The sequence below is a fragment of the Salarias fasciatus genome, chromosome 3, assembly GCF_902148845.1.
Source record: "Salarias fasciatus chromosome 3, fSalaFa1.1, whole genome shotgun sequence".
NCBI lineage: Eukaryota > Metazoa > Chordata > Actinopteri > Blenniiformes > Blenniidae > Salarias > Salarias fasciatus.
The window spans coordinates 11,198,897-11,321,146 of NC_043747.1; the positions used below are offsets into that span (position 1 = coordinate 11,198,897).

At 44.9% G+C, this 122,250-nt stretch overlaps 9 protein-coding genes across 14 annotated transcripts; all 9 read right to left on the reverse strand.

Annotated features, from left to right (window-relative positions):
- Positions 1 to 25,799: 25,799 nt before the first annotated feature.
- supt16h (SPT16 homolog, facilitates chromatin remodeling subunit) lies at positions 25,800 to 36,451 on the reverse strand. The gene is made up of 24 exons (XM_030088429.1): positions 36,116 to 36,451; positions 34,805 to 34,897; positions 34,090 to 34,260; positions 33,845 to 33,997; positions 33,590 to 33,755; positions 33,250 to 33,256; positions 31,525 to 31,706; positions 31,314 to 31,404; positions 30,955 to 31,028; positions 30,729 to 30,841; positions 29,979 to 30,044; positions 29,712 to 29,810; positions 29,202 to 29,317; positions 28,722 to 28,875; positions 28,503 to 28,630; positions 28,160 to 28,422; positions 27,956 to 28,074; positions 27,644 to 27,882; positions 27,497 to 27,572; positions 27,233 to 27,402; positions 27,005 to 27,134; positions 26,780 to 26,906; positions 26,622 to 26,696; positions 25,800 to 26,446 (listed from the first exon to the last, which is right to left on the reverse strand). Exons 1-24 carry the CDS (start codon positions 36,179 to 36,181, stop codon positions 26,346 to 26,348), a joined length of 2,979 nt encoding a protein of 992 aa, XP_029944289.1. The 5' UTR covers positions 36,182 to 36,451; the 3' UTR covers positions 25,800 to 26,345.
- Positions 36,452 to 37,677: 1,226 nt separating this feature from the next.
- Positions 37,678 to 44,043, reverse strand: tox4b (TOX high mobility group box family member 4 b). 2 transcript variants are annotated; one of them, XM_030085618.1, is made up of 9 exons: positions 42,233 to 44,021; positions 41,671 to 41,739; positions 41,060 to 41,347; positions 40,724 to 40,984; positions 40,257 to 40,634; positions 40,085 to 40,165; positions 39,401 to 40,006; positions 39,159 to 39,313; positions 37,678 to 38,487 (listed from the first exon to the last, which is right to left on the reverse strand). In XM_030085618.1, the coding sequence occupies exons 1-9, from the start codon at positions 42,338 to 42,340 to the stop codon at positions 38,430 to 38,432; spliced, it is 2,004 nt and encodes a 667-aa protein (XP_029941478.1). In that variant the 5' UTR covers positions 42,341 to 44,021; the 3' UTR covers positions 37,678 to 38,429. The 2 variants fall into 2 exon arrangements, with proteins under 2 accessions (XP_029941478.1, XP_029941469.1); XM_030085609.1 differs by having other exon boundaries at positions 39,159 to 40,006; positions 42,233 to 44,043.
- A 2,539-nt stretch (positions 44,044 to 46,582) lies between these two features.
- Positions 46,583 to 67,606, reverse strand: slc12a6 (solute carrier family 12 member 6). Of its 2 annotated transcripts, XM_030086494.1 has the most exons (28): positions 67,465 to 67,606; positions 63,523 to 64,329; positions 59,749 to 59,843; positions 59,440 to 59,568; positions 58,703 to 58,849; positions 58,522 to 58,576; positions 55,871 to 56,001; positions 55,524 to 55,747; positions 55,261 to 55,388; positions 54,968 to 55,153; positions 54,157 to 54,321; positions 53,974 to 54,072; positions 53,839 to 53,896; positions 53,570 to 53,744; positions 53,341 to 53,459; positions 52,829 to 52,927; positions 52,607 to 52,726; positions 52,290 to 52,394; positions 52,035 to 52,203; positions 51,765 to 51,960; positions 51,513 to 51,682; positions 51,295 to 51,426; positions 50,969 to 51,076; positions 50,718 to 50,774; positions 50,049 to 50,072; positions 49,113 to 49,375; positions 48,886 to 49,019; positions 46,583 to 48,578 (listed from the first exon to the last, which is right to left on the reverse strand). In XM_030086494.1, the coding sequence occupies exons 2-28, from the start codon at positions 63,752 to 63,754 to the stop codon at positions 48,487 to 48,489; spliced, it is 3,612 nt and encodes a 1,203-aa protein (XP_029942354.1). In that variant the 5' UTR covers positions 63,755 to 64,329; positions 67,465 to 67,606; the 3' UTR covers positions 46,583 to 48,486. The 2 variants fall into 2 exon arrangements, with proteins under 2 accessions (XP_029942354.1, XP_029942355.1); XM_030086495.1 differs by lacking the exons at positions 50,049 to 50,072; positions 50,718 to 50,774.
- Positions 67,607 to 69,672: 2,066 nt separating this feature from the next.
- nop10 (NOP10 ribonucleoprotein homolog (yeast)) lies at positions 69,673 to 71,113 on the reverse strand. The gene is made up of 2 exons (XM_030087770.1): positions 70,909 to 71,113; positions 69,673 to 70,061 (listed from the first exon to the last, which is right to left on the reverse strand). The coding sequence occupies exons 1-2, from the start codon at positions 70,960 to 70,962 to the stop codon at positions 69,921 to 69,923; spliced, it is 195 nt and encodes a 64-aa protein (XP_029943630.1). The 5' UTR covers positions 70,963 to 71,113; the 3' UTR covers positions 69,673 to 69,920.
- A 2,901-nt stretch (positions 71,114 to 74,014) lies between these two features.
- On the reverse strand, positions 74,015 to 80,985 carry lpcat4 (lysophosphatidylcholine acyltransferase 4). Its single transcript, XM_030087752.1, has 13 exons — positions 80,765 to 80,985; positions 79,543 to 79,906; positions 78,551 to 78,663; positions 78,322 to 78,382; positions 78,069 to 78,127; positions 76,591 to 76,625; positions 76,202 to 76,256; positions 75,627 to 75,709; positions 75,350 to 75,475; positions 75,031 to 75,187; positions 74,820 to 74,912; positions 74,600 to 74,735; positions 74,015 to 74,491 (listed from the first exon to the last, which is right to left on the reverse strand). The coding sequence occupies exons 1-13, from the start codon at positions 80,846 to 80,848 to the stop codon at positions 74,328 to 74,330; spliced, it is 1,530 nt and encodes a 509-aa protein (XP_029943612.1). The 5' UTR covers positions 80,849 to 80,985; the 3' UTR covers positions 74,015 to 74,327.
- Positions 80,986 to 82,050: 1,065 nt separating this feature from the next.
- Positions 82,051 to 86,333, reverse strand: emc4 (ER membrane protein complex subunit 4). Of its 3 annotated transcripts, none has more exons than XM_030088277.1 (6): positions 86,287 to 86,333; positions 85,110 to 85,256; positions 84,847 to 84,961; positions 84,524 to 84,677; positions 84,263 to 84,423; positions 82,051 to 82,646 (listed from the first exon to the last, which is right to left on the reverse strand). In XM_030088277.1, exons 2-6 carry the CDS (start codon positions 85,211 to 85,213, stop codon positions 82,611 to 82,613), a joined length of 570 nt encoding a protein of 189 aa, XP_029944137.1. In that variant the 5' UTR covers positions 85,214 to 85,256; positions 86,287 to 86,333; the 3' UTR covers positions 82,051 to 82,610. The 3 variants fall into 3 exon arrangements, with proteins under 3 accessions (XP_029944137.1, XP_029944138.1, XP_029944136.1); XM_030088278.1 differs by having other exon boundaries at positions 86,214 to 86,288; XM_030088276.1 differs by lacking the exon at positions 86,287 to 86,333 and adding an exon at positions 85,792 to 85,814.
- A 421-nt stretch (positions 86,334 to 86,754) lies between these two features.
- Positions 86,755 to 95,097, reverse strand: cyld3 (cylindromatosis (turban tumor syndrome) 3). Its single transcript, XM_030088234.1, has 17 exons — positions 95,009 to 95,097; positions 94,592 to 94,810; positions 93,913 to 94,030; positions 93,457 to 93,611; positions 92,862 to 93,374; positions 91,704 to 91,809; positions 91,060 to 91,547; positions 90,752 to 90,917; positions 90,214 to 90,355; positions 89,748 to 89,870; positions 89,441 to 89,532; positions 89,247 to 89,310; positions 88,883 to 89,087; positions 88,686 to 88,794; positions 88,456 to 88,574; positions 88,051 to 88,258; positions 86,755 to 87,963 (listed from the first exon to the last, which is right to left on the reverse strand). Exons 2-17 carry the CDS (start codon positions 94,751 to 94,753, stop codon positions 87,779 to 87,781), a joined length of 2,955 nt encoding a protein of 984 aa, XP_029944094.1. The 5' UTR covers positions 94,754 to 94,810; positions 95,009 to 95,097; the 3' UTR covers positions 86,755 to 87,778.
- Positions 95,098 to 95,274: 177 nt separating this feature from the next.
- LOC115385904 (adenylate cyclase type 4) lies at positions 95,275 to 106,883 on the reverse strand. Its single transcript, XM_030087987.1, has 26 exons — positions 106,668 to 106,883; positions 104,613 to 105,561; positions 103,660 to 103,869; positions 103,414 to 103,575; positions 102,870 to 103,019; positions 102,010 to 102,164; positions 101,805 to 101,916; positions 101,591 to 101,718; positions 101,236 to 101,394; positions 100,947 to 101,106; positions 100,647 to 100,823; positions 100,435 to 100,466; positions 99,942 to 99,995; positions 99,800 to 99,863; positions 99,607 to 99,704; positions 99,434 to 99,518; positions 99,117 to 99,254; positions 98,932 to 99,009; positions 98,668 to 98,843; positions 98,326 to 98,410; positions 98,068 to 98,226; positions 97,826 to 97,972; positions 97,630 to 97,737; positions 97,306 to 97,423; positions 97,049 to 97,173; positions 95,275 to 96,559 (listed from the first exon to the last, which is right to left on the reverse strand). The coding sequence occupies exons 2-26, from the start codon at positions 105,450 to 105,452 to the stop codon at positions 96,425 to 96,427; spliced, it is 3,855 nt and encodes a 1,284-aa protein (XP_029943847.1). The 5' UTR covers positions 105,453 to 105,561; positions 106,668 to 106,883; the 3' UTR covers positions 95,275 to 96,424.
- Positions 106,884 to 108,728: 1,845 nt separating this feature from the next.
- khnyn (KH and NYN domain containing) lies at positions 108,729 to 118,068 on the reverse strand. 2 transcript variants are annotated; one of them, XM_030088133.1, is made up of 9 exons: positions 117,799 to 118,068; positions 116,260 to 116,536; positions 114,781 to 114,915; positions 112,905 to 114,640; positions 112,647 to 112,777; positions 112,135 to 112,231; positions 111,499 to 111,606; positions 111,309 to 111,410; positions 108,729 to 111,141 (listed from the first exon to the last, which is right to left on the reverse strand). In XM_030088133.1, the coding sequence occupies exons 2-9, from the start codon at positions 116,497 to 116,499 to the stop codon at positions 110,868 to 110,870; spliced, it is 2,823 nt and encodes a 940-aa protein (XP_029943993.1). In that variant the 5' UTR covers positions 116,500 to 116,536; positions 117,799 to 118,068; the 3' UTR covers positions 108,729 to 110,867. The 2 variants fall into 2 exon arrangements, with proteins under 2 accessions (XP_029943993.1, XP_029943992.1); XM_030088132.1 differs by having other exon boundaries at positions 108,734 to 111,201; positions 117,799 to 118,065.
- Positions 118,069 to 122,250: the final 4,182 nt, after the last annotated feature.

The window sequence follows — 122,250 nt, forward strand, 5'->3', positions numbered from 1 at the left end:
CACACAGGGAGAGAGAGCGACAGGGCGACAGACAGAGGCACCGCACGCCGCAGCGTTCCGCTCCGATCACACCCCCGATCACAATGTTATTTTATTATATATGATGTTCTTATTGTTGTTGGTGACTGAGTTGAGCTGTGGCGGAGGTCTGCGCTCTCTGAGTGCCAATTTCTAGTTTTAAAAACCACTGTAAACAATTTTCTGATGTAATAATAATAATGCATTGGTTTTATATAGTGTTTTTCTGGACACTCAAAGACACTTTACATTGCATTATTCATTCACACCATACTGGGTGGTGGTAAGCTACTACTGTAGCCACAGCTGCCCTGGGGCAGACTGACGGAAGCGAGGCTGCCAATCTGCGCCATCGGCCCCTCCGACCACCACCAACCATTCACTCTCACAACTCTCTCATACTTAGGCAAGGTGGGTGAAGTGTCTTGCCCAAGGACACCCCAACAGTTCTACGCCTGCGGGAGCGGGGATCAAATCGCCAACCTTCTGGTTATAAGACGACCTGCTCTACCAACTTTGATACTGTCGCCCCAGTACACTTTAATTCAATTCAGCTTTATTTATACAGTGCCAACTACAACATGATGATTTCTAGTCACTTTTACAGCGAAGACCAAACAGATCCACATGAGCAAGCATAAGTGACTGTGGAAAGGAGAAACTCCCTTTTTGAAGGAAGAAACCTTTGCAGAACCAGGCTCAGAGGTGGTGGCTTTCTGCTAATTTGGTTGGGGTGACGGGACAGAAAGAGAAAGAAATAGGACAGAAAGGTATTTCTTGGATCGACATACATTTCGTGTACCATATTTTCTGCACTATAAGGCTCACTGGATTAATAGGCGTACAGTCAATGAATGGCTTTTATTTAAAAAAATTCATATATGGGGCGCATCACATTTTAAGGCACATAAAATGTATAGAATAGTATGAGCGAGATACATATTGGCGATCTAGGTGGTTACATTCTCGGTTGAAATGTGTGAGTAAAGCGACGTATCTAAGCCAGTTTGACTGAGGATTGCTCCTCTTCACGGATGTGCAGCTCAGAGCGGCCACGACTGGTCAACTCGCTTGGTCACTGGGGTTCAGCCAGCTACGATCTGCTGAGTGAAGTCCCCCACCGACAGCTCAGCCGCAGCCGGCCAGCTGCTGCCGGCATCCCGGCGGCTGGATGCCGGGCGGGGGTGGCTGCTCCCGGCGTTCCGGTGGGTGGGCTGCCGGGCGGGGGCGGCCGCTCTTGGCGTGGCAGCGGCTGGACGCCGGGCGGGGGTCGCTGCTCTCAGCGTGGCAGCGTGCAGGCTGCCAGGCGGGGCCTCGCCCAGCAGGTCCAGGCACTCCCCACGTCGGTCGACTGTGCAGCCGCGCCGAGAGACTGGAGGACAGTTGTGTGATTGTGGTGACTGACAGGTTGGAGGTGGAGAATGTGCCTGAAGCTTCATGTTTTTCGTTCTGTTTGTACTGGCTAGCCTAGCAGCTTAGCATGCAGGGGTTGTTTGCTCATGTGATCAGACTGATTACCGTAATTCCCGCAAAAAAGGCACATTGGATTATACGGCGCTCTGTTGGTTTTCAGAAAATTACAGGCTTTTACGTGCGCCTTATAGTGCAGAAAATACGGTCTAAACAGAGCATACATGAGAAACAGTGGTCAGTGACTTGAAGTTATGAAACATTACATGAAAGAAACAAGACAAGTGAAGCAGAACTGGGAGCCGGTTCCACATGGTAGAAGTCCGGGGTAAAGTAAAGTTAAGGGGCGGTGGGGGTGCACGACACACAAATTCAGATAGGCTTCTCTGAGGTTGATGAACATGTTTTATTATGCTTCAATGATGCGAACCTAACTTCTTTAACAAAATAAAATGAAATGTAAAAACTTGTGACAAAATAATAGCTCTCTTAGACTCTTTACAAATAATAAATAATGTTCCAAATATGAACTCTTCTGTTAGAAAATCCAGCTTCAACAATATATTTCTTGTTGACTGTAATAAGATAGAAGAATATAAGAGTCTCACCAAAATACTAACTTAACAAACAAAAAAGATATATACTTTTAATCTTTGTTTTATTCATCTTTCTATTTTTCATCTCAGTATGTTGGAAATTTTTTTTGCAGTTCATCTGAGAAGGTGCTCTTAAGCTGAGGCATTTTCCGTACTCCGCTGTCGAATTTAGCAGAGAAGGAATTCATCAGTTCTTCATAAATAGTGTTGTAAACAGTCGGAATGCATTGATCTCATACCTTGCATTAACGGGGTTAATGAATAGAATTTAGATTGTTCTCTGATCCCACTCTATAGCGATAGGAGGCGGTAATGCGCCTGTTGAAATGGTGCCATCCGCCATTAAACAACACAGAAGAAGAAGAAGAAGAAGCGCTCCGCTGTCTAAACAGCACCGTCTTGCATCTTCTCTCCTCCGTCTGTGTGTGAGCGTGGCGCATAACGGCTCACAAGGCCGCCTCTCGGTAATCACGTCGCGCAACAAAGTATCACAGTATTGTGTGCAATGCGCTGGTCAATTTACATTCACGTGCTATGAGAAACAGTGAACCCCGGACATTTCCTTGAATTTAAAAAACCCGCCCAGACGCCCCGGACAGGACGTAAAAGAGGACTTATCCGGGTAAAAGAGGACGTATGGTCACCCTTAGGCAAAAGGCTCAAAAAACGCTCCGTTTTGCCTTCACTCTCTTTGCGGCATTTCTGCTCCTCTGAGCTGCACTTTCCTCTTTCAAAAAGTGAATTAGGTTGTTGCTCTTCTTCCTCTTCTTAGGGGAAGGGGTTGGAGGGGCTCGGCTCGGGGTCTCAATCATTCTGGGCTCAACCATTTCCTGAAAGAAAGGAAAAAGGAACAAATGAGAGGGATATATAGGCCATAACTAGGTGATAAGGCCACAAAAATAAAACTGTAGCTTCACCAATCACATCATTCCACATAAACATAGCATTTTACCGTTTAATTTTTGTACTTCTTTTCAGTAGCCTTACCAAAAGAATTGGAACAGGATCCTCATCAGCCACAAAGGATGAAACCAGCAGAGGAGGATCAATCGAAGGCCTGGCACCCAGCACCTCCTGCATGTCTTCAAAAAACTGCCAGGTGGCAGCCGTTGTCTCCCCACTATCAGTTCCTGATCCAGTTTTTGGAGTTTTTAGGTCCTGCAACAAACACATATAAAACCTCACATTGCAAATCATTATATTATGTTTTCAGGACCATTTTATAGTAGACTTAAGTGGACTTAAGGATTATGAGCTGTTATGCATCTCATTAAAATTCCTCTGATTACCTTGCTTTTTTTTTTTTTTAATTTTCCCATTTTTTTTAAGCCTGCTGAGGGGTGACCTTCCCCTGAAGTCACAGGTCGCTGAGAAACGCCCTGTATAAAAAGTAAAGTGAAATCTGAGTAAAAAGTTATGACACAAAAGAGGGGTACAGCTGTTACATGTGAATAAAAGCACAAGTAATATGCTGTGTAATATGCTGCCAGGCTGGTTATTGTATTATATAACGCTCTTCAAGCAGCTCTATCAGGGAGCGGAAAGCTGTGTACGAGTGAATGGTCGAGACTCTGAGTGGTTCCCCATTAACAGCAGGGTAAGGCAGGGCTGTGTGGCCGCTCCTGAACTTTTTAACTGTGTCATAGACCATCTGATGTCACGAGTCTGTGAGCGTATCCTGGGGTGTCACTTGGTAACTTCACCCTCAAGGACCTTGAATACACCGATGATACCACCCTGTTCAGTGAGACTGCCGATCAGCTCTAGGAAGCTCTCAGTGTGTTCGATGAGGAGTCCAAACAGCTAGGCCAAAAGATAAACTGGTCTAAGACCGAGCTCATGCATGTAGGAGATGGACCTGACCCACCACCCTTTCTTTTTGAAGGTACACCTGTCTACTTTGTCCGTACATTTAAATATCCGGGCTCAACAGTTTCCAACACCGGTGATCTCAAAACAGAGACTGACCGATGCAGCGCCCTTGCAGCCTCCGTCATGCAGTCCTTATGGAGACCTTTGTGGCGACAGCAGCAGATATCCAGAGCAACAAAGCACAGGGTTTATAACGCTTCAGTGATTTCTGTACTGCTGTATGGCTCTGAAACCTGGCCGCTGAACGACACTCTGTTGGCCAGGCTCGATGGTTTTGACAGCAAGGCCCTGAGGAGGATAGAAGGTATCACCTGGAGCCAGCATGTCACAAATCAAACTGTTAGAGACTTAACGCAACAACCCCCAGTATCACGCCTTGCAGCAATGCGCAGAGTGCACTGGTTAGGCGATATCATGCGACTGTCCTCAGAACATCCAACAAGCAACATCCTGGCCTTTAATCCTCAACAAGCCGGCTGGAGACGGCCCAGAGGTGCTCCCCGCACCCACTGGCTGGATGTAATTGCCCAGGATCTAAAGGCCTGTAATGTGACCCTGGCACAAGCACAACATCTCGCCCATGACAGATCCAAATGAAGAGACCTGGCTGCCTTGGTTGGCTCTACACACCCTGAAGTGCAAGAGGACTGAAGAAGAAAAGAATATGCTGCCAGACTGGTTATTTTATTATATAACATTTTCACAATTGTCTGGTTGATATGCAACACTGTTGTGAAGGAATGATTTGTTCACAACCCACACGTTTCATTCTTCATTAATCGTATTACCCCAGCGGTGCTCGTTGATGTTAACGTTACAGTCCGTGATACCGCATAATGCTCCGGTAATGTTAACTTTACGAGGGGAGCACAAATGTCATATTTTCGGGTGTCTTATACTCTCAAAGCAGAAAAGCAGGCTACTGTAATATCAATAAAACGTGTCATGGTCGTGCAGAAATTAAAACAAGTTAATCGTTAACGTTAGGATAAGGTGCTTTATTGGTCATTTTACAATGAATGTACAATGAAATACGTTACGTTAGAGACATGAGCAGATGCACTTAACGTTACACAACTAGCTGTCACATAATACTGCAGCAGCCTTAAAGGGACTTAAGGCAACTTTTCCAAATTTACCTCAGTGCTGCCGCGATAGGCGCTGCGGGTAACTGCAGCCACCAGCCAAGGCGGCACGGGAGCGCGCACAAACATTTTACAGAATGTCCGGCTTCACAGCGCTGTACCAGGGATGCTCCTGCCGTTTACTACGCCGCGGATTACTGCAGGACCACAGCGCATATTATGTGATTTTTGTAAGCATCCATTTTCACTCCCAAATGCAGCTGAAGTTCCCTCCATGAATCAAACGCATATCCAGTATTTATTCGGGTGCCTGCCCGGCTTCGGCCATTTTTTTATTTTTTTTTTTTGACTCACGAGATAACACTGATAATAGGGCTGCGTTAAACGATTACTTTTGTAATCGATTAATCTAGGAAATAGTTCTTCGATGCATTGATTAATCTAACGATTCATTTTTAAATCCGTCGCGGAGCTCCTCTCCGCCTCCGTGTTTATGCGGCGGGTCCCTGCGCGCTCCACGGCCGGCACGGAGCGCGTCTCCGCCCGGGAGCGGAGATCCGGAGCTCTCCCGTCAGCCTCCGTGGGGCAGCTCCACTCGGCTCGTGGAAGCCGCGGCCTGCTTCACACGCCTCCGTGGAACAAGCCGCGGCGCGGCAGCTCCGGATCTCCGCTCCCGGGCGGAGACGCGCTCTGTGCCGGCCGCGGAGCGCGTGGGTACCCGCCGCATAACCACGGAGGCGCGTGAAGCAGGCCGCGGCTGCTGGAGCTTTCCCGTCGCCGCCGTGAAGCAGCTCCGAGCCGTTTACACAATCGGCCCCAACTCAGCAGGGAGCGCTGCTGAGACTGGCCACCTGTGAGTGCTTTGGGACGGGGGAGGGGCTCACGCAGCACCCGCTGCTTGCTGAGAACAGCGGAGACGTCCTGTCACGTCTCCAGAGCACCAGAAAAAGCCGCTAAATTTGTCGCTAGTTACTTTTGACAAAAAAAAGTCGCCAAGAGGCTTTGAAAAGTCACCAGATTTAGCGAGAAAGTCACCAAGTTGGCAACACTGCCCGCCCCTGATCCCAGCAGTGTTTGAGTCCGTGTCCACGGCGGCCATGTTCTTCCTGTTCGGCAACATGCATACAGCGTCAGTTTACGTCACATCCCCACGATTGCGCGGGAAATTCAGACCCCGAACAGCAACAAATTATTTGGCACACAGCCTGTATAAGGCAACAGACAGATACGTGGATTGGCCTGTTATTTTAGGTTTTTAATGCTTCACGACCCATTAGCATTGAATAAAGTGGAAATGCATGTGTAGTTTTTCACAAATCTTGCCTTAAGTCCCTTTAAAATAGCGTTGTTGTTGTTTTTTATTAACAAAAAATACTGACATTTGTAGATTTCTTTGGCTGCCGCTGATGTTTTCTTTGCCATTTTGCTGGCATTTCCCAGGGCAATTTGGGAAATTTCACATAGCCCTCGTTTTCTAGTGTGCCCCTGGAAAATCTCAGTTTAAAGGGCAAGATAGCCCTAGCACTTCGCCCTCCCTCTCGGTCTGAAGGGGTATGAAGTAGAATCGGGACACCTCTACCACTTCACATGAACGCGCAAAACGAAGGGTCAGGGCCAAGGGCGAGGGCTAAGGGGAGAATTGGAATTCACCCACAGAGACAGAGACAGAGACAGAGAGACAAAGACAGAAAGAGAGAGAGGGCTCACGAGCTAATTAACTAGCTCCTGGCCAACAGCAACAACAAGAAAAATGGCCCAGAAAGACTGAACCAGCCCTTACTGTAAAATTTAGTAAAGAGAAGCCTCCCTAACAGAAACTGGGAGCTGGTTCCACATGACATGACAGGAGCCTGATAGCTGAAAGCTCTGCCTTTAAAGTATTATGAGGTTCCACAGGGCTCTATCTTGGGGCCACTGCTCTTTTCACTCTATTTATTGCCACGGGGGGCCAACCTTAGAAGACACGGCACCTCATTTCACAGCCATGCCGATGACAGCCAGATCTATGTCTATGAAGAAAGAAGCCTTCTTGTTAACATGTTGATCATGATGCCTTGAGGACATAAAAGCCTGGATGGCCCTGAACTTTTTAAAGTTGAATAATTAAAAGACAGAGGTGACACCGTCTGGGACTCCCAGTGACTCCACCTGCTGACGTGGGCCGCTTGGCTTCACATGTGAAGCCGACTGTTTTAAACCCAGGTTTAAAAATGGACAGTGATTTAAAACTGGATTCACAGATAGGCTCAGTGGGTAAATAAAACTTCTTTCACCTCAGAAAGTTGGCTAAAGTGAGGCTTTTTTTGCATGTGAGCACTTTGAGACAGTAATCTGTGTCTTTATTACATCTTGGCTGGATTACTGTAATGCACTTTTTTTGGGGAATTAGTTATTCATAGCTCAGGTGTCTCAATTTGGTCCAATATGCTGCAGCCAGACTATTAACTGGAGCACGTAAAAGGGAACACGTCACTCCAATCTCCCTTGCAACCCCTTAATTGTGGATTCAGTTTCCACAGTGCAGACGGACAGACAGGCCTCCACACTGTCCATTTTGAAAAGAGATCTCAAAAACATTTTTGTTCTTGGGCTTTTAAATCAGTGTGACACTGTGCTCTTGCTTTTATTTGTTTTATCGACATCTTTTAGTGTTTTTCTTGTTGTTTTTTTGTCTTGAGCTTTTATGACTAAATGAACAGCACTTTGTGCCACCAGCAGTTGTAAGTTTGTTTATGGACTGTTAAACCTGAGGCTAAAAACCGCCTCTCGAGGACCCTCCCAGCCGCCTTCTGTCTACGCAGTGCCCCAGTGTACCACAGAGCAGATTTCGTGAAAGTCACGGTCCGAGTCTTCAGTGGGGCATGGGTGTCAAGGATTAGCTGTTGTCCAGTGTTGTAGTGGTCCACAAGGGTGTCTGGGGAGGAGTGGTGGACAGTCTGGGTGAGGTTATGGAAGTCACGGGTCAGATGGTCTTGGTTGATGTCTTTTATTTTGCGGAAATGGATTTGTCGTTTGTCCTTATGACTTGATGCTTGCAGGGGGAGGTCGAGTGAGATGGCATTGTGGTCCGAGACGCTGAGGTCATAAACATGGAGGTTTTTTTATAGGGGTGTTTGTAATGACGAGGTCCAGGGTGTGTCCTTTGGCGTGGGTTGGAACATGTATATGCTGGGTGAGGTTAAGTGAGTCGATGAGTTGGGTGAGTTCCATAGAGTACTGACTCTTGGGGACCTCAATTTGAATATTGAAGTCCCCAAGAATCATGACATTGGAGGATTTTGCATTTTGCACAAACAGACAGAAGGAGATCAGTTATTTCTGTGATGAAATTTGAATGTGGTTTGGGTGGCCGATAAATGAGGAGAACAGTCAGTGGAGATGGATTTGAACAGGTAAAAGACAAACATTCAAATGACGACAGAGTGGGAAGTGAGAGTGGCGTCATATGTAAGTCAGTCTGGTAAATAATCGCTAAGCCTCCACCCCGCCCGGTCCCACGTGCCCTGTCTAGGTAGGAATACCCAGGGGGGCATGCTTCATTTAATATGAGGTATTCACCAGTTTTCTCCCACGTCTCAGTGAGGCACATGAGTCCAATGTTCTTAATCTGAGCTTAGCAGCTGTGGTCACTCGAGGGAGTCTTCCTGGATCCAGCCTATGGCTGAGTGCAGTCAAGGCCTCTGGGAGTGAACGTGGCAGACAGTTATTAGAAACTTGCATGCCCCTGCTAGAGCAGAACTCACCCTGTTACTCGAGTGACTGTGTGATTTCTCAGCCGCACAGCTTCATAAATTGAGAACACCAAGAGCTCACCGTTTGATGCCCTTTCAAAATTAGAATTGCCATCTCATGCAACAACTGAGGACTGAAATATTAGAAAGGGAAAAAAACAGCCAATGAAAACAGACTGCAGCTCCATTTATTTTACTACGAAAACAAGGATTTTCAGAATTAACAATAAAACTCAGAATGAACATTTAGAAAAAAGTTAACTGAGGACAAGTGCCAGGAGGAAGAGGAGGATGGTTGTGTATGTGTGTGTAGTTTAAAAATCCCATCAAAAAAAGCAGAAATGTGCATTTGCTCCCTTGTCCCTTCCACTCCCAACAACAATCGATAGAAAAGAAAAAAAGTTTCCATTTTTTGACCACAATTTAACAAACAGAAGAAAACAGATGAGGAAGGTGGGTGAGGAGAGTGATCATAAACTTTTCAGTTTAAAACACTTGGCAGATGTCACATCGACAAGGACACTATAATCAGTGCCTTGCCCGTTAACCCTCTGGACCCCATCAAGGAGTGGCTCAATTAAATCGAGATGCATAATCAGACATTTAACCCTTCTAATGCTGACTGACACTCTGCTGAAAACATCGAAATACACTGAGAAAAAACAAGTAAAATCAACATTTTTCATCATACAGAGACATCATTCAGTACACACATGAATACAATTCCCACAATCTGAGTCCTGCAGATTGAATGTCCTCTTGAGTTGTTGTTGTGGGATTATTACTCTCGCTGATGTTGTACTTCATCATTTTGGTTCAGTTTCTCAACAGCTGCAGGATTGTGAGAAACTGTTGATGAATCATCAAAAGTTGCAGAAAAAAAGAGGGACGTTCAAGGCAAGGTCAACAGATTTTGAAGATTGCAAATAGAAAAAGAACAATGGAGGATCAGCTTTGATTATTTCATCATTCATCAATGTCTTTGGTGCAAATCTGAGACTATTTTCATTTCAAAATTGGCAATGTGCGTGTTCCATTTTAGGACAGACGAAATCCTGGATTTTCAGTGCCATATTTATGTTGTGGAGGAGGTTGTTGCCATTGTTGAGGAGGTTGTTCCCATTGTGGAGGAGGTTGTTCCCATTGTGGAGGAGGTCGTTGCCTTTGTGGAGGAGGTTGTTCCCATTCTGGAGGAGGTCGTTGCCTTTGTGGAGGAGGTTGCTCCCATTCTGGAGAAGGTCGTTGTCTTTGTGGAGGAGGTTGCTCCCATTCTGGAGAAGGTCGTTGTCTTTGTGGAGGAGGTTGCTCCCATTCTGGAGAAGGTCGTTGCCTTTGTGGAGGAGGTTGTTCCCATTGTGAAGAAGGTCGTTGCCTTTGTGGAGGAGGTTGTTCCCATTCTGGAGAAGGTCGTTGCCATTGTGGAGGAGGTTGTTCCCATTCTGGAGAAGGTCGTTGCCTTTGTGGAGGAGGTTGCTCCCATTCTGGAGAAGGTCGTTGCCTTTGTGGAGGAGGTTGTTCCCATTGTGGAGAAGGTCGTTGCCTTTGTGGAGGAGGTTGTTCCCATTCTGGAGAAGGTCGTTGCCTTTGTGGAGGAGGTTGTTCCCATTCTGGAGAAGGTCGTTGCCTTTGTGGAGGAGGTTGTTCCCATTCTGGAGAAGGTCGTTGCCTTTGTGGAGGAGGTTGTTCCCATTGTGGAGAAGGTTGTTCCCATTGTGAAGAAGGTCGTTGCCTTTGTCGAGGAGGTTGTTCCCATTGTGAAGAAGGTCGTTGCCGTTGTCGAGGAGGTTGTTCCCATTGTGGAGGAGGTTGTTCCCATTGTGGAGGAGGTTGTTCCCATTGTGGAGGAGGTTGTTGCTTTTGTGGAGGAGGTTCCTCCCATTGTGGTCGAGGCAGTTGCCACTGTGGTGTAGGTTGTTGCTGTTGTGGAGAAGGTCGTGGCAGTTGTTGTAGAGGTAGTTCCCACTGTGATGGAGGTTGTTGCTGTTGTGGAGAAGGTTGTGGCAATTCTGGTAGAGGTTGTTGCTGTTGCATCTCTTGTTCCTCTTTTTCTTCAGAGGACAAACTGAAGATCAGACAACACAGGATCCCATCCATGATGATGTTGAAACTCGTGTAACAGAGAACTTGCAGATAAATCAATAGGGTGGAGACAGTTTTAGTGAGTGCCAAACAATTAATGACAAAGGTGGGAAAACAGACAGTCCAAAAAGTGAACAAGGCAACCGACACAATGAGATTCTTCTTTTTGGCAAAGGAGGGGGATGCAGCCGGTGTCATAGATTTACCCATGATAACCAAAGCTAGACCTATGGCGACAACAGCCTCAAGGATTTTGGCAACATCGTCTCTGTATTTATAAAGCAGGCTGATAACAACAATCAACACGAAAACTGCTGTGAAAACATAACGGTGGCGGGATCCCTGTGATGGATGACACAGGTGAAAGATGGAAACCAGCGCGACCATCAGGTGGTAGATGACTCCTAAACCACGGGTGACGATAAACACATAGAGCGAGATAATAAACACGTTTCCATTTTGATAATGTCCAATCAGAGCACTTCCCAAGGCGATTGATGAGGCGCCATATGCAACGTCCATGATGATCATGGAGGTGAGAGCACTGTAGACATTCTGGATGCTGCTGAGGTTACTCTGCTGCATAGAAAAAGACTTCCTGAAGTTCTCTTTGTAGTCATGGCGTCCTCTCGACCAGAAGCAGAAGGCAAAGATCAAAATGACAAAGCCTGCCAGGGGGATGGCGATCAGAAACCCTCCCATCAGTTTCAGGCTGAACCCGTCACCCGATCCGAACTGGTCTGATGATCTGAGGAGGTGGTCACCACTGACGTCCATCATGGTGATCTCTGATTCAGCTTTATTGACCTGTTAGAGATAAAGAAGAAAATCAACTCTTGTTTCAACATTTTATCGCGTGTTGAACTATCCAGAGAAACAGCTTCAGTCCACTTTGGTAAAAGGTTCAGATAAATTACATGGATTAAATGTGAAGTCATTGATCACTTTGTGTCTTCAACTGGCCTTTAACTTAGAAATGGTCAAAGTGGCAAATCTATAACTTAAGAAAATGTTTGTCCAGGATGTAAAACATCAAAAATATCTAAAATATAAACACACTATTGATCACAACATTTTAGTAAAGCCCATCTTTTTCCAGTTATACATATTACAATTTAAGTAGTTAAAAAAAATCACAGAATAGCTTAAAATGGTACAAAGATAAGTCAAGAACTGCCAGAGATTAAAAAAGAATATAATGTTACTCATGACTCAAGAATAATGTACATTTCAGAATGTAAAGCCTACTAAATGTGCTGTATTAAAAGACATAAGACAAACTGAAAGAATCTTTGTACAGGTTGGGTTGACATGATCACTAATTTGCTTTGTGAATATATAATTAACATAGCGTTAATTTTACTGAGCAAAACAATCAAAGCACATTTTTGTAAATGAAAAGCTCAGGAACCAGCGTCTTTGTCAGAATGAATACATTTCCAAAGAGAAGAACACTTACTTGAAGAGAGTGATGATTGCATGAACGCTCTTAAAGGATGGAGGGTTTGGCATTTTCATTCTTTTATATCCCCACACAGACATACCAGGTGATCCCACTGAGTAAATGAATGACTAGGGGACCATCCTGTGGCACGTAATAAGTAAGAGTTTATAGCAAAGAAACAAACCAATTTCAAGCTTTCTCATCACATCTAATTGCCATCAGGTGTGGCCATGCACAAACACTGAGTTATATGAAATGTGCTTCTCATAGTTCTTAAATTAAAGAAACTGCTCCCAAGTAACTCTTCCTTTCACAGAAATCTACAATATTTGCAGTAAAGCTTCTAATGAGACGAAGTCTATGTCGTACTTTCCACTTGTCATGAAAAATAAACTGCACATATCAAACTATCCGATTAAATATTTAACCAGACAAAAGAGCTTTTCTTTTTTTTTTAATTGCAGCTGCCATGTGACCAGAGTGATGAGCGGTTTATTGTGGTTGTAGGGGATTCCATAAAGGAAAGGCTCATTCCGTTAGAATGTGATCTTTGTTTTAGAGACTATACAGATAAAATAAAGAACCTGAGAATTAAGTGAGTGGAAAACAATGAAAGAACAAAAGATTCGATTCTGAAAATTATTGGGTTGTAGAAGGCTGAAAACAAGCTGGATCACATGAAAATCACATCATCTTAAATTTTTAATTGAGAGTTTTTTGATGGAAATATGCACACACATCAGGAATAAACTGTGATTGGTTTATTTAAACCATCGTCATGAGGTTTTGTTTTATGTCCTGTGCTGAAAGTTACATAAGAAGCAGCTCAGTGTTTCAGCATGAGGTTGGTAAAAAAAAAAAAAAAATCCACATTGTTCTTAATGTGTGACCACATTTTCACAATAAAACACTCATAACGACACAAAACAGACTTTCACTTTAGTTTTAATAGTTTAATGAAACTATGGCTGTAGTGTGACACAATGTGAAAAAGTTCAAGAAGCACTAAACATTTTGAAAACCACCGTAAATAATTTTCTGAAGTACAATAGACTTTAAAGGAATGCTCTGAAGATTTCGGACCCACGCCCTTTCCCTATCATTGACAAAGTTAGACAAGCTCATAAATACCATATTTTGTGTCTGTGCGTCCAGGGGCTGGTTCCCAGCTTTTAGCATCATAGTTAGCTTAGCTCAATTGCTGGAAGTCAATTGGAATCAGAGCCGGACTGACAAAAGTGGACAAAATACTCCTTACAGTGGTCCAGGGAACGACGTATTAGCACATGAAGTAAATCTGAATGGTTATAAAACTTTTTAAAAGACGTGTTTTCTTTTCAATCCGTTAAAATAACGTTTTAATACACACAGATCTGCACAAGTATAGTGCTCTGCGGAAGGATATACCGGCACACAGCGGCCTAAGTCTATGGCTTCTACTGCTATGCTCTGGTATATCCTTCCGTGGAGCGCTGCACATGCGCAGGTCTGTGTGTATCAAAACGTTATTTTCACAGATTGAAAAGAAAACACGTCTTCGAAAATGTTTTATAACAACAGAAATAGCAATTGAGCTAAGGTAACTACGATGCTAACAGCTGGGAACCAGCCACTGGATGCAGAGACACAAAAAAGGTATTTATGAGCTTGTCTAACTTTGTCAATGATCAGGAAACGGTGTGTGTCCAAAATCTTCAGAGTATTCCTTTAAAGTTTTTATGGAGATCCACAGGGCTCAATCGTAAGGACTCTGCTCTTTTCAGTCTATTTATTTCCACGGAGGTCCATCCTTAAAGCTAGGGTTGGCGATTTGAATGAGATACATTTTTTTAAATACTGGTTAAAATGATCTTTATGACCCGATGGGAAGCAATTCATAGCGTGTGTTGAAAGTAGTTTGGAAAATATCCACTACCTACAGCAGGAGTAAAACGGGCCAAACAGCAACCAATAGTCTTGAGGGGACACCTTTTTTTAAACCAATCAAGTCCCTTCGCCGTTCAACCTGCCCCCTGCGCGTACATGTATGCGTGCACTGACCCTGGTTCAGTGCGCGCGGAGAAGGACGGAGCGTCGTTGCAGAACGGCGGAGAAGAATGTTTGGGGGTTCACTCACCGTTCAGTGTGCCATACCCTGGCGTTGTGCAAATAAAGAAAAACGAAGAAACGAAGCGCTGAGGACAGGTTACGCCAGGAACGCACTGGACGCGGAAGTGCTGCGCGCACCGCACGCGCCGCAAACGTCTCCGCGTCTCAGCTCCCAACCGGAGCTCCTCCAATGGGGTGGGAGCTGGGCGGAGCTAGCTAGGCGGAGCCTTGGGGAGATGCTAGATGCTAATGCTAGTTTTGCAAGATCGCCAACCCTAGCTTTAAAAGGCACGGCACCTCATTTCACTCCTATGCTGACGACAGCATCTATAAAGAAAGAAGCCTTCTTGTTAACACGTTTATCACGATTTCTTTAGGACAAAAACCTGGATGGCCCTGAACTTTTTTAAAGTTGAATGATTAAAAAATATAGGAGAGTGTGTTTGGTCACAGTGACTCCACCTACTGACTTGGCTCCACATGTGAAGCCAACTGTTTTAAACCTCAGTTTTAAAATGGGCAGTGAATTTAAACTGGATTCACTAGGCTCAGTGGTTAAGTAAAGCTTCTTCCACCTTAGAAAGTTGGCTAAAGTGAAGCCTATTCTTGCATGTGAGCACTTTGAGGCAGTAATCTGTGCCTTTATTACATCTCGGCTGGATTATTGTAATGCACTTTATCTGGGAAGTAGCTATTCATAGTTCACGTGTCTCAAGTTGGTCCAACATGCTGCAGCCCCGACTACTAACATAAAAGGGAACACATCACTCCAATCTCCCTTGCAGCCACATTATGTAATAATGTAATAAATTTTCACATCATTATGTAATAACACCACATTTTGTAATAACTTTCCGCATCTTGTAATAAAATTCTTGACGCAGAAAGGAAAATGGCGGTAACATAAAAAGTCACAGATGGTATGTGGAAAGTAAAGTTATTTATTGACCAAACGTAAGAACAAACGGGAACAAAAAGAGACTTTAAACTACAGTTGTTACACCACAAACACAAGGGCAAAAGGTAACTGAAAATAAAGGAAGTACAAAACAAAACACAGTACTGAGAGCTACAAACAGAAATGAGTGCCTCACGAGCCAGCAACAACTAACTCCAGAGGGGTATTGCACAAAAGTAGGATAAATACATTCAAGATAAATGAAAATGCACATCTTGAGTAAGCCTAGTCGGTGTTTTCTCGGATTAATCGGTTGCACGTTTGCCGAGCCAGGATGAAAAGACGCGGCTTACTCAAGCCAGGTGTGGAGCATCAGGATAAGTGCGCATTCACGGCGTTCTTCAGAAGACCACGAAATCGATCACATATTGAAAATGGAACAAGGACGTGCATCTTACTTCACGCGGGATGAGCAGCAGTGTGCGAACTATACCACGGCTTATATGGGAGGACTTTGCACAAAACACATCCATTATTACAAGCTTGTACGTCTGCTTTAAAGGAATACTCCGAAGATTTTTGACCCACGCCCTATCCCTATCATTGACAAAGTTAGACAAGCTCATAAATACCTTTTTTTTGTGTATCTGCGTCCAGTGGCTGTTTCCCAGCTGTTAGCATAGTTGTTAGTTTAGCTCAATTGCTGTAAGTCAATAGGGAACAGAGCCGGACTGACGAAAGTGGACAAAATACTCCTTACAGTGGTCCAGGGGATGGTGTATTAGCACGTGAAGTAAATCCGAACGGTTATAAAACATTTTAAAAGATGTGTCATCTTCTCAATCCATTAAAATAACGTTTTGATACACACAGATCTGCACAAGCATAGTGTGCCGCGGAAGGATATACCGGGACACAGTGGCTGAGTCTATGGCTTCTACTGCTGTACTCCGGTATATCCTTCCGTGCAGCCATGGCCGCGGGAAGTAGGGGTGCGGAGGGTGCTGCAGCACTCACTCGCGAATGTAGCAAAAACTTCCATAATTGAAAACTACATCACTTACTTTTATTTTATAAATAATAATTAATATAGCTGTTTCCAAGGAAGCCTAAATTCAGTCACGCCGCATGGTGCCTCATACTTACCTTTATTAAGCCAGATTGTGTGTTGAAGGAAAATGTACTTTATTTTGCGTGTTTTCAGCATCTGAAAAATGCCCAGCTGGCCGAAACGTTGCACCGAAAAAACACGAGATTTAAGTTTCACTTTCATTTTCTTTATATTTGCGCTTGTTATTTCAGTTTGTGCCTTATACCAGCCTTTTCCTCGTGATTTTTCTGATAATTCGGCCGAGTTCAATATGGCAAATAATGAGGAATGGACCGTGTTTCACCGCTAAAAGCGCGTGTGTGTTTTTTGTGTGTGTGACTCTCGGGGCGCAGGGCAGGTTCGGCTTGTTCACGCCCCCCACAGCGTTTATTCAGCCAGGCTGGGCCAGGCAGACATCCACACTAAAATATATCAAAGTGAATTTTGCATGTGTAGACCCAGCTCCCTTGCCTCGTAAACCAGCCCCACCCACTCCTCATCCGCGTTTCGATTTCGGAGTTGAGCTCAGTCTGGGTAGGAGCCCATAGAAGGGGATTTCACTCGGTTGTGAACGGCTGAGCCAATCAGCCTTGCCACTTTTTGTTTTCAATTTTTTTTTGGTGAATTCCGGTGGCTAAACCAGAAGTGACACCATCACTGTGCGTAGCGGAGATTACAGAGTTTAACCATCGTCTGAAAGCTGCAATAAGTAAAGTTATAGCCCAAATACCAAGTATTACAACAATCAAGCAAGAGCAAGAGTCTGCGCCTGGTGAGTTTCTTACTGAAAAAGACCTTTTCGAGTGTCTTTGCGTGTAGGGAAGCTGGAGATAATGAGCTAATGCTAACCCTTAGAGAAGCGAAGGCATTTTGATGATGTGTTGGTTTTGGAGCGCTGTTTGGCTGAAGTGCGCTGTCAGTCAAAGGAGTAACCAACACCCCCTACCAGAGGTTTCTATGGGCTCTTATCCTGACTAAGCCCAAGTCCAAATCCAATGTGGATGAGGAGTGGGCGGGTCTGGTTCACGAGGCTACCAGCTCCCAGACCCAACTTTGAAATGCATAGATTAACAGCGACATTTTTTTTCTCGCGCAAAAACACTCTCACGATAACGCAGCACGTTATCGCCCAGCTATAATTTTAATATATAGTTGCTCGTCAGCAACACGGTCAGCACAAGAGCATCTCATACTGTTAGGCCTGGTACCTGTGTGTGTGTGTGTGTGTGTGTGTGTGTGTGTGTGTGTGTGTGTGTGTGTGTGTGTGTGTGTTCTTGTATTTCTATCCTTGTCGGGGCCAAATGTCCCCACAAGGATAGCAAAACGTGGAACGACGTGCCTTGTGGGGACCTTTTTCCGGTCCTAAGTAGGAGAAACAGTGTTTTCTTGACCATGTTGTTGTTACTGAAAAAAGTAAAAGTGCAAAAACATTTCTTTAGGGTTAGGCTTTGTTGTGGTGTGGGTTAGGGTTAGGGTAAGGGTCAGGGTTAGGGGCTAGACATGAATGGGAGTCAATGGACGGTCCCCACAAGGATAGAAATACAAGACTGTGTGTGTGTGTGTGTGTGTGTGTGTGTGTGTGTGTGTGTGTGTGTGTGTGTGTGTGCGCCCCCCCCCCCCCTTTTTTTTCTCAGCACCCCCTCGGCTATGCGTGGAGCACTGCGCATCACACAGTTTCGGACGTTTTTCTGCACGCAGTCACCCGCTGGTGAAGCGGTTTCTGCGCGGGGTGTGTCGGCGGCAACTGCCCTGTTGGAGGGTCTGAAGGGACCCCCCTTCGAGCCTTTGGAGCAGGCAGAGGACCGCTTTCTCTCCTTTAAGGCTGCCCTTCTTTTGGCGCTGGCATCCACCAAGAGAGTTGGGGATCTCTGCGCTCTGTCGGTCATCCCTCCTGCATGGTGTTCAGTCAGGATGGGGGACTGGTGCATCTTTGGCCTAACCCGGCCTTTCATCCCGAGGTGATCACTTCGGACTTCCAGTTGAGAGTGATCCGGATCAGGATGCTTGGCTCCCTGCCGGGCTCGTCAGGGGACGACCCTCGGCTGCGGTTGCTGTGTCCAGTCAGGGCTATGTGTTGCTGCGTTGAGCACACAGCTGGCATTCGCACTCCGGACCAGCTGTTTGTGCGGTTCGGGACCAGGGGGCGTGGAGCCCCGCTGTCTTCCCAGCGTCTTGTCCACTGGGTCAGGGGCACTATTGCAGCTGCCTATGAGGCGCTAAATGGCCTGCCGCCGGTGGTGATTCGCGCTCATTTCACGCAGAGCATGGCTGCTTCTGCGGCCCTGTGCAGAGGTGTCACGGTGGGTGACATCTGCCAGGCTGCTTCCTGGGCTTCCGCGTCCACCTTTGTGAGTTCATATCTGATGGATATGTGCACAGACACTGTGGCCATGACAGTTCTCAGCGTGAACATGAGTTCTGTCGCTTAACCGAGTTGGCTCTCGTCCGGTCCGGCTTCTGCTTCCCGTGTGGGGTCGTGGACCAGGGTTTCTTCCGCCTGCTGTTATGACCATATCTCGGCCGGCGTGTGTCTTTCGCTGTTGCGATGCTTGTGCACGTTGCGGGCGGCACCTTGATGCAAGGCTGTCTGCCGCTGTGTTTGGAGGCTTTGGTGCGGCTGTTCTGGATTTACAGCCTGCCTGCTTCTTTTTCTGCGCCAATCCTGTCAGCACACCAGCTGGGAGTACATTCATCCCTACAACCTCCGCCTTGGTGAGTACCAATAGTGAAGCCCGTAGGTAGGCTAAGCACTCACGAAATAGAAATAGTAGTTACTAAACGTAACTCCAGTTCTATGAGTGAGTGCGCGCCCACCTACCTGCAGGCCCAGCTGTCTTGCTTCCTCTTCTACGGCTGTTTCAGAAGAAGGAAGTGTGTTGTGCAGGCGCTGGTAATGTACCCTCGGAGAGGGGCGTGTCAGTGTGCCAGCACGCACAGAGGATTGGCGCGTTGGTTTTGGACTTGTCTCAGTGATTGGTTGGCGCCAGGGAGAGTACCAATTGTCTTTACAATAATTGTGAACCTTTTATTGTAGGACTTGTATTAATAAAGGAAGGATCCTGAAATGTCTGTGTTGAAAGTCATTTTGGTCTTCATATAATCTGTGCAACAAAATAATACTAAAGTCAACCAGCAAATGCAATGACTACAGTTGTAAGATTTGGCTGCAGGATGATTAAATGATGTAATATCTGTAAAAATCAAGGAAATGCTATAAACCACGCCCATTTCTCACATTGTTGACAGAAGTTTAATCTTATCCTGGGTAGTTAGCCTGCTGTGGAGCAGCTAGCTGCAGAGAATAAGGGTGCTTTCACACCTACAGCATCTGGTCCGCTTGAAGCGGACTAGCGTCCCCAACTCCGGCAGGTTCGGTTCGTACGCGCTGGTGTGAAAGCGGACCAGTTAGCTTTGGTCCGGGACAAAGAACCGCACCGAGACCTCCTCGAGGAGGTGGTCTCGGTGCGGTCTCGGCGCGGTCCGCTGCTGGTGTGAAAGTTTACCAGCCTCGGTCTTGTCCGCTCTGTTGTGGAGAAGGCTTTTTGGTCGGCAGAGGCTTCCGTAGCAAGCCGCGCAGCACATCACGTCACACATGCTGGCCAATCAGGGTTCACTTCCGCCACCCAAAACACATTATTATGTGAACAGCGCCACCAAGGGGCAGGAGGGTCATAGTGGATAGTTCATCTGCAAAAACAAGTGGTGTGAATGCGAACCGAACCAGCTGACAGCTGCAACATTTATGAATAATTTATGTACGAACCGAACCACTCTAGCGGACTAGTAGGTGTGAAAGCACCCTAAATCACCATGGTGACTTGTCCAGGATAAACTTGGCCAGCTTTAGTGCAACCGAATTGAGGCTATCTTCATCCATGATAACCACAGTTTGCCGGCTTAATCCCTTATCCTGGTTTTGTGCAATACCCCCCAGGGAGGCACATGAACATGGTTGGTTACAGCCAGCTGCCGGTCAGTGTCCTGCCAGCCGCTTTTAACTCTTCAGGTGAGTTGCAGGATTGGCTGACGAGCTGCTCTCTTGTCATTCTCCAAAGTTGCAGGCAATGAAGCGATGATTGGTTCCTGCAGCAGCAAACCTGGGAAACCACACACACATACCCCTTTCCCACCACAGCCAGCGAGTCGACCCGTGTTTTAATTGCCTAATAATCACCTTTTGATTCCTTTCACACTGCCTGCAGACCCGGGTCTAACCTCCTGCTGGCGAGCCGACTCACTGCGTTTTCCCGCGCCAATAGTGTCCAGCGTTGATGACATCAGCGCGACGGAGCACAGCGAAAGTAAACAAAAGACTACAGCTCAGTCCCCGTTGCCTGCAGACGAATGTCCTCTTCCCCATGGATCCATAGGAGCTCTCTGGTCTCGCCAGTCTTATCTTGCCAATACTGGGTCTTCTTGATGAAGGATATCTCACGCTGTGTCCAGAAACAAAAACTAGCGCGCTAACGTAGCCACGCTACGTCGACGTCATCACGTAAATTACCGCGTCGACTCGTGTCTGCCTTTCACACTCCCTTTCGCCCCTCCCACTAAAAGCTGATTGTAGCCGACCCGCTAAAAACCCGCATCGATTGCAGGATTGAAAGACCCAGGTCGAAATGCCGATTAAACCCCTTTCACAATGTCACGAAGAGCCAATTATTAGCGGGTTTAAACGGGTTTTTTGGCCAGTGTGAAAGGGACACAGACACAGACACAGACACACACTCACACTTGGGGGGTGGAAATGCATGAGGATATGGCGACGGCACTAACGTCTTTTACGGTTTTTGTTGTTGTTGTTTTTTTGTCTTGAGCTTTTATGACTATATGAATAGCACTTTGTGCCAACATCAGTTGTTTTAAAAAACAAATTAAAGCCAGCATTAATGATTAAACAAAATCAAACAAATGTTACTGCTGCAAGCAGGCTTGGTCAGGACATCCTCGTACTTTTCTAACTAAAATTACCCGTGACACATTCAAAAGCTTTGAAATGTCTTTTTTTGCAAAGAACTGACTGGTCAAAGTTTGACGGACAGCTGCTCTCAGTCATCGACTAGAGGCTGCGAACTACTGGGGGGGGGGGGGGGGGGGGGGGGGGGGGGGGTCTCAGCCCCCCTTAATGAGACATGAGCCCCCCTGAAAACATGATTTGTGAAATTTTGGGGGGGGGGGCCTAAATATTGTTAAAATGCTGTTTTCCCTGTGTATTTCCATTATTTTGTTATTATTATTTTTGTGTTATCATAATCATGGATCATATACAGAATTAGGCCATTTTTAATGGATGATTTGCACATTACTATTTCACTTTAAAGGTGCTGTAGGCAGGATTCCCCATCTCCGCCATCTTGCTTAGGGTTACCTAAGCAAGATGGCGATTTGACCCATCTAAGATGTCCATTTGAAACCCAGCACAGCCAATCCTGTCCTGTTTTCTCTGACATCACGCCCTTATCCAAGTTAAGCCCCTCCCACAAGAACGTGCGATGAACGCCCCTCGACCAATCACGGTTAGAGCCTCATTGGCTCTTCTGATTGGTCAAAGATACCTGGAGCTTTCGAGATTCCTTTTCAGCTCATAACAGAGACAGATGGAAACGCTGCGCCCTAGTGGTAGTGCAATTATGCTACACTCCTAAAGGATTATCAATGGATACTCTAACATTTAATCCAAAGAAAACACAGAAAAATTAGCATTGACTAGCAAAATCCTGCCTGCAGCACCTTTAATAAAGATGCCGGCCTGCATGCAGTACTTGTCCTCACCATTGAAGAGTGGGTTCGCTATGCCTCAAACGTCACTTTAAGTTAGACATCAGAAACGGAAACAGACCGCGTGGACCATTTGCTGCTAAACTTCAGTGCTTAACGGTTGAATGACTTGCATTAAAAAAAAAAATGGCCAAGAGAAAACAAGGAACATGCTTGCAAATTTCGGTTTGCATATGCAGATGAAGTTAGTCTTAAAGGTGAAAGAGATAAATTCAAAAATCAGCATAACCATTGATGAGAGCACAGTGCACCGATGCTCATACCTCATTTTATATGTCCGATGTGATGTTAGTGGCAAGGGAGACGTGGACAATGTATTTTTAGACATTACAGGACACAAGGCACAGATGCAGAATCTATTTACAATGGTTTGAAACAGAGTTTGCGCCAAGCAGGATTAGATGATGAGTCTTCGGGGAGCAACCTCATCAGCATCGCCACAGACAGTGCTGCAGTTCTCACTGGCAAAACCACTGGAGTGATTGTGAAGCTTAAAGGTGGATTAAGAAGTTTTACAACCTTAAAACTACTTATTTTCCACCATAAATATGTTACACATTTTTAATGATGTGTACAATGTGCCCTGACATATTCATTACAAGTACCTCTAACAGCGCTAAATTGTCACTTGAAAGTCACAGTGCTGGTCCGGCACCAGAGTTTTTTTGGGGAGAATTTGAAAGGAATGACGTAATGCGCGCTCCGGCTGGTTAGGTTTCATTTTGTGTGCCATTACTCCGCCAGATGCTTAGTGAGCAACAACTGAGCAGGAGCTTCCAGAAAGTAAGAAAAGACTGGCTTCTAGCACTGCCACAACTCCAACACAGACTCCACCAGGTAAAAGAAACTTAAATCTTACTTGTGGTGCATTCACACCGGACGCGTCGCGGGCATTGTCGACGCTTGGGACGCCTCGAAGCTGACGCTTGTGACGCTTCAAACACGACGCTTGACACCGGGTGGTCACAAAGCTCGCGACGCTCTTGATGCACGTCAGTTAATTGGCGCGCTGGAGGCTGATTTCTGTTTCCAGCTATGGCGGATCGCATCAGGAGAGCGGCTTGGCTTTATTTGTTAAATAAAGCTAGACCGCGTCGTCGTCGGAAAAGTCGCTATTGGCTGCTCTGCTCCTCTCTGCTCTGACTGCAGCGGGGAGCGCTGCTGAGACTGACCGCTTGTGAGCGCTTTGGGACGGGGGAGGGGCTCACGCAGCACCCGCTGCTCATTGACGACAGCAACGAGACGTCCTGTCACGTCTCCAGAGCACCAGAGAAGGTTGCTAGATTTGTCGCTAGTTGCTTTTGACAAAAAAACGTCGCCAAGAGGCTTTGGAAAGTCGCCAGATTTAGCGAGAAAGTCGTCAAGTTAGCAACACTGGCTGGCCCGCATCGGTGCTCGGATCACTCGTGGTGACGTAGCACCGGAGGGATCGTCTCTGATTGGTTGACGCTCAGCGGCAGCGCGTCGAAAGTTCAGTTTTCCCAACTCTCAAAAAGCGACGCTCACGACGCTCTTGACGCCGGAGACGAGCGTCGTGGGTGTCGACGCTCGAAATGCTGGAAAAGCGACGCTCATGACGCTCCTGATGCGCCGCCCCTCCGCCCGCCGCTCCACGACGCTCGTCCACCATAGACTTTGCAAAGAAAAGCGCCGCTCACGACGCTTGCGACGCGTCCGGTGTGAACGCACCATTACTTGAGCGCTTCTAAACGAGTGAAGACGGAGTTCCCCTCTTCCGTGCACGCGAGCCACAGGGACGAGTTTTTCACTAAGCTGCATTACGCCCAAGGCCTGCAGGGGGCACTGTTTCGCATAAAACGTGCAAACTCCTTAAGGCACCTTTAAATATAACTTTCCAAACATTCACTCCATACACTGCGTGGCCCATCACCTCGAATTGCCCGTCCATGAATCTCTCAAAGAGGTCGCTGGATGTAACCATTTCGAGTTTTTCATCTCCAAGCTGTATGCTCTGTATCACCAGTCCACAAAAAACGAACGATTGCTCCAGGAAACGGCTGCAGATCTCAACATGCAAATTTTGAGAATTGGGCAGATTTTCACCATCAGGTGGGTGGCAAGTAGTTTTAATACTGTAAAAGCAGTCTGGAATAACTACCCTGCATTAGCGTGCCACCTTAACACAGCAAGCGAGGATACAGCTCGCAATGACACCAAGAGGAAGAAATTCTTAGGGCTGCACAAACTCCGGGTTTTTAATGGATCTGGCTTGCATGAAAGACATCCTCCGTGAGCTGCAGAGCCTCTCATTGAAACTTCAGCGGAGAGACATGTCACAAAAAACTCTGCGAGTCTGCTCAAGAACCAGTGGATGAGTTCCGCGACTGGAAGTTTCAAAATAAAGCACCAGGTAAAACATTGGAAAAGCTTATTGGGTGGCCTTCAGATTGGAACCAGATGGTCAATGCTCTCAGCTGAATGATGTCATCAGTCTATTTCCATATATGGTCATAAAGAGTCACATGACCCCAGAGTGTGACTCAGCGATAAAAAAAAAAAAAAAAAAGTTTTATTCTTGGGAGAAAACTGCTCAATGACCAATTTATTTTGGTCGAAGGTTGGAAAAAATGATAAAAATGATGAAATCTGATAGGAGAATTGGTTATCTTTTAGTCTATGTGGTTTTCAAAGCAGTCAAACTTTTCTTTTAGACCGTAGAGCCCTCAGTTTGTGAAAAACGCAAGATTCTCTCTCAGAGGACAGCAGAGTTCACACCTTTTCTCTGTTGCAAAAAAGAATATCTATCATTAACCCCCCCCCCCCCCACCCCCCCCCCCCCCCCCCCCCCCCCCCCCACCCCATGTTAAATCAACTTGTTTGGAAGGATTTGTGACTCTTCAGATGTGCTCGGTTTGTTGATAAGAGTCATATGCTTGAAAATGGCAATGTTTTTTTCCCATTATCGCAGATGAGGCCAGGAGCAAGGCAGGATCTCATACCCGAACTTTGATGGCTCATAAAATCCACATCGTATGACTTATTAAAACGTTTTTCCACTTTTTTTCGTTGAGCAGGTTCTCCTGCTATTTATTAGTGTTTCAAAGTCTATTATATAAAACCTTTTTAACTTTTTGTGAGGACCAAATTTGAATGAAAATTTTGTTTTGAAAGGAAAATTGCAGAGATCCTGTTGGATTTAGCTCAGGGGTGTCAGCGTGTGGTCTTTAGGTCTTGATGAGATGAACAAGTGAGTGTTGGCTTGATCTCTCTTGTGGACACTCCTATGGGCTGTGGCAGCCATTAAAGTGTATCTTGGTGACACGAGAGAGCACATTTTGGCATAGTTTTTATGTTTTTTTAATCTATTTTATCAAGTTTTTCAAAAGATTCAGCCCCAAAATCTGCTGTAGTGCAACAACTGAGGACTGAAATATTAAAGAGGGAAAAATAAAAACAGCCCACTGAAAACAGACTACAGCTCCTTTTAATTTTATTACAAAAACAAGGATTTTTCAGAATTAACAGTACAACATCATGACTACTCAGAATGAACATTAAAAAAAAACAGAGGACAAGTGCGAGGAGGAAGAGGAGGATGGTTGTGTATGTGTGTGTATGCATAAGTTTACAAATCCCATTTCAAAAAAAAAAAAAATAATAATGATCAGGAAAAAAATGTGCATCTATCCCCAGGTCCCTCCCACCCCACCAACAATCCAAAACAAAAGTTTTCTTGTTTTTTTTTTTTTAACCACAATTTAACAAACACAGAAGAAAGACGAGGAAGGAGGTGATCATAAAGGTTCTATATAAAACACTTGGCAGGGGAGATGTCAAGTCTTGTCTTTATTATCCGTCAGTTAAGAAATTTGATGTTTGTTTTTTTTTTCCAACAGAAAAGAAACCGGCTGCAATAAAAACCCATTTGCACAAACACACACACACACACACACACTCTCACTCAGGACCCTGATAGATGGATGAATGGATGGATGAAATGAGATCCCCCCAAAAAAAAAAAAAACAAGAGGGAGGGGCGAGAATGAAGCTGATAAACTGTGAGGAAGGACGTCCTGCTGGTTCCTGACATCGATGAGCAAAAAAAAAAAGGTTTCCTACCACTACATACACATCTTGTGTTTGTGTGTGTGTGTGTGTGTGAGATTTGAGCATCAAATAAGTCAGTTGGCTGAAGGGGGAACAGAGGATGGTGGGGGTGGGAAGGGGGGTCAAGGGTCAACTAGGTTTGGCAGTATGAGTGGGTTGAAGGGTTGGGGAGGAGGTGGGGGAGGGGCTTAGGATCGCCGCTTCTTCTTCTTGGGGGGCGGGGCCGGCGGCCGGATCTTCCTCTTCTTGTTGGAGGTGTCCTCGTCCTCGTAGTGGCTCTCTCTGTCCGCTAGGGGGCAGCAGAGCAGAGCGGTTACTGACAGCAGACGTTAAACTGCTTCACTTCAATCTCTCCTCAAATGTAGAACGTCGACAGATTGAACACACTGGCTACACACTTCACCGCACGCTATCCGGTCGCTGTCTTTTAGCTAGGCAAGAATATGTAATCAGCAGGCGCAAACCTTTCCTGGCCTCCTCCTCCAGCTCGTCCCAGTCTTTGCCGCTCTCCTCCTCACTGCCCAGCGACGCGCTGTAATCTGCAGAAAAGGAAGTTTCAGCACAGGCAGGTATTTCTTCGAGTCACAGCAGTTTTTATCCCAGATCCGGGTGGACGTCCTACCAGAGTCTTCGGTTTCTGAGCTGTAATCTTCGTCGCTGTCCTCCTCTTCCTCCTCCTCCTCATCTGCCGACGGGTTGAACGTCTCGTCCTCCATCTCAGACTCCGAATCTTCCTCTGCCCCGCTTCCCTTTAGCACAGGTGAGACACGCAGACATTTAGAAGAACAGATGAGGAAACAACAACAAACGAAAGTTCTAAATAAAGGACGAGAATCTCTGAGCCCACCTCACTCTCAGGGTCCAGGAACGACCAGCCGCCCTGCTCGAAGAAGCCCTCTGGGTCGTCTACGATGGTTTTCATGATCTTGGTCCAGTTCAGAGACTGGACTCCCTCTGTGTACTTGATGTCGCACGAGCTGAGGAGCAAGCACAAACATTTTCACCTGGAAACAAAAACAAGGACTTTGTAAAAGAGCAGCGGAGCCCGTCTGTCCTCCGTCCGCCGGGGCCTTACTTCAGCCACTCCTTGATGGGGTCCAGGGAGTTGACGGGCACGGCGTTGATCATGGTGACCTTTTTGCTGTAGTCCTTGTAGACGATGACGACGTCGAAGTTCTTCAGGTGGAACTGCACGCGCTCGAAGTGGACCAGCTCCACCTCGTCCAGGGTCACCACGAACGGTGGCTGCAGGGAAAGACCGGCAAGTTTTTTTTATTTTCCAAACAAAGAAGCGATTTCCTTTCTGATCTGGAGGAAAACGACTCAGGTGCTCACTCACCCACTCAGTGACGTTGACCAGTGAGCTGGACGTGGGCTGTAGTAAGCAAGTACTCCTGTAGGGGGCGCCCTGGAACCTGAATCGACAGACAAACCCGTTAGGTCTTATCTTGCGGGGCCCAGAGCGCGGCCGGCCCGCCGTACTGACCCCAGGTCTCTGAAGGGAACCTCGAACTCCAGCTCCTCCCGGGTGAGCGCCTCCACCTTGTCGGTGAAGTTCTTGAAGGCGGACTTGAGCTTGTGCCTCATCTCGCGCTCCATCTGCTCGGCGTACAGGTCGTCGCGGTCGTGCATGTGCTGGTGCTTGCCCAGGTCTGTGGTGATCTCCCCGACCTCCGTGTAGAACTGGACGTCGGTGTGGCGCCTTTTACCGAACATGATGGCGTTCTGGAGGAAGAATCGAACTCTGAAGGCGCCGGTTCGAAAAAATTAGGACAGCCGTCGTCGTGGTCGGTCATACCTTGAGGTGGAAGTGAAGCACGATGATCATTTCGCCGTCGCACGGCTGGAAGATGGCGTGTTTGATGTTGTTATAAAGGATGTCCACTTTATCGCCGCGGACCGATGTGAACCGGAAACCTGAGCGGAGAGTGAAAACACACACAGTCAGCGGGGTTCTGAGCCTCACCGCCGCCCCGACGGCGGCGGCGCCCCGCCTCCTTACCGTTGGTGTGTGCCTCCAGCGAGCCCTGCATCCTCTTCTGGGCGATGTTGGGCCGGATGTAGAGGTCCTTGAGCTTGGGGTTGCTGCGGTTGAGGTTGATGACCAGCGAGTCCTGCTTCACGATGCCCTCCTTCTCCTTCTCCTCCGCCTCCCGCGTCTTGTAGCGCTTCTGCACCTCCTTGATGATGCGGAAGGCGTTCTGCAGGTTGGTGGAGGGCACCGACGTGTCGCCGGGGGCTTTCAGGTTGGACGCCCTGTACGTACTGAAGGAGGAAAAACAAACAAATCAGACCTTGATTCTTTACATACGATATATTGCAGTGAAAAAAAAAAAGGGGCTCACATTTCTTTGACAAACGTGGCGTCGGGGTTGGGGAAGATGTTGCCCTCCTGGCGTCCCAGAGAGCTGCCGGGGACGTAGAAGTTGATCCTCAGGTAGGTGTAGTCTCCTTCTACAGACATGCTGATGTTCTGCAGCAGCAAGGAAAACAGATTAAAGTCTGACAGAAGCGACCGCAGTCGCACAAGTTGCGGAAAAATACGCCGACTCCTCATCTACTACCTTGATGGTGGCGATGTGGAAGGGCGTGGCGATGCCGAAGACGGGCATGACGACCGTCTCGTACTTCTTGTCGATGAAGATCTTCATCTCCCTGATGTCCTTTTCTCGGGGCATCTGAGACACGTTCTTATAGGACACGTTAGATTTTCTGGCCCTGGGAGGATAAAAAAAAAAAAACTCAGTTAAATATTAGAAATTCAATTAACTCTCCGAGTTTTTCTCACCTAATTAACTCTTCAGGCAGTACTTAAGAAACGCAGGTAAAATTTAATCTCTCAGTCCCAGAAACAACCTTCAGGCCTTGAAACTGAACAGTTTCTGCTGATTGATTCATTCTTGCTTCCACTGCTTCTCCAGTGATTAATCAGCAGACTGGATGCTCAACCACTCCTGCTGTTTAAGTCCTATATCGCCCTCTGCTGGACGCCGAGGGCTCCACAGGGGCCAACAGATCCTCTCCGACCGGCCTGCTCCACTCACTTCTGGATCTGCTGCTCTCCCTTCTGCTCCGTCAGCCTCCGCTTGGCCTCCTCGTTCAGGTGGTTGGCCAGCTCCTTCTGGTGAGCCCGCCGCTTCTCCTCCGCCGTCATCTCGTTCTACGGGGCGCGGCGAGAAACACAGCTGAGTGACCACGCTGAGACGGAGGCTATCGTCCACAAAAGTTTTTTTAAAAACAGGATGAAAACCACAACAACCATGCAGAAAACAGACGTGTTGCAGCGTTAGATGGTTGAAAAGAAAGAAAAACCACAAAATCATAAAAAAAAAATCAAGAATGACAACTCTTGCTCATGTTTTTTTTTTCTTGCTTTTTTTTAATTCCAGTTCAGCCGATGAGATTTGAGAAAAATAAAACAATGAATACTTACCTTCCCAAGTAGCTTTTAGAGTACAGAAACATTCACACTCTTAGTTATGGACACTCGGTCACGGAGGCACAGCAGAAAACACTGATCGCCGCTCGCTCCTATTCAAACGCTCGCTACTCACTCGGGTTCTGTCGGCCAGCAGGGCGGCGCTGCGAGCTCCTTTTCCCAGCAGCTCCTCGGCGTCGTCGCCGTCCTCCTCCTCGTCATCCTCGTCATCGTTCTGACACCGGAGAGACGTCAGTGGATCAATGTTTTTAATTCAGAAAACTGCTCAAATGTTGTTAGTTGTTGGAAATAGTTTGATTAGAGGGGAAAAAAATTCTTCCACTTAATTGTTTCCGTTCCGGAACCGTGTGATTGTTTATAAAAGGCATGAGGCGACACGTACCTTCAGGAAGATTCCCACGTTTTTAATCTTTTTCTTGACTGGTGTGAGGATTGTGGCAGCTTCCTCCTGTTAAAAAAAAAAAAAGCACAATTAAATCCTCAGCAGGAGAATCTGCAACATTTTGTGAGTTTCTGCAGAAAACAAGAAAACTAAGAACAAGCAACATTTCAGCACTAGACAGAACAATTTGAATTTATTGGAAACATCTCCAGCATATAGATTTTTGTGCATAAAGACCACAAGGCAACTAGGTTTAGAATTTTACACCCGAGTTCACTTCATAGTCTTTCACTTCGTTGGAAAGCTCACAATAATTACAATAAAATACCTGTTGTTTTAAACTGTAGTACTAAGAAGCGTCCAGTAGGAGGAGACAAAGGACACAGAGCGCCTTGTGCAGAATCGGCACACATGAGGCTCAAAAGCAGTTGGGTAAGACGAGCCTGAACTATTTCACTGATTCAATCAATTTTGATTGGATTTGAAGGAATATCAAGATAGCAAGCAATTTTTGTTACAGTTGCTGAATTTTTTTTTTTTTTTAAGTAAACAACAGGTCTGAGACGCTGTTGGTGAAACAGTTTTGCAGCAAGTTTTTTACGTGAAGGCTGTGATCAACCGATGAGTTCCACAAGAAAACATGCATAATAAGTATTGACACTACAGTTTACAGACAAATATTACTAATTTACCAACAAGTGAGTGTGTATAAAAGCAGCGGCATCGTTAGATGTGTGTAGAGCGGCTCACCTCGTTGATCTGCACCGAGTCGCCGATGAACAGGGCGTACTTCTTCTGCTCCTCTTTCTTTCCTTCTTTATTCACCAGATCGGCGAAACCCAAACTGATGCTCAGCACCATGCCTGCCAAACACAAACCAGCTTCACTCATTCGCGAGGCGAGGATCCACACACCACAAATCAACTGCTTCATCCGCCTTACACACCAGGAGGGAAGTGTGACGTGTGAAACTGACCTTTTTTCAGTTTGTACTGGTTTTTAGCATTTAGGACCAAAGAGCCTTCTCTGAACTCGATCCCCATCGCAAAGCTGCGAAAGAAAGCAGTGTTGAGTCAAATCTGTGTCCAACTTACAAAACATCTTAAGTAATAAAAACAGCATTAAAGAATAACAGAAACACAAGCAGCAGTGAAAGTTTGCATGCTCTCCCTGTGTGTGTGCTTCAGACTTCCTCCAAAAACAAGCACATGAGGTTCTTTGGTGAGCTTAACTTGCTTGTGTGTTTGTCCCTGTGACGGACCGGTGATCTGTCCATGGTGCTGACGCCAAACCCTCCAGATTACAGCTAAACGTTTTAGTAAAAATCACATTTACCCAAGATTTTTGGTGAGCTTTGTTACGAGATCGGGCTTCTCTTTCTTCACGTATTCCAGAACCGCGTTGTAGGCGTCACAGATTTTCACACCTGTGAAGGAAAAGGAAGTATTTCACTTAGAGCAGTCACATGTACTTTCTATTTAAATTGAAATGTCCCCATGATCAATTCAACAACAACCCCTCCCGTCCCTCCGGCTCTCCGACTCACCGTGTTTCAGCTCCTTCAGCAGCTCCTCCTCCACCTGCAGCAGGAAGTTGTAGTTGTCCTGCATCTCCTGGGGCGGGTCCACCATGAGCGTGCGCACCAGGTTGGAGCAGTACGACTTGTAGCGGATCCCCATGGCGCACGTGATGGCGCCGAAGTGCATGTGGTTCTTGTCGCTGGACGGGCTTGAAAACACAATTTTGCAAAAGCCTGGGGTCTTACATAGTTCAGGTCAAAATGTCAGAGCAGTTGTACAAGAAATGAGTGTTTCACACATGTATTTGTACTGCTATGCCCTGGCGGGGTCAATTTTGGACATCCTCTGTATACCCCCTGGATGCCCTCTGTACAATGGTATATGTTGGTTTTTGGCCCGTTTTTACATTATTTTCACTCCAAAAACTCATAAAGTACTCAAAAAATCACTTCAGATAGGCTTCAGTGTGGGATAAGGCCCTCAGATTGAGAGGAGCAGGGACAGACAGCAGGTGCATCCGTCAGCAGATATCTGAGAAGTCACAAAACCCCACTCGCGGGCCAGCCAGCCATTCAGCAAGCTCATTGGCTACCAGCCCTGTCAGTCAAACGTTTCTACCGACGTGATTGGCTCAGAATACGTTGATTACGAGTGATGACGACCGATGACGTGGGTCCATCATTTTCGGCAGCGGTTGGCTGGTTAGCCATCGGAGGGCGGGATGAGTCACTTGATTGGTTGAAATATGACGAATAAGCAACGGAAACCGATCAGTCGCCATATTGGATATCCTCAGCACGAGGGAGAGACGTCTGGATGTTTTTATCTGATAAAAAAATGGATTATTATCGGACGCGCACGCGGAGAGACGCGCCGCGTGCACGCGCGGTGGCGCGTCTAATTCTGGATTATTTGCTTATTTCAAGACATGTTTGGACAAAAGGCTATACTTTCTAGCTTTGCCTGGATGCATACGCTTGTACTGTGGCAGTTTTTGCTGGATTATCTGGATTATGGATCGTCTGTGATCAGTTATGAGCCTCCAAAGGTGAGTTGCGCTGTTTACTTAATTTGCTGTATGTTGGACAAATGTGTTTATATTACCCGCTGTGGTAATCACATCTGAAAGTGGTTTATACCAGCGGATTCATGAGAATATCAGCTTTCTAACGGTACATAGTACGTCTGTGGAATATGCTAAATAATTAATAAATCATCGGGAGAAGTTGACCGGCCCGCCGGCGGGCCGGTCTGAGCTTAAAGGGTTAAAGGAGAGATCTGCTCGCTTTCAGAACCCGAACACCAAACGGCTGCTGTCGGCTTTTTGTCTCATGCTATAAACGCCAATTTGAGCAGCACTGATGCCTCGAGAAACGCTCCTTCTCTTCGTCATGGAGGGAAACTCCAAAATGTGTGTGTGCAAGTCACAACAGACTTTAAAATCATTCAAATTAAAACTTTTAAAACACTTTTTACTCCATTTCACACTGTGTGCAGCTCCAGTGAAAGTCACAGTCAATCTAAACATTTCCCTGATTAAGATCTCTGAATATTCAGTCAAGGGGGCGGGGCTTGAAGACCATCTCAAAATCAAAACAATCGGGATGAAAACAAAGTAAGATTCTTTGGAATTCGAAGTTTTAAGATGAAATCTGGAACAAACTCCAAGGCTCAAATATGGGGGATGAGAAACAGACGGAGCTTCTGGTTCATTTTGGAAGCTTAGAGATGAGCAGCAAATGTAATTCCACTGATGGCCTGTGGGGGCGATGATGAGCAGAATAGTTCATGCACAATGAACAACAAAAACAAGACTATTCCTTCGGGGAAGGACTGTGTGGAAACAAACAAATCTAAAACATCATCTAAACAACATGAAACAATAAATTTAAAAACTCCTCGGGTCGTGGATGTTTATCATCGCAGTTCTGAACCCGTTTTATTGATGTTCGGATTAAAAACTTTGCCGCACATGAACCCAACAAACCGCTCTGGCCTTTGCTGGATGTATTGAATAGAAACAGATGCTGTGTGTGCAGAACGACTGAAGCACAAACAGAAACTTTTATGTGGAAATGTAGAATATTGAGCTCTTCCTCCTCGGGCTCACCTCGTCTGCGTCGACGATCTCCATGACGCGCTCCTTGAAGAACTTGGAGTAAACCTCGCTGGTGATGGCCGCCGCCTTCTTCATCAGGCTGAGCTCGCCGTCCTCCTTCACCGCCATCGTGTAGGCGACCACGGCGCTGATGTCCACCTGCACACGGGACGGGACGAGACATGTGTCAGCGCCGCCGGATAAGAGGAGCCGCAGGCGGGCTTGAATGTCCGGACTCGCCGTCTCACCTTCTCCAGGCCCTCGGCGGTGAGCGTGTCGTTCCAGCTCTTCATGTACTCCCCCGGGAACTTGTCCTTGCTGAACACGCCCACCGTCTTGCCCTCTTTGCTGCCTCGAATCGCCTCGATCATCTTGTCAAAGTTTGCCTTGTTGCTTTCGTTCTGCAGAAAATAATTCCAAGTTCATGATTTATGAGGAAAAAAACAAACTAACAGATCTGACCGTTCGGAGTTGCTGGTCACCGTCTCTTTACCTTTTCTCTGGTGAGCAGGGTGATGGGCGGCACGCCGTTGGCGTTCTCGTTGCCTTTCGTTACGGCCACCTGCTTGAGGAAATCCACCTTCTTCTTGCTGGCGAGGAAGATGATTTTTGTCTCGCAGAACACCATGATGGTGTCCGTCAGCTCGTAGCCAAACAGCCAGGTCTGGAGAGCGAGGAGGGAAGGCATCCAAAACCAACAAATCAGAGATCAAAGACTGTTTCACCACTAGGCGCCATTAAGAAAGATCATTCCGGCCTGGCAGCAACTTGATATGCTGCTGGAATAACCTTCAAAAATGATTATCCGTCCTCCAACTGTTCAGTTTTTGTTGTGACTGGAACCGTTTTAATGTTTTCTTAACCGAGGTTCACTGAGCTCTTTGTCGCCACAGTTAAACATCTGAATACCAGACTAAACTTCAAGGTAAATCAAAAATCTTAAACAACTCTGACGTTGTTATAACGAGATGTCAAGTGGAAAACAGTCTGACAGGTGGCAGCGTTATATAAAAGAGGAAATGGAATTAAATGAACCATAACCTCTCCAGTGAACAGGAGTTTAGTTAAATCATAACCATTAATGCCAACAGTGTGGAGAGAGAGAGAGAATCGACTGGTCTGCAAGAAATCATAATCAAGCTCTCAGAAATTTCAGTCATTTTGGAAAACAGTAAATAAAGAGTTGCTCCATCAGCTCGTCATCGTACCTGTATGGCGGTGGATTTGGCGTACACGATTTCTTCGTCCACGCCCACGGACACCACGATGGCGTCCACCTTTCCGAACTCATCTTCCGCTTTCTGGAAATCGCACAAGGATCAAGCACACGGTTTGTTAATAATAATAAACTAGTGGTAAAAGCCAGCAAACAGGATCACAGACATGCAAATCGCCCTATTCCAGAAAAGCTGGAGAGGTAAAAAAAAAGTTTAATTCCTTTATGAATTCCTGGCAGATTTTATAAAATATAGATAGAATCAAAGCGAAAAATTAATATTGATTTTCAGCTTAAAATAATAAAGGTTTTCTAAACCACTGAGTAAAGTCACAACGTAAATATTCACAGATTCATTTCTATTGTTGTAGCCATCAAGATCATATTTTGATGCAGAAAATTACAAATCAATACAAATCAAAACATCAATACAGAATTTCTGTCTTAACCTATTTATATGCACAAATAAAACTTACATTAGGAGCTCCAATCACTACTGACAAACTGACAGTACTGCAAGACTGAACATAGTCAAAACTAAAACAATCACACAAGAACTAGGAATAATTCTTAAGTCATGTGTAAATTAAGTGATGTTGAGCAAGGCAAAACTATTTAAACTTTTATAATCCGGCTAAACGCTTTACAAGTGTCTATAATGTTGCACAAAGGAGAATAAGACGATTAAAAGTGCAGATAAAGTGATTTCAGAGACCTGCTGCACATGTTCTCTGGATGCTGTCGTTACACTGATGCTAGTTAGCATGTCGGCTAATGTTAGCATGTAGCTTCGAAGTGCAAACGGACGCGAACCTGAAAAAAGCTGCTCGGTTCCGGAAATGTCACGCGCGGCCACATGAACAATTCACGCCGTGCTGTCGCTTTATTGCGATTTTCTCGTCAAATAAGCCGCCGCGGCTGTTTCACAACACATTTAGCACCGCCGGGCTAGCATGTTAGCTTCAAGGTAAAGTTCACAAGCTAACGCGCTGAATGGGGAAGGCTGCTGTGCTAACATGAGGCAGCTAACCCGTTTCTTTCATGTGAGACGGTTATTAGTGCTACATATGTGTAAATACGGGTGTCCAGGAGTCGTACTCGGCTCCTTTGTTGTCTTGGGGGGCTGGGAGAAGCAGCTCTCACACCGACAAACACTACACTCGCTCGGTGGGGAAAAACGCGGCTAACTTAGCTGGTGGCATCTTTCCCCTCCATCTCACTTTCCCCACGCTTAAAGAAAAAAAAAACAAACAACAGCGACAAAAAGCCCCGACACGCGCTGCAGATCGGCCTCGCTTTTCACCTTCCAGTTGCTGTATAATCTCTTGATCCGGCGGTAGTACGCTTCCTTGTCCAGGTTTACCGCCATGGTCTGCGCTCTGCTGCAAACTCCAGCTCCCGGCTCCGCTCCTCAGCAGCAGGCCAGATGAGGATGATGATGATGATGATGATGATCAGCGTCAACTCACAACAACGCACTTTCTTCCCCCCCACCTCTCCGCCTGCTTGAGATCCACACGCCGCTCTGCGAAGGGATGCTGCTCCTTTACCTTTGCTTGTCCCGCAAAGGACGCTACTGACGAGCAGAAAAACAAAAAAACCAACGCAACTGGTTCAGTTTGTAAAATACGCTAAAAATGTTGAAATGTGATGTAACCCCCACGTTTTTAACACCCAACACTACGCACACACCAATCTGTTACAATTAGGTCCCCCTCCCTTCCTCCACTGCCTGTTCCCTCTCCCTCCCCCTCCGCGTCTCCACAAACCACCTTTTAATAATTAGAAAATAAATAAATAAAATAAATCTCGTCTTTGCTTCCAAATATAAATTTAAATATTCATACTTATTATGAACATGAGAACGCAGGTGTGGCTAATTCCTCATGTTTAATTCTCTTTCGTAATTATAGTTGATCTTTCGTGGCGCACTTTAATGTGATCTGTGATGTCGTGAAACGGCGCCCCCTGCCGACGGTGGACCACGCTGCTTTTTTTTCCCGCCATGGCGCATTTTCCCGCCACCGTCATCAAATGCTTCTGATGATGTCAAGTCTCGCGATACCGACCGCGGTATGAACGGGAAGTGGAGGTTGTGGTTTATTTCTCCAGTTCACACATTTATTGTGGATCAAATTTCACAATTAAATGTATTTTTAACAAACTTTGCAAGTAAACACCATTTGATTTTCAAGTGTACAAGTTTAAAACCTTCATAACTGAGGTGAAATGTTTAACATCTTGAGCTCAAGCTTTTTTTCCCCTCAACAACACTTTACTATGAGAAATTAATTCACCATGCTTAGCAAAGCAAGGTTAATCTGTAGTTCGTGGTCAGAACTGCAGATAATGCATATGCTGAAATTTAATCATCAGATGATCAAATAACTTTCATTTTAGTATTTCAGTTCTCAAAGCTCTCAACACTAAATGTTTCGGGGACATCTTCACTCAGATGCCTCAACAGCAATACTTCGAAGTCAAAATAGACATTAACAAATGTGTGATTAAAAACATAGAATATTTTTATTCCATAATTAAAAACATTTCCAGGATATCAACAATGAGCCAGATCAATCACTGTATTATTGTAATCTCTTTTTTTTTTTTCTGGAAGCAACTGTCGATTACACAAGACGCCAGAGATGCCTTTTACTCAAAACGATGTTAAAAAATAAAGCTCTTTATGCCGCTCTCCATTTCCCTTTACAGTAGTGTTGTCAGAGCTGGTGAGTTTATTCCATCCTATCACCTCTTTTTATCTTCATCACCCCAAAATTAACTTGTGAACAGGAAACTCCCTCATGAAGCAAAAAGGAACAACAAAAAACAGCACGTTTAGGAACACTCTTCCAGGTGACGAGGGGTTTCAGCAGGAGAGGACAACAGAGGATTTTACAGCCTGTTTTTTTTTTTTTTTTTTCCTGAATCGTAGCACCTGCTTGTTAATCTGGGCGCGTTCTCTCCACAAAAAGACGGCTTTTAAAGCTGACAACGATTAGCTGTTCTCCACATGGCTTCTGATGAGTGTGTTTCACCCCTGCGTGTGTTTTTCTCCAAAGCAGCTTTGAGACGGTTTGAGCTCGGCCCGGTCGTCGTCGTTCACATTGATCAGTCTTCACGGTAACAGTAAAGGGAAGAGCATACACGTGTGAAGCTTTTTAAAAGAACGAAATCAACTGAAAAAAACAGCCACGTTTGTATCTTCTCCAAAGAATTTAGAAAACACAAGAAGTTCATATAAAATGTTTGTTTTTTTTTTCCTTTTTAAACAAGTCCTTCGTTTAAATTCATACCACATGTCCACTTTATTCACACGTCTCTCCAGTACAACTGTAGTATCCGCAAACTTGAAACTGTGTTTTATTGTGCAGGAAGGAGTGAGAAGAGAGATAAAGACACGGAGGGGACTGGATGCACCATCTTTTCTCTTTTTTTTTTTTTATATAACGTTCCTGCGGTGGTTTAGTCCCATGAATCCCCGAGATGAGCGCGGCAAAAACAAACCATCACGAGCAAACGCCCGAGTCTGTTCTTCACTCATTCGTTCCTGTCCGTTTGCATTTCACATGTAGTCTTTTTTTTGTCCTGTAGTGGCTGCGCGGCGTCCGCTCCTCCTATGTGACCGTGGTGGAGTTCTGCCCTCGGATGGCGCACCACGCCATGAACACATCCCTGTTAAGGACAGAAAGCGAGGAGAGGAGGATTAGTCTGAAGAGTCCGTCACCCTGAAGCGAGCCGCACTCACGTCTCAACAATATATTCTATTTATTGCATTAAAACATTTGGATTTGTTGAAATGAGTTTGACTCGGCCGGCTTAAACCCTACAAATATTGATTTTTTTCCCCCTTTATTTCATCATTTTTTTATGGAGAAGTCACATGTTTATTTTGTGCGGCTGGTAATGAACAAAAGGAGTTTTGACACAGACTTGTATTTGAAGTAAAACTTGAAGAAAAACATACCGAGTTTATAACCTGCATCGTCAGTTTGAGAAAACAACATTGAGGTATGAATTTTGGACCACACCACCCTATCGAAATTAAAAAGATAATCCCTCACCTCTGAAACTCCTACAGTTATAGGTTAGAAGCTTGTTATTAAATCAGTTTTCATACATCTTTAAAAAGCATCCACTTCTTGCAATTTCTGATTTTCTGAAATAATACAAAAACACACTAAAGGAAAATAAAACAAATGTTGGTTCAGGTTTTAAACACACCACAAAATAAAGGTGTAGGTTAGATTTTTGCTCGTCTCCTGCAAACATCCGACTTTCTGAGCTTCAAAATCCAGCTGAAATCTCCAAGTTTCTGGTGTTAAAGTGATATAAATCCAACCCACCTGCAGTGTGTGGCGACACACTCGTTGCTACAGTACTCCTTGTCCCAGTCCTTGCTGTCCACGGCCGGGTTGGTGCAGCCGGCTCGCACGCAGATGTTGGGCCCGGCGGACGGCGTGACGCTCGGCCCGGGGGCGACGTTCACCTCCACCTCCATCTGAGGAGCCGGACAGACGGTACGGCGGTTAGAGAAGCGGCGTCGCCCGGGAGGACCGCGGGACTCGTGCCGGCGTCCGGAGCTCACCCCTTCCTCCGCGTCGGCCACCACCTCCCCCGCCGACAACGCCCGTCCCACCTCCACCGCCAGGGCCGGCGAGGCGGCGGGCGTCTCGCCGGCGGACGTCATGATGAGCGGCGTGCTGCCGGAGTTGGACTGGCGCGCCGAGGGGACCACCTTGATCTGCAGCGGCGGCGGGGCGGTGGCGGCGCCGCGCGGCTTGGCCTGCAGAGGGGGCGGGGCCTGGGCGTGCACCATCTGCTGCAGCCGCGGCGGGGGCGGCGTGCTCTGCATCTGCTGCAGCGGCGGCGGCTGGCGCGACGAGGAGGGCACCGGCGTCTGCTTGATGATGATTTTGGCGACGAGCGGGGGGTTGGGCGCGGATCCCGCCGGCGGCTGCGGCGGCTTGATGGCGCCGGTGCGCGAGCGCGTGGTGACCTGCGGCAGGTCCAGGATGATGTTGGAGGTGCAGATGTTGGTGATGGTGTTCTCCTCGGGGTTGTAGTGCTGCGACCGGGTGGAGCGCGGTGCTGGGGTGGCGACCGGCGGGGCCGTGACCACCGGGGCCGGCGCTGGGGGCGGGGGCGGGGGCGGCGGCGGCGACGGGGTAGAGTCCATGACTTCAATAGGAGACTGAAGGCAAAGGAGACATGATGAAAGGCCAGAAGTCTTAAAAATAAATACACATCAGTCAGACGGTCTGTGACTCACCTGGGAAAATTTGCTGGACTTGTATTCCGCCAGCGCTTTCAAGTAATCCTTCTTAGCAGCTTCATTTTTCCTCTTGTAAACCTGGATCGTGTCAAAAGACACAAAACATTTTGTTATAGTAAAACTATTTTGGACAACATTTGTAAAACTTGATTTCTCGCTTCCCGCTGACCTGTTTCTGTTCCTCCCCCAGACTGTCCCACATGGAGGCCACGATCTTGGAAACCTCTCCGAACGTGGCGTTGGGGTTCTGTCCTTTAATGGCCGCCTGCGTGTCCCTGAAGAACAGGGCGTAGGCCGACACGGGCTTCTGGGGCTCGTTGGGGTCTTTCTTCTGCTTCCCCGGCTTCCCCTGCTTGCCCTGTTTCCCCTGTTTCCCCGGCTTCCCCCCTCCTCCTCCTCCTCCTCCCCCTCCGCCTCCCCCTCCTCCCCCGACGGCCGACGAGGCGCTGGAGGTTGGGGTGGAGAGCGGGGACTCGGACAGCGAGGGGTCGAGGGAGATGACGCCCGGCGAGACGGCCAGGGAGACGGGCGACTCCACCAGGACGCTCTGACGAGACGGAGGAGACGGAGACGTGTTCATTCGTCTTTCGAAACAAATCAATTCAAGCAGAGCTGCCATTTGCGTTCCAGACTAACCCGCCTGAAGTCGTCCATGTCGTCGTCCTGCAGCGAGCTGGTGGGCGACGCCGTGGCCGATAAGGGGTTTTCGGGCGACTGGCCGCGCTGCAGGATGTTCCCGCCGCCCAGGCCCAGCCCCAGCTGAGCGCTGAGCTCCGACTGGTCGATGGTGGTCAGCTGGTTGGAGCCCAGCAGGCCCTGGCCCATGTCGCCCAGCGGGACGTCGATGGTCACCGGGGACGAGCTGCTGAACTGAGAGCTCATGTGATGGCCGAGGTCCTGAAGGAGGGAGGCGGATTAATCAAAGCTGCTTGGTGAAAACAGCGACGGTGTTGACGCGGCGGCGCGCCTCACCATCGCCAGCGACGACGCCAGCAGGGCGCTGCCCGACGTTTGGTTCATGACTCCCAGACTGAGGTGCTCCAGCCCCTGCGAGGAGGAGCTGACGAAGGTGGAGGCGAAGGAGGGGTCGTCCCCTTCCACCACGGCGTTGCCGGGCACCACCACGCTGTCCGACGGGCCGGCGTCCGTCAGCTCCCCGAAGTGCGACACCACGTCCGACACGGTGAGGGCCGAGTCCGGGTCCAGGGAGATGGGGGGGATCTCGAACTCCTCATCGCCCAAGCTGGGAGTGTGGAACGTCTGAGGAGAGAGAGAGAGAAAAGACGACAAGGTGAAACAAGCCGTTGAAAACCAGAGGAGGGAGGAAGAGAACCGTATTATTGTAATTCAGCTTTATCTAACGGGAGATTTTTCTGGGGAACGCTTCAAAAGTAAAACGAATAATAGTAAGCGTGACTCAAACATTACTGAAAACGTCAGAAGACACGTTTCTTTTGTGATTATTCAATTCAACAACCAGGTGTAAACAACCTGGAAAAAGGGTCTTGGATAAGCCCAATGGCACAGTCACAAGAGGTGTGTGTGTGTGTGTTTCTCCAGTATTAGGAAGAATGAACACTCACCTCTGAAGAGGAGAGGAAAGGATGGCTGGACCCTGAGATGGTCAGGTAGTTGTCGCTGCCTCCGGGAAACTGAAAGAGGAGAGAGACTCCAGTTATTCAGGGAAACACAGTAATACAGTGAACCAACCAGGAAGGAAAATGTGTTTTCTTGTGTGTCTGAAGAGCTCAAAGGATTAGCTTCATGGGAACTATTTGAAATTCCTGAAGCATAACCCGAGGCGACGTTCAAAACCGTCTTTATACAACAGTTTGAAACATTTGTGCGACTTTCTTTTGAAGATAAAAGGCGCAATGTCCCCTTTTCCCATCTGTATTTCATCAAGTAATGCAGTATCTTGTTATGCACGAGGCTTTAAGACGAATCGACCTAAAAGGGAGGTAATGACTGATCTGATCATTTAGTACAAGTCATCTGGAAGCACACACAGTCTGGTCAGTGGATGAGGGTCATGTTGGCCTGCAGGACGATCCACTACTTTCCGGGGTTACTTGTGCAAGTAAACCCAAATATGCCACAAAGCTTGCACGCGCACAGCTGATTTCAAAATGACTGGAGAGTCACCTTGTTGTCAGAGTCAAATCCATTGAAGGACTGCGGGTCCAGGAACTCCGGGTCACCGTCGTGCTGGCCGGTACCGTCCGTCAAGTCGGAGTAAAAATTCAGATCCATCTTCTCAGCTCGGCCTCATATGGCGCGCGGCTGAAACTTTCACTCCAGATGGTTGAGTTTAGGGGGTTTTCCTCCCAGCGGGTGTCGGGGTCAGGGCTGCTGATGCGTCTGTTTTACACACTGACAGCCTTGGCACAGATGTTCGGACTAGCTCGCGCGACTGAGACCGAGCATGTGCGCGCGCCAGCAGCCAAAAATAACCCGTGATCCCCCCCAACAACCTCCGCCCCCCGCGGCCGGTCTCCACGGCCGACCCGCAGAGGTAAGAACGTGGCCGTGGGCAGCGGCAACCTGTCCGTCCTGCCACGGTTTTAGCGGTTAGCCGCGCTGACGCAAAGGCTGCGGCGCTCCAACACGTCGCCCTCGCCGGGGCCGACGCACCGCCCGCCCGCCCGCCTGGCGCCCCTCAGTCTCCCGTCTCATTCAAACCAGCGGCGGCGCCGAGCGGAGCACGCGAGGCCGTTACCGGTTCACGGGAAGCCGTCAAAGGATAAAAAGACAGAAAGGAAGCGTCCACGGTCGCGAGAAGGTGCCTGACAGCGGAGGAGGGGGAGCGCAGAGCGACTGCTTCGTGTTGGATCGGGCCAGGATGCTCAATGGAGCCGGAGACACGGATCGATGACGGAACGGAAGTTATACGCGGAACCCGATTCAAAATAAAAGGCACACTTTCAAAATAAAAGCACGGAAGCTTACGCTACAAACGGCCACTGCTGAAAAATATTCCAGGTGGGGGTCTGTTTTATGAACTCTATGCACAGCTTCACTACTTCCTGAACTCAACACAGCGGCTTTATTTTATCTTGCAATAATGGACAAATTGATTAATCCAGGTGTTTCAATAGTCAATGTGAAAGCCTCTATTTGACAAGGAGAAGGTTTTTTTAATCCATCACCTCTGGCAGAGGTGTCAAACATAAGGTACATGGGCCAAAACCAGCCCACAAGATGGAACAATCCAGGCCGCCAAACCACCAAGCAAACATTCTGAAGTAAACAGTATAATTTTTTTGACAAATTTCTAAGACTGAGATATCAGTGATGCTGCCATCAAAGCAAGTTACCTCATTACTAGCAAACCAGAGTTCGTCTCAAAGCCATGTGGTCAGGGTAATTTGTGAAAACATGTGTAAAGCAACTGCTATAGGAGAAGGTTGTTCTTTTTTGCTCTCACTACATAGAAATATATTTTATCAACACATAAATATGCAATTTGTTATGGGCCTTCTGGTGCAAGTATACTCCTTTGCATTTAGTAACATCAATAACATGGTCTGTTTAAATTCCTTTTTTTTAAAGTGTGATTACTTCTAAAGATTCGCAAGTGACTATACTTCGTCTGGACATTGAAAACAGTTAACATTCTTGTGGTGTGGCACTATAACACATTTGGTTTGTTTTTGTTTTTTGTCACTGATCAATAATCTTATTGCATGTCTTTGTTGACCAACTTACACTGTGTATGCACTCTGTGAATCAAGTATATTTTGTATAATCTGAAAAGTTTTGTTAAAGTGACAGTTCCTGATTTCAGAATCTTAATTATTAAAAAGTATCTCTTAATATCTGATATTAGGTTTACAGCATTTTGAACCAGAGAGTTAAGAGCGTCACATTAGCTAGTATTACTCACTTTTACTCTTGGAAACATTTTAATGTGGTGGTTCTAAAAGTCTGGGGCAAAAAAAAACTGCTTTAATAATAATAATAATAATAATAATAATAATAATAATAATAATAATAATAATAATAATACATTTTATTTGTAATGCACTTTCCATTTCAAACAGAAATCTCAAAGTGCCACAAGAGAGCTTTAGAGGGTAAAGGGGATGGCTTATCCCAAGTGTATTCTTTAAGAGGGATAAACTATAAATATTTTGGTAAAACATATATTTTTTAAACTGAGTTTACTGTGAGTGTAACACAGATGAATTAGAATAATGAATCCAAAATGTAAGAGGAGACTCCATTGTACATAAAGGCCTACTAGATAGATAAAGAACATTTTTTTGATTTCTATCACCAATTTCATCATTGAGTTTTGCATGTTGTTTAAGTGAGCTCTGTTCGAGCCTACTGCAGAGGGCACAAGCTTTCCAAATGCTGACTTTGGGCCATAACTGGCCTGGGTTTATAGATAATAGAGCACTAAAAGACCAACAATGCTGTTTACAGAAAAAAGGTTTCTTCTTACACCGTGTAAGGTGGTTTCTGACACTGAACAAAACAACAGTTATTCCCCTAGAATTCCTGTACAAACCTTGCGAACACCACTACTGCACTGCTGTTTCTATCCATATTCACAGACTGTACATTTATGTAGCTGCCAATACTTCACAGTTTCATACTCACACTTCTGGATATTACTGTATTTATTACTCATTATATCACTTCTGGTCAGATGAACTCTGGGTTGTTGCACATTACTGTCTTAACTAGGCTATGGCAATATATTTAATTTGATGTTCTTTATTTGTAATTGAAGATTACTCACTGAGCCTCTCACTTGATAACTTCAAGATCTCACTTACTTTTTAATTGTTTTTAGGTAAATATCCCATTCTTGCTCACATCACATAATTTATTTCAGGCAGTAGTTAAGTATTTAATAAATGTTTACTGAAGTTACGTTTCGTCTTACTATATATATATGTATTTGTATTATTGTTTAGCTATAAATGTGCATTTTCATTATTGGGCGGAAGAGTAATAAATAAAAGTTGTAATGTACATAGCGAGCTGTCACTGAGATAATCCACTGGTCCAAGAATGGAACTTTCTCGCATGATTACTGCACTGTTACAAATATTTAACCACCTGACCTCTTACAAGAGACATTACTAGAACACAGAAAACATCTTCAAAATTACTTTTTAAAGCAAAAACTCAGTCAGTTATACTGTTTATACCATTTTAAATTCAGATTTTACCCCCCGTCCTGTGTCATTGGTTCGGCCCAATATACTATTTTTAAAGCGTAAATCTCTATTACTTTTTTGAAACGACTAAATTAGAATAAAATGACATACTAATCAACATTGGTGTGTAGGGAAAGTAACTTAAAAGTAAAAGTATGCGTTTTTCGAGGTAATAATAAAGATGCAGATCAGGCCGAGTGGTACGCTCCGTAAAAAAGGCCATCACTGCTGTGTTTAAAGACCGTCACCTGTTTGAACACAAAAAAGTGATTTTTTTTTATTGTTGTGTCAAAAAACTGCCAACTACTCTTACCTCCATGCTCACCCCCGAAAACCTGATTAATGTTTTGTATTTTTATTCCACTTTTTTCCAGTGAACTTCGGCCAGAACTGATTTCCTCAAATATCACAACAACATGGCACCGGCTTCCCGACTGTACGTACAGCTGGACGTGACGTCATCACGTCACGACGTTGAAGGGAAGTGCATTTTTTTTCTTCAAAACTTTATTTGTGACAACCAATCGTCAACAAGACAACATTACAAATTCCGTTCAGTTATTGTCTCATGCTAATTTCTCTGACATGGTTCTCAGGCCTTCCAGGGATTTTGTCAGAGATTCAACCGGAATTATTTCTAATTAATGTGCAGGAAACTGTGCCAAACATGTAACACATGCCACCGTTTTCAGAGATTACAGAATGTCCTTTTCCATCTTGCTGGTCCTCTCCAGGCAATGGTGACATTTGACAATACATTTTAAACATTCAGAAAATTTAATAAGTATGCTCAGCATATTTGGCTGTAATAATTAATTAAATTAGCTGGTGACACATGCTTTATTAAAACATGCTGCGAAATCGGTAAAGAACTGATTGTAACACGACTAGCAGATTATTTGAATATGGAAAGCCAAATCCCTGTAGCCACTGAAGGGCTTCAGGTCACCGTATGAATATTAAAACATGTAAACATATGGCAATGGAAAATTTGCACATTAATACTCTGAAAAAGTGCCCTATAAATACAATTAGATTTGATTTTGTACATATATTTCTAAAACAATTTCAGCTCCATGTACAAATCCTGAGTGTCTGGAATGGGGAAAAGTAGAAGTAAATGAGATAAACACAAATGTGTGGAGGGTCATTAATTTCCAATATATTCCCAAAAACCTATTGAAAAGGAGTCCAACAATCTGTAGCACAAGTGTTTAATAGATTAATCATTTGTTTTGTACTTTTCTTTAATCTTTGAAAAGTTAAGAGGCACAAATCACGCTTCTCATTTTTTCTTCCAAAATTGCTTTATTTATTCCCATATTTTTTCAAGCAAAGTTTTTTTTTTATGATTCCTTTTTATATTAATGTAATTAAAAAAAGATAAAACTCAAGGGTTTTTTTTTCCTGTCTTTATGTACAAGCGAGAAAACAATGTTTAGGAAATAACAGTGAACACAAAAACAATCCCTGAACAAAAACAAAAAAAAAAAACACTGTAAAAAAAAAAAAAGCATTAGAGGAACACCGAACGCCTCTAGTCTGGAGCTCATTACTCCCTCACTCACTCACACACACACACACACACACACACAGATCTCTGTCAGGTGTACGATGAGGTGGAGGCTTTCAGGGCAGAAGCTCGCACCACGCGGCACAGCTGACGTTCTCCTGCAGGAGCCGAGGCGGCGAGCGACAGCACGGCCACGAGAGTCCACTCCCACAGTCACACATGTGCAGTGCAGTGGTCCCCTCCACTGATGGTCCAGTGTGCGACGACAATACTGTGAACAAGTCAAACTCCACACTTTGACCAGACGGTGGCAACGCAGTCCAACGCAGAAAAACAACCTGTACTGGTTTTAACGCAGTCATCGATGAAGTCGATAAACATGGATTTCAAGAACGGATGACTTGGTTCAATCTTAATTATGGCAGCACATTTCTCTCTTTTGTTTTTAATGACATCAAAAAGTACAGAAGCTAATGTCTTCCCCCAAAAAGTATATAAATAAATAAAAATATAAAATCAGGTTCTTTATTTTTTTTTTTTTTAACTTGTAGGAACATTTTGAAAAAAATTCAGAAAAAATATATCTATCAGTTTAAGCGTTGACCTTGTGTCATCTCTATGGATAAGTCAAAGATGACCATTTCTTTTTGTGAGATTTTTAAGCTCCTACCCTATTGGACAAAGTGTGCCACCGCTATCTATTACAAATCTCATTCAATAATTTATGTCCTGCCTCCTTTTTTCCGTCATAAAGCAACATTTCTGCCACTAACAGCTATTTAATTTCCCTTTATATTCAAAGAGAGAAACAGATCTGCTGTGCTGGGTTTCTTTACTTTTTTAAAGTAAGTTTTTAGCTCGTTTTTAGTCATATTTATGGGTTTTCATGTGGTAACTCTGCATTTGTTTTCCTCAGATCAATAACAAGTTTGACTTTTAACATAACCTTAACATTTAACAAGTCAACCTTTTGTTGAAGAAATGGGCTTCCATACCAGAGTGAGAAACATCTGCACAAGAAAAAGGAAACAACCGACTCCACCTCCAGTGTGAAGAAAACAGAATGAGGTCTGTGAGATTATTTACCGCTGTGATAGAGAAACAGATGCAGCCGGTGAAGATATGCAGCAGACTCCGCCTTCCTCCTTAAACGTTTTCAAGTAAAGAGACATTACGAACGCATACTGACGTCAGTCAGCTCGATTCTGCAGTTTCTTTTGTCCAGTCTTTGTGTTGTACTGAAATAAACGTGTCTTCAAATAGAAAGAAAAAAGAAGAAAAAAAAAAAAAAAAACATTCACAAGACTCACATCTGCTCCCAAAATACATTCATTCAGCCCTGAGTCTCGTCAGAGGAACGGCCGCTCCACGCAGGTTTCTCATTCGCTGGTCCACCGTTCAGACACACTCGCTCCGCCCGATCGCGGCTCCCGCAGGAGGACGACGCGCACAAAGGAAAAGAAAAGTCTGTTTCTGCTCATTCGTGAAAACTGTGGAGTGGAAACTGCTGTCATGATAGAAAAGGAAATGGGTGGGGTTGGCTGACGCTGCAGCCGGTGACAGTCTCTGTTTTTTTTTAAAGAGGGATGAGGCGAGGGGGGGGGTGGGGGGCAGAAAGCTCCGGCCAACCCCGCCCCCGAACCGCCTTCTGCCTCCGCTCACACCTGCGCAACCCGCCGCTCGTAGTGCGACGCTGGCTTCCCGCCGTCCGATCAGGAGTAGATCGTGATGACCTCGCTGCCGCCGCCCCGGACCAGGAGGACGCGCTCCAGCCCCTCGGTGAGGACCTCCAGGAACTCCATGTCTGAGAACCAGTCAAGGAACCTCTGCCTCACTCGGGTGATGCTCCCTGAAAACACATTCAGCACCCGCAGCCTCTGATGCCATACTTATGGTATTTCAATTATTTTTGAGTTGAATCATCATCTGACCCAGCTCTTGAAATCGGACGATTATCCCATTCATTATTTTTTTCCTTCATCTAAAGCAAAAACAAATCAACCCTGTAGATTCTTCTAATGTTAGCGTGGTGTGTGTGATCCATATTCTGTATTAGTGGGTGTTTTTAAAGCTGCCTGATGATCAATAGAAAACAGTTTTGTGAAGGATACAGTTCTCGTCTCCCTCGGTGTTCCTGGGCGGTCCTGGCATGTTGAGAAGAACAAGCCGGGCATCGTGGGACTTGTTTACGATCACCTCGTTGAGTTTGACTGCCGTGTGCATGCGTCTGACGTTGGAGTGATCCCTGCGGGGGCGAAAAGGGGAATATATTGAGAACCCTGGCGAGCTGAGCTCTACCTCACGGAGAAACGGCGAGGGATGCGTCGTGTCCGCTCACGGCCTGATGCTCAGCATGTCTCTGAAGCCCTCGGGTGTGGAGCAGCCGGAGTGCGTCGCCCTGTACTGCGCCGTCTTCTCTTTGGTCCAGGTCATCTGAACGCGGCGGTGGTGCTCGGTGCTGCCGTCGCCGCCGCCGCCGCCGCCGCCTCCTCCGCCGCCGCTGATCGCCCTGTTCTGCTCCGGGCCGTCGGTGTCGTCGTCGTCGTCCGATCCGATGCTCGTCAGACGCAGCATGGAGTTGCGGTCCTTCACCAACTGGGCCTGGAAAAACCCACCAACACACTCTTATATCACGCCCCTGCTCCCCGCCGTTTCTACCTAAGGCCTTCGTCTTCTAGTCCAACTCCCGACTGGTTTCTCTCGCCCTCTGCCTCTCTGTACCTGTCTGTCTCCGTCTCCTGCGGAGGCGTTTGGTGAGTGGACGTCGGTACTCCTGTACCTGGGGGAAAGATACACCTACACACAACACAAGGTCACCTAATGCGCTAAAACCAAGCGGGAGCTACGTCTACTGGAGCTGCAGGATCACAGAGTAACTACAGGGGGCAAAAAAGGAGCTGAAGCACGTCCTTCAAGTTAATCTTCGTGTGTCTCCTCTCCAGTGGAGGAAGCAGGAGTGCTGCAGGAATGAGCCTCAACATCAGGAAGCAAAGCTCCGACTGTCTTTTCATGTGGGTACAGTTACATTCCACAACATCCTTGCAGCACTTACTTGTTTGTGAGCAACAGAATTCATCTGTCCGTGCTCTAATTTATGTTTGCGCACTGAAAATATTTGCATAATCAAATTTGAGAAGCTTTCATCTCAGTACGATGGAAGCGCGCCGTCATGTCACCGAACATAACCGAAGCTCAGACACTCATGTTCGCGTCCGCAGTGGCCTCTACGTCTAAACTACTCTACTTCAGTCACGTCACTACAGTGTGAACTTACATCGTCAAAACTCCAGCGCACCCTCTGAAGACACCGGCAGCAAAAAGGAGACGACAGAACTGGGATTTATGACAACTTCCGGGATACAGAAACATCTTTCCCAGTCAGTACTCAAGGCTTGTATACCAACGAGGTGTAAAATATCTAAATCAGGCTCTGAACGGATAATGCTGGCCTCTCCCATGGTAGTTACATATCAATGTTAAAATCAAGTCTCTTCTGTTTCAATTTTCTCATTAAAACTCAGCCAGCGAGTCTAAACTTAGCTATTCAGATTCAAAACAGGCGTAGCATGCTAATATTAGCAACATTCATGTTTGAATGTTTTTTCCTCCATCTTGGAACCCACGTTTGTTCACTGGTTCCTCAGATCTGGAGAGATAATACTGATTTAATATGTTTTATTCAAGCAGGACTGGTTAAAAAAATGCTAAAGTGGTATCATCTCCGGTTTGTTCACACCTGACGTTCTTTTTATTCCTTTTTTTCCAACAGTCATCCAAATAATATCCATTTAGTTCACTAAACAAGTGACTAAAGCAAAAAAACTTCTCAGAATGAAAAATCTATTTCATAAAACACTATGAAGCAGTTTTATCTACGGCTGCTACAAGTCCCAGTCTCATACAAGCCATCCACTCACAGCGGGCCATGAACCACTGACCTCACCTGAGACCTTGTAGCTCCACCTGCCTGTGTCCTACTGCTGCTTCTACCAGGATTTCCCTGACAAAAACGATGCATAACATTCACAAACACAATCACAGACACCAGTTATGGCCAGTCTTATGTACGAGTGACGAGCCGATCGCCTCTGGTGCATCTTTAGAAAACAACAAATCGAGTCTCGTCTCCCTAAATGTAGCTTGCTTTAACGTGACGTTAAAAGTCTGTTTTTCAGCACGTTGAGTTGAGCTTACCTCTCTCTCCCGGTCGGATTTGGAGAGCCGCATCTGTCTGAGCATCTGAGAGCGCTGCTCCATCATCAGAGTCCTTTCGTAGGTGTACGCGCTGATATCGCTGTCATGCTGCAGGGGGAAGAGGCTACATGTTGAATGCGGTTTGCATTTGAACACTACTGAGACGAAGTTTAATCGATTTTGTTTGATGCAGTTGCTAGACGAGTCCACAAGGTGGCAGTGATAAACCTGTCAACAGTTCACAGTTGCCATGCTGAACTAAATAACAGTGAAAATCAAGTTTGACGTCTCTGCATTTTGATTCAAACCAGGCATCAGCAGCGTACCATCTCCACCACTTCCACGTCAGCTTCGATGCGTAAGTGATAGAGGAAGGTTGCCAGGTCCTTCTTCATCTGGATGGAGTTGTCCTCCATCTGGGCCACTGTGAAGATCCGCATCCCACATTTACGCCACACCTGAGGAGCAAAGTGACCAAACGAAGAGGCTCAACAAAGGGGAATCTGAAAGGCTTTAATTCTCAATCGAACAGGGGTCTTTGTACTTTGTGTTGGCGCAGAAGGAACGGCAGCAGCATCAGCATTCCTCCATCATGGACGATCCACCAGACGTCGATGTAGCCCTCCGTGCAGGGTTCGCTGTTACTGGGAAACAGGGAAATGTTTTTGGGCACCAGGAGGGCGAGGTGGGCTGCTGTGGTCACCCGCACTGTGTCTGGAGAGAGAAGCGGGGCCGCCGTTAGCGTGCCGACCTCCACGAAAACCAGCGGGTCTTTTGCCGACCTCGTCTGACTCACTGATGAAGGTCTTCCAGGACTGCGGGTCCTCGCTCTGCCTCCAGGCGTGCGGCCAGCCCATCACCACCGTGTTGGGCTTCATGCCTCCCAGGCCGCTGGACTGGATCATGTGGCTGATGCCGTCACGCGGCTTCTGGGCCACGATGCACTGACAGAAGCCTTTCACCCGCTCCTGGTCCATCAGGTGCTTCAGGGTCTGAGAATCCAGTCAAAGAGGGTCAAGCAGCAGCTCCTTTCCGCTATTTTACGTCTGCGGAGTCGGACACAAACCTGCTCGGCGGCCAGGGCTTCGCCGTAACTCTGCAGAAAGTTCCCGGAGACGACCGTGCCGACGATGGTGAGACCCTTTCCCGCCTTCAGCTGGCTGGCGAACGTCAGCAGGCGGGGAGATTTGACATGGGCGTCTTCATCGAGTTTCAGCAGCACGAGCAGCTGCGGCCTAAAGAAGAACAAAGCGAGACGGGAGCTCAGCTGATCCGGGATCTGACGGCAGCGAATGACGGCTCGGCTGCTGCACTTCAGTACCTCCAGTTTTTGGTGTGCGGCGGTCCCTCCTCCAACCTCAGGAGGGCATAGCGGGCAGCACTCAGAGACAGACCGCGGATCCCATCCCCCCACTCTTTCTCTGCTCTGTACACACACACACACACACACACACACAGGAGGCATAACTCAGAATGCAGATATCACACAGATACCGGGAGTAGTTCAACAGATGAATCATGCAAGAAGAAAGAACTAAAAATACCGAAAACACAGCGACACACACACACGCAGCACTTTTTCACCATGCTGTACATGTACAACCATGTGAAGGGGAAAAGATCTCCATGGCAACATACCCGTGATACTCAATGTACTTGTAGATCATGCCGGCGATCACCATGGCAACAATTGCGTAGTACCAGGAGGATATAAACATGAGCGCCAGGCAGATGATCATCCCCAAAAATGACAAGGACCTGGACGAATGAGCGCCAGAGGTTCACATCAAGAGTGCCTTTATATGTGTGTGTAAGTGTGTGTGTGTGTGTGTGTGTGTGTGTATGTGTGTGCGAGCGTACCAGTGGTAGTAGGAGAAGCGCGGCCTCCAGTTGGGCGTCCTCAGCAGGGTCTGGAGGGCACAGGCCAGGTTCACGAACAGATAGCACATGAGGAAGAACCTGAACAGAGACAGAGGAGTCAAACTGAAGCGCCTGAAGGACGGAGAGACGCCGGAGACACAAAACGGACACACACCTGTCTTCACTGGGGTTTGTGGTAGACGTTACAGCTTTCACTAGTCCTTCAGCCAAACCTTACAAATTACAACCAAGTGCATGACCCTCTATTTCACTCTAATTTTAGTCTTACTTCGGAAACCACAGACTCACTGTCAAAACACGTAATGACATCCCAGTTTGCCACAAGTGTGGTGTGCCACCAGTTATTATACGTCTATGCTGGGGCGGCACAGGCACACAGAAAGAACATGAGCTCCATAAGCTGGCTTAGAGGAAGCATGGCACAATCAATAACGATCACCTTACGTTGAATTGCACAAACACACACACACACACACACAGCCGAGTCTCACATTGTCAGGATTGGAGCCACCAAGTCCAGGGAGGCGATGAGAATCCCCAGCTCAGCTATCAGAGCCGTCAGCAGCAGGGCCCAGGTGGGCTCGCCGTTAGCTTTCCCATGGCCGAACACCTGCGAGGAGCACATACACACACACAGGAAATAGTGCTAATAAACACAGGTGCATCAATGATACTAAATGTTAAACCTGGTTTTCAAACATTACACCGATCAGCACTCACCCGGAGGAAGGGGATGATGTTGTCCTTAGCGATGGCCTGCAGGAGCCGGGGAGCGCCGGTCAGCGACTGCAAGCCGGCGCCGCACGTGGAGAAGAAGGAGCCGATCACAATAACCCAGGGAGAGGGCCACGCAAGAGTCCCAACCACCAGGTTTCCCTTTACCGAATCTCCGAATCTGCACAACGGATTACGATTTACAGTAGTTAAGAGAGTTCAGGTCACATAACTAAATGGTTTTTGTGAAGACAGCCACATGAGTAGATACTGACTTGTCTCTGAGGACGACTCCTTCAATGCAGGCTCCAAACAGCACAACGCTGCTCAGGTCTGGATGGGCGGCACTCAGGAAAACAACCCAGAACCCCCACTTGAAAAGTAAAACCTAATATTCCATGCAAGGATACAGACAATAGAGGTAGTGAGGATGGCGAGGATGGTGCCGATAGGGATGGAGCGCTGAGCGTCCTTCAAATCCCCCGATCGGTTGGAACCAGCCATGATTCCTGAGGAGGAGTAGAAAAAAAGTATAATTAAGATAATTTTAACAGCACAATTCACAGACCATAGAAGAAGAAACAAGGGTCTACCTGTGACGGAGGGGAAGAAGATGCCCACCAGCAGTGTGAAAGAGGTGGTGATGTCGGCGAACACGTATGGCTGGTGAGTGGAGGCCGGGTGGGAACTGTGGGAGGAGCTGAGCGAGCCTTTCTCCACCACGTCCCCCTTGCTGAGGTAGGAGCTCCACAAGTTCTCTGTGGAGAGGAGGGTTAATGAGAGGACGGATCGGTCCACTTAGGGCTCAGAGGGGCCCCGAGGGGGGTTCAGCAAACCGCGACAGCAGTGATTAAGAGATAATCAGCAAGACGAAAGGACGAGTCGCCAGTCAATCATGGACAATGCATGATATTGAACTGAATGTTTGCTTGATTCAAGAATTTCCGGCCGGGATTAATAAATAATTTCTATTTGATTCTATTCATCAATGTGATTATGTAACAAAGACAACTTTTGATTCTCCATCGGCAGTAGACAACATGGTTCACTGTTAAAAATGCAGGTGATGAATCAGCTTTAGAGTGAATTGGAACTGGTGCCGGTTCTGCTCGGCTTCGGTTTAATAAACATTGATTTGATGCGTTTGTTCTGCTCGGTCAGGTGCAGGGTGGGTTTCTGTTGATTACTGCTGTCCTCTGGTTCACTTTAACAAGCAGCCGGCGCAGTAACGCTGTACCGAGAACGACTCCGGCTCAACCTGGCTCACGTTGTGAATCCCGCCGCAGTGGGAGACGTGGTTAAACAGATCAGCCAATTGGCTTTCAGTGGCTTCCTGTGGAGTCTCATAGATCATCTATAAGCCCTGCGTGAACTGGAATGTGCAAACACACGAACGTTCCGTACCTGAGATGATCCCGCTGGCCAGGCCGGGGATCCCTTTAATCTCCGAGAAGTTGTTGGAGGCGAAGTAATCGTCGCAGGAGGCGTTGAGTTGTTGGCTCTGGCAGAAATGCTTCCAGAGATCCGTGGTCTTCTCCACCACTTCGGGGGCGTGGCTGGGCAAGATGGTCGGAACCACTGTGCTGTTTTCTGTTGGAAGAAGAAAGTGTCACCACGGCGTGTCAAAGCAAAGCGATCGGGATATGCTTCAATTTTTTTCCCCTGAAAACCATGAGAAATCTGGAATAATAACCCACCATAAATAATAGTGATGTTTGCGTCGAAGCCCTGGGGCGTGTAGCTGATCTGCTCCTGGACGGTTTTCTGACACTTGCCGTCAACGAAGTCGTGGCCGTTGATGGTTCTGTTTCCCAGCATGCAAACGCTGTGGACGGGAGCCCGTCAGTCGGTCAGAACGAGGAGAGTTCAGCAAGTAGCCATCACATTACAGTACCTGCCTAATATAAAGTTCCCTCGTCTTCGAGCATTCGCTATTTTAGACCGGGGAAGCACCACTTACGGAAAATCCGGCTCTTTGAAAGCGGAGACCAACGCGCCGATGTAGATGGAGACGATGGAGACGATGACGCACGCCAGGAAGATGGAGGCCAGCTTGTTCACATACTTGACGCCGACAAAGACCAGCAGGGACATCAGGAGGAGACAGATGGTGCCGTAGACCCGCATGTTGTTCAACATGGCTGCCCCTTCTACGAATATGGCTGCCTTTGGTGCGATGTACATCTGGGAGAAGGAAGCAGGAGGGAGTATTAAAGCGAGCATCAGTGAGGGATTTCATCTTAAAACTTTTCACTGTATAATTAGATACAAGAAGGCCAGAGAACATCCAAGTTCCAAAAAACTAACCAGAAGGATCTCGATGGCCCCGAGGATGTACATGGCTCCGGCGAAGGTGGTTCCCAAGTAGAAACACAGGCCCACCGCGCCGCCAAACTCCGGACCAAGAGAGCGACTGATCATGAAGTACGAGCCTCCCGCTGGAGAGGGAGGAAAGACAAGGGGGAGAGGAGGAGGAGAGGGAGGCGAGGGGGGAGGGTGTCCGTGAGGATTGGACGGCGAGAAGAGGACAGAGAAAGAGAGAGGAAGGTGGTGGCAGAGGAAACAACAGATCGTGAAAGGAAAAAAAAAGAGATGGAACATAAAAAAGAGAGAGAGAGAGAAAGGGGAAGATGAATGGTTGGTAACATTATGGCGTTGGGAGGTGATGGGAGGGAAAAGAGGACAGCTGATGAGAGAAGGCATCCTATGCTTGTAGAAGTAAGCATAATGTTCTACGTGACACATCGGAGTCAGAAGACAAAGCAGACCGTCGGGCAAAAACGGTATCTGCAAATCGACGCGCGGCTGCCGTCTTCCTGGCTCACTTGGAAGGAGAATCTCACGCCAGATGACCTCCTGACCGGCTGACAGGTATGGAAGCTAACTGAGCTAACAGCTGCCGAGTCGCATTTAAAACGTTCAATTCTTTTCCCACAAAAAAAAAACAAAAAAAAACAAAAAAAAACAAAATAAACAAAAACAATAAATGTTCCAAATCTGCATCAAGACAATCCATCTACATCAGAAAATAACACGTGGGCTGAACTTGAGGACGCAGATTCCAAAACATGGAGACTGATGTGTCCTGAAGTTCTTCTAAACAAAGCACCGACCCTACACCGCTACTCCAAGTGAGCCGAAACAAGCAGCCAGCGCCATTTGCTGATACGGTTTGAAACCGGTTAAAATCCAGAGTACATGGAAGGAACTGTAGAGAGCGATTAAAGGTCTACACTAATCTGGGAAATCAGCATTCAGTGTTTGGTCTCCAAAGTGCAGCTCTTCACATTACAAGAACAAAGAAATAGATGAGCAAATGGATGGGATGTTGTGGTTGTAAATATTTACTTCTGCTCAAAGAGAATGGTCCCACCCTGCGCCGGTCGGCGAGGAATTTATTCTGCAGAGCACGCAGGATGCAAAATGCTCCAGACTTTCTGCAGAAATCTCACTGCGCTGAAGGCCGTGTTCACACTTGGCAGTACGGGTCTGCTGAAGCATTTTTAATCTCAACTTAGCAGCAATGGAATTTTCAAGTGATTTAAGAAATCCGGTGTTGTCAGCAACAGGACAGATGTCAATATATTGCGTCTAAGCGTTGTTTAACCTCCACTGGAGAAGGTGAAAAACTAGAAGAACTTTTACACGTCGGTTTTGAAAAGTCATCATTATATTTGACGAAGCGGGTTCTGAAAGGATGAGCTGTTTCCAACCCGCTGAGAGTTTTTACTGTGTTCACGATGTTACTTGGCCTGAGTTGCTTGTTTGGCATCGGCGACGGTGCCAGCTTACTGAGAGCTGCTCTGACACTGCCGAGAATTCAACACGGGTTTAGAAAATAACCAAGACTCTAGTTAAACATCAGATTTTCAAACCATTTTTAAATACATGCTCCAATAATTTACATTTTCTGCAAGACCTGGTTGTAAGTACACTAAAACAAACTAAACATTTCTTTATCAACTGAACGTGACTCATTCATCATGTCACTATTTCGCCGACATTAGGATAAAATAAGAATAAATTGTTAGGGAAAGCTTGTCGACATGAATGCGTCCAATAAAGCATCTTTTAACCACATGTCAAAACACTGCCAAACGTCTTCTCGTCTTGCTCATGTACAGACGGGAAAAGCATCACCACAAGTGTGAACACGGCCTCAAACTAGAGCAGAGCAGTGCACCTCCACTCTCTCCACCTGCACAGGCTGCAGCTGGTTTCAGTGCCGAACAGTATTTGAGAACCAAAACACCTTCGTTACTTCCTAACACAACTCCCAGTGGTCTGCATCCTGTACTACTGCATCGACCGCCATCCGAGGCTGGATGGCGAGGAAGCGTGAGCGCTTGAAGCTGTTCTGGTGGAAAAATAGCATGGAGTGAAATGTCAGACGCAGAGCGAGACGCTGTTAGTCGTTACTCTTTTCTATGTTACTGAGCATTTTACACACGGTTATCAAAATGCCACATGCCGATGGAAGAGAGGAAGATCACGCTACTTTGACATTTTGAATTTTGGTATAGAGGCTTTTTAGTGAGAGATCAGGTCAATGACGGGTAAATATCCTGTTTTGTTTGGGTTGTTGTTGTTTTTTTTAATGTATGTTCAGACAGAGAGGGAGAGGCAGACAGAGGGAGAGACGGGACAAAAACAAATAACACGAGTTAGAAAAAAAAAACACACCAACGCCGCCACACAGCGACACGAGGAGAAGGAAACCTTCAGAGGTCACTCAGCTGGGTAAAATTAAACTCATCAAGCTCTGAAATCAGGATTGTTTTAGAAATAATGCATACTCTCAAGACCTCACCTGCGGGTACACTTTGATTCTGTGTAATAAGTGTTGAACCTTCAGTTGTGGTCACTGTTGTTAGTGATACAGATAATATGGCAATGGCTGCACGCAGTGAGCTGAATCCACGGGAACACAAAGAACAAAGAAGGACGTGAAGGAATACCTGGCACGACTCCGTTAGTGGCAATCGCGCTCATTGATATGGCAGTCAGCATCGTCTGCAGAGGAGACACACGGTCACAAATTCATGCGTGGCAATTTACATTCGAATGACAGAAAGGTTCATAAACAAAGTAAAAGACAAAAATGTTTGAATCAATGTGTCTCACTGCTGAAATACTCACACAGCAGCAGCACAAGAAGACGATGCACAGGGCCTGCAGCACGCCGGCGGTCCCCACCACCCACGTCAACCGCAGGAACAGGATGACCCCGAAGATGTTCTGCAGGCACGGCAGGTAGACGCCCATGAACGTCCCCATCTGCGGCGACTGGGGACGCGAGAAGTAATAGAGTGAAAATCCAAGCTCTTCCTATTCCTGCTCACTTTCCACATATTGTTTAATTCGCAACAAAATTTCGTCTTGTTGTGTTTATTGGTTTGATAAAAAAAAAAAGGCGTGGACTTGGCATCGTCCCCCTTTTTGTTGCTACCAGCGTTTCCATTTCCAGCCTTCTGTCAGGAAACACCGAAGCATCTAATTCTTCTAGACCATCACGGCGGAGCGTCCTATCAGAGCCAGCCGCCGTCTTATCAGTGCGGATTGAGGTTCGTATCGGACTCACATCCTCGTGTACTTTCAGCTGCAGACGCTGAGTCATGAGGCGGCGGAGAGATAACGCTCGTCTATCGCAGCAGAGACTCAGTGACCGACGACAAACGACTGGTTCACGGGCTCAAGTGTTAACTTTGATGTTGTTTCAATTAAAACTTTCAGACGAATCTACAAGAGGTACACTTTTCGGATGAACACAGCTATGGTGCTTCAGTTAGTTTTAATCCTGTAACAATGGCGACTTCCCCCGAGGAGTCCTTTTATCAGAGCCTCATTATTTGTTTGAAGACGGGAGGCGGCGATACCTTGCTGGCTTTCTTCTTCTCGCCGATGCTCTCGGCCTCCTCGTGCTCCTTGGCTCCCTGCGTCAGGTTGGTGTAGTTCGCCAGGCGGCTGAGGAGCGACGACACCTTGGGCCGGGTGTCCATCTCCTCCTGTCAGTGACAAAGGATCAGCGGCATGAATGGAAAAAAAAAATGAAGGCAGACTTAACAGAAACAGAAGGAAAAGAAGAAAAGAGGGGCTTTGAATGTGGGTGGAAGCTTTGAGTCCTTATACTTCACTCTGGAAGAGAATAATAATGACCACGCTTTATAGGAAGGTGTGTTTCAAACCTCAAATAAGGCCAGGTTTCTGTCGTAGAAGTCGTCATCATCCACCCCATGAGCATTGTTGATGTATACGCTGGAGATTTTGGAGTTACCATCACCTACAGAAAGAAGAAGAGAGAAAAAAAAAGAGAGAGATCATAAAAACCAAGAGGACATGAAGCCCGCCCTCCGATACGACGGCGTCACTGGCTGACATCCGCCTCAGTCAGCACACACCGCTGCGTCTGCAGCACCTGAGTCAGCAGCATCACTTCCCTGCACACTCCGCCACAAGTCACGAAAACGGCGGCATTGACACCAACGGCACGCTTGCACTACGGGGGGGCGGGGCTTAAATGACTGAAAGAGGAAGAAAGCAAAGTGAGCCTCACTGTGAAGAAGATACTCTGATCTTTCTGATTAATATTTGCAGTCACAGGGAGGTCACAAGTGAGGGTGCAGGTCAGCAAATCATTATTTTTGTGTATCTCTGCTAAGAAAAACTGATTTAAATGACCACACTTGCTGTCTGTTAGCAAGTGCTGGTCATGAAAAATCAAAGCAATCCCAGTTAAAAGTGAATGTTTCCTTCATGCCGCTTTGGTTCACGCTAGTAATCCACACATCTGACTGGGATTAGGATTCCCATGACACAATGACCTAGTATAACTTTTACTATCCTACCAGCTGGTTATGAACTGAGAGGAAACAAAAAAAAATAAAAAACAAAAAATCAATAGGTCCAAGAGAAAATAGCAGCATTTGGCTGGTGGGCGGAAACTTCCCATCTAGCTCACGGTCCTTCATGCGGCCTCGGCCAGTGAGTGTGAATCTGACTCCTCACCGGCACAAACGACTCCCGCTGAATATTCAGTGTAATATAAAGAACGCGAAGACAGCGGAAAACAATCATTCGTGCCCCCTGACTGTTCTGATTGGCTGATTATTCTCCATTCGACCACTGATTAACGTTTTGTCTGGCGTTCATTACAGAAGAAGAACAACAACAACACGGTTGATTTAGAGTAAATACAAATGCAAATCAGTCTGAGTCAACAAGTATATGATGTGAGACTTTCCCCTGGTGCTTTCAGCACGGCCTGCTCGTCAGGAAAGGCGACATTCTCAGACTTCCGTCGGCCTCTGCATGGTCGCACAACTCCCAACACAGCCGTCTTCATCACTCCTCAGAGATGACCAGCGCACGTTTATTCAAGCTTTAATTCTATTCCTGGCAAATCTGAACACATGCCTCAAATTAATCTTCAAATTTATGAGTGTTTTCTTTTTTTTCCAACTCACTTCTGACTATTAGATTAAATTATTCAGGCATAATACTGTATCTACATTAGTTCTTTCTCCATTCTTCTGAAACACTCGCCTTAGTGCAATATAATAATTACTGGTATAACTAATAAATATTAATGACGTGTATGTATGGACGTGTGTATGTTCTTTGCACCAAAATGTGATAATTTAAAGGATAAATAACATATCTACCTAATATGTGTAAGTAATAGTTGTGAAAGCAGTCAACAGGGTAAGTGCTACGCAAACTATTAAAAAAAAAAAAAAAAAGTTAATACGTGTATGGAACAAACATTTAATTAGGAATACAAAAAAAATTAAATAAAGAAAATGTGTGTATCAGAGTGTAACATTCTGCTTAAAAAAAGAAAAAAAAATTGAAAGTAGCTCAATTAATCTATTGGGTTTCAAATTCCTACAGCTTTTGAGTGAGAAAAGGCCACGGTGAGGTATTTGGAAATTAAGTCTTTTATAATCCACAAGTCACTTGATTGAAGCTCGAAATTTAAGAAAAAAAAAAGTCAATGTAACGCCCCTGCGTAGGCACACAGCCAGTCAGCTATCGCTGCTGCAAGTTTCCAGCTAAACACAGCAGAAGAATGTTGTTCTGTGCATCCAGCTGGAAAAAAAACAAACACATTTCTACTGGCAGTGATTCAGTTGTTTGTAGCTTCCAGTTCATTCACACAATCACTCCAAAGGAATCAGCCATGGCAGACAGAATTTAATCAATAATTTCATAAATCAGACTCAGCTGAGCTGCACTCACTCTACTTGAGGACTTATGAACGGTCTAATTGATTTTCAGCATTATTGATATTAGCTTTGAACATGTTTTTCTTCTGCTATACTTTGTTTTTTCTGCAAATACAGGTCAGTCAATACACCATTTTCTGACTATTTGTGGCTTCAATGTGTTGAAGTGTCCTTGGGAAAAAAAAAAAAATTATCGATCGCCGGCAGTGTAATGTCCGTTTGGACGAAAACTCGCCTGAAAACTAGACTCCAAATTCACCTGTTGCTGCTTCCTCAGCGGCTCAGCTGTGGGACTGCAAGCACTCACACCCATCTTAACACAGGCGAACGCAGCTGTCTGTGTGCGTTTCCCAGGAGGAGCTCTCCACCCGAGACCGCCACACCTGGGTTTGAGGCCGTTTTATTGTGTCTGGCTGCGTGTTCACGGCCAGTGAGGCAGAAAGCTGCTGGAGCCAGATGTACCCGACTGTACACACCTCCGCCTCAGCGGCTCGGTTCTCACCGCTGTCGAGAAAGAACGGACCAGAGAGCACGTTCGACCCTTCTCTGAAAATAACTCTCTGCATCTCCTGCCTCCTTTCCTCTCCGTCGCCCTTCAGAACTTTGACGCATCGACTACGAAACAGCTTTTTTTCTTTCTTCTTCTTCTTTTCCTTTTTCTCCCATTCAGTTGGGACGACTGCTGGACGGGCCGAACATAAACAACCGCTGCAGCACAACAGCCTGATCGAAGCTCAATCGGATTAACCAGCTCCATTTCTATTTCTGGAAGCTTATTAAAGAACGTGGGGGAACCTCACTACTATGCAACTGCTTAAGTGGATCAGCCGTGCTAATACAGTTACATCTCTCCACGGTTATAACCCCCTCCCTTCCTCCTCCTTGTTGAGCCGGTGAATCAGCACAGCTATTCTTAAACACTTTTTGGAAAGTAGGATTATTGCACTCCCTCGGACAACTACACAGTCAAACGGGAAACAATTAGCTTCTTTTTGTCGTTGCTCCAGCCCACGCATACCCGACACGTGAGGCTGGTCTCGGCTGTACATCTGTACCTGTTGAAACTGAGTCAATGAGAAAAGGTTCCCGCTGTCAGCTGCCGTTAAAGCAACGGCGTGATTCACTGGATCTGGTCTGTAGGTGGGCTGATAACAGAAGTGGGGGGAAGTGAAACCTGTAGCGAAATCAGCTTACGGCCCTCGAATTGTTCTCAACGTCTACAAACGACGGCATGTCAGCTGTGCAAACACGCACCGAAAAACCGTATTTCTTGTTTTTCCTGTCAGTTAAAAAAAGAAAGAAAGAAAGAAAGAAAGAAAGAAAGAAAGAAGGCAACCCCGGGTGAGCATGAAAATGCTTCTTGTTTTACGAGCTTGCTCGGGGTTTGTTGTGTGGGAATCCAACACCAGCCTGAAGTACACGAGCTTGTGCTGCCATGCCATGCTTACACAGTCTGTCACAAGACCATCAACAGGCCTGTATGAAGATATGATAATACACTTATCAGATGAAAAAAAAAACCCATGAGCCAGCACGGAGTGTGTGCTGTGCTAGAGGAGCTTAACCACGGCAGGAACACCGAGTTTCACTGAAGATGAAATTATCAGACTGCAACAGGTGAACAATATTACCAGATCTTAAATATCAAAGGGATGTGCGACACTAAAACTTGGAAAATGTGACAACAAAGCAGCAGATCGAGCCATCTGAAAAGGTTTCCTCTGCACTCCTTACCTTGGTCAGTGCTGCTGTGCTCCGGCGTGTCTGCCCCGCCTCCTCCTGGTCCCGAGGCCGTGGTGGTGGGCCCCCCCGAAGCCTCGCTGAGCGGGTCGCTGCGATTGACGCTCTCCCGGGAGCCGAAGCGCACGCGGGCGCCGGAGCGGGTGCTCAAGTCGGGCGACGTGTCGGACAGCCCCGGGAGGTCCTCCGCCTTGGTGGGCGTCACAGTGAAGCGCACCGATGCCATGGCGCCTTGCTGTGGGAAAGCTAATACGGGGGGGGTGGGGGTGGGGACGCTGTGTCGGACGCGGTGGGAGGGGTCACGGACTGCTGACCTCAGCTAGGCTATCTCCCAACTGATGCCGAAGTAACGGCGGCTGCTACAATTTGATCTTTGACTGTTTTGACGCCCCATTGAAGCCAACTGGATGATTTCCACCAGGCATGAGAGAAAAAAGAAAAAGGATACAACAGGGTTTCTTTTTTTTTTCCTTTCTATGTTCACAAATGTAACACCTTATCCTGACCCGAACTGAAACGTTCTGGTTTGGGTGACACACTGAATGAACAGTAAATATCAGTCTGTGTCGTTTCAAGCAGCTCTCACAGATGATCGGTACACAAAGAATTCAAATGTCCCTTCATGCAATTTAAAAGTGAATTTCTCGACAGTATTTCTCCACTTTCAACAGGTTTTTTTGTCTTATGTGTTGTGATTCAAACGGCTCAGAATAGTAGTGAGAAACCGTGTTAAACCGTGTTTTTCCCACTGCTGTTTCTGGAGTAAACAACTTTAATTTCATCTGATGAAAAGGCGTACTACTGCCGACATAAAATATTGTAGAGAGGGGAGGAGGGGGATGGAAGGGAAGTGATGAAAACAGACAGAAAAACAAACAAAAAACAAATAAGTCAAATGCAAAAAAAAAATTAAGCCTTTAAGTTATTGCTTCTTAATTTTCCATTTCTCACTTTAAATCCACACCGCGCTTTGAAAACAATCGATATTGACAATCCTACCTGTGCAATAAAAGGTCACCTTAAAAAAAAATCTAAATATAAATAAGAAGCATTTTTCGAAGGATATTTATCTCTCACTGTGTGAAATGTCATCTAATCTCAGACGGTAGAGTATCGTCCTTTCACAGCATGACAACTCTGATTGACAGAAATGTGAAACGATAACTATTTGAACCTCGTTCATGTCTCACTTGCACTCCAATGTGACGCCCAAACAGTTTTCTCCACAATCTCAGGGGGGGGGGAGAAAAAGTGGCGAGACAGGTGGGTCTGAGGAAGTGTTGCTTTGAGCTTGGTTCATAATTTAATTATTAAAAGAGAGCGGTTCCAACCGGTTGTGCCAGTATGTGCTGGCTGGGCTCTTTCAGTCTGCATGCAGAGGCACGGCACTTCTTCTTCTTTTTTCCTTTTTTTTCCCTCAGTGTTTCACTGCATCGCCTGCCTCACAAGTCTGTCGGTTCGCAGTCAGGGGTGGACAGTCGGAGGGACAGCAAGGTCGAGCGGAGGGCTTTTCTGAGGAAAAATGAGCGCTGCGATACACACCCATTATGCAGGGGGAGGGAAGTGCAGGGAGAGTTTGTTGTTTTTTCCCCATAAACTTCCAGCTACATTTGTTCGGCTCAGTGAGAGCCAAGGCCATGTTGACAAAAACAAGCAGGACAGCTTATTTTTCTACGTAAACAAACTGAAAACTAAAATCTCAAAATTTCCCCAAGTAAACTCAGCCGTCTAACCAGAAGCTCCGACAAGTGAATCCAAATCAGCCCAGCATCCATACATCCTGGTACTAATACCTTTCGATACCCGATGTATTTCACCAGATTGCAACATGGATGTCGTCTTGTGAGGACTTCTTTCCTCTGCTTGTTTCAGCAGACAGTTGCTCTTATGTTCTATTTATATGCGTTCACAGCCGATTTTATAACCAGAAAACCTCAACGCCACTTTTGGTCAAAGCACTTAAATGTGCGCATGAGAGGATTCAGGACATTTTGTTCTCCTTTCTGATAACTGATGATTTTTTTTTCTTTTTTGGCCACATAAGTGATCATCTTATGAGAATCCCTAGAATACTTGTATTCACACAGTCCTTTACTGTTTATTACTGAGGAGGACATTCTTAATTACATTTCTTTCTAATATACAGTTCAAGCTCCACAAACACAGGTGGGAAATCTCATTAATTTCAACTGGGTTTTGAATAAAATCACAAGCATGTATAAATACATCTAAGAGCCAGTTCTACCTTCAGTATGTATGTAGTTTAATTGTCTGGATTCATTGGTTTCTCTGCTGGAAATCACAGCTAATATTCCAAAAAAAGTGGCATTCATAAAATGAAAGCAAAAGTCGTTTTAAGCAAGGCCACATAGATGGGATTTATCTTGTGCCAGCAGTCTTCAAGTGAGGACATTTCCTTTATGGAGTTATGAGAAATAAATGCTGCCACACAGTGTCGTAGCAGTTAACGGACCTTTTCTCCCTGGAGGTGTGTGTTTGGGTTTTCCGCCTGTGCTCCAGTTTCCTCCAACAGTCCAAAGACAAGCACGCGAGGTTAATTAGTGACAATAACAACTGGCCATGGGGGTGGACGACAGTGTGTGTGTTGTGACTGCTGTCTGTCTTTTTAAGTCAGAGGTGTTGTCTTGACAGCAACAGACGTTCTAAAGCCTTGGGATACTCTTCAGCGTTGATAACTCTGCGGATGCGCGAGCAGCTCACACCACAAAGTGCAGAAGCAGCCCTGCAGCACCAAAGGTTCCAGAGTTCATAACAAGCCAGATTGTCTTTCCCTTCTTTAGCCTGTACACAGCGTCCATGTTATCAAGGAAATGATTACAACTGTTGACCGAAGTGACAACTCTAACATTTCTTTTTTTTTTCATCTCAATCCTTTTTAAAAGAAATATGATGCAGCTTATCTCTGTTAACTGCATTCATATATTTATTTGTGAAGATGTTCCCAAGTCCATTCAGTGGCTTCATGTTGAAGAAAAATAGGTGCAGTGTTGCCAGAGGGATTGAGGATAACCAGCATCCAACTGTGACCGTGCTCCTTGTGCACAGATAATGCTCAATATTCCTTCAATGATTTCATAAATTGATGAATTGAAGAAGTTGAGTATTTCTTAAAGAAGTCTGGGCACAGTCAGGGCACTCAGGGACCAGCATGAGCTTGTCACCTCAAATAAACTGGCTTAAATTGAGAAAACAATGTCGTCCTGGATTCTCATCTACCTGCCTGTGTTGGTGCGGCTGTATCTGTAATCCGTGCTGAGCAAAAACAAACTCAAAGCCAGGTTTGGGCAGACAGAGAGGGATCCTCTCGTTCCACCAGCTGATGGGGATGCTCGCTGGCTAACTGGCACTCTCGTGCCATTCTAAGCCAATTAAGCTAGCCATAATAATTCTGGCTGGAACCGGTCAGAGAAGAACCTCCTGATGTTAGTGCACAGCCAGAGCCGGGCGCTAGAAAAGCACAAAGACCAGATGTTGTTGAGACCCGAGGTTAGGTAACAGTTTCATGACAAAAGATACTGCGGCATCTGCGTGGAGCTGCGGTTCGAGGAGCGCTCAGTTCGCCCGGCTAAAATCCAGACTGGCGCGCACTTTATTCGGGACAAACCGGTGGTTTCATCAGCCCGCCACGGACAAACGCTTTCGGTTTTAATCCGAAACGATGTCCCGTGTGGCCAGAAGAGCCACGCGAGGCGACGAGCCATCAGCGGTGTACAGGCTCAGACACGGAGGGGGGCTGTACCCGGTGAGGTGGTCAGCCACAGCCGAAGCTAGCGTTAGCCACCGCGGCTAGCCATGCCGCCGATATACTGTAAACTCCGCGGAGCTCCAACCGCTCCCGCAGCACTGGCAGCGGCAAATTAATCACACACGCACTCACAGAGACACACACACACACAAGTCACACGAAACACATACCTGGCTCGGGTTTTCTATGCGCAGCGCTGCGGCCGTATGGCTGTTTTCTGTTACATCTGGGAAGGTTTGGCTCCTCTCCCGGGGTTTTCACGCCACTTTTCTGCCCAGCCGACCCAACAGAAAATATGCGGCTGCGCCCTTCAGGTCCCACTTTCCTTGCCGTTGTTCCCACAGTCTGCGCATGCGCAATGGTGCAGCGACGGCACAGCTTCATGGGAAATGTAGTTTAACCGCACTCAATTGATTAATTCATTTAAAATGGAAATCGATAAAAAAACATTTATTAAATATTGATACATTTTTCAAGTTTTACTTTGTACATTTAAGATGCATGATACTTTCAAATACACGAAAATAGTGATGATTATATATATTATACAGTTATATACACTTCAGTTTATGTTAATTAATGTTATGTTGCATACCATCGATTATTGTTTTGTATTTATCGTATGCACCTGGGCCTCACAGAGAGAAGGTCATGGGGTTCAAATACTAGTCGGGTCTTTCTGTGCAAAGTTTGCATGTTCTCACCATCACCATGTGTACATGGGCTTCCTCCCACAGTCCAAATCCATGCATGTATATTTTTTGGGTGATTTGAAATTGCCCCTATGTGTGAATGTGGGTTTGTGTGGTTGTATGTCTCTGTGTTCACCCTGTGATGGACTGAAATCCTGTTCAGGGTGGATCCTGATCTAGTGCCCTGTGGCCCCTCACAAGATACAACAGGATGTACAGATGCAAATCCCTTATTTATTCCTGTTCTCCTGTTTAAGTTGATGCACCAGTGTACAGTTACCCATTGTGAGGTAAGTGAGTCAGTTAAGCTGTTTCCAGGCTCCACCCAGGTCTAAGTTTAAAATCTAAGTATAAAGATAAGATAAGACTTTATTCATCCCACGTGGGGAAATCGAGTTATTGCAGCAGCTCCACACTGCAAAAACACATGAAAAAAAAACAATGAAATAATGATTTTTAAAAATAATGTTTTTAACCATAATATTCACAATATGAAAATATACTTTTCATATTCATATAACCAACTGCTGAGTACTGTCACAGTTTGTAAAATCTACCCATTTTTTCCCCGTCTTTTTCCTGGTTCCTCTTGGAGCCGCCAGGAGGTCATGTGTTCCATAAGTTTTATATTTTCTGTTATGGAGGTAAAGAGGTTCAGTGTGGTGAGTTGTTTCTGTAGTCAATATTTTGTCATGGCCATTTTGGCAGACACCAAGAAGATTTTCAAAAGATAAACGTCATTTGCAGACAGCTCGTCCAGAAGGCATCCAAGACACAACAAGGTGAAGGAGCAGTTGATGTTAAAGCCCAGTACTTCAGAGATGGTATTTGTTATATGTGTCTGGAAGGATTGAATGAGTGGGCGTGGCCAAAATGTGTGCCATGGTCTGCAGTCATTTCCTAACATTCTCACCAGCAGCGTGAAGGGGTTGTGCTGAACTTGGATGATCAGACTGCAGTACTGAGGCTTTTGAGACTTCCTGACTTGTATGCACTAATAAAAGTATTGACAAATAGAAAAGATTCTTTATTATTGTTGTTCTTAGTAATAAAGCTGCAATGCTGCAAGTATCTGAAAAATATCTCCTACACAAAGTATTGAATGATATTAAGATGATTTTTTCATACACTATAAATACAGCAGTAAGACCATATAACGTTCACTGTCTGAATCTGGCATCATGTGACGCAGACAGGAAATCAAGAGTCGTACATTGGCCATCTGAAAAGTTTTACTTCCTCTTGGAGTTTTGATTTTGACTTCCAGGTTTTAAGCACAAGGCTAACATACTGGTTACTTGTTTTCACTTTCAAGGAAACCTACCAAACTAATACTGAAACAAGGCCCCATTTATTCTTTGGGCACCCAGAGGGGTCTCCAGCCCAGTTATGTTTTGCCTGAAGCCATCAGCAGATTGTCAAACCAAAAACTATATTGATTTCTTGATGAACTTGAAATTTTCCAATTTGTTTCCTAAATAAACTTCTAAGAAGTCAAAATTATTGTCTATCCCTGAAAAGCTCTCCAACAACAAAAAAGGATAACTGCTAAATTATGCATCCTGCAGATTATTAGATGTATCTGGTTGTTTTCTCTCATTTTTTTTTGTCTATATGCGTTTTATTTCAATGATTTTGCAGTGTCGGGGTCCGCAAGTGTCAAGTTAGTAACAGTAAACAAGTTGGTAAAATGATAACCAAACATTTATTTAGCATGAAAAAAACTTGACAAAATAAAATATGAACAAATCAAGATGACTTGTAACATTCTTGTTGGAGCTGATCAAAAAAAAAAAATAGTCCCTTCAATATGTGGCAGGAAGTTTTCTTGTTCTTGATGAAGGAGCCACATCTTCACCACCACACATCCCACGTCTTGGTCTCGTCTCTCTCTCACTCCATCCATGCAGGGTCGTCCTCCATCTCTCTCTCTCTCACAGGACAGGCCTGGGCTGCTGCGTCAGCAGAATGCCAAAACGTTTCTTCAGCATCACTCTGTGTCGAGAGTACTTGTCGTCTGGAGAGAAGCGAGCAGGGTGGGCCGAGCTGGTGGGCTGCCCCTCAGGAGTCGATTTCTGATGGTGACAAAGGAAAACAAATTCAGGCAATGCTTAGATTTCAACTAAAGCAGTGACGATTGTACATTTTTATTTTACAACCAAGTTTTAAAATGCCTTGTTTCAGTGCATTTCCCTCTGGGATTAATAAAGTATTTCTATTCTATTCTAACATCCCAGTGGTCCATTATAGAAGAATTCAGTCAACAAGGAATCGATATTTTAATTAATATGTAGGCAACTATTTTCAACATCAATTCGATTAAAGGGCTATTCCATATATTCTATTCCTGCATGTTTACTCGGGTATTTAACTAGTTTTTGTGTTGGTGCTTTGTTTATTTCGATGTGCAACTTGCCTCTCCTAAGTTTTTTGCTGTCTAATTAACTGATTGTTTGAAAAAGCCCAAAAAGTGTTTAATATATGCTCATACCATTTCGCCACAGCATCCTGATCGAGATCATTACTAAAGTTAAGAGTCTGTTGATTGCTGTGCTACAGCTTTTTGCCTTTATTCAATATTTCAAAATTATATTCAAGTAGTAGGTTGTTTGTAATGACAATAAAAAACCAAATACCTCCGGTGTTAGCCTTCGATCAGATCATTGTATTACGTGCTCGCAAAACGAGGTGATTATTTGTAGGCCCCCTGTTGTTTGTTGTGATTTGTCTGTCCAGCGTTTCTCAGAACGCTCGCTTCTTTTGAGTTCAATGCAAAACATACAATAAATTAATTATACACCAAATAAAGCAGCATTAAAACTTCTAAAACTTCAGGACAAAGTGTTTTATCACTTTTGTCTTTAGTGTTATTAAACCGAAGTGTGAACCATAAACGATGTAAACACGGCACTTGAACGTCACCTTCAGGGTGTAGACTCTGTCCCCGTTCTCGTTGAGGTAATATTGCAGAAACATGTCGGCGAAAGCTTGGATCCAAACTTCAAAAATAACGTAAAAGTCACAGTTTGCTCTCTGAAGCAACACACAACTTCGCGTTAGCTCCACGTGCGGAACGGCTTCCGGTCGCTGGAACAGCACAGCGGATATCCGGGGAACAGAGGCATTCTGGGAAACGGAGTGACGCCATCGTGCGGATGGTTGCCATGGAAACGGACGTGCCCTGTGTCGTTTTCCTGCTCGCTGGAAAATGACGACAAAATAATTTATAAAAAAAAAAGGTTTTATATCCACCCGGAAGTTTTTTCCGATGTTGTCTGAGTGTCAATAATTTTTGTTAAAAAAAAAAAGATAATTATCAGAGCATCATGGTTATGAACAGTTGGAAACTTTAAGAAATGTTTCACTTTAAAAGTAAATATAAACCAAGGGTATCCTTCGAACAGTATCAACTCCAGCCAATCATCCTTCAAGAGAAGCAAAGTGAGGCTTTGGGATCCAATTAGTAAGTTACACTCTATTTCTCTTTAAACCTCAAATCCATGAAATTAGTTTTTTCGTTTACCAAATGAAGGCAAGGCGATTTTTTTTTTTTAGAAAAAAGGGCACAATTCAATATAAGCAATCCTATTAAAGCAGGCTGGAATAGACTTTTTTTGTTTTTCAGGAGACTGTTTTAAGGAGTTTAGAGGTACTAAATGGCATTTTAGCTCTGTTTGATCGGCTCTCATGTGTCACTGAATAATTCTGAATATTATACAATACACTGTTATTAGTGGCTTTATTACACTTTTCACATGATCGACCATTATCCTATTACTGTTTGGAAAGAAAAAGAAATTCTGCCTTTATTCTGCCGAAGTGGGAGAAAATAGTAAAATAAATCAATATTTTTGTTCCTTTTTGTGTCATACAGTGATTACAATCACATTTTAAAAACACTCCTATATTCAGAATAATTGAATGTGTTTATTATCAGTGAAGTGGATGTTGGACATGTTTCTGAATGTTGATAATTCAATAGGATGTTTATTAGAATGACATCTGATAATATATGAGCAATAAAATAATATTTTTGCAATTATCATTAACAACCGGAACAGTAAGATAGTAGGATAATAAACAGGATAGTATCACCTGTAGATGATAATAATAGCAGTAATCAATTATTTAAATGCTTTCAAAATGTAGTACTCAAACATTTAACTAATTTCTAGTTTGTTTTTTTATGGGGTGAATATCTTGTCATATGCTGCCAGGTGATTACAGGTGACGGAGCATTTCACCCAGGACAGGTCACATGTCCGTCACGAAGCAAACAGTCAGACATACGCAGTTTTTTGAATTGTTGGAGGAAATCACAATAGAGAATCCTGATAAAAGCGTGAATCTAACCCATATAAAGTGCAAGCTGGTGAATTTAAGATGCCCTTTTTTTTATGCTTGATTCTTATGACTCTTATAAAGTGCTCTTCAGCTGTTGACCTGCTCTGATGTTTCTACATTCACCTTTTTCTGACAGTTTTACTCAAAGGGCGCAGTAAAATTGAAGGATTAACGATGGATCATCAGCAGGCTGGAACCCCATTGCCTCAGCGGTGTGACGGCGCTCATCCGGGCGGCGTCCCCGCTCCTGCTTCTCACTATCATCTTCATCTGATCCCTGTCGACGAACTGACCGGACGGCCCGAGCGGATCATCCACACGCAGTCGGAGCGATTGATGACGGACAGATCAGGCTACATGACGACCACCACTCCACATCCCATCCAAACTCCCGTCCAACCATTTGGTCAAGAGTCCCTTCCGGCCAACTTGGAGACTTTGACCCCTCGTTACCCCCGGAGCCCGTATACAACGTTCTTCTCTTTTCCAGGCTCCGAGTCTGAATCCGGCTGTTATATTTTGCTTCCCATCAGCAGCAGCCTCTCAGCAATCTACTACCTTCCATGTTTCCCTCCTCAGCCCGACCTTTCCCAGGCGGAGGTTTGTCCCGACTGGTGCATATGTCCGAAGACGACGGCCGTCCAACCAACCTGCGATCCGGACATGTAAGATCGACACAGATAAGATTCATCCATTCATTCGACTGGAAGCTTCATACGTGTTTTGTTTTTTTATATATGACCGCAGGTCTTTTACAGCAGCAGCCCAGCAAGACTTGAGGGGGTCCGAAGAGACGCCGGCAGCAATGAAGAGAAACATGCAGGACCAGACTGAAGGTCAGAGGTCAAAGTCTGATTTGGAAAAGCAGTGGAACATGTGTGCTGCAGATCTTTTTTTATTTTAAATAAAAGACTAGTTCAGCCTTGTAATACTACTTTCAAGCACAAGTGGCAGTGATCCAAAGATCTTGCTTTGACAGAACTCCAGGAAAACCAGTTAGTTCAGGGTTATTGATCATTTGTTGCATTCCATAAAGCTTTCTTCTTCTCAATTCACAGAAGAAAAGCAGAAAACTCTTGGAGCTGTTGAAGACAAACCACAAGACCAGGAGAAAGCCTGCACGCCAGCCACTGACTCCCTCAGTGCAGAGGTTCTCCATCAACTAAACTTCTTTTACAAAATCCAAGATTTCAGGTTTGACAAAGAACAATTTGAAATTTCTGCACTCAGGCGGAAAAACGCACAGAGGCAGGAATAACCGAAACCGGTGAAGACGAGAGGGTGGAGTTTGGAAATGACTCATTTAGGGATTATCTGGATGAACTGTGCAGCGATGAAGACTTCGTCAGAAACGTGTTTCATATACTAACAGAGTAAACAGTAAAGAAGATCAAGATTCACGCCGTGATCGCATATTTCTTTCAGGAATTGAAACAGTCGCCACATGTGTGGCAAATATTTAACTCTGAGAAGATGGACAGACGTCAAGACAGGAGGTGTGCCGACGAGCTGTGCTGGTTTCTAACTTTCAAACCTTGAAATCACACTTGGATTTTTGACTAAACAGCTTCCAGAAAAACGTCTTATTCACCAGTGCTGATCATGCAGAGGTGAAACGTAAAGCGCTTGTAATTTGACACCAGTCTCCCACTGAATCAGAACAAGATATAATCAAGATTTTACAGTTTTAATATTAAATCTTAAAAAAAAAATATTCACACAAAAATGCAAGAAAGTCCAATTTACATGTAAAATTCGAAGAAGTCATCAGTTTCTCTTTGCACAAAACAGTATTCTAGAAAAAAACACATGACAGGATATTTTATAAATAACACATTTTATGATGATAAAAATCAACATTTAAAGAATAATCTAAAAACAGGAAAAGCTACATGTGTAACTTTAGAAAGACGGAAAAATACATCCACAAATATTTTTTTGAAAATACAATCCATGGTCGACTCCTTTTGCCCCCCCCCCCCAGCAAACCCGATTTCTCAGTCGAGCTTCTTGTCTTGTGTTGGGAATCCGTTGCTGTCGCGCACGTCGTTCGCAGCCGTTCCATTGGCCGACGGCGAGGAGCCCGCCTCTCCGGGCTGCAGGTATCCGCTGACCACTCTCTGATAGGTCGGGTGGGTGGTGAGCACGCGCAGCAGGTTTTCTGTGAGGACACAGTGATGTTGGCGAGCGTTTCTTTCAGCTGCTAGGGTTACGGTTTTTGTTTTGCCACACCCCGTTCTTCCCTGAAAAGCCCGAAGAAAAAACTAACCTTCGGTTAGCCGGCCCCGAACCGACGCCTCGGCGTACAGCTCGGCCGTGTGGTACTGAGCGATGCCCAGCAGCGCCCCCATGAGGTCGGACAGCTCCTCCGCGCTCAGGCTGCCTTCCTCTTCTTTGCTGAACAGCTGAGAGGAAAGACGCGTGAGACTGTCGCAGAAAACTAGAAGACGCCATAAACAGAATGCTGCATTTTGTCATGAAACACTTACTGTGAAAGCGGAGTGGAGGAGAGACTTGAAACTGAAAAATCCAGAGAGGGCCGAGACGCTGAAGTAGACCTGTCTGAGGTCCACGTCGTCATCCTGAGAACGAAAGGAGGACGGCGCGTTTGAAATATGGATATTTAGAAAAAAAAAAGTGTTCAATATATTTTCTGAGGATTTAGAAAACACACTCTGTAAAGTGTAAACTGGTTTTTACCTTGGAGTAGAGGCTACAGATTTGAGCGGCCGTCTGCTTCTCCTTCATCGCCAGGATGGAGGAGAGCTCCCTGGTGCTGACCCTTGACCCCCAGGCTCCCGTCTGACACTTCTCCATCATTCTGTCCAGCGCAGCTTTGATTTCATGCGTCTCCACACTGATAATGAGACGGGAGGAGGAAGGCGACAGTGAGAAGAAGAAGATCCCAGATGTACTGACAGTACAGGTTACAGATCTAGAGGTTCTAGAGCGATGTGCGGTTCCAGATCTGTGGCCAATGGACGTTACAGCGGCGCACGATAAACCCATGTTTTCTTACCGGTTCTTGTGCAGCAGAGACAGCGTTTCTCTGGCGGGGGACTCCAGCGGGAGGGAGAGTCCACCCAGTTTACTGACAGGAACCCCGCCCTCCATCACGTAGTCTGTCGCCGGAACTCCAAGAGCTCTGCGGCAGAAATAGAGTTCAGTTAGATGCAACAAAATAAAAGTAAAGGGTTAAAACCTTCAGAAATAAATTCAATTTATTGTCATTTTACAGAACGAACAAGAACTATACTAGTCCTGCTCGTGGTGTCTCTGTTGGATCCGGGGCTTACTTGGCCATGAGTTTCTGCACGTTGTCTGCATACAGGTTGGGGTCGTTCTTCTCCTCTTCTGAAGGATTGTAAACTGGCAGGAACTGCAACACAATTTAAAAAACAAAACAAAACATGTCTACTGTAGTTACGGTAACCAATCGACATTGGCACACATCTGAAAGTTTCAGATAGTAATGGAAGACGCATGCAATGATTTTTTTTTTTTTTTTACATAACACAAAGTGAACACTGCTTCTGCACCGCCCTCCTTCACTGATCATAATTGCTGCTGCACCTTCAGGCAGCAGTGATGTCCGAGTGAACTGGACACACCCTGAGCACACATCACGACTCCACACCGAAGTTACAGCACCATATATGTTTGCTGTCTTTAATATGCCGTGATTGTCCTCTGTTTTTTTTACAAACACTCAAAAAAGGGACTCTAACCTTGTATTTTAGGGAAAAAGGAATATATAACATCAACATTCAGAAATAATCTACACACCCATGTTTTGTGACCAAACATATGAGGAAAACGATCCATTCACAGTACTGATAACGTGGTGACGTGTTAACGCGTGACGTCTCACCTCAACAGTCATATTGGTGTGTAGCTGTGTCGTGGTGTGCCACAGTGTCTCAAGCCTAAAGGACAAAGAGAGAGTTCAGTCTGAAAACACTGGCAGCATCAGTCTGTGCCAAGGGAAGACAGGGGATCAGTGGCTGATACCGTGATACTGTGCAAAATCCCATTTAAACACCAGAACGGCCTCTTTTAGTGTCAATTTCCTAAAAACAACCTCAAAAATTAACGTTGTACAGTCCTGGTCCCCAGGCCATATTTGACAGCTCCAATCTTACCCAATGTCCTCCCTGTGTTGTAAAACCATCATAAAGCTAAACTGTAATCTACACAGCAGTATCACAAAAGATTTATTTATTTATTTATTAAAAAAAAAAAAAAAAAAGGAAAACTTACCAGGACGTTCCTTTGTATGTCCAGCGAACGGTGTCCTGCGGAGGAGCCATAAAGAGAGGAATCACACAGTAAACACAAAACACGATGGAAAAAAAAAAAAAAAAAAGTAACAGACATAAAATGGGAGTCATAAACAACACGGTCGACATTGTCTTCGTCACACACCTACGCAGTACGCAAACGCAAGCTTGAGCAAACATCGCGGCGTTCAGAAGGATAACTGCAGCCTGATAAAATGAACAGCTGTGTTTAAAATGGCCTTCAGGGAAATGACAGAGATGACAGAACACACAAATACTGAAGGACTGTCAGAGTAAGAGGAAGGTATGTATGAGCGGGAATAAGATACTAATGCAGATTGCATTACAGCCAAAGAACAGAGTTATAGTGGCTTGAAAAAGGACAATTATGTTGCACATTTCTCCTAATAAAGGTCTAATAAAGAGAAGAGCGACAGAGGGAAACACAGATGTCACACAGGAGAGAGAAAATCTGACCATGAATCTGGCTTCTAAACATTAATGTCACCTTTGACCTCCTCTCCACCCTCTGCTCGTTCTATAGTGACTCAACACAGGTTAGAATGAGAATATAAAAAGGTAATTCTTTCAGCTCACGAGTTTTTTTTTTAGATCAACTTTCAGTAACAAACTATTTGCAAACTATTTAATTTCATAATTACCTAAAACTTGTTCGTACACTACAGCTCGTCTTTTTTGCGTTTTGTTATATAATCACACTTTGAATAGCATAAAAATAACGCTCTTTAAATAACTCTGGCCAGACCATTCAATGCACATTGTGTTCATAATGCTGCACAGTGCATATAAATAACTGAACCGCCGGCGACTGGATCAGGCAGCGAGTGAATGCAATTTTCAAACTGAGTGGAGAACCTTTTCATTTACATAAAGCACACTGATGTGATTTTTTGACACATCAATCCACTAAATCCATTCTACATATTTCAAATTTCCTCCTTTCTATGACTGCAGAGTGTTTAGCTTTCTGCAAAATATTCTCATTTTCAACTAATTTAATAGCTCTTTCTGGACAGGGTGATGCTTTCTGGCAACGTTCCATAGCTTTGATTTGTGGAAGTGGTGCATATATTAAAAAAAAAAAAAACAATCAAATATTCATCAATACATTTCCAGTGTTTTGCACTTGAATTAGAAAACTGTCAGAAGTAGACAACCAGATCTTCGGGTAGTCCCAACATGTTGTACTTCAGGGACTGAATGAGCCCAGTTTGATCCAAACTAACCTGCAGCTCTAACCAAATCTTTTCTTTTATCAATGAAGCTGTGAGGAACTTCGACGTGAGCGTTTCCCCCGAGCAAATAAGGGAAAGGCGTCACTTTAACGGCTTCACGTTTTATGACTGACTCAGTACTGGAGAGTGATAAAGACACCTGGCGCAACTGAAATGAAGTATCCCAGGGAGACCAGGCACCAGGAGTTAAGCCTCCACTCACCAGCCGGTTGGGGTAACGCAGCAGGACAGGTTGGACGGGGACGCCGGCGAGGAAGGCGCCTAACCACAGGGTGACGGACACGGGGCGCAGGGACAGGACAGGAACGGCGGGGAGGAAAGAGGAGAAGTTACTCGTCCAGTAGCGAAACAATGCGCTGCTACGCCCTCTTCTCTCATGCCGCTCATTCCTACATGATCTGTGCAAACAGCAGGCAGGTGGAGCGCGCTCGCCAGACTCCGCCCGCTTCACTCACCGGGCTTAAACTTGATGAGCGCCCGACCGTTAGTCGTGGTTCCTTCGGGGAACATCAGCATCTGATGGGAGAATGGGAGAGCTTATCTTGAAAAAGGTCCTAAATCCTGACGAGTCTACTTTAATTCAGCGTCTTCAAGAAGTCATTAGTTTAGAAACATGCAGACATCAGCAGTAATGTTGGGCTGAAGGTCAGTCTGAAGGTCGCTGTGAGGCCGGTCGCGTCTCACCTGAGGCCAGTAGCCGTTGGAGGAGAGCCTCTCGTTGAGCTGAGCCACCGCATGTTTCCTCGACTCCGGGTCCTTCCTGCTCACCAGCACCGACTGGTTGAACTCCAGCAGAGCTGAAACGCAATTTTATCGAGAGCAGGGGTCAAAAAACATGCAGCAAGGAGGCTCAATAGGAGACCGGAGGCCAGTGAAATGAGTCACTTGTTTATGTTGGGACTTCCTGCCATACTTGAGCTTTCCTCGGGCCCCTCTATTCCAAATATTACTCTTAGTTGTTTACATAGTAGGTGAGCAAGTCGAGGCGTCCTTTCGCATGTAGCAAACACAGTTAAACACAGGAAACACATGCAAACTGATGAATCATTACATTCTGATCGCCTTTTCATCTTAGCAGACTCGATATGGTATTTCCATATATGTATGTAGCATTAAAACGTCGGAGCGCAGTGTGGGACTACTCAGTCACACTCGACACGGCTCAAACAATCGATGTCATTTACATGTGGAACAAGAGCAGACTTGAGAGGCGTCTCTCAGGAGCAGGTAGAGCCAGTTGACACCGGACACATCGGCTTTAGAGGAGGATTCAGGGTATATTTTGTATACCTCCTCAGCAAAAAATTCACGTCCTGACGATTTACTTCTTTTGTCAAGTCAGAGCTGAAAAAGCAGCTCCAGGTTTGTCACTTCTGCCTACAGCGCTGAGATATGATCGAAGTGTAGAGTAGGTCGTGGTCACGCCAGGTCTGGAGCCGCGGGAATGTCTGGCTGGCGCTATGGGGGACTCCGGGGTGGAGCAGAAGGGTGTCACACTCACACACACACCTGACCTGACTTGACTTTCACGCGATGGACACACCTTGTTGCAGCCTCTCCTACACTGTCTGTGCAGGTCGATTTAAATCTGGCAAGTTCAAGACCACTTATGTAGATCTATGTTTCACCTGGAGTCATTTAAAACTGGGTGTTCGCTCTCTGGCTGCTCGTTTTACCTCCGATGACCGGCAGGCTCGTGTTCTCCGATCGTGACACCACCGTGGGCAGCTGGGCGGTGGGGAGGACCAGCATGTCCAGGAAGCTGCTGTGGGGGGCCGCCACCAGCATCGGCGCCTCCTTCAGCCCCGCCCTGCGACCTTTGACCTTCACCCAGTGGAAGCCTACGGAGAAGAAGACGGCTCGGCTCATCAGCCGGACGACCGGGTGGATGAGCCAGCGCCGCCAGCCCGTCACCGGCCGGGAGCGCTCCTCCGCCGACAGGCCGGCCAGCCGCAGCCGGGCCACGGGCCACATGATGAGGAAGCAGAGGACCGCCATGGAGACTCGCATCGGGAAGAGGAAGAGGCCGAGGAGGATGCCCTGTGAGGAGAAATGTTCCGTTTATACTTCTACAAGTTTTTAACAGAACTTCAAGATGATTTTCTTCTTGATTGGATTATTTAGCTCCATGGTTTAAGCAGGAACATAAATACACAAGTTCGACCAGATTGCACTTTTTAAGGGTATATATTTTTTGTCTGGCAAAAGAATCAAAGAGAATATTTATTCTGTCATTTGTTTCAAACTCATTTTTAAAGTGAACTGCAATCTCTTGATTAAAGCTCAAACCACAGTTTCGGAAGAAAAAAAGAGCCTTAAACAATTTTTAATGAGACAAGATGAAAGAGTAAACCACAGTTTACACATTCAAGTAGATTATGAGGGCTGGGAACATTTTTGTTTTGCTGATTTGATGAAAAAAAAAACAACTAAATTGTCAACAGATAACAGCAGTTTGACACTCAGTTCTACACATGATGTGAAAAAAGAACATTAAGTCCACTGATAATGGGTTTCCCACGCATCCTGAACCCACAGTGTGGGGAAAACATTGTTATTAAGATTATGGCAGTATTTCCAGCCAAGTTACCCTCCCTGTTCTGGTGACTCCAGGAGGTGTTACGAAACTCTGTGGCATGTTGCTGGGACATTTATAACATGGGAAGGAAATGTAAACCATGTTTTCATGGGGCTGTTGGTTCTAAGTGTTATGGGAAACATGGAAGAAGAAAAAAAAAACTAGGGAAAAACAAGAAAAACTAATTGAAATTGGAAATATTATTTTTTCATGTACTGCATTTACATTTAAATTGTGACAGGTTGTCAAACCAATGTCGGAGAAAACGAGCAAAAAATAAAAAGCAATATACAGGATGAATGAGAGTCGTTCAACTTTACCTTGAGCCTCTGCTCTCTGGTCAGCTTCACCTCGTGAATGAACGGATGGGGATACTCGTGCGTGTCCGGGTCGAACTTCTCCATGGCGACGACGCAAACCCAAATGGAACGTCTGGTCGAAAACGTTCGAAATGACGTCAGCAACAACAAAAACAACAACAAAACAAAAATAAAGTGACTAAAAACCAGCCCGAGCCCGCTCTCAGTTCCTACACATGGCGAGAGAGACACACACACACACTCTCTCACACACCCATCGTTTCATACTTGTAGGCTCTCCTCACCTGTCCCGCCCCCTCGCGGGCTGACAGCCCGGCCCACCGGGCCGGGCCGCGCCGGGACAGACGAGTCAGACCGGTACCCGAAACCTCTTCACCCGCCGTACCTCCAGTCTGCTGCAACTATCTCAGCTTGTCACACAGAAACTGAATGTTACAACATGACTGAAGAGATTTTCTACTGAAAAAAAAAAAAAAAATCTTTCTGATTGAAAATGACATTATTTAGATTTTCATGAAAACGTGAATTTACACATAAACAAAATTCTAAAAATGGCTCACAAATCGAATGAGTTTTCATGTCTTATTTTCATTAATTTAGATTTTGTTAATTTAATCGTCCTCATTTCACCTGTACCTTTAATATTGTCATGCCTAGATACTTTTTACATTATGTTACTTTTCATTTTTCCTATTTTGACCGTCGCAATATCTCATTTTTCTGATGTAGTAAATAAGTGAAAAAGTGAATTTTTTAAAACATTTTTTCATGAATTAGAAATTAAAAAGTTGTTCTTATATCCCTCCTATTCTCCTCCTGTGAAAACATTGTATTCATGTATCCATGAAAGTAAAGCAAAGTAACAAAGCCTAATATTCCAATGGCATCAAAATGTTTGTTATGATAGTTGATGCAATGCTCTTATTTTTGTTATTCCTAGTTTTTGAAGAATTATTTTAGTATAAGATATCCAAAAGCATATGTGCGTTTTGAGTATTACAATCACATCCCAGGATGCATTCATCTCCAATTCTTATAAACATTTATGTGATACTTGGTTCTCCTGTAACTTTATTGAAATGTTTCTACCATGTCTACCATGAAACTGTCCAGTTTTTCCCACTTTTAACAACTCAAATGTCATCTGCATCCTATTGTGAGCACAATGTGGCTTGAGAACTGATCAAGACTGATCAGGCTGTGCCTGTTCCGCTGCATCACAAAGAAAATGACTTAATTGAACAAAATCAAGCAACAAGACTGTAAAAAGAAGGCAATTCTAAAAGAAAACCTCCACATTTTTTTAATCATCCAACACATTTATTGACATATTGAAAGCAATTCAAGCAACAAATAAGGATTTATTTCATAGAGCATTTTCATAGGAAAAATCAGTATAAATTAAGCAGACCTATAAATTAAAAGGGCTTGGTAAATGTTGCTGGTTTGCATGCTGAAATCATGCAGACAAGAAAGTTACAATCTGTTAATCAACAAACAAGTGAAATGTGATGAAAAAAAGAGGAAAATGTTACTCAATTGTGAAAAGGTTTATTAGAAATTCTAATTTCAGAAATCAAAACAATTTATAGACTCTGACCTCTAACTTCAGGAGCGGCAGATAGAGAACATCTCTTAGAAATAAGTGTACACATCTAAAAAGCAGGTCTATCTCTGAACTGGATTCCATAAAATAATCTCTGCTGCTGGTTGAGCTGCTGTGGTCAGAAAACAGGAAGGCCGACAGAACAGTCAGAGTAGAGACAGTATGGCGAATAAACCCAGCAAATATCCTATTCCTCTGTGTGTGTGTGTCGGGGGGGGGGGCGTCCAAGGTTCAGCATCCTCACAACACCATCCCTCCGCCCATGATCTCCATCCTCTGTGGAGAAAACAAATAAAAAATGTGAGATCTTCTATGGCTGCAGGATCTGCTGCAGAAATGTAAAAAATAAAATAAATAAATAAAAAATAAATAAATAAAAGGTTGCCATTTCCAAAAGAACTTATCAGTACGTCCTCTCATCGTATATTTAATCTTCTGAAGTTTAAGGAAGAACATGAGGTCTGTAAGCCACTGCAATGGGGGGGTGGGGGGGGGGGGGGGGGGGGGTGGGGGGATTTCCACTGCAAAAGGAGGCGGCGCCAGGCAATTAAAGAGGAAAAACTAATAACTTCTGTTTGGACCTGTTTTAATTCCCTACACTTATAAGGAGTGCTAAAGATAGCAATAAACGGATAGGGCTGACTAACGATTCCCATTATAGAGGAAATTATATCAAAAAAACTTTACCAAACCAATAATTATGCAGGCGTGGGCAAAAGAAAAACATATGACTCAGATGACACTGAATTGGAACAAGGGTCACATTTGTCCTCAACCTCTGGAGTGATTTTAGACTATTTTAATTTAGAGAAATGGACCCTATGGATGATCTTAAACTGGATCTTAAATGTGCACAAGAAAAGACAGTGCCTGACTTACTGACCATTGCACCCCACCAATTTTGATCAATTGGAAGACCAATCTCCTCCTCCCATGCAGCCCTTGTTTCTGAACTGGAGTGATTACCCAGGTCCAGTATACGGTCATACCATACCGAGACTCCTTGGTAGCTTAAATCTCAATATATCTTCCAATAACCGACGAGGTGGTAGCGAAGGAAATGCTGGAAATGACTTCGAAATTAAATGTCTGGCCTGGAAGTACTGAAACAGATTTTTTTGAGGACAGATCATATCGTGATGACAAATTGGAAAAACTACTGAAAAGGCCACAACTACAAATACCCTTTTTACACCATACCAAGAAAGCAGAATCCATATTTGAGGGGGAAAACAGGTGATTATCACACAATGTACCCAGAGGAGACGCCACAAGGAACTTGAAATATTTCCTGAACTGAAGCCAAATCTTTAGTGTGTTGAGCACAACAGGATTTTCAACGTATGCTGAGACCTTGAGTGGCAGAGAACAGTATAAAAGAGAAGGCAAAGAAGAGGTACAGCAAGGTTAATTTTCTAGTTTGCACCATATTAAATGAGGGCAATCAATCCAACATTTTCTGAATGTGTGTTGCCCAACAATAAAATTCAAAAATTCATCAAGCTGACCGAATTCTGCCCCCTACTGTGCAAAAAGCAGAAGTGCAGAATGCCTTTTCTTCTAAAATAAGCTGTGAAAGACATAAAACACCATTTCAGGAATTTTAGAGATTGTTCTACTCTGAAAGTAAAACACACACATTTCTGTTCATACATTGTAAAGTGAATCCTACAATATGAAACACATCTAGTTCAACTTATCATGTATGGATATGTTAAGGTACGAGTGTATATGAGTATCTGTGTCTTTGACTTGTCTGAAATGAATCAACAAGCAAAAACAAATATGTGGAAACTCAAAAATCATCCAAAAAACAAGTGATCTCATGAGGAATACCTGGAAACTTTGAGAGCCAGAATATTCAACATGTTACTACATGTGTGTAACTTCACCTGTGGCGGCTCTATGAAGGCCAGCCAATCAGACGAATGCGTCGGTAGCAGGCCCATTGATTGACATTTGTAGATGGCTAACGCTGAGCCCAAGAGGTTTCCGATCAGGTACACCAGTCCTTGAAGCCACTGCTGACTAGAGCTCTCCAACAGCTTGAAGGCTGAGACACAAGAGGGAGCCGTGAATAAGCGGAACACACACACGTGAAGTGTAACACCGCTGATGTTAACACACAGTGAAAAGGCGACGTGGATACTCACTGGCAGACATGGACATCAGAGCCTGGATGGGCCTCCAGGCCATCATGCACACCATCATGATGGGGAAGATGGAGATGGTGTTTCCTGACATGTACATGATGAACAGGTTCATGGGGATCTGTTTTAAGGGTCCAAGGGCCACATCCCAGCAGCGCTGCACAACGGGAGGCACACAGACACAGCAGCGTCACGCATCTAATACACAGCTCTTTTCTGGGAGGATATAAACACCGAAACTTTGAATAGGAATGATACTGAAAAGACTTTTGGGAAAAAGATAAAGGAAATTCACCTGCATATAAACAGGGAAAAGCTCTGCTCACCTTTTCCACAAGGTTCTTGTCTGTTTCCTGAATGCTGGTGTCGGGGACCGGCTTCTCTGAGTAACCGATGGGGTAAACAACGTCTCCCTGGCCGCCCTGCCTGTCACCACGACTCCTGTTCGAAAGATACACAAACCTTTAGGTTGAGGGAATAAACTGAAGGATCTGAAGAAAACACATAGAATCAAATTGGGGATATTCTTTTTGTGATGTGGCCCCTAAAGTGCAGCTCACAGTGAAACTTCACTCATGTCTCCGCTCACCTGGTGTTACCCAGGCTCAGCTCCAGCGCCCACTTCATCCTTCTTGCCCCAGCTCCACATCTGGTAGCCAGAGCTCCTGATCCTTGCCCCCCTGGAGAAGCCATGGCAAAAAAAACTTCAGCGCTCCACCCCAGAAGCAAAAAGCACCTGTGTAGGAGAAAAGACACAAAAGATCAGTCACAGAGTGTAGCCTCATAATACAATCTATTTGTCACTGGCAGGTGCACAGGACCTCACTGCTGACAGATGTTCTATGGGACTTGAAACAGTGTACACTGCAGTGTGATACTTTACTTAATAGTTCTCACTGTCTTGTTTATTGAGACCTTCACAAAACCTTAGAATAGCAGAGAAATCCATTTTTTCTGCTGCTCAGTAGGAACCACAAGCACATTTTATTTATATAGTACTTTACATATTAAAACAAAACAACACAAAATGCTTTAAAGCACGAAAACTAGATTAAAAGATTAATACCAATCAATGTTGAATTTTGGTCAGGAGAGATTTGTGAGCTTATTCAAGTGCATTTAAAGACCAAAATGTTAAATTAATTCTGCTGAAATATGCAAACTGAAATGTGAAAAACGTGCCATTTTGTATGCACCCAAAAAACAAACAAAACAAAAAACAAAACAAAAAAAAAACAAATCTGGCTTTATCTGTGTGTAGGAGAACGTACTGTATCATGGTGAATGGAAGTCATGTCTGTCACGCAGACGATAAAAACAACACATCACTGGAGACAAAATATTATCTACAAGCTGAAGGAAGTCTGTGAAAGTGGAAAACATGATACACATGGCAAAATAGCTCTAAATGTGAGCAGTCACATCTTGGAAATACAATCAATTTCTTCTAAAACATAGGGTTATGTTAGAAATAAATATGAGCAGTGACATCTTGTAAATTTAATCCATGACTCATAAAATATAGGGTTATGTTAGGGTTAAAAAATGAGCAGTGACATCTTGTGGATTCATTGCATGATTTCTAAATTATAAATTTAACGTGACGTGCAAAGTGAGGACATCGTTAGTTCTCGTCTGACAAAATGTTAAAACGATATTAATCCGACACAGCAATTGCAAATAAACCCCTTACCCTACAGGAACACCGAAGTCACAAATATGAGGGTTGTTTTGTTAGTCGTGTCAGAAAGAGAAATAATTTTTACCGATGCTGTTCGTCGACCGCTCGGCTGTAGCTACTTCCGGCGCGAGGTTGACGTCATCTGGGTGCGTCGCACATATTACGTCACGTCTGGTGTGTGAATATGTAAACATAAAATAACGGCAAATACAAATATAAACTTAGAGAGTTAAAAATGTTTTTTTTAAAAAAAGACAGCATAAATTCAATTAATGCATAATGAAGATTAAGAAGTTTATCTTTTAATATCAAAGTACTAAGATATAAATCTTAATCTGGTATTACTATTTGTTTTTAAAGCTAAATAAATAGCAGATGGTTTGTATGCTTCATATTTATACTTCTAAATTATTCAGTTCATTCAAAACTTTCATTAGGCACACAGTAATTATATATCAGCACCTTTCAGTACACCCAAGGCTGAGGGCTCTAGACATCCAATCGAGTCACTCACTCACACGTTTAAAACAAGGCGGAGAAATAAAAAGGCAAATTCAAAGAATATCAAAGCTTTTAATAACAGAGAACTTGGATCCTTTTTCTTGTTGATGGATCCTCTTTAAACAATTTGTAAGAAAAACTTCAGATTTCAAATGTTTAATATTCAATGTCAGTTCATCAATATTATATACACACATAACTGATATACAAATGAAGAAGTGCAAATTACAGAGTAAATTGTACATGTGTTACATGTTACAGGCACAGTGGTTCGTGTACAGTGCAAGAGCATCAGTAAGCCACAGGAAAAGCCCACAAATGAAGTCATTTACCTGCAGATTCACGATTGCATAGCGCTCCTCTTTCTATCACCAAGCTACAGCTGCGCACATTTGTTCTTAAGGCACATAAGTTGTGTGCAAGTGTTCTTGTGCAAATGTTGCTGTCTTTTTTTATATCACAGTTATCCGAGTCTCAGCTAAGCTGTGTCAACATATGGATACGGACTTTTATTCACTTTGTTAAACTCATTTATAGAGTAACTGCAACAGTATTTAACTAGAGAAACTGGAATATTAAAACTACTACAAATTTGTAACTCGGTGCAAGTTAGAGATCATGTTGGAAAAACAAAACACATTGAATATTGCTTTCTGGCAGCCTAAGTCATGAGAGCACTACAATCTCGTGTTTAAACACAAAATTACATAACAAAAGACACCTCAGATGAAATCAACACAGAGCCAGGAAAAAAACAAACAAACAAACAAACAAAAAGCCCTTGGATGCATTTTTCACTTCTGTTTAGCTGAGCGGCGCTTAAGCTATGGAATTGCAGAGTTTTCTCAATGGATTTCATGACACAAAAACTGCATTTCCCTGTTCAATGTAAACATGGCACCAGAAGTTGAATACTTTTTCAATCATGAGACTTCAGTTTTAGTTCATATTCAAATATTCTTTTCAAAGTGATTAAAAATAGGCTGGTCATATTTTGCGAGTGCAGGAGACGGTGAGCCTGAGGAAGCGTTGTTGGTGTTACATTTAAGTTTCAACAAGCTGCGTTTGGCTCCACGTCACTTGTAAAGACTGAGCTCGGGGCTGTGGTACAGACACATGTAGGAGTCGCACAGCAGGCGGCGGGTGGACTCCCGCAAGGACGCGGCGTCCACTCTGCTCAGCTCGTCCTCCGACAAGCTGAGGTAGCGGCCCACTTCCGGACAGGCCTTCACGTGCGGGATGTTGAAGCCGTTCTCTCCACCTGCGTGAAAATGAACAAGGAAATGGAAGCCGCTGGACCAACGTCTGCTTGGCGTCAAGCAGAACGCGGCACAACACCTCAATTTACCTTCACGGTCGGCCATGCTGTCAAAAAACAGCCAGTCAGAGGCGAGGGGCCCGTGCTTGACGAAGCTCACGTAGTGGCTGGTTTCGATGCACGTCACAGCGAACAGAGACATCTGCTGGCGGGCACAATGCAGGGGACCCGTCCACGCCGGGTCAGGAACGCTGATCTTCACTGGGCTGTGGGACGCACGCTTCTTATGAGTGTGGACCTGACGGAGACAGGAAGGAGAGAGATAACGGTGGTCTTTAAATCCTGCTCCAGTGGTTAGTTTGATGAACTTAATGGAATGCATCTTTCTGCTACCTCTGCCCTGCTTCTCTGTTTAGATTGGCTCCAGCCTGCTGCGACCCCACATGAGGTAAACTGCAGGACAGGTGACTGAACAGTAAAGTACGAAATGCCTACCTGTGTTTTACAAGTCTCGCAATACTGCTTAAGATGCCCAGGAGTGATGTCTCGATCTTCATAACACTGCAGACACTCCCACTCTGCCACAGCCTGACAGATGCTGCACTGCCTCAAACCTACAGGCAGAAACCGACAGAAAGTTACGTTTCAATGTAACAGAGAGCAGCTGAAAGTAAACAGAATGCAGCTTAAAGATTCCCGAGATTGTCCCTTGTGGTTTCTCTTACTGTCGTCCAGCAGGTCGGTGATGTCCAGGCTCAGGGAGGGCAAAATGGCGTCAAACATTTTGAACTCCTTCCCAAATCTTGGCATGAGCAGTAAGAGGCAGGAGGGAGCCTGATGGAGAGGATCGACGCAAGATGTTCGTAGATTTATTACAAGATCGTAGGTTTAATTGAACAGAAGCATCGCTCATTTCTGCTACCTCGACAAACTTGAGGCCGGAGTGAAGGAAGGAGGCTTCCAGCAGGCTCTGCACGGTGGCGACCCGCATCCGACCGGACGCCGGCAAGGACAGGGGGATGGGGGAGCCGACCGGGGAGACGGGGGAGGGGGAGGAGGGGGAGGACGGGAGGGCCGGTGGGAAGAGCTGGTAGAGGTGACACTCCTGAGGCTCCTGAGTCATGGATCTGAAAGACAGACGAGGACGTTAAATCGAGAACTTAAAGACAGGGTTACCATGGCGGCCGCTTGTAAACAATACATCAATCACGTGCGAATCGTTATCCCACAAGCCGCAGTGGAGTTTTCATTGTGCTTGACGGCACAAAAAAGCGGAGCGAGGTTACCTGATCTTGAGGAGCGGCTCGACTCGGAGGAGCTGGAAAAGCTTGTTGAGGAACTCTTCAGGATCTGACGGAGAGAAGACGGCGGCGCGACGGCATTCCTCAGTTTCAACAACATTGTTTGTGGCGATCACGCCTGCAGGAGGCCAAAGACTTTCACGCACACACACACACACACACACATACACACACTGTACCTTTCTCCTGGTTGGTGAAGCCGGCGTTGGTGTTGGCGGCCTCCAGCAGTCGTCTCAAGGCCATGGTCTTACTGGCACACACATAGCCATACCTGAGAAACACAACCGGAATACAATTAAACAACTGGGGGGAAAGGCTTGTTTCGGTACTGAAATATTTATTTTATTGTGTGCTAGAATGTAATTTTTTTTTCAAAACCAAACTAATTTTAATATTGTACATCAAATTGAAAACAGTTCTTCATGCAAAACTTCAAGGCGTCACTGAAGATGAAGTACGTGCAAACACACACGTGCACACACACACCTTCGTAGGGGGTTTACAATCTCACAGCGCAGCAGGTCTTGAGCCTGACTGGAGCTTTGTTCAGTTTCAGTATCAGCAGGCCAGAATAACACCCAGTCAGCTGAGCTGCAGCAGGAGAAGAGGCTGGAAACGAAGAAGAAGAAATGTTCAACAAATTGAAACAGGAAATTAAAAGGATATGATACCATGAATCTGACAACCTGGACATCTATTGCAGCTGTGATTCTATTTAAACCAATGGTTTTCTTTAATAAAAGCATCAAATATCAAAGTATTGTGCATTCAAACTTGAGAAATCTTTCATCTGCAAAAGAAATAATATTTATGGGAAGATTAAGAATTATGTTGCAGAAGCTAAAAGGAGAAGCAGCATAAAAACATGACGAGTTGATAAATTCTACTCTGCTGTCACTTTAGATTTGGTGCATTTGCAGTTTCGCTCCTCTCTCTATGACTCAGGTTTCACCTGAACAGCGTGGCGTCCAGGTAGCAGGAGTTGAGGTGACCCTGGATGCCTCTTTTCCAGCCGTCATACAGCTCTCTGGCCTCGTCCCCCTCCACGGGAGGCGTGTGCTCCTCCACACGCTCGCTGCCCCAGTCCGCGAAGCCTGCCGGACACGGACACGTCACGCTCACAATTACGTAATAAAAAGCGATGGACACCTTTTGGAAATCTGTCAGATGAGCGCGTTTATAGACTGGAAGGAGTGGAGAAACCTCATAAAAAGGTGTGGCTGAGAGTCAACAAATCAGTGTTCCTGCTGGACATGATTCAGCTTTTAATAACAATGAGAGTGAATGCAGTTCAGAAACAGGTGTCAAATTACAAGCCCCTGATGCAAAAATCGCAGAAAAGTCCCAGAAGAAATCGGGCTCCAAGCTGACAGAAACAAACACTCTTAAATGCGTTCACAACTGGAAAAGATGAGCTTGACTCCCACGCTTTCTCAAGTGACTCAGTGAGAAGAGTGTTTTGCGTGCGCGCCGACAGTCATTTCTCTCACATATAGAGTTGCAGCGCTCCACTTGATTGACGGGCGTCTCGGGGGCGGGAAAGCGGGAGTCGCGTCTGCAGTTGCGAAGCTTGACGAACAGGCCCTTGTTGGGCGGGCAGCGGAAGTGACGCTCGCCGAGGTAACTGCCGTCTGTTCCTGCAGACAGCTCGTGGTCCTGACGGAGACACACACACACACACATACAACACGTCTTCATGTCGTAAGAAGACGCAAATATGTTGACACAGCTGCGTCTTGTGGAATAAAAAGCCAAACAGGATAATTTGAAAGATTATTTTCATAAAAACTCCCGTTACCAGTTCGATTCCCGCCACCGTCTCTGGCACGCCGTTTATCTGTCCGATCCAGCGGATCACCCCGAAGAGCGGCGGGTCGTTCACCTCCACCATGGAGCCCACCTCCAGCTCCTCCCCTGGCCCCGCCTCTCCGTCCACCGCCGCTTCGTCCCCGTTGTGCGGAGACCACAGAGCCGAGGGCGGGCTGTGCGTGCCGTTGGCGTGCTGCGGCGGCGGCTCGGCGGCAGGAGGCAGAGCTGAGCTCTGGGGTTTGGGGGGAGGGACGGGGGGAGGGGGGAGGGGAGGAGGCGGCAGCAGCTTGAGGTTGGGTTTCGGAGGGGGCGGCGGCGGCGGCTTGGGTCCGTGCCTGACAGGGGGCATCAGGGCCGTCTTCGGGGAGGACGCCGTCGGCGACGTGGGGGCAGGTTTCGGGAGGGGGGGCAGCGTCGGCTTCAGGATGGATTTGGGAGTTGGGAGGAAAAGAGGGTTGTGACGGTGGGATTTCTGTTCTGAGGGCAAATGAAAAAAAAAAAAAACCCTCACATTTGGATACAAATCTCTTGCATTTTCACAGAGCTTTTATCCACATTCACAAAAGAAGAACGAGAAAAGATTTGCAGAACTGTTCGGAGTAAAAACAGTTTTTATAGAAAAAGCTGCCATACCTGAGGACACCTTACCGACGGGCAGTAACAGGCCATAGAGGGGCGAAGGAATGTGGCAGAGCCTCACTCCTTTGTAAAACCCATCCCAGTTGCCAACAGGAGCGTCCTAAAACACACACACAGTTGCAGTCCAGCAAATTGATTTTCAAGGGAATGCAAATACAACGTTTCAAGCTGAAGCAAGTTATTTAACTCCAGAGAACAGTGACAGAGACGCAGGCCTAAAAGACAATAATCAACCACAAACTTCTGAATGTAATTCATCTGGGAAAAGAGAGAAAACAAACAAAAATAAAATTAAAGATGAATCTGAATGTTTGTACCATTATTAGTAAAGTTTTTGCTGATATCGTGATAATATTGTTATCGTGATATTTTTTGCCCATGATAATCGTGAAGAGAAAATTTGATATCGTGACAGCCCTAAATCTGAATGGATTTATGTGATTCTGTAGCGACTCCCTGCAGATTTCACAAAATTACATGTAAACACACATTTTCATCTTATTTCAGTTCCGTCATTTTCAAATTCGTTCTGCAGCTCTTGGCGACAATTTAGACAGTTCAAGAGATTGTCCAGAAAAATATGGTTTACCTGCCTGCTCACTCTTAATCTGCATGCGACAAATGAGTAATAAAAAATCCAACCTCCTCAAAAAATGCACAGAAAGTTTCATTTGCATTGATTCTCAAGAAGGCGGGTTGACCTTTAAGTTTCAACGGGGGAGGGAAATTGACAACTAAAAAAACCCAGAATGGAGAAGCAGACAAAACTGTCGGAAAGGCTCGAAGTGGACACAATAGATAAAATGACCAAAACAACTCAAGTAATTGAAAGCTGAGCTGCGATCTGTCAAACAGCTGAAGAGTTAAGCTCATGACAAGGTTTAACTTCAATCAAAACTATAAATATGTCTGCCAAACTGCTTTCAAAGCTAAACAAAGTGATAAAATGTCAAAAAATTCTTATTAGTAGGTCTTAAACTTGGAATCAACGTATCATCAGCCATAGATTTGCAGTACAGCTTGCTGACCCCATGTTTGACTCTGTTGCTGTTTCAGTGTAAGTGACTGCTTAAACTCAAATACTGTTGCTTTCTGCTCCAAGTTTATGAAGTGTTTAGAATGATTAAGAAGTCTTCTGTGGGTCACACTGACCGCAACAACTCCGACGTACGTTCCCGGCGAGGATCGGCCGGACAGGACACCACAGAACTGCACTTCTCCGGCATGCACGGCGTCCTTGACCTGAAAGCACACCCGCTGGCCGGTCTGGAACAGCGGGGGCGACAGGGCAGGGCCTCGGCCGTGAGCGGAGGCGGATGCCGACTCGGTGGTCCGCGACAGCAAGCCGTGCGTCGGAGTCGGGCTGCTCGGCCGGTGATGTTGGTGGAAACTGATGCGACGGCTATGCTGCTGCTGCGGAGGATGATGAGGATGATGGCTTGGACGGTCGATGTTGCCATGGTGGCCGTTGCTTTGGGGACCACTGCTTGCCCGGTGGTGATCCCGGCCGCGCGCTCGCTCCTGTCCGTCCGAGGCGTTGCCGCGGGACCACTGGCGGGGGGTAATGTGACTGGCGGGGACGAAGAGGCCACAGGCCTCGGGGCAGTGGAAAAGACGATGACCTTTGTAAGAACCGTTGCTCTGTCCTCGACCGACTGCGGATCCCTGGAGGAGCAGCGGCGAGTAAAGAAGGCGTCAATATCACCACTGACAGAAACAGTAAAAAGGTTTTCAATAGTTAATTTACCATGAGCTCCACCCCGAAATACACGGCGCTGCTGCCTCCGGTGAGCGGCCCCACGTACTTCAGCTCAGCCTCTGCGAGCTCGCCCTGTTCGCCCATCTGGACCCACAGCGGAGCATTCAGAGGTAAAGAGGGTAACTGCTGCAGAGTCCCATTGTCTGCAAAATAACAACAAACACACTCACACATACAAGAAAAAAAAAAAAAAAAAAAAAAACAAAAACCTAAAATAAATAACTAGATATAACTGATTAAAATAAACAGACGGAACATTTGGGGGAAATTTGTACCTTTAACCAGTCACATTTCACAATGTTTAGTCTTTTATTATGTCCACTGTCAAGCGCTTTGTGGTTCTGTACCTATGAAAGGTGCTACATAAATAAACCTGTTGCATTCAGCGTTCCATTTACAACATGTAACACCAACTCTTCTGAGTATTTAGTATGGATGCATTACTTAGAAGTTTCAGTCGAGCTTCTGGATCCCTCACAGGCTCCAGCAGGTCAGCGACGTCATTCGAGATTTCGAGCAGATACCTCTTCTCTACTCTGCACATGATACTGCTGTCCAAAACCTGTTGGTAAAAAATGAGGTTCAGTAGAAAGAAAACATGAAGGAGAAAGGTGGGGAGGAAACTGGGATAGTGAATAAAGAACAACAACACAAGAGTGTGTACATTATCGTACATTATTCTAATTGTGTGTATCATTTCAAAATATTGACCCAGCAGCATGTGGTTGAGGGAGCGCATCACAATAATCTGAGAGGCAGTGAACCATAACAATGTACAACTGAAGCTAAAGAAATGTTTCAATCATTCACAGGTGTGTTTCTGTGCATGGGTGCTTGCCACCTGCCTCTTGCATGTTATTAGGTTGTGCAGATTTCAAACTTCTGTCACTTGAACAAGGCTGCTACACAGAAAAGACTGACTGCAGTTTTTTTTTTGTTTTAAATCAGACCTTGTGTAAAAATATTTAATTTGGTGTTTTTACAACTATTAGCAAAACACTGTTCAATCACATTAGATTATTTTCTCAACGTTGAGAAACATTGCATTGAGAGATCTTTTTACAGATATCGATGTGTGGGCATGTGTAATCTTAATTTCCTCCCGGACATAATCAGCTAATACCTTGACCCAGGGGTGGTCCCCTCTCGAGTCCAGCTCCTGGCAGAGGTACCCCCGTACCAGCCGAATGGTACCTTCCAGCTCGTCCTGGACCCTCAGGTCGGTCGAGATCAAGTACATTCTGTGGGGGCGACGCTTCCTGTTGTGCTCATTGGCTCCTGACATCTCGAAAATTGTTTTAATCTGTTGCTTGTTCACAGTGTGGTTACGTCCTTCATTTTTCTATGAGAAAGAAGAAAACATAGAGCCGGTAGGAGCGCCATGTTAGCACGTTTTCGACAACTTAACGCAACGTCAGGTAAACTCAATTCAACTTAAGTGCGCTTTGAAAACATATGAAAGAACAAACACCGCTATTCGGCGATATTTGATTTTTCTAACAAACCGTGTGGAAAAAGTTCGCTCTCATGGAAAACTCACCGACTTCAACCGACCGTCAACATTTCCAATCACATTTAAAGTTGCTCCGCTTCAATAACAAACCACCTCACCTAGAAAGCAGGAAGTACAATGACTGACACCACCTCGACCAATCACACGCCAGAACAGACGTGCGGGGGTGAGTTTTAGCCAATCAGAGAGCTTGTGGGCGTGACCAACGAAGGAGGGAAATTCCACAGTTCTTATAATCGTCAAAGTGCAGTCAGTGAGAGAGAGACAGACTGAAACAAGAGGCAGACTGAACTGGTTATTAACTTTAATCGTCTATAAATAGGATAGAAAAAATATTTCCCAGAGCTAAACATATCACAAGTTTTTGTTTTTCCATTCACACTTGTCATCAGACCTCACAGAAACAGGAGAAACATCCTGTGTACAATCAAAAGTGCACAATACCCTTTAAAAACATAACAAATTAGAAAGTGCAATTCTCTAACTCACATGCCAGCTTAAAGTTGCTGTCAGAACAAAAATTTACATTTGGGCTTAAAAAAAAAACAAAAAAACATTTTAAAGCTATATTACTAAAGTAACTGGCCAGCTGAAGTGTTTGAATAATGAACAATAATTGAGGTATCACAATGAAAGCTGACACATTTTGGAGGAATCAATCCATTTTGCATAGGATAAGCATATTTTCCTTCCTAACCCATAAACCGCTGGAGGGTATCAGGAAAACACACACGAACAGATTGTGTTTGTCCAGATATGACAAGTTAAATGACGGCAGGCAAAGTATGTCTGAGTTTTAATGATACAATTATAGGAAATTTAAGCTGGAGTGAGAAAAGTATAAAAAAAAAATGTCAGTAAACGTTGTAAAATGACCACGTAAGATAAAAGCCACTTGAAGATCCTTCATTAAACACCAATATTGTTTGGTACCTTTATTTCTGATAAAATATCCATATTCACTGACAGTGCGTTATAACTGGACAACACAAGTGATTCAGCCATGTTTAAGTGTACCAGACAAATATATTTCAAATCACAAATCTTCAAAATAATACAGTAAAAAGTTACATTTCACATGGTGGAAGAGACAACAAGCACAAGGCTCTCCACTTTCAGTTGTCAAGTTTTTTTGGTTTCAATCCTCCTTGTTACCAGTCAGACATTTATTTAGTGTCTCGTCGAAAAGACAAAGGCAGTCGCTTCCAGGATGTAACCGATGAACGGGCGCTATCCTGTGATGTTACGTCACCGTTTCAGCATTGAGTCACTGCAGCTCATAATTGCAGGCTACAAGCCGTGGCGTTTTGTTTGCAGTTCTTGCCACTGACTGTGTTTCAATGGCCTGAGTCACGCTGGGCGTCGGGTCGCCTTCAACAGACTGGTCCGCCAGGTTCATTAAACCAAACACGGGGCGGCCTGCGATGAGGGTTCAGAGTCCGATCAGAACGGAGGAGACGACTGATCTGTGTTCACGAAGTAGGTGGTGAGCTCGCCTTTTCCCTTCACGTTGATTTTTCCTCTGAGCGTGATGCTGTATCCCACGCTCTCCACGATCACGCCTGTCTCCTCCGTCACCTGGCAAAACGGAGACAAAAAAGGTGAAAATCACAATCTGATTCTGATCTGTTGGATTTGTTTTTTTAAAAAAAAAGTTGTGGAAAGCTTTTAAATGTGAAATTTAATCAAATTAAAAACAAATGCTGAAAAATGTCTGATAAATTGTAGGACTTACACAAAAATATATAATATTCAAAATATGTTGGATTTAAAATGTATCGCTGCACTTGATTTGTGTCCACTTTTAAGACACAATTATCCCCATTAGCGGACAATTAAAGAACAACTGGTTAACTCGTTCTGAGCTTTGAATCTTCTAAACCTGTTCGCTCCTCTTTGATCCTGGACGGGCCGGCTCCCAGCTGACTCACCTTTTAATTTGTTTCACTCAAAATGACCAGATGTCCACTTTCCGTGTGATTTACGCGTGAAGATTTAATTAACAAATTACATTTGAAAAGATCATTCCCTGCTTTTATTTGTCCTCATTTCCACAGTAGTGTTCACCTGTATCTTGTCCAGCACTCCAGTGCTGTCCATCCTGCTGGCCACGTTAACCGTGTTTCCCCAGATGTCATATTGAGGTTTATGGGCTCCGATAACTCCTGCGATCACTGGACCATGGTTTAGTCCTGTAGAAAACAACAAATCTAATATTTATCTCTCCTAAAAGATTTCGATCAGTCTTTACCAACGTCTATAAATCCATTTATCTGAATCAGCCCCTGTATTGTCTTGCTGGTATTTGTTTGGAGGTCACCTACCGATCCTGAGCTTGAAGACGTTGAAAGAGTGTGTGTTGATGCGCTCCAGTTTGTTCCTCAGAGCGATGGCAAACTCCAGCATGGCGCGCACGTGGCTGTAGGACATCTCACTGTCTTTCTATAGGGGGAGCCAAACGTCACACAACAGAGCTCAATAAGCATTCCTTCCTTTAGTGACTCATAATTTCTCATTTATCCTTCACACAAAAAATTTAATGTTTTGCAGGATTAAAAGAAATTAAAGCAGTCACTGTGAAGATAATGTAAAGACAATGACCTTTGTTTGTATTTGTTTATTCTTGAGGAAACTTGAAACAGACCAACCTTTCTTTCATCCCCCGGAGGTGTGTACGTCAGCCCGGCAGCTGCCATGTAGGTGCTGCCGATGGTCTTGATCTTCTCCACTGAGGAGAATTTGGGTTTGGAGAGAAGCTGTGTGACAAAGGAAATTATAATTAGGGTAAGGATGAAATGCTCCTGACAATGACAGTCAGTGTGTTTAACAACTGTTTCCTCGTACCTCATCGAAGTCCGCTATGATCTCGTTGAGGAAGCGCAGACACTCCAGACCGTCGTTGTTAGCGCTGCTCTCACTGTAAAAGTTTTTGAACTCGGGCACGGACGCAAACATCACACACACACAGTCATAGGACTGACTGTACAGGTCCTGAAATAAAAGAGTTTTGAAGTATTTTTTTTCCACATTTGCCTGCATTAAAATGGAGAAAAATGATGAACATTATTTGGGTAAGGTTTATTTACTTGGTTGCGGACGGATTTGCCCATGAAAAAGGAGGCGACGTGGTGCGGCAGGACGTTCTGAAGGAGGAGCTTGTTGACGTTCTCCATGGTCTCCATCTCCTCTCTCTCCCAGTGGAAACAACGCTCCAGCAGGAAATCTACACGGCATCCCAGCTCGTCCTGAGAGGAAAAAAAGATAAAGTTAAATTTGATCAAGACACATTATCGCTTCCCTTTCTGAATTGTGGTAATTTGTACAGATAAATAAAACTCACACACCTGTCGGGCGAGAATGAGGCTTACGATGTAAAAGATGACCAGCCAAACTCCGGACATGATTTGAGGGTCCTTCAGCACTCCGGGCCTGAAGAAAAACATAATCTGAGTCCTTTCTCATATTGGACAGGCAGCTAAAACTGCTACCTAACAGGGCCTCTCTTGTATCTCTCAGTGGCATTATCTTTAGAAAGCAACTGAATAAATGATGGTGATCTGAAACTCTGGGCAAGGATTCACAATCTGGACTGTGAGTGGAGGACAAAAGGGAGGAAATGAAACACCTGGGCTGAGTGGGATTACTAAAGAGTCTGTGCATGCGGATATAAAGCCGGCGTCACTTACTGGGTGTCGTTGTACAGCAGGTCAATGAGGCAGGTGGACCTCTCGGCGTAGACGTGGATGAAGAGGGCGAGGTAAACCACCACGGCCAGAGTGAGCAGCAGAAACTTCACCAACAGGCAGGTCCGAATGAAGACGATCACGCCCAGCATGGCCACCAGGCAGCAGTAGAGGTAGTACTGCGCGTTTCAGCAGAGATTCAGGCGCAAGAAATATGGAAAATACGTCCTTAAAACAAGTTTGATCTGTGAATCGTGAAGTACTTACAGGACCAGTGTAAAGCTTAAGACCTTCTAACTCTGTCTGGTTGGCGATTGAAGTGCAATTTTGTCCTGGGAGGAAGACCTAGACGAGAGAAAAAAGTGAAAAAAAACAAAAAACAAACACATCTGATTATTTGAATAATGGCCACAAAAAAAAAAAATGGCAAAGCTACTGAAAAAGGAGCCTACGTAGTTGAGGATGGCCATCAGGAGGGTGATGAGAACACACAGGATGATCAGGAAGAGCCGGAACGCTGCGTTAGTGGAGAGACTGCGGGACAGACCAGAAATCCACTGGACGCTCTGCGGCATCTTGGAGCGCCATTTCTTAAAAAAAAAAAAAAAAAAAAAAAAAGTAAAAAAGACTGTCACAGAAAGTACCTGTAACTACACACATTTTATTTGAGTGATTCCAAGGAAGCAGGAACAACAATAAATAAAAAAAATGCATGATTTGACCAGAGACATTTTGAAGAAAACTACAGATCTGTGTTTTGTGTTTTTACCTCTAAGTATCCGGTGAACGAGATCGACAGAAGCAGCACAACCACAGGGATGGTGGCGCCGTAAGACACCGCCAACTCGAAGTTCCTGGAGGGAAAAGTATCATTTCTGTTCAGATTGGGTTGAAAAAAAGCCAAAGCAGGCAAGACCGAACGTGACTGGAGGTGTTACTCACTTTTCAGACACCAGCAACTGAACGGCAAACAGCGTGACGAATATCATGGCCAGGCAGCTCATCGACTGGTGTAGGCCATTCACCTCTGACAGGCAAAACTGGAGAACAAGGCAGATTGAAGAGTGGATAGTTTGGTATCTGTGCTTCTAATAGAAAAAAAGAAAACACTCAGATCGGAGGTAAGAATGAATACCTGCTTCTCCAAACTGAGGTCGTTAAACAGCAGGGTCAAACAGTTGAGTCTTCTCGCTCTCCTCCTGAAGGACAAATTAAAGTAAAGATCACAGATCTTATAAATAAAAACTCGACAAGATGAGGGAGAAAAGCAAGCCTACCCTGCAGTGTCCAACGTGTCCAGTGAGCCCTTAACTTGAATATCAACGTCCAAACTGAGAAAAAAAACAAGATCACATGAAATGTAAACACACGCAATTCAACTGGAAACAGACTTACTTTACTACAGAGGAATGCATCGGAACTTGTTCTGCATCTTCAGACTGTAGTAACATTAACTCTTTATTAGGCTGAGGCCCACATTTGCTCATTTATTTCCATTAAATTTATCCAATAATTGAAATATACAGCAAACACATTTTACTGCTGGACTCAGTAGAGTATAGGATAATAGAAACCCTGCAGGATTCATTTAAACTATTTGGATAAATTTCTAGCTATAAATGAAGAACAAAGTTCTGATTTTGATCTATTTCACACTTTCCAAATTATTTGAATATAAATGTAAGTACAGTTTGTCTTGAGTTTCGTTTTTACTGACTTTTAAAAGACATAAGACAATGCAGTGTAATTTACACAATTCCTGGTACTTACGAGGAGGAGGTGCTCTGACGATGCCGCCTTGCCTGAAACAAACAAACACACACACACACACACACACACACACGCACACTGTAAGGCACGTCGTTGACCTAGCGTGATCTTTTTCGTTCTTGATCAAACGCCAGCATGAGAGAAAACAAAGAGCGAGGTGTGGTGAGATAAGGGCCGAGCAGAAACTAGGGTAGCGGCACCGGAACACGTACTGGCGACAGGTGGGACTGGTTGATCATGAAATTGCCCAGGATGAGTTTCTTCTTGGAGGGCTTGGCGTTGGGGTTGCTCAGGTCTGCGAACGGGTGGATGGTGCGCCAGGACTGGAGGTACTGGGACATCCGGACCGACGCCCGCTGCCGGTTCTCCATCGCTACCAGAGTGGTGGCCTGAATGAAAGACAGACGGGAAAAAGGGTAGGAAGAAGTATTTCCTTTCGATTTACATAGTTTACATTGTATCGATATTATGCAGAAAAAAACACATCTGATGATAAAATTGTTGACAAATACCCCTTTGGGCCTCTTGGACGCGCTGTCCAGCTTGTGAGGGTCAATCACAAAGAAGGTTTTTCTGCCTTTAAGAAGAGAATCCCGGCTTCCTCCGTCTGCGTCCTCCACCTGGTACGCTCCGTCTAAGTGCCGCAGCGTCTCCTCCGTGATGTGAACTCGCCTGTTTGTAAAAAAAAAAAAAAAACATTTATAAGGCAAAAACACCCCCAAAAATGTAATTTTGCATCAATTTAATAGACTTTTTTTTTTCCCTCCATGATATCAGGTGTTGATTTCGAGACTCTCTCACCCCGGCAGGCCTCCAGACTCCATGTGATTGGCCAGTGTGACGTCGTGCGACCACACGTCGTACTGCCACTTCTGCAAGCCGATCACGCCGGAGAGAACGTTGCCGGTGTGAACGCCAACCCGCATGTTGATGTCAACGCCCGTCGCCTCTCGCAGTTTGCTGGAAGATGACGATCGCTTCATCAGCGTTTGAAATCTAAACTCAGCCATGTTTATTTTGGAGGCTTTTCAAGAATCCGTTCTTATTTTAACAGCAAGAAACTGCACTAAACAAGTACATAGATCAGATAAATTTAAAATCAGTACAAAAAAAAATTCAAAAATGAGACAGAGCTTAGCAGTGAATGTCGACAAACCCGATGGCGGTGCACATGTCCAGCCCCATCTGAACGCAGTTGCTGGCGTGGGTGGGGATGGGGTCGGGCAGTCCGGACACACAATAATAGCAGTCACCGAGGATCTTAATGCGAAGACACCCGTTCTTCTACAGAGGGACAGTGGAGACGAGGAGTGTGTGAGGGGACAGAAGTCCAGCTTAGCATCAAATCAGTCCCTGGGTGCTAACTTTACCTTGGCGATGTCGTCAAATCTTCCGAAAAGCTTATTCAGCATCGCGACCAGCTCCTGAGGAGTACAGGCACTCGCCAGCTTCGTGAAGCCCACAATGTCGGCGTACAGGATGCTGCACAAACACACACATCGAGATGTTCTCGTTTGGTTTCCACTTCTAACTAAAAGAGGAAACAGTTAAAGAGTGACTTTGGTTGACAGTCACCTGACGTCTTTGTGCTGCCGTATGAAAAGGCTGTGGAAGTTGTGGAAGTTGGACTCATTCTCCTCCCTGTCCTTGGGCTCGGACAGCCTCTTGATCACCTCCGTCTTCAGCTCCACGGCGATGTATCGCGGCAACACCGACAGGAGGAGCTGCTCCTGTTGCCGGGAGCAACGGAGAACGGCGAGGGGTCAACATGCGTGTAGAAAATAGGCGGTGAGCTCGGAGACGAGCGTCACTGGACCTCCGTCTGACAGAGGTGACAATCTGTTCAGGAGGGCTGTAAAAAAAAAAAAAAAAAAAAAAAAAAAAAAGAACCTCGGCGGCCATCGGGGAGTGTTTACTGAGTGGATCATGTTTCATCTATTTGTTTACTTGCTATGAATAGCATCCATTCGAGGAGATCTATTCTACTGCCGTTGGCCCGTGGACAAGTGAATCATTAATCTATTAGCGACAAGAGAGAACGGTAACCAGAGCCTCCCATCTTAAGAGTCTTTTAATGATTTCAAACTCTGAACACAGAAAACAGAGGTCTGAAAAAAAAAAGGGGATATTCTACAGCACAGCTGAATCCAATTAATTAAAGCGTTGATTCCTCGGAGGAAGGCAGATAATAGATAATAAAGTCTTAATAAACACTTTTAGAGTCTTACAGAAAAATGCTGCCTTTAGATATGTATCTAAATATCTGTATCTACAAGGACAGATTATATTGTAGCTATCTTTTCAAATATTATATGTGAAAAAAGACCTTTGCATACAAACTACATTTGTTTATTCATCTTTTGTTTGAAGGCCTATTTATGTTTCACTGAGTGAAAGAAGAAGCCATTTTTCAGAACAAAAGCTGAAGTTTCGACCTGCTGGTATTTCCGGACTTCCTTCTGGGAGCGAACGGCGCTGAACCTCTCCCTCTTCCGATTGGATATCCTGAGATCGTGCTCCGTCATCCACAGGTGGAAGACCCCCACGCAGTTGGCGCACGCGAAGAGCACGGCGTTTGCCACCAGCTGTGAAGGGAAGTCGGAGCAGAGCAGACGGACATTATACGCCCCCCCTGCATTTTCAGAGCGCCGGCGCAGCTGAACTACCAGTGTGAAAATGGAAATGTGAACTTATTTGCATGATTTACTGTAACCGGTGACTTTTTTTTTCTTTCTTTGCACACATGAACGCTGAAAGATTTAGGTCACGTCACTTTTGCGGCAGCAGTGAATTCCAGTTTATTGCTTTGACTCTTTGCAATTTGGTTGATAGTTGCAGTAAATATTATGTCAATATTGAAGCTCCATCTGCGTCCGAACATCTAATAGAAATGGTTTTACTGACATGAGTTATGTGTGTAATATTTGCAGATACGTATCAATCCTGGCCTCAGATACTGTAAAGTGAAGCGGTCCACACCTGCTCGGCCAGAGCCGGCGTCTCGGGGCTCTTGGCGGAGACGTAGACGCTGACGATGATGATGTGTGAGAGGCTGGTCCCAAACCCAACCAGCAGGGCCCAGGCCAGAGAGAGAGGCAGCACCGTGTACACACTCACGGACAGGAAGAGGAAGAACGCAACCTGTGGAGGGAAAAAGGATGTGTGTAAGAAAAAAAAAAACCCAGAAGCATTCAGAGGATAGAAACAGGTAAAACTGCTCGTCACCTGTTCCCACGCTGTGACCGGCCCCCCTGTGAACATGAAGACGATGGCGACGACGTACAGCGTCCCCCAGACGAACAGGGCGAGCGCCCCGCCGCAGCGCCTCACGGTCGCCAGCCAGGGAAGGCAGACGAAGAGATTTGCACTCAGGCAGAGGACGATGCAAACCACCGCCAGGGCGCCCACGTGGGTGAAAGGGTTCTCCAGAGAAAACTGTGAGCAAAAAGCGGCAAATCAGTGCATCAATGACAGACTTTTTAAGCAACATCTCAGATGTGTCAAGCATTGATTTTTCTAATGCATCTCCTTCTGTTTGCAGAAGAATGCGCTCTCAGTTTGGTCAAAATTCCCATTTCCAGTTCAGGCACAAAAATGAATAAACAGCAGCGCGTCCTAATCCATCAACCGTCGCTTTGAACTGTCCCGGTTTTCATTAGCACGCGTACTGCGCTCTAAACAGCACCTGTCAGATCAACACCGAACGCTACACTTTTGGATGCCTTTATAATATGCGATGAAAGCCGGGGCGAGCTTCAAACAGGCGTGTTTTTAATCTCCTCCCGCTGTGCCGACCAAAGGTATTTTAATTTGAGCAATGACAGGGAGGGCCAGGGTTGGCTTTTAAATTCACAGTCGACGAGTCACATGCAAATCTCTTAAAAAAGAAAAGGAAATGCAAATAGTGTTCCTTCATCCAGAAATATATATTTATTTCATGGAGATGTGTTTAGTCTTTAAAATAAGTCTCTTGGTATCACATATTGTTAACTTATTTTATTTGAGTGTAAAAAAAAAAAAATCAATCTGGAGGGTAATCTTGGGTAAACATGAAAGCGTCATAAAAGTGATAAAACGTGGTTTTACTGCCGCTTATTCTAAAATTGAAATACACTAATGAGCTTTGTCCTCGATAGAACTGAGGTGACGCTACATTCACACGTGTCTCTCTGCCTCACCCGTCCCGTGGTGGGAATGAGGACGATCATGGCGATGCAGAAGAGCAGAGACAGCACCAGTCCGGACAGCATGGCCGGCGTCTCCTCCACGCAGCGCAGGAAGGCGCCGTGGACGGCGTGGTAGCAGCAGCACACCGACTCCTTCACCTCCCGGGCGCTGCGCCTGGACTGGGTGCTTCGCCCGTCGTCCTCGTCCGCCTCGTCCTCCTCGTCCCACCTGACGTCGATGCTGTCTCTCGGCTGGCTGGCGTCGGACGGGGCGTCGGGGAAAGTGGGCGAGACGTCCCCGGGCGAAGCGTCGGCCTGTTTCGGGTCTGTCTGGGACTCGTCGTCTGCGCCGCTGGGGCCGGTCTTGCTGGACTCGGATTTCTCGGCGGTGGGGTCACAGAGATTCAAGGGCGAGATGGTGCTTGTCTTCTCAAACGATTTCCTATCGAGCTCCAGCAGCTCTTGCCCGCAGACGTCTGCGCCGAAGCCCCTGCCGCCGTAACCGGGGCTGGATTTCGTGCTGCCGTAGTCCGAATCGCTGCTGCTGTTCATCCGTTGCGACGCGTCTTTGTGGTTGTCCACATCGTCGAGGTCCACACTCGTCCCCCTCAACAAGCAATCGGCCTTGAGGGGTTCGGGAGCTCTCTCTGTTTTTGCAACACCTACTTCAACTTTGAGTCCAGCAGAATCGCTTTTGCTTTCATTTCCTTGGAAAGTTCTTGCCGAATGTTTCAACTTATCTGTAAGGTCGCTGAACTCTTCCGGCTCCAGGGTGTCACCTTTGGCGGCCCTGGACTCCTGAGGTCCCTCTTCTCCAGGGCCCGCCTTGTCCCGGCGATCCTGCTCTGGCATGGTGACCTCTGTGTGGCTTTGCTGTCTTCTGGCTGTCCGTCAACGAGTCTGTAGGAAAATACAACCCTGGATCGGCTCTACACCCTCCTCCTGGATATGAAGACCGTCTCTGCAAAATGAAGATTAAACATGAGTACACAAAGCAATCGTTCAATAAACCAGCATGAACTCAATGGCATCGCAGTTTCAGGCCACAGTCTGCCTGTCTGTCAAACAGTAATATGAACCTCAGCATGACTTTTGGTTTTTGCCACCTCAGAGACAGAACTGTTCCAAGTAATTTCCCCATTATGCAAAAAAACGAGTTGGTTGAGCCGCAGGCTGTTCCTGTCACATACGCGCATGGCACATGCAGACTCATTGTTCAGGTGTGTACAGGAATGACGAACCGGAGACCCACCCAGTGCATATTAAAGGCATTTTTTTTTTCCAGTCACCACCTACACTCTGTGGTTTACTAGAACCTTTGTCACTGTCGAGTTCTTCCGCCATCATCTGACTGTGTGAAACGTTTCTCTGCGCCCTGCCAGTGTTCACAGTGTGACGGCCGCCTCCCTCGCGCACTGATTTAATTCTCAGATTAAAGTATTGTTTTAATCTGTCTCCTTTCCCACAAATACATATCTGATATAATAGCAAAAGGGGGGGGGGGGGGGATTATGCAGTGATTCATCTGATTCATACCTTTCACCTTGACTGATTTTTGAGTGGTAGCTTTTCAAGGATCAGTGCAGTGTCTGTCTGTGACTGTGAATTCAGTGTTTTCACTTGTTTCAATCATTATTCCATTTCTGTTCTTTTAATTTGTCGACTATTTTCTCACTGAACACTGGCTGATGGTGTGATACTGGTGAGAAAAGAAGACAATCCTGTTAAAGTAATACAAATTTGGCTCACAGAGCAGTAAGGATACTGAAGTAATCACACAAAGCAAATGTGATGAGACAGTAGAAGATTGTGTTGCAATCATTTAATACTAATTTCTTCACTTTTATAATTGATAAAAGCGCATTTGTTGTCATTCTCTGATAAAAGACTTCACAGATTTTACCCTAAATATCACACAAACTAAAATGAAATTTCGAGTTTCGCCAAGAAATCTTATCAACAATGTGAGGAAACTGAATAAAACCACAGAAAACTCGAGAAAGCATGAAACAGTTTATGTACATAGCGAAAAATAAGCGAAATTAAGACACAAAAGTTAATCGTTACCTCATTGTTTATGGATGTTGACGTCCAGATACAGTTAATGTCATTTTTTTAAGGCTCGGCTTCATCCCAGTGTTTAGTCTGGCGCTCGCGGACTCGTCTACTCTTTGAAAAACGACTGAAATCTTGACACAAAAAGTCGCAATTCTTCTTTTTCTTGCGCGAATGAACGAATGTCAGAAGGTGCGTCTCAGGCGCGCGCGAGCGAATGCGCGTCAATTCGAACCGGACGGAGGAGAGCGAGAGAGAGAGAGAGAGAGAGAGTGAGGGCGGGAGCGAGCGGAGCGCGCGTGGCCAAGCTGAGGGGAAGAGAGCGCGCAGCAGCTCCGCAAACAGGATGACGGTAAACAAGAGAGATGGAGAAGAAGGGGGACGGGTCAAAGGTCAAACTTCTCAGCTCACTTTCATCCAGGCGAGCCTTTTGTGTATTCAGTGCAAAGACGAGAATAAATAAAATATGAAATGATGAGACAAATATATACCACTAAAAAATAAATTCAAGGAAAAGACGGCTGATATGAAACCGTAAAATGAGTACAAAAATAGGGGAAAAAAGTAAAAAGTAAAAAAGTAAAACCGGCAAAGATAGGATAAAATAGTGCATAGAATAGCCATAAAAGTGCAAAAAAAAAAATAAAAAAAAAAAAATAAAATTGTATATAAAGAACAACAATGCCAACAAACAAAATGACAGTTAAAGAACACAGTAATGCCAACAGACGTTGAAAAAAAAGAGATACAAACTGTTTCACAATGAAATTAAACCAGTGCAAAGATAGGGTGATGGTGAAATGGAAAGACGAAAGCAGTGCCAGATGTGCAAAAAGCACATTCAGAATCAAGAAAAGAAGTCAAAAAATTACTGTTATTTTACACATTTCAACAGTTCAATCACATCTATTATCTTTTATTTGTACAGTTTAACTGTTAAATCACATCTTGTATCTATGAGTTTACACAGAATTACCTTCTGATCTGTTACATTGGCCCTTTACACTGCTCCATTCTTCAGGATCAATGAGCTGCCTTATACACGTGCTTATTATATATAAAGATAATCACTGTTGCCATGACATTGACCATACTTTTTTAATTGTATATCTTTTCTTGGCTTAACTCAGAATCCTGCATGCAAATCTATTAATCTTACAAGAATTAACTTGTCAGATTAATACTCTTCAAGTTCCTGTGGACGTGAGCTTGACATCACAAGGTTTTTATTTTGTTCTGCATGCGTCAAGCACTTGTTGTCTTGTTGGATGTTCCCAAAATAGACGAGCCACCTTTTTTCTCTTTTGTTCGAAACCTTGTTCAACTGGTTTAATACGCTTCTATTATCAGAAGAAGGCGGGTTAGTCTGAATCTCTGAAGTCCCAAAAAAAAAAAAAAAGAAACAAGTGAGCTCCCTTAAAGGAATACTTTTTTTTCCCACATGGGAGCAAATACGTCATTTACTTACCCATTCATTATTTTTTTTTTTTTAAAGTGATGTGGAAAAACAAAACATAAAAAAGGAAGAAATTAAATCAAATGACGCAACAGCAAAATCTGTATATTTATTTTCTTTTTATTATTGTTTTGATTGAAAATAAAACTTTGATTGTGAAGTATTTTAGTACATTTAAAAACAATTTTGATCATGCAAAAATTTACTTTAATGGGATTTTTTTCATCACTAAACTATAAAACATGTTTGGTTACACGTTAGGCACTACTGTTTGATTATTGCATAACAGGAAAGGCATTATAATATGCTTTTATGGATTCTACCATAAACCTTTGGCAACACAGATAATATGCAAACCTCATGCAAAGAGCTCCCTTTAGTCTGCGGCAGGAGGGAGAAATTTTCCCCCAAAGCCTCTAATAAAAAAATACTGAGGGTTTTTTTCCCTTTTTAAAAAAAAAAAAAAATTGGATGTAGAAATTTTGATCACACATTTCATACATTTCATTGTATTTAGGCTCCTATAGTCTTGGAATATGGTTTCAGTTCACTGCAACATTATACTAATTAATGAAGTGCGCCCTCTGGTGGCGAAACGAACAAACAGCAGGGTCTTCATCAGATTTGCTTTACGACGCTGTTTCTTTTTTTTTTTTTTTTCCTTTTTTATGTGCCCATGTTGGAAAGTTTGTTTTCTCAGGATGTAAAATGAAAGATGGAGTTTCTACTTCTCCCACATCTTGCAGTTTATTTCTTTCCCCCAAGATGATAATCAGTGATAAATGATATTACACATAAATTCATAAGAATTCATTTTGGAATCCAATAAATTGCAACTAGTTAGTCTGAAGCACAAAATTATTTGGATCCAACAGCAATAAATGGCACTTGTTGATGTGTGCTGGTGAGATCCTTTTAATCGCTGCTGATAAGCTTCTGCTGGGGTCATATGGGGCTAATAGCTCTCCAAGATATGATGTAGCCTGGCTGTTAAGAGTTTTATAAGGTAAAACAAATTTAAATTCTATTCTAGATTAAACAGAAAGCCAATAAAGAGAAGCTAATGTCTTTTAGTTCCCCTTACTACACTCTGTTTGCAGCATATCAGGTCAAGCACTGAAAATTAGGCGATATTATTTGCAGTTAACTCTATTTGTACTATGGTCAAAAGATTTTTTTACAGTGTGAACATGATACAGCTTCACAAGTCTTAAATCTTCCCAGTAATTACATTACACCAGTAAAATGCAGATAATCCATCAGGTTTAAACTGAAACACTTTCAGAAATCATTAGTAGATGCTATTACTACGTTTCTCCCCATTATTCGTCACTTCTTGTACATTTTTTGTACAGATTTAATATGGCAGGAAGAATCAAATTGAACAGTTTTTTTTTTTTTTTAAATAATTTTAATTGTCTTTACAAAAATATACATCTGGCATCATTGCATGTGATTTAAGACCCAATATTAGTTCTGGTAAGAAAAAGTTAAGAACATAAAATGGCAGAGAAAAGATGCTTGGAGGGTTTTCCTTTGACCAAGTCATTTTTTTATTCTCAATCTCATAAAACCATCCTGAAAAGGCCTTTTCCTCCCCTTTTTCAAAAATGTTGAGACAAATCTCTGTGAAATAACAAGATACTCATATATATAGTAGTAACATACCATCATGTGCAAAAGGCTTGACAATTTACATTTTCCTATCATTTCATTTATAGTTAAATATAATTCATATTTCTTTTAACGAGAGCAAGCTGAAATATTTCATGCCTTTAATTCGTTATTTTTTTTATCATCAATTCCATCTACTTCTATAATATTTTTTAATAATACATTTTTATCATCTCATGAAGATCAAATATTTTGAGAAAAAAAAATGTATATACCAGAGACCACAACTATAACAACTAAAATAATAAAAATGCCACATGAATTTTAATTAATGGAGTATGAGCACAGCCCTAACTGAGCAAAATAATAAACTTTCCAAAGGTTTTTCAAATTCTTTGATGATGCATCTCTTTAATCAAAACCCAAATCCTCCTGTGTGCATTTTTACCTTTCTGATACAGATCTGAATACATGCAAAAATAATATTACTGAAAAAAGAAACCTTTCAAAAACCTTAAAAAAAAACAAAAAAACATTCCGACAAGAAAACCCCAACCATTGAAGAGACGTGTGAAACGAATTAATGGAATGAAGATGTGCTGATGAAACAGTCTTTTCTATCCTGATTTCTACTTTCACATCGTCGCCTCACAAGTGACGTTTTTGTTTAATTTAGCTATTTTATTAAGTTGCAGGCGATGTTAAAAATGTGACGTTTGACTGTGAAACTTCATCAGAATAAAACTTTATTATGCAAAGTGTCTGTCGATCACAATATACTGTGGAATGTTTCACATGATTCTTCTTGTTGTTGTGCACGGCAACAAAAACATCAACGTCACAATTTCCTTCTTGCCAGCTTTGCCGACAGTATGCCTCTAATGTTGTTGAGTCTGAGCACAACAGTGTAAAAATCTGCTGTCGGAGATTCTTCATTGTGTCAAAAAAGCCGTCTAATTTTTGCATTTTATTATAAAACTTAGGTCAATAAAACAGGAATGTGTAGTTAGTGGAACATGTGCTGAACGTGTTAACTGCAGACCTTCACAGTGCAAAGTGTAGACACAGGTAAGAACCTCTACTTGTAAAATCAGTTAAATTAAGACATGGAAAATGTAAATAAACCTGGTCAAATCTGAATTTTAGTCCTTCTGCTGCTCCAGGACGAGATCTGACAGCACGTTGAGGTCCGTCTCGGCGGGGTGGCACTGCAGCACCAGAGTCACCATGTTGTCCTGGCCGGGGAACACCTGACACAGCCGCTCCCGGAGGGCGGCGGTGTCCTCCGCGCTCCTGTCCGCCGTGGCGAGGATCCGAGCCTCCCCTCTGGGCCCTCTGCCTTTACCCCACCCTGCTGCGCCTCCCCCGAGGGTCCGGTCCCGGAAGTTCAGCACCTCCGTCATCGAGCGCGGCGTGCTGGGGGGAAAGAAGGTGGTCGCTGAATTGGAAAAAGTGTGGTTTCCTGGATTAAGAAGCCTGCGTGGGGAGAAACAGATGGACTCATACATCGTTCATTCATCAGTAAAATGCACCCCGATGGTTATAAACTATGGGTGTAAAATAAAAGATTATGGTTTGGTCACCTGTGGCCTGAACGCAGGAAGTCGTCCAGGTGGGGCCCTCCTCTGCCCAGAGGGTCATCAGGGACCATGAAGTGATCCCCGACAAAGGTGTACTGAAGGAGACTGTGGAGGCCACAAGAGATTAAGAGATTATTCAAAAAAAGGTACTTGAAAATTCTTTTAAAGCAAAACAACCCTGATTGAGCTTTACCTCTTCTTGATAATGTTCTCCCACACTCTGGACTCATCCAGAAGGTCTCTCAGGTTGTCGTTAGTTACAATCACTCCTTTGGTCCTCTCTGCGTGCTGCAGCATGAATCTGTGGAAACACAGAAGGGAACGGCGAGGAGATTCGCCATTATATTAACAACAGAAGAAGCCCAGATAATTATAATCTACATAAGTGTGTCTTTGTCAACTTTTGCTATTTTATTGGTGGATAATCAGCAAGTAAAGCCCAAAGGCTGAAGATGATTCGGTGATTTGTTTATGATGTTTGTGAGGCAATTTGGCAGTTTTTTTTTTTTGGAGGGGGGTTTGTGCTTAACGATAAAAATGAATGAGCAAGATAAATGTGGATGAGTCAAGCAGTAGTGAAAATGACAGCTGGAGGATGGGAAAACCCACTGAATTTAAATTTATCTGTGAGCACACTGGCCTGAAATGAAAAAAAAGTACATTTAATCGATTTTAACTGCCTATTTAAAATAAGCAGATTATGCAGGGTGACCGGCAGAGAATAAATATACACACGAGAAAAGATTTGAAGAAAGTATAAGTACATATAAGAAGCATAAGAACCAGATATGACAACAAAGTTGCCGACAGGCGTAAGGAGTGTGTGTACCTGTCGTCGTAGGAGGTGATCCTCTTGCCTTGCACCTCTCTGGAGGGCGTGTAGGAGAGCAGGCCCAGCTTCTGCAGCTCCGTCAGATAGTGCTGCTCTGAGAGACGGGAAAACACGAGGCTGTGTTTAGTCTGTGCTGAGGGGAAATAAACACCCACACACTCCTTGTGTGTGTGTGTGTGTGCCCGCACCGCAAGGCCCGGTTCGATTTCCTCTTTTATGGGACTCTTGAAAAACAAAGCAACCGAGTGAATATGCACACACACGCATGGAAGTATGCAGCTTTGCTATTTTAAAACCTCAACACTCATTCCCCTAAAACGAAGACGTGCAGCTCAGCGCAAACTGTTGAAAACATCTCCGCTGCATAAATGAGAAGCTAAGAACGAATATGATTTTCCTCTAATCATGGAAATCAAATAGTCTGTCAAATTGAAGCAGGCCTAAGGATAAAAATCTAATTAAAAACAGTATTAATGTTATAATTTGTTGGAGTGAATAAGATGTGCTACCTTTGATCTTGGGGTCGCTCTTCTGCCTCCACTGTGGCAGGAGAGCGCTGATGTGACGATGTCCTCGGTCCCAGAAGTGCTGGACTGCCAGGGCGATCCCTCGGCACGAGAAGAACTGACCCAACCCGTGACTGCAGAACAACAAGCGTCAGAACGGTAAAGATTCATATTGACGGAAGCAAAGGAGGGGCATGACCTGGCACAACCACGAGAGAAAGAAGACGGCAGGAGAAGTTTTGCTGGGTGATGATGCCTCACCTCATAGCCACGTTGCTCCCGTCGATGATGATCGTCCTCAGAGTGGGATCTCCGGGATCGTCTGTCAGCTTCAGCTGGAAGGGGGCTCGCAGCCCCTCCAGGAAACGCTGCTCCCCCGTGACCACCACCGAAGAAGCGGGCAGGAAGCCCTTTCTCCCCCTCGTTCTAGTGGGAGAAGAGTCTTTGGCGGTGAAGCCGTGGGGCTGAGGGGCTGGAAAAGCTTGTTTTGAGGAGTGTGAAGAGCGAGGCTTTGGGACGACGTTGTGGTTTTGATGGCCTTGTTTTGCAGAATGTGGGGTGAGCCAATACAGGTTTTGAGCTTGCTGCTTGTCCAGATCTAATGATGAGGTATACATGGTCAGAGGCGGACCTCTGACCTCAGGCGGGACGGTTTGGTGAGGGGCTTTTAGCTGTGGCGGCTGGTTTTCATCTTTCCAAGTAAACAAATCCGGTTCTGCAATGGGAGCAGTAAAGTCCGGTATCTTCACTTGTCCTTCCTCCTTCGATTCTACCTGGACTAAATCCTCATCGTCTTCGTTCACTTCTAGCTCTGCTGGTCCGGCTGCTGTTGCTTCCTTCTCCAGCACCACGTCGTCCATCTCCTTGGGCCCCTTGTCGAAGGCTTCCCCCTCCCTGGTCTCCTCCCTCTGCAGCTCCAGCAGCAGCTGGTGAGTGGACTGATCGGGCAGCATGTTGTAGAATTTGATGACGTTCTGCTCGGTGTAGCCACAGCTGGCTGCTGCTTTCTTCAGCACCCCCAGGACGAAGTCCTCCTCTGGACCCGTCCTGTTTCCATCAGTGCTGCCCTCACTTTCACGCTGTCCCGTGGTCCCATCCTCCTCTGCTCTCTTTCCATTCGTATTCATGTGAATCTCTCCTTCGCCATATTCCTCTCTGTGCTCCGTCTCACAGGGTCGGTTGATCTCCCTCTGATACAGGGGGACAGCAGGCTCACTATTTGGTTCAGGGACATTTGGAATGTTCTGCTCTTGCTCGCTACGATCCTGCTCCTGCTGAACCAGGTCGAGGATCTGAGACGCCTCTTTAGGTCCTGTTCGGGCAAGTACTCGCTTCACAACATCTTCTGTGTAGCCCATGGCTGTGAAGAACTTCAGAAGAAGCCAAAACTCTTTGTTTCCCATTGGCAACTGCATATCTACTTGTTCATCCATAGGAAGTCCCTCTGTTGCCGTTGCGCCTAAGGTTACCCCTTGGTCCATTTGTCCTTCCTCTCCGACTTCCTGTGGAGGAAGTACGAGTCTTTCCTCAGCCCCCTCTGCATTCCCTCTGACGCCTACACCTGCCAAATAAGCCTGAAAGGAATCCTTAGCTGCAGAGTTCTTCCTCGATTCTGCAGTCCACTCATCCAGAGTCCAATATGGATCTGAGACTGTTTGTCTGACAGCGTTGGCTTCGCCCCCTGCATCCTCGTGTGATCCAGCTGCTGTTGGCACTGGGCTCGATCCAAGCCCTGATTCCTGCACCAAATCCAGGAGGATTTCCTTCACCGGCCAAGGGAGCACCAGAAGATCAAGAGTGTGCCTGTCGTCCCATTTTTCCACCAGGGTTTTGAAGGCTCTCCGTGAGTCCAGAGATTCACCCGAGCCCCTGTCTCCACTCTCCGCACGTCTGGACTGAGAGCCCTCATATCGGTCCAGCAGCTCTGCGATGAGGGAGTACGCTCGGACCACCGGCTCGGCCAAACCCGATATGAGCAGGAATCCCAGAGAGCCCACCTAGTTTGGAGAACGGAGAACGGGAGGGTATAAGACTTACAGGGTTCATTAAACCTCTTAGAAATGTCCACTGCTCTCTAACATTTCACTATAAAAAGAAAAGACATATTCAACAATCCAGTAATAACACTGCTGCTCACCATTATGTGTGCTGAGGTGTTTTTGATCAGGCTGTCCATGAACAGCCCTCGAGCTCCACAGAAGACACAGTGAAGGACCTCGGGGTAAGAAAGCTCCTTCTGCTCCTCCTGGTTCACGACTCCTTTCACAAACAACTGAAAGACAGAATTCTTCTGTTATTTTTCTGGTGTGTTATTTACCATACGGTTACAGTGTCAGCAGTACTACACTGCTGGACTTTATGATGTGTCCATCCAATATAAAACTTTATTCAACCAAAGGCAGCAATTTAGGTACTTCCCAAAACAAGAGAGTGTAAACAAATACCGTGTACTGCAGCAAAGCGATGCAGGTTTCCTTTGATTACATATTAAAATGCTCCAGTTGCTTCAGTTACTGGAGGCGAGAATCACTTGGATTGCAATACGAGAGCTCACTGAAGAAAAGTCTTTGGTATTTTGCTTTTCTAACTAAATTTAAACTGCCTCTTTAGAAATCTGAAAAACAAGCGACAGTGATAATTCATGTGATATGGTAAACAATGCTTTTGAAACTAGTTTAAAAGCAAAAAAATAATTTCTTTTGTAAGACTACAAAAGTAGGATCCCCTCGTATACTGCTTGATTATCTGCAGAACCTTTATTTGTGTTTTTGCAGCAGCATTTCTGTTATTTTCTCTGCCAGTCAGCGCTGCAACATGCGCTATTTACGACAGCGTCCGACTGATAGTGTTAAGGCAGGAAGGCCAACCACTTCAGGTGACCTTTGGAAAGCTACAGATAAAGGAGTCGGGGGAGGGCAAAGCTGTTAGAGCAGAAATAACAAGATCCAAGGCCGCAAAACAGAGCGCACTCGGGGAGAGAGACTGTGGCTAAGTACAGCCGTAAGTTCCCGACCGTAACAACGACCGTGATAGTCTGAAAGAGAACTGGTTGAAAAGGTCGTGCCAGCATGGCATTGTTTTGGTCTTTTAACTTGTATTTACCTTGCCACCAGTAGAGACGGTGACAGTGAGCAAAAACAGCACAAAGAATGCAAATTAAACTAACCACCTGCAGACGCAATTCACGACTAGACATTTTTTTACTGCTTGTTTTCTATTCTCAGGATAACTGGGCCGATTTGCCAGTGTTTGAATGTGACTGACAGTGTGAAATGCTGACGCAGTGAAAATGTGCTTAATAGATCAAGTATATTCATCATAACGTAATAAAAACAAGACTATGATCAGAGGTGTCAAGAAAGTACTTTCCCATGCCATGTTTTTGTTGTGCCCAGTCAGTTAACTGGGCTGATTTGAATCACCTGCAACAAACACTTCTGGGCCCAGGTGATCACAATCAGCCCAGCTCTTCGAGAACTGACTGGGTACATGGAAAACATGGCATGGGAAAGTACTTTCTTGACACCTCTGACTATGATGAAGTGGAGATGGATGGTGACAGTTTGAGTAATGTAAGTGCATCTATCAATAACAGAATTATCCAAAAGATCTTAACCTTGGCTGCTTTCACATTGCTGCTCGGCCCTCGAAGCTTCAGCCACATCTGCCCGTTGTCGCTGCTAGAGAGATCGTCGGCCTCGATGCCAAACGACACCCGGAATATCCGCTCCACGGTCCTGTGCAGGGAGATCAGAGATCCCTGCAGAATCTCCGCGCAGGCAAACTCATCCTCCACCTCTGGATCTGCAGGACCACCTCCTGCTCCTCCTCCGCCGCCGCTGTGCTCACCGTCCATCCCGTCCTCTTAAGACAGCAGCAAGGAGCTGTACATACTAGAAAGGAGATAACAGTTACACTGACTATTAGAACGTGTAGTACAACAACTCTGGTCCGTTTATAACATACTGTCTTATAAATGTGTTATAAGTGTGTTTTAAGGCCACCACTGGCCTAAAATACCAAACGAAGAAAGGCTAAAATACACTCATGTGCCATACACTTGAAAGACTTTGCATTTCTTACATAAAAGCAGCACAAAGTAGCTTCAAGTTTTTTCACTTAAGCTGCTGGTTCAATGGACTACTCAGCTGAACTTTCTCTTGATCTTTCACTCAAATAATCCCTCCTTTAATATGATTTTTGTTTTAACCGAATTGCTTCTATCTTATCATAGCCAATTATTTATGTGATCATGTCTAATTTGTTGTCTATGTTCTCTGACCTGGTGACATTTTCATTTTCTTTTTTACTTTCTTTTCCTTTGTTATTTATTTTCCCAAAATTTGACACAAAACTTTGTAATGGAATAACAAAACGTTGCACATTGGAGGAAAGAAGGACAAAATCCTTATTACCCTAACAAGTCTTTAAAAAAAGGTACAGCATTAAGTAAAAACATCATCTATACAGGCAGGGCCGGCCCGGGCTTCAGAGGCGCCCTAGGCGAGCCCGAGACGAGCGCCCCTTAGGAGCGTGTTTTTCGAGCGGTCCCGACATTTGTTGAGCGGGGGGGGGGGGGGGGGGGGGGGGGGGTGCGCGCTGAGGAGCGATGCCGATCAATACCGATCAGTGCCGGGCAGCGCCGAGGACGAGGAGCGCAGTGCGTCGGACCGCTGCACAGCGGGGCACACGGAACACAGAGCGTCGTGGCGCCCCTTGTACGACCGCGGCGCCCCCCTCGGGACGTGGCGCCCTAGGCGGCCGTCTAGTTCGCCTATGCCTAGAGCCGGCCCTGTATACAGGACATTTCTGGGCATGTGGAGCTGATCTCACACACGCACACACGCAGATCTTATCTCTGACATACTTTACAGTCTTTTATACAACTCTGTTTTGGTTCATTTCAGTCAAGAACTGCGTTAAACTCTCGGTATTCCCCTAAAAATCCAAAAACAAATGAAAACATCGTATTTAGAAGGCGAAAAAGTCAAACAAGCGTTATAAGAAATGACAGCCCCCTCTAAAGGGGTGTCGGGAAATATTTAACTTTTCATTGTGAGGTTAAATTAGGCAGCAGTGAGGTTCAGGACTTAAAGTGATGTTTCAGATTTCATAAAAATCACATTTAAAAAAGCGTAAAATGCAGCTTTCTTACTTGAAGTCGATCCACCCTCAGAGTTTCGTTTTCTGCTCGCTACGGGAGGGAGGGAGGCACAGCAGCTCGCTTCTTCCGCAATTACAAAAACGGCGATCATCAAACGCGAGGCTGCGGCTGAAAGGCGAGGAGCGCGGAATCGGGTCGCCTGTCGGCCGGCGCGCGTGGCGGAGACGCTCCGTGTCGCTGCGGCTCGCGCCCGACCTGGACATCCCGGCACCGCGCCGGACGAAGGCCCGCAGCCACTCAAACCGAAAGTAAACTCCGGTGGCAGCCGTATCTCCTTACCTCAGAGGGGGGAAAGGGGGCGGCTGTGTCGGGACGGGTCACGATAAGGCCGTGTAATCCTGGCAGGAAAAAAAAAAAAAATAAATAAATAAACAAAATAAAATAAATCACTCGCGGGCACAGATAAGAAGCGACAAAACTGTCTGAATGGCGTGTTTCGATTTATTCAACAAACACGGGCATTTTCGGGTGTTTTAGAGACATATTTACAGCGTATGTTTGGAAATGGTTGAGTTCAGTGGAGCACGAGCTGAAAGGGGATTTCCACTGACGTCAGGAGCGCTTTTCTCTCTTCTCCCTGCTGGTGACTGCTCAGAGTGGAAGACTTCACGATGTTACCTTCTCAACGCCACGAACTAAACTGCGCGAGTTCGCGTTTTCTTTACTTTTTCTTTTTCACATTTTTTAAAAATCTTTTGGCACTGTTGGGATCTTAAGTAAGACCTAAGTAGAGCTTAAAAATGCAAAAAAGAAGGAATGGAAGCAAGAAAAAAATCAAAATATGAATAAAATGTCGAAAAAGAGAGAAAAAAGCAGGAAATGTGAACTGAAACACTGTATTTGTGTCTCACATATCTTTCACTACACACGTTTGGTTTATTTATGCATGAATGAGTATGTTAATATGATCACATCCGTGCATGCATCATACACAAATACATAAAAAAGATGCAATTTTCACAATAAAAGACGTTGATGATTGTTGACCATTGCTCATATCAGAATGGGTGGAGATCATTAGATAAATAAATACTGCTATTTCAGTAAATATGCTTTAAATATTAAGCCGTTGATATTCCAACTTGATAGAAACTTTCTTCTTCTTCTTCTTCTTCTTCTTCTTCTTCTTCTTCTTCTTCTTCACCACTTATTCACCTTCAGTGAACTGTTTCCCAGTTAGGGTTAGGATTAACATTTCTAACCCTAACTTGTGATCTGGCTGACAACTACTCCTGATCTGTCTTATTCTCTTCTGTGTCATTGCTCATCTGACCATTACTCATCAGGTCATCAGCAGTACACTGGATCGCCAGCCGTGAAAACTGTTAATATGATGCCATGTGTTTCCTTTGTTTCTTTACACTGAACGTAAAACTGTTCATATTTCTGACATCAATACAACTCTGAGTTTTGTGGCAAATGAACGTGAGAAAATGACTCGCCAAACACATCGGTTGACATAAGATTTTTTAATGGGGTATTTTCACAGCTTCACTACTTCCTGAAAATAGCTGTGCACATTCATTTCCTGTCTTGCATTATTGGCCAAACTGATTAATCCAGGTGTGTCTGGTTTAGACTGCTGCAACAAGACACACCTGGATTAATCATTTTGGCCAATAATGCAAGACAGGAAATGAATGTGCACAGCTATTTTCAGGAAGTAGTGGAGCTGTGAAAATGGCCCATTCCCCTTTAATTCAGCATAGAAATATATCTATCTATCTATCTATCTATCTATCTATCTATCTATCTATCTATCTATCTATCTATCTATCTATCTATCGTATTGAAAATAGTCAATGTGGTGGCACAGACAAATAAATGAATCATATGGAGACGTGAACTAAGCATTTTTCAAGTTTCTTTTCATTGTTTCTCACTTTATCTTGTGCTATCGCCACGCCTCCAGGTCGTGTAAATAACCTATGTTGTAGCGCCATCTTCTGGCCAAACTGCAATATACTCACTCAAATATAGACAAAACGAGAGAAACAAAATTCAAGTGAGTATGGTTCGTCTTCATCTTTGTCTTTGTCTTCGTCTTGTCGTTGTTGTAACTCACCCTGTTGCATGATGGGATGCAGACCAGTATGAATGAAACTCACTCATGGGGAGGGAAGCAGAAGGGTTTGCAGTTCATGATGAACGATTCCAGATGAGGAGAGCAGCGCTGAAGGATCACTGTCACCTCATTACATAAGTTTTGTTATAATCCAACATATTTCTTGGATTCTTAATGTAGAGGGAAACATTCTATTTGCAGAAGTGCTTGAATACAAGTACAAGTAGGTGAGAAAAAGTGTTTACCCCCTTTCTGATTCCGTTATTTTGTTGCACGTTTGTCACACCTAAATGCTTAGATCATCAAACTAATTTAAATATAAGACACATAATTCATTAGAAAAAGAAAAAAAAAAAAAAAAAAAAGAACTGGTTTGTCACATCTGAGTTTAATTTCTCAGCCACACAAAGCCTGATTACTGAGACACCTGTTCTCAATCAAGAAGTAACTTCAATAGGACCTGCCTGACAAAGTAAAGTCGACCAGAAGATCCTCAACAGCTTGACCTCATGCCGGGATCCAAAGAAATCCAGGAACAAATGAGAAGGAAGGTAAATGAGATCCATCAGTTTAGAAAAAGTTATGAAGCCATTTCTAAAGCTTTGGGCACAGCGGCAAGTCATCTCAGAGGTCACAAAAGACCCACAACAACATCCAAAGAACTGCAGGCCTAACTAAAACCACTGCTGAGCAAAAAAGAACATCAAGACTCTTCTCATTTCTGCCAGATAACTTGATGACCCTCAAGACTATTGTGAAAAGACTCCATGGACTGACGAGATGAAGTTGAACCTTTGTGAAAGCGTGTGTCCCGTGTAGAAAGAACATCATACTGACGGTAAAATCGCATGGTGGTGTGATGGTCTGGGGTTGTTTTGCTGTTTCAGGACCTGGAAGACCTGCTGTGATAAATGGAAGCATGAAAACCAAGACTTTGGAGTGGCCTTGTCAAAGTCCTGACCTGAAACCCTCTGAGATGCTGTGGCGTGACCTTCAGAAGGCGGCTTATTCTTGAAAATCCTCCTATGGGGCTGAATTACAACAATTCTGCAAAGATGAGTGAGCCAGAATTCCTACACGGCGCTGAAAAAGACTCATTAAAAGATATTGCAAATGCTTGATTTCAGTTGTGAAAGGTGGTCCAGCCAGTTATGATTTTGCAGGTTATCAACTAAGTTTTTGTGGTTTGTAGCAATTGATTTGAGAAATTCATTAACTGCTGTGAAAATGTGAAAAAGTGACGTGAGAAATGCACCAAAGCAACTGAGAGAAAAAAAACTAAAAACTAAAAACACAAATGCATATCTGATGATTACTCCAGATCAACTCCAGGGGGCGGTATTGATCCAGACAAACTCTTCACAGCTTCCACCAACTTCAGGACCGAGGATACTCACCAGTGTCATCTTCTGGTGGCATCTTTTTCAGCAGTTGTGGTAACTCCTCTGATAACAATATTCATATCAGGCACATTGTTTAAATACTTTTTGTAAGACAGACACATATTTTCAAAGTGCTTTGCGTTGTGACGACTGAGATGAAATTGAGGAGCCCCTTTTTGTGGAGTGTGTGATTAAACTCTGAGATTTAATAATTAAACCACATAGATAATTTGCTAGAAAACCATCAGGCATGCACACACTTATATCACACGGCATTTAGATTCAATTTAACCAAACTTTGGAATTATGATTGGAATAATGAGAGAGACACAGAGTGAAACCTCCATTTGAAGATAATACAAACTCCACATGAAGGGCTTCGGTTGATATTTGTTCTTACTTTGAAGCAACACCGCCAAGCCAGCCGAGGACACTTGATCACACCAAACCACAATTATAAAAAAACAAGCAAAAAAAAAAAAAAAAGCACCCAAAACAATTACACAATTACATTAAAGTGTTTACAAGTAATTGGTCGAAGTTTATTTAATCCCATTGATTATCATTTAATTTAAATAATACCCATTCATGTATAATAAACATTTATCTACGTCTGTGGCTTTTGACTGATGGGTGTGACATCCAGTTGAACCGAGTGTATTTCTCAAAATGTTGGCACACTCAACCAGTTATTTAACCTGGGGTGTGGCAGTTCGATGGAGCTCGGTTCCTGCGTCATTTATTTTAATATTGGTTCGGGGACAGCTTACCAGTCAGATGATCAGAGGTTTCTGTTTCTCGGTATCTCCTCGTGAGTCATATTTTACCCCCCCCCCCCCCCCCTTTTAGACTCACACCCATTTTGTCTCTGACTTTCTAATCGGCAGAATTTGATACTCTCCGAGTTTCACGTCGAGCAAGTTCAACCTCATAGTTCGGCAACGTGTTGATGGAATGAACGTTCGGGTTTCGCCGCTCTCATCTCTCAGTTCTCAA

Bases quoted from the DNA above. Each gene is read 5' to 3' on its own strand.
- supt16h (XM_030088429.1), bottom strand. From the start codon at position 36,181: ATGGCGGTAAACCTGGACAAGGAAGCGTACTACCGCCGGATCAAGAGA. The intron at 31,029-31,313 runs GTAAATGTGATT...TTTCTTTCGCAG, and splicing joins AAGCTCACCAAAAATCTTGG to CTTTGCGATGGGGATCGAGT. The intron at 28,423-28,502 runs GTGAGCCCCTTT...TTCCTCCTTCAG, and splicing joins GCCACGTTTGTCAAAGAAAT to TACGTACAGGGCGTCCAACC.
- tox4b (XM_030085609.1), bottom strand. From the start codon at position 42,340: ATGGATCTGAATTTTTACTCCGACTTGACGGACGGTACCGGCCAGCAC. The intron at 41,740-42,232 runs GTGACTCTCCAG...CTCCTCTTTCAG, and splicing joins GATTTGACTCTGACAACAAG to TTTCCCGGAGGCAGCGACAA. The intron at 38,488-39,158 runs GTGGGTTGGATT...TGTCCTTAACAG, and splicing joins TGTGTCGCCACACACTGCAG to GGATGTGTTCATGGCGTGGT.
- slc12a6 (XM_030086494.1), bottom strand. From the start codon at position 63,754: ATGGCATCGGTGCGCTTCACTGTGACGCCCACCAAGGCGGAGGACCTC. The intron at 58,850-59,439 runs GTATCGCCGCCT...TCGCGTCCCCAG, and splicing joins AGAAGAAGAAAGCCAGCAAG to TCGCCGCAGATGGGGACGTT. The intron at 53,745-53,838 runs GTCAGTATCTAC...TCCGTTGTGCAG, and splicing joins GGAGTCGTCCTCAGAGACAA to ATTCGGAGATTCGGTAAAGG.
- nop10 (XM_030087770.1), bottom strand. From the start codon at position 70,962: ATGTTTCTGCAATATTACCTCAACGAGAACGGGGACAGAGTCTACACC. The intron at 70,062-70,908 runs GTGACGTTCAAG...TGTCACCATCAG, and splicing joins ACAGAGTCTACACCCTGAAG to AAATCGACTCCTGAGGGGCA.
- lpcat4 (XM_030087752.1), bottom strand. From the start codon at position 80,848: ATGGAGAAGTTCGACCCGGACACGCACGAGTATCCCCATCCGTTCATT. The intron at 74,913-75,030 runs GTAAAAACCAGT...TTTCGTTCTCAG, and splicing joins TCTGTAGCCTCTACTCCAAG to GATGACGACGTGGACCTCAG. The intron at 74,492-74,599 runs GTTAGTTTTTTC...GTGTCCTCACAG, and splicing joins TCGGGGCCGGCTAACCGAAG to AAAACCTGCTGCGCGTGCTC.
- emc4 (XM_030088276.1), bottom strand. The intron at 84,424-84,523 runs GTGAGTATCCAC...CTTGTGTCTCAG, and splicing joins TCTGATGTCCATGTCTGCCA to CCTTCAAGCTGTTGGAGAGC. The intron at 82,647-84,262 runs GTGAAGTTACAC...TTTTCTCCACAG, and splicing joins CCTTCATAGAGCCGCCACAG to AGGATGGAGATCATGGGCGG.
- cyld3 (XM_030088234.1), bottom strand. From the start codon at position 94,753: ATGTCAGGAGCCAATGAGCACAACAGGAAGCGTCGCCCCCACAGAATG. The intron at 93,612-93,912 runs GTAATGCATCCA...GTTATTTTGCAG, and splicing joins AGCTCGACTGAAACTTCTAA to ACAATGGGACTCTGCAGCAG. The intron at 87,964-88,050 runs GTAAATTGAGGT...ATTTTCACGCAG, and splicing joins CAGCATGGCCGACCGTGAAG to GTGGAGAGAACGGCTTCAAC.
- LOC115385904 (XM_030087987.1), bottom strand. From the start codon at position 105,452: ATGCCAGAGCAGGATCGCCGGGACAAGGCGGGCCCTGGAGAAGAGGGA. The intron at 103,870-104,612 runs GTGAGGCAGAGA...TTTTGCTCACAG, and splicing joins TCATTCCCACCACGGGACGG to TTTTCTCTGGAGAACCCTTT. The intron at 101,917-102,009 runs GTGACTGTCAAC...GTGTTTGTGCAG, and splicing joins CGGCAGCACAAAGACGTCAG to CATCCTGTACGCCGACATTG.
- khnyn (XM_030088132.1), bottom strand. From the start codon at position 116,499: ATGGACGGTGAGCACAGCGGCGGCGGAGGAGGAGCAGGAGGTGGTCCT. The intron at 112,778-112,904 runs GTGAGGCATCAT...GTTGTTCTGCAG, and splicing joins GGGAGCAACGTGGCTATGAG to TCACGGGTTGGGTCAGTTCT. The intron at 111,202-111,308 runs GTGACCAAACCA...CTCCCCACGCAG, and splicing joins TTCCTGCGTTCAGGCCACAG to GCTTCTTAATCCAGGAAACC.